The sequence below is a fragment of the Empidonax traillii genome, unplaced genomic scaffold (assembly GCF_003031625.1).
Source record: "Empidonax traillii isolate 1590-97213 ecotype Southwest subspecies unplaced genomic scaffold, ASM303162v1 scaffold97:size1219025, whole genome shotgun sequence".
NCBI lineage: Eukaryota > Metazoa > Chordata > Aves > Passeriformes > Tyrannidae > Empidonax > Empidonax traillii.
The window spans coordinates 707544-851081 of record NW_020955290.1 but is presented as its reverse complement, the minus strand read 5'-3'; the positions used below and the strand labels follow the sequence as shown (position 1 = coordinate 851081).

Here is a 143538-nt window from a genome sequence, read left to right as displayed (position 1 = left end):
TACCCCTGCCTTCTGTCGCCTGTCCCACACACTGTATGGATACTATTTAACTGTTTTGAGATTGCTGTGGAAGTGAGCTGGAGTTTAATCACATGTATCCTGTATGTATCCTGAGGTGTTTGTGGAAAAAAAAAGGAATAATATGGTGTCTTGTCTACTACTATGTTACTTCCAAATGCCCCATAATAACACTTCCGTGGATCTGGAAATAACAATCAGCCTCTGTTTGCGAAACCTGATGATAATGAAGTATCATCAGTTACAAAGTGATGTGTGTTATCAGTTTGATTCAGTAGTGCTGAGCAGAAGGCAGATTTGTTTTTGTAGGAGGATGATTAAATGCATTCTAGAAGGAAAAGATGCATGTTTTCAAGAACACTAGGCCAGTCGTTGCTAATGGATGTCTCAAAAATAAAGCAAATCAATGATGTCTGCATTAGCTGATCTAAACCTCAATAGAAAAGGTTACAAGATACATCCTGACCTTTTAAAAGCATGAGGAGACAAATTTAGTTTTTAATGACATTCCCAGGTTTTTCTTTAACCCTGTAGTTAATAAGCCTTGTCTGTGTTTCTATTACAAGGCAAACTGCTGTGGTCTCACCCACTATATATTATAATGAAAAATATCTTAACTTGCTTAATTTCAGTCACCACTAATCCTTTGATGTTTTTGCCTCCTGCTTTGAAATGCTAAACTTTCTGGACAAATTTTCATCCTATAGTAAATTAAGAGCTATGAATTTCTGGTCCCGTGACTGCAAAAGAAAAAAAAAAAAAAAAGAAATTGTCATAAAATTACATAGTGTTAATTTATTATAAAAAGCAGCTTTAAAATAGCATTTTCTGAACAGTGTTGTGTGGAAATTCAGACAGTCAAGTAAGGTAGGGTGGAACTGAGGTTGTAAAAGAAAAAGTTCCTCTTATGAGTCAGAGTATTGGGTTTGGGATGTTACTGCAGACTAATACTGTACCGCTGATGTCAAAACTGGGAATTTACCTGGTAACAGCAAGAGTTTTTAGTCCAGGACACAGTTGCAGAGATATCTTGGGTACACAACTGAATGCTGGTCTGGGCCCAGAATTCCTCAGTTCTGAAAAAAGGCCAAGTTAGGCAAACCAGCATTTTGTGCATCTGCCACTCTAAGAAGCACTGTTAGGAACATCCTCAAATCCAAGTTTGACTTTGAAATACCACTGGTTTATTTTCTCATAAATTTTTTAACCAGGATAATGGCTTCATAAATCTTGCTTTTATGACTGAAATATGACTAAGCATCATCTGCAATTAGCAGCAGGTATAAGCCAATCTAAATTATTTCCAAATATTCTAGTAAAAAAGAGTGGGAAACAAAAACTGAGTAATCAGTACAAATAATTTTAATTATCAATTAAATTGTGCAGAAAGATAGAAGCAGATATATAAGATGCTTGGAAATTTTAAATGTTTCTCTGCATACCATTAAAACATTAAAGGCTTCTATGAGTATGCTTTTATGAGTATGAAATACAATGATAGATCAGATACTTTCAAACAGAAGGTGCCATCTGAGATAAACAGGTTTCCTGAAGCAAAGAGGGTAAAACTCTTCTATTTAGCACTTACAGAAATTCACAAAATAACAGATTAAAGCAGTGTTTCCTTATTCTTCTGGAAATAAACTTGGTCTCTTGATTTAACTCCCCTGAAGCCCTATTTATTGGTGTCAGTTCAGGGACTGTCAGATGATATATAAGCAGAAAAGCATTAAATATCAGCAAATGCTATTGAACACAACAGTCACAGTGTTCTATGGAATTTGATTAGGAAAAAATGTAAGTCAAATCCCGCAAGAAGTTCTTAAGAGTGATCTATGATCAGCAAGTGCAACCAATACTGATGACTTTACTCCACTGTGGAGTGCCTTAAAAATCTTAATTTCACTTAAAAAGTAAGGAATAACTTAAAATCACCTTGTTCCTTCTGTTCTGCAGTGATATCTCAAATCCTTTGATTGACTTTTATGTCCCTGAAAAAGCACCATGTCCAATTATAAACTATCCTACTGTTTTCTTAGCCTTCCCACAAAATTATTTATAAAGTTAGCTGAACATATTATTTTGTCAAACTACAATATCAGTAAACTCAGAGTAGTAAGGCTTAGGCATTTCTTTAATTTATTTACTTCAAATATGCTTGGTTTCCTTTACCCTTCCAGTAGAAAAAGGACATGCATGCAAAAAACTTTAAAGTTTTTCAACTGTGATGCTGTTCATCTTAATCATCTGGTGGTATATAAAGGATTTAAATAAATAAATATATGTTCTACCTATAGGATCTCATTAGTGAACCATTTTAAAATGGTTAAATTTAAAGAATACATCTGTATATTTAAATACAACGCAAGATTCTTGGGTAGTATAGAAATTTCCACATGGAAATACACATTGCCTTTTGTTGTTGAAGGAAAGGCTCACAAAATTTGTATCTAATTTAGAAGTCACTGCCACTGAAAATAGGGATCAATAAGGGCTTCAGAAAAATAAAATAAAGGAATAGCTCATGATAAGCAAGCCCAATGTATTTAGAGTCTGTTTAGTGTCCAATGAATTGTGTAGGTCATACTATTGCATTTAAAATTATTTAGGTAGTGGTTTGTGTCCAAATGCCAGTTTTATTACAAAATTTCAAAGTATTAAAACATTGCTAGAGATTAATTTTGTACTTTAAAGCCACTGTAGATGCAAGGTAATCAGATTTATGAATATTGGTCTACAAAATGCCTATTTAGAAACTGTCAAAATAGTCTGACTCGTCTTACTCTTCAGTACTCCTTTTCTTCCATACTCACTCCCATAGTTTCAATTAAATTCTAGTCCTGGTGTAGATTTCTTCCGGGTGCTGTTGTGGAATAATAAGTGCAGCTGAAACTAAAGCAGTTTCCAGTCAGGATGCTTGTAAAAAAAAGCTAAAAGTTGTAAAGTCACACTGTGCAGCATATCTCAAATTTTGATATGTTGCTCTTTATGGAGGCTTTAATTTCTCTGCCTCACCATTTCCTCCGAAGATACTGATGGCAAAACACAGTGGACTAAACCTGAATTCTGGGACTATGGGAAAGGAATTAAGGTGTCCTTGCTTAGAGACATTCTTATCTCTGAGCACATACTAATTTTAGAATGTTACATGCACATAATGGAACTGATGAAGCACTTTCCCCAAAACAGAATCTTGTTAAGGCTGAAGGGGGCAAACCTACTTGTTTTATGCAGTGAGGTTAATTGCTCCTTTCCTCTGTTATCTATGCATCCATGCATCATCCTGAAAAGAAAAGAGGCCTATGTCTCTCATAAAACTGAAACCTGGTGTGAAGGCAAAAAGAAAGAACACTTGAACATAGTTTGGCAGAGATGTTTTTGCAGAAGCAACATTACGTAAGAAGGGACATTTCAGTCATTCTTGCATGAAAATTAGACACAGGAATTATGTGCTTGGTTAGATTAAAAAGGTACCAATTCAGATTACAAGTAATACATTTCCTGAGTAAGTTAAGTGCTAAAATGCTAGCACGTATTTCACTGAACTACATGTTCTCATGCCTGGGGCTTTTAAAGCACCATATGAGGAAATCAATCAGCTCAAAAACATATCCATGGAAAAAGAACTGGAGCACAAAAATACTCCAATACAAAAAGACTCAAGAAGGCTCAAACACTGTAAATCCATTATATACCCAGTGTGAGACATCTGAGACAGTGATTATAGTAATGTATCCTGTAGTGTCATTTGTGCATTATTTATCATTCTAGACCAAAGTGCTATGGCCAAACTCATCTGTAATAAAAAAGTAAAAATGTTTCTTTTATCTGTAATTAAGATAACCCAAAAGATGTGCAGTGGATACAAAGTTGCTTAGAGAATCATGTTGTGCCCCTTGAAATAGATGGAGTGTTTTCCAAAGTAATACATACAGTACTGGACCGTGCCTGTTCATAAATATGAACATCTGAAAATCCCATCTCACTAAAATGGCATCAGTATTCCTGTGACTGACTCACAGTAGCAGTTGCTACAAGCTGCTGTTAGGTCTCTTTTCTCCAACTCTATTATGCAAATTTTATTGGAATTTTTTCCATCATGAAATGCTTTGTAAGGATCAGAGGAAAGAGAGCAAGAACAAGCATAAGCTGTCCATAATTCCATTGAATAATTAGTGCAATAGCATACAGCCAACATCAGCAACACTGCTTGTCTCCTTAGAGAAAAGCAGTAATAAGTCCAGAAGGTCAGAAGTTGTGCTGAGTGACCATGTGTCAGAAGCAGACCTGCAGTCATTCAGATCTGAGCTTTCAGACAAACTAGATAGTGCTAGTAAAAATTTTGATTAATTTGTCTTGGCTTCATACAACATTATTTTGTTTATCAGTACTAGCATTTTTCAACTTTTTTTGCCAAACTGATTCTTGGGAAAAAAAAAAAAAAAATCTGTGTTGACCTTACATCATATTGATTTTAGAGATTTTTTTTTTTTTTAATTTTACTCACTTGTCCAACAGTTTCTATTTGCAGATTAAATTGTTTGCATCCTGTAAGTACTTTACTCCCTTAGCACATTCAGGTGCTAATACAGCAGTGGATAGACTTAAATTGCAAAACCACAGTTACACAGAGAGAGCGAACAGCCCCTGAGAAATAAGCACTGTGCTCACTAGCATCAGTGATTATGAACACACTAACACTGGTGCATAATACAGTAGGAAGTTTAAATGTTGCCATAAAACAATATTGAAATATCATTTCCTAAAGTTCAAGGGCTAGCGCTAGAAGTCATAACTAAAATATTGATTTAAATCTAGTAGTTAGTTATCTTTCTCTAAGAGAAGCTTTATAAATGCCTTTAGATATTTTTAGCTCATAATTAACACTAGACTGTTGTCAAACTATTTAAAGGATAGTTAGGTGCTTGTATTGACAAGCACAATATAAAGGTGACCTTCAAAATCTATTGAATAAATGGAATTTACACCTTTGTTATGTATTTAAAGGTTTTAGAGTAAGGTCACTACTACACTTCTTTGTTTTCATTTTGTTTCTTGCTCCATATTGGATATATTAGCTGAGATGCTTTCAGTGTACTGAAATGTTTTGTTCAGCTGTCAGTTTCTCTTCAGGACCTCTCTGACTCTAAAGAGATGCTAAGAAGTTATTAACAATTTGTATTACATAACTGTTGGTTCTGTAAAAGGTACTATGGAAAACTCTAATCCATTAACATTATTAAGTAATTTTTTTTTTTTTTTTTTGTGAAATTGATTGCTAAAACATTGACTAGAACATAAGTTGTGCCTGAAAGTTTTTGGGCAGGTATGACTTTTCAGCTGGTGAAGGGTATCATGCAGAAGCTAACAGGACTTTTATTCATGACCATGAAGACTGACACTTTTGCACTAACAATAAAGGTCACAGTCGATTCCACATTAAAAAGAAGCTGCTGTGAGTTGCTGAGCTGCTGTGAGTTACTGTCTTCTCTGATGTCCATAGTGTTCAGCATTTTGCAGCAGCAAGTAGTTCTAGTTCAGGTAATATAAGTGTACTGCAATGTCTACAAGCCCATAGGGGTTATCTGTTGTGCCAGAAAAGAGGCTCCAGTGCTTCTGATTAGGGGTCAAGGTAAGAAAAGAACCACTTCCAAATTGTGCTGCAGCCTATTTAGGGGAAGAAAGATGTTTCCTGTTTATAATTCTGTAAGAAAACAAATAAACACAACTCTTGACTTTACTTGTCATTTCTGTATTTCTAGTAACAAAGAATATGCGAAGAGTAAAAGTAAAAGAAGTGGCCATGGTGAATGAAGAGCACTTTCTGCACTCCTCATTTAAGAAGGAGAAACTTGCTAAGCCTAATAGACAAAGAATAATAATCAACTGAATTTATTGTAAGAAGCGTCAGGATCTTTGAACCACAGAAAGGATTGATGGACTTGGCAAAAATGACATGATACATTCCACACTCTGCTGTCATCTGCTGTTGCTTGCTGAACTGTGAAGAACTGTGTATTCAGGCTGCTTTCTAGTATATTGCCAATCACCTTTTTTGGACTTGGAAGTAGTATTTTCTTATCAGATCTCTAGTGGTTTCATTTGCATGCATTCTGTAACTATGCACAAGCAAAATCCATTATCTGCTTTACCTATTTAAAAATAAGCACAATTATGAATAAAATTAATTTCATTTGTTTTGACCCCTCAGTTCTAATCTCTTAAGTCCACATCAGTGGAAATTGGAACTGACATCACAAGAGTTAGGGTAAACCTCTGAACATACTATATGAAAATGAGCCTCTAAATATACTTTTGCTGTTCATAAAAGAGAGAAAAAATTGTTATTTATAACAATGTTGTGTAAATATGTTGCCTTTGAAATATTTTTGATTTTGGTTTATTTCTTGTAAAAGAGAAAATCTATAATTTATTTAGTAAATACTACTGTAAACTATAGTTTTATTGATGAATAAAATATTTTGTTCTAAAGACTATCACAGCTGTCAACCTGTTCTTGATCTATACTGGACTTCTGGCATTTCTCTGTCTTTGTAAGATGGTTTTGAGAGGCATCTTGAGCTATGACTAACAGGGCATCTGTTTTTATCTATTACCAGTTCTATAATAAAAAGGGGAATGTTGAAATTAGAGCAGAAAAGGCAAAGGAAAACATACTCAAGAGGCATTGCTTTATAAAAGCATTTTGGGTTTTTCAGGTTTTTGGTTGGTGGTTTGGTGTTTTTTTTTTTTTTTGGGCAATCATTTTAAGATAACTAGAGAAACCTTTTCAGTTCTTTAATTTTCTAAGCAGCAGAGAAAATCCCAAACAGCAGTGACTAACACCAGATTTCATGCTTGGATGCAGTGATGCATTTAAAATTTACACAGGTTTCATGTGGAAAGCTTACCAAAGTTAATGGTAATAACATTTCTTCTAGGAGTAAGCGTTGCAAATCTGTTGAAAACCCAGAATTTGGCATTGTAAGTCTTAGAACTATGCTGTGTACCTCTGAAGAATTTTTCATTTAAATATTTGATGTAGTGACGGGTTTTGTTTTGGTTTGGGGGAGGGTTGTTTTGGTTTGTTTTACTTTGATGTAATCCTAAAATCCTGACAAGTAAGAATGTATTATTCCTTAAGTACACATAGAATAGAGAAATCGAAAGATTGGGTTTTTTCTTTCTAAGTGTGCAGTCTATGGCTTAACTTAGAGCCTCTGCCTCATGGTTACCACTTTTCCAGACTTAAAAATTATACTGCTCAATGTCAACAAGATAATTTTTGTGCAGCATTCCTCTGAGAAATGCAAGACTAATCTGCATGCCCTGTGAGCAAAAACATTTTGTACATCTGTATCAAGTGTCTGCTCCTTCATGCACAGTGTACAGGATATTAAGAATGTGTCTCTGTGCAAAGCAGATACTTGTGATTAGTCCTATTTTGGGAAAAACGTTAAATTTATTAGTATAAGAATCAGATTAACCTTCATAAAGAACACACATGTCACTTTTTCCCCAGTTACCTTGCAGACTTTAGTGTCTGAATCCTTTGTCCTTAGGAAGACATCAGAGGACACACAACTGCAACAATTCTGTCCAAAACCAGAAGTCTATATAACGATTGAGAGATTGAGACATCCTTTGTGTACAGTCCCTTTAACGCGTAATTTATAAATTAAGACAGTCATTTAACACTAGAAAAAGGAAATACTACATAGACTATGGAGCCTACTCGTAAAACCCTCTCCAAAGCACGTGCACTTAAAACTCCTGCGTGTGTGTGTGTGACTACACAGTTTCACTGAGAAGGAATAGAGATTACAGCTAAGCAATGTTAAGCAAATTAATGATCAACAATTTAGAATCCAGTTCTTTCTCTAGCACATGAAATGATACAAAGTTTCAAACATCAAAGGGTACAGGAGCTTATAGGGATGCACAAGTTTCATGTTTAAGGATGTTGGTTCTCTTCATCTTGCACTGGTGTTTTGCATTGGTAGCACTTGATGAAAAAGACTTTTAAACTATAAAGCTGATGAAGCAGGACATGTCAAGTAAAAATAAAACATATACAAAAGGCATAATCAACTCCCTGGGGTATTAAAGTAATATATTGGTCTATTTCTCCAGGTCTAAACAGATGGAATTCACCACAGGGAGCAAAGAAGAATTAGGTCACAGACATGGGCGATCTGTGGGCAGTGATGTCTAGCCCTGCAAGCTGCCCAGAATGAAAAACCACAGGTTGATGCCTGCTTAGAGAAAGGTAGGGAATAATTCCAAATTTGAGTATCTGCCTCTGTGACTTAATCATATGGCATTGAGAGATCAAGTTTTTCTTTGGTGGTAGCATATAATAGTTGTCTTCAGTTAAAAACAAACCAAACCAAACCAACAAACCAGCCCACCATGCAAAACAAACAAACAAACAAACAACAACAAACAAACAACAAAAAACCAAAACAAACAAAAACAACAACAACAAAAAACAACTTCATGTCCTTGTACTAGAATTCAGTGGTTTGGAAAAAAAACTATCCCCCCCAAAAAACTATCTTGTTGACTCAGCTTATACTTCAGGCAATTTAATTTCATATAACTCAATTGTATTTTCCCCAATTAGACAGTGACAAAAGAGTAATCAGAACTCTACCTGTTCTTCATAGAAGCCATTTTTTGACCCATTTCCAGTGGTGCATGCATTTACTTGAAATACAGACAATATGAGCTCTTCCCAGACTGAATGTGTAGGACCTAACCCCACAGCACTTTTGTATCTGGAACTACTTCACAGGTATTTTACACCAGTCTAAAAAGATATTGATACCAATACTGTGGTATGAACAACATTAACCCAGGGTGCGACAGGGATCAAGATGAAAAACATTAAATTGCTAATGTTTTAAAAGCATTTTAAAAAGCATTAAAATTGCTAATCCCTAACTTGCTCCCTTTTGAAGTTTTGTTACTGATGCTTGCTTGATAGCAGTATCCTGTGAAGTTCATTAACTTGAACTTTACATTTGAATAGTTGTTAACTTTTTAAAATATTTGGGAAGTGAAACTGCTTATACCAGAGAAAATATTTAATCCTCACTAATTCATTGATTTCTCATTAACTTAGAAACAGAAGATAAACATTTCCTATTGAGAGTTGTGTATGACCTTGGATGACTAGAAAAAATCAACATGGAGCTACTTGGATAATATTAAAAAATGCCTGAGACTCTTTATATAGGAATGGCAAGGTATGTAAATAAGCACCATCTTTAAATGGATTAAATGCTACATAAAAGATTCCTCCATTCTTCCAGCTGCTTTCCCTCTCCCTACCAAGGTATGAAAATATCAGTCGTTTGCTTTACTAACATATTTTGTTGTCTGATACAAGTCACTTGTCCCTACAGGCCTTATCTCAGTATGTAAATCAGTATAGCTGCAGAAACATAAGTAGTTTTTTCCAGCAGGGATAAGAATGGGTTGGTCTTCAAGGAACTAGAGAGTATCTTGTACCTGCTTGACTTCTGCAAGGTCTGAGTTAAGATACTGGTAATAAACACACAGGACTCTGTAGAAAAGAGACAAGAGGCTGCCTAACCTAGATAACACTTTGGTACAGAGAACTTTTAGGTACAACAGACCTCATAATCTCAGTTGAAATTTGCACAAGTGACTTGACTTGTTTGAACCTTTGCCCCATGTGTGATATAAAATAATCCTGGCTTATAGAAAAAATATTATAAAGTTATAAATCCTGGTGAGAAACTCAAGAACTTATTCCCTAATGCATTGCAAGATCACAGAATAGTTTGGGTTGGAAGGGACCTTTGAAGACCACCTAGTCCAACCCCCCTGCCATGAGCAGGGACACCTTCAACTAGATCAGGTGGCTCAGAGCTCACAGCTGCTTACTTTAATGAAGAGTTTTAAAAATATAACAATGCATCACAGACTAACCAGTGGTAAGCTTCTGAAAACTTGTATGCTTTATATACTTATGATCTTACTTGCAATGGCTGCATCTTTCAGTTCTGTCCCGTGGAAGGCTCTGAAGTGAAATTTGTCTGTGTTCCCGCAGAATCTGTGTGTTTTTTTAAAGAAACTCTTGGATATGAATTATTTCTTACCTCTCATCCTCTCGATAAACCTGTTTTATTTTTTCAGTTTAAGGAACAATAAGAGATGTCTGGCTGATTCACTCTACATCTTCACATATCATTAATAGTATGGTATCACCAGCATTTAAGTAACTCAGTGGGAAATGTCATGTGTGATAAATTATGTGATTTATTTTCCCTTTACTGGCCATAGTGGGTTTCTGTGGCTAGATTTTTTTTTTGGGGGGGTAGGGGCAGGCTACAGGGGTGGCTCCTGTTAGAAGCTGCTAGAAGCTTCCCCTGTCCAGTGGATCCAATGCCAGCCGGCTCCAGGATGGACTTCCTGCCGCTGGCCAAGGCCGAGCCAATCAGGAGCAATAGTAACACCTCTGTGATAACATATTTAAGAACAGAAAGGTATTGCACAGAAAGAATTCCAGTCAGGAAAGAGTGGAGTGAGAACATAGGAACAATAAAGTAGACACCAAGGTCAGTGCAGGAGGGGCAGGAGGTGCTTCTGGTACTGGAGCTGTGCCCCTGCAGCCCGCGGTGCAGACCATGGTGGGGCAGCTGTGCCCCTGCAGCCCATGGGGGACCATTGGGGTGCAGAGACCCCCCTGCAGCCCATGGAGGAGCCCATGCTGGAGCAGGTGGAGGCTGTGACCCAATGCAAGGCCCACGATGGAGCAAGGTCCTGCCGGGGAAATGCAGCCCCTGGAGAAAGGAGCCCATGCTGGAGCATGCTTTTTTCAGGTAGGACTTATGGGGGACCCACATTGGCACAGCTCATCCATGAAGGACTGCACCCTATGGAGAAGTGACCCATGGGACATCAGTTTCGTGAAGAACCTTTGCCTGTGGGACGGATTCACGCCAGAGAGGTCCGGGAAGGACTATCTCCCGTAAGAGGGACCCCATGGGGGCAGGGGAAGGACTGCTCTCCCTGAGTAGGGCAGAAACAGCAACTGATGGGAACCCCCATTTCCTGTCCCCCTACACCACTGGGGAGGAGGATGGAGAACATGGAAGGAAGGAGGGGTGGGGGGGAAGGTGTTTTTAAGATTATTTTTACTTCTCACTCTTTTGCTCTGACTCTGTTAGTAATAAATTCAAATAATATCCCCAATTTGAGTCTGTTTTGCCCGGGATGGTGATTGATAAGTGACCTCTCCCAGCTCTTAACTCATGAATCCTTTACTGATGTGTTTTTTTTTTTCTCTCCTCTGTCCGGTTGCAGAGGGGAGAGAGCGGTTGTAGTGAGTACCTGAAGTCCAGTCAGGGTCAGCCCACTACACTGGCTCAGGGTAACATTTTACCTACAGGATGTAAATGATCAGAATACTTCCTGGAACTCGTACTGGAACAGGTCCCTTAGTGAGTGCCTGGTGGGTAGTGTGGTTTCTAATTGTTGTTCTTCCCAGGCTCCATCTCTTTGTACACCTATCCAGCACGACCGCTCTGCCAGAGCAAGCGCCAGCAGAAACTCGCCCACGAGCGATTATTCCCTGCTGAGAGAACAGCAGCCCAGGTGAAGGGGTACAGCAGATGCAGTAGTGTTAACAAGTGACCGTCGCAGCTCCTTTTGTCTGTGACATAAGGTCACAGATTCGGGATCCCTGAGTCCTCCTAAGCACGCAAAGAGGTCTGCTCAGCACACCAGGGCCCAGCACCTGTTTCCCAGGGACAGGCTTGCCGCGCCGTGTCAGTGCCGAGGGAAGGGCACCAGAGACGGGCGGGCGGCGAAAGCGCCGCCGCCTGCGAAAGGGCCGCGCTCGGCCGTGTTGTCTCGGTAGCACAACACTTGGACGTAATTAATCCTGGCGATACTGAGGCCAGAGCCAGCAGGGACTACGAAAAAAAAAAAAAAAAAAAAAAAAAAAAAAAAAAAAGAGAGAGAGAGAATCCCAGGCATTCCGCTTTTCCCTTTCCCACACGGCAGTGCAGCCCCTGCCGTGCCCGTTCCCGCGCTGCCCCGCGCGCCGCAGGGGGGCGCAGTGCCCGCGCGCCCCGCCCCGCCCCGCCCCGCCCCGCCCCGGCCGCTTCCGCAGCGTTCCCGGCGCCATGTGGCGGGCGGGGGCAGTGGGTGCGCTGCGCGCCGCGGGCCGGGCGGCGGCGGCGCGGGGGAGCGGCGGACCCGGGGAGGCCCCCAGGGCAGGCACGGCCCCCGCCGGCCGCGGCCGCACGGTGAGATAGAGGCGGGCGGGCGGCCGGCGGGGCCGAGGCGCGGCCTGCGGGGCGGGGCCGAGGCTTCGGCCGCGGCCGAGCGCCGCTGGGGCGGGGGACGGGGAGCGAAGGGAGCCTGGCGGCAGTTCGCGGGCCGGCCGCTGGCTCCGAGCAGGTTGGTGTGCGCCCGTGGCCGCGCCGGACCGCCCGCGGCCGCCCAGCAGGGCGGCGCGTCCTCCCTCCCTCTCTCCTTTTCTCCTTCCCTGTGCCTTTGTCGTGCCGTCCTTTCCCCAGGAGCTGTCACAGCCCGGGAGCTGTTTCACAGCCGCGCAGTCCGCCCCGAGCGGCGCGGGGGTGCGCGGGGGGCCGTGCCGGTACAGGCGGCAGCGCGGCTGGCAGCGCCCGGCCACCACCCGGGTGGGAGCACACGCACCGATGGAGGCAGAGCCTGTCAGCCGGAACAGAACCTGAACGCATTCCTGGGCTCGTAGCTTTTGATTTTAAGTGTATGTTAAAGAATGCCGAAGGGTAAAGTCAGAGACACGTAGGCACCGTCGTGTATTTTGTCGACCTGTAGCTTCGTGACGCTGTTCTCCGTCCTTTCTGTCCGTGTCGTGGTTTTGGATAACAGTTCATCTGTAATGACTGCGGATAGATGTCAAACTCCATGGAGAGAGATGGGTCTGTGTTTTGCTCTCCGTGCCTGAAGAGGGGCTGTCATAGTTCCTTCTCAAATGTCACTTGCTTTCCAGTTCAGTCTGTTTTCAGAACCTTGCACAAGTACACAAAAAGCAATCAAGAACGCTCTTTTAGCATTTATCCAAATGGTTGGCTCTGGTTAGGAAGAAAATGGCAAGCATGCTATCTTTCTTGGTGGATAGCTTAAGTGCTTCTGACGGTATGTCTAGTCTGGGGATCAGCTTTATCCATGTCTTGCACCCCGATTTTGCTCTCATGTCTGATATTGCCAACTTTTGATACAGCTTTTCCATAACTGTTATTTGGTTTTTAAAGCACTTCCCCCCCCCCCCATACTAAGAGAAATTAGAAGTTAAACTGCTTATTTTATAGAGAGCTCTGAAATGTGAAGTGGTTTTGGCTCTTTTGTATATAAAGATGCAGTGTCTCTATTTATATCAGTTTAATATGTTCATAGCTTCCAACAGAGGGGCACAAGTTGTTGATAGTGCAGTGTTTGAGTGGTGGATACTTGTGAAAATCTGGGCCTAAGCCAGTCGTGTGAAGTTATTCAGTATTTCTGTGGTAGACCAATACAAAAGAAAGCAGTTTTCTTTCCTAGTGTGTCAAAGGATGTGTAGTTTTTTTCATTAGGTTGTATGAGGACGACAAGGATGTCCTAAATTGCTTCAGTCACCCAAGGAGTAAAGCTGCATAATTCTTTCCATATTAGCTCTATGATAAAGAATATGAACATTTTACTTGAGAATGGAATAGACTTCAAGGACCTATTTAATTTGTATGATAAATACATAATTTGTAATTCTTCATGTTTTAACTTCTGATTGGATTTTACTTTTGCTTACTTTCAACAGCAATTACAGTATTCTTCAGATGTGAAGAGCAGGACTGTTCAGTTCATGAATTTGAGAAATGCAGGAACTCTGAATGACACAAGGTAAAATGTATTTTGAGATACTCATATGAAAATATCAGTTATGTATTTTAAAATTACTTATATACATGTAAGACTACCAGGCTAATGCTGATGCGATTTAAAGGACAACTTCAGTTTTATCTAAAAGCATTTTGTGTGAATTTGGGAAGTCACTTAGGAAATAATTCATGTACCTAAACATAGGTGTCCAGCACAGTTTCGCATTTGTCAGGGGGTATGAAAATTCTTCTAATGCTGAGAGGGTGTGACACAGCATCTGTCGGAGGCTTCTCCCCTTCTGATGCGGCAGCTGGAGACACAATGAAGGATTGTGTGGGTGTCTGAAATGGCTCTTGCCATTAAGTGCCTGAACTGCATCTTGAACTAGTACATGAATCCTGCCTCATCCTAAGGCTTTCTGTTCTCCATGCCCCAAGGTGTTTTTGTGGTGTCTCTCGTGTAAGTGGCATAGAATGTGTTTCAGTAACTGGCTCACAAGACACTTTTTAAAAAAAAAGATGTTCTGTATTATCAACTGATATATATTAGATACTGAGTCCATGTAACCGTTGTATTGCCATACCCATTAGCAAGAGCTGAGATTATTTTACTGAATTGTCTGTTGTTAGAGATACCCACCGACACAGTCATTTAAAAGCTGACACTAATACAAATGGAAAAACTTACATGATTTAATTACACTTGGTTAATTAAACTGATTTAGACTTTGTTCCACTAAAGAGGATGACAGAAGCAGTCTCACAGGTGCTGTAAACCTTACATAATGGCTACAAGGATGTTTTGACACTCCCTGGAGAAGACTTAAATTGTATGTATTAGTTCATAAGCACACTTTAAATAGCATCTAATTACCAGGCTGCATTGGTAATTCCAGTTGAGAAGGCATATGCTGTACGTAAACGTGGCATGTGATACTGATTTTTATTAACTGCTTATAGGTTCAGCAAGTTTTGCAGAGCCAGATGAGATAGTTCTAATCAGGAGATGGTTTTGTCTCTACTGGTAGAGTTCAAAACTAAGTAATCTGTGCACAAGTCCATTTATGAAAGTGCCTTTCTTGGAAATCTGTCTCTCCTTATTAAAACAGGAGTTACTATATCTAAAGAAAGAAGTAGATTTTCCTCAGTTAAGAGGGAAAAAATTCAAAATTCCACCACTATTTATAAGGTGGATTGTTATCTACATCACCTTAAGAAAAATTACTCCTTGTTTGGTACGGTCATTTCATGGTTACTGTTTCATCCAAGGTCATGGTCTTGGTGTGTTTTTATTAAAGGAAAAATGGTGTCTTCCATGCTTTTCCTTCTAATTATGGGCTTCTATGTGATTTTTAGCTCTTTAGATGAGACCACTTATGAAAAACTGGCTGAAGAAACATTGGACTCCCTAGCAGATTTCTTTGAGGACCTGACAGATAAGCCTTTTACCCCAGAAGATTATGATGTCTCTTTAGGGGTATGTTTTGAACATTATATTGCCACTGTAATTGTTGTAAGTTGTGGGTTTTTGTTTGTTTGGTTTTTTTATTAGAAGGAGAATTTTAGATTAGTCACCTTAGTGCTGACACCTGAAATACAATTAGTTTTTACAGCTCTTTATACTGACTGGGGCAAGAATTCCAGTGAAAAGCAACACATACTGTTGTATGATTTGTAGATTTAAAATATTTCATATATAGAGAAAGGCATAATATGGAATAATAAATGAACACAAGAGGAAGTGGAAACTGGTTTCTAATTTCTCCGTAGTCTATAGTTTTTTCTAAACAGGCATAGACATCTGACATAGCAATCAGCTCCCTTCTGGCAAATATTAGGACAAGCCTACATGGCATAGTACATTTACAAAATGTGTAACTGTTAGAGCAGTTTCTTTGTTTGCCCTGAATACTGAGAAGCAGCATTTGTGTTGACCAAATAGAATATGTTTGTCCTGGCTTTACTGATGACAGCCTGTGGTGGAGAGAAGCAACAAGATATTCCACTGTTGGGGTAAGCAGCTGCAGAAGAGAGACCAGAGCATACATGGGGAAGAGGTTGCTGTGGAGCCTTCAGTGGGTCAGCCACCCAAATTCTTTTACAGGAATGATGGATTCAGATTAGAAATGTCCATTTTATTTGTGTAGGGAATTTTTTAGTTTTTATATAAGTTCAGTTCCGGAAGTGTTTTATGTTTGTGTGTTACAGCCCTCAACATGACTTGGAGAAGTGTAACACACATCTTTCACTACTACATTTTTTGAGTTCACATTACTACTGCTCCTTCTCTCTGTCTTACCACAAGGAGATGGCTTTCTACTGGCCCTATCAGTTAAAGTTTTATGCTCAAGGTTGTTGAAGCAGATGGTTTGGATTGCACTATGCAAAATAGGGAACCAAGACTGTAATTTTGGACTTGCTCCCATGTAGCTTTGTCATCATAATGTTCTTTTTTGTTTTTGATAACTAGGATATAAAATAACGTTGTCAGTAGCATTCTGTTTAGCAAATGCTGTTTGTTGCTTTAAGTATGTAGCTAATGTTACAGCTAATTCCTTTTCTGGTAAAAAGTGTTATTTAAGCTTTACTCTTCAGTATATTTTAGGTTATCAGCACCTATTAGCATAATGTAAAGATCTTAGGACAAAAATTAGCAAAAAGATAAAAATTTACCCCTTTAATAGACACTTTATTACATGAAGGTGATGAGTCATTTTATGTAATAATTTTTTTCTCCATCCACTGTGTTGTGGATTTTTTTTGACATTGATTCATTGTGAGGCTCAAAAAGTAATATTTTTACATGGTAATTTTTACCAGTGGTCCTTTGTTGGATAGACTGTATGATGACAATCAGTAAGTAGTGTGTTGTTGTTTCTGTTAAGAGCAGGAGTTTAAATGGTCCCAGTTTGTAATTCCAAACAAACAAGATTATTGCTACAGGAAGCCACAAGGTGGCGAACGTGATAAAGATCTGTTGTGCCTGTCCATTATGGTGAACTTGATTTCTTTGCGTCCAGGGGAAAAAAATCTCTTTCGGAGAATATTCTTAGTTACCAGGAACTAGCAAACATTCATCCAGTAATACAAAACACGTAGAGCAATATTTCTTAACATATGGTAAAATTATCTTGCAATTTAAGTTCTTAAAATCTCAAGTTGTATTTTCTAGTGTTTCAGAAGTATTGCAAAATGTATGGGAAATGTTTTCAACGTAGCAGTAGAAGTTAACCTTTGTTTACTTTGCAACGATAGAGCAACAGTACTCTCTAACAGCTGACACACAATGTAGTCAATAGTATAAATTTTTGTTAACTGTTTGGAAACCTATTTACTGTAGTGTTTCTGTAGCATAAAGGATAATATCATGCTGAATACTTAATATGGCACTAAAGAACACATAGAAGAATAGTGAAACCTGTATATTTCTACTCAGGCTTAATCCCCTATCCTGATTTTATTGTGCCATATCTCTACAACTCTGAGACCACTGAGACATGGAAAAGTTTAAATTCTGACAGCCAGAGGAATAGCTTGTTTGTGTCCTTCTCTGCAATATACCAATATTCAACAAATAAACTGGAAGGACAACCTGATGGCAGTATTAGGCCTTTTATTTTTATTGTGCTAATCACAGCCATAAATTGCTTAAAAAGCACAGAAGCAGCATGGACCCTGGTGTTCTCAGATACAGAGAGTATTGTTTTGTGGCTGGTTATCCTTGAGATGTTAGAAATCAGTAACATTGAGTTACTCTGTGGGAGAAGGAAGCTTTGAGCTGCTGCCTGTACTACAGAGTAGCAGGCAGTAGATACTCTTACATGAAAATATTTTTTCCCCCATAGTAAGTACTTATACATAGCAAATAGCAGTGACTGTAGCTCTAGCAGTATCTTTTGACTAAACCATGAAAACTATGATTCCCTTAAAGAAGCTTTATCGTGCTACAGGGCCTGAAGTACTTGAGGCAAATTCAATTTTAAATTAAAAAAAAATTAAATTAAATATTAAATATTAAATTAATATTATCTGAACATCACACTCCATTCTGTAGAAGTGTTTCCCTTTTTAATTAGCATAATTCAGATCATCTGTAAATTAACTCTAGTCCAAGTAGTGTTGTTTTTTTACTTTTAAAGTTGGAACAGAAAATATTTTTCTCAGTTAGGAGAAATGTGAATCATGTTGATAGTAAGAAATATGAGCAAGGAAGAGAAAAGAAATGCTCACTAGGATAATGGTCTAAAGGTGGCATAACTAAAACAAAACCAGAAGACCTCATGGAGTTTAGAACTGTAACATTTTTGAGGTATGAATCAGAATTCCTGAGAAAAAAAATCTGTTTATTCCCTGGGAAACTGTTACAGTTACTTAAGAAAAGTAAGATAAAATTACATGGCTCAGAAATCGTGCAATGACACATAAAGCTTCCTGACTTGTAACCACACCAATTCTGCATTGTTCATTAATAGAAAAAAGTTGTTATTGGATGATGTTTTAATTGTTGCAAAATGAACTAATGGTCCTTTCCAGATGCCACGTCAAAGCCCAGGAGTGTTATTTAAGTAATGCCATTGTGAATGGTACAAATGCACTAAAATCAAAGATATGCAGGTTGTGCTAGGTATTAAGACAAGTTTTGAATACCTAATGATCATTCTTCCAAGCTATTACTGTTTGGGAAATAGTTGAGAATGTGATACAGATATGTTAAATTTCTGCCACTACAGATGAAGTTATTGTTCTCAAATTAACAGAATGCAAATGTTTTCTTTCTCACTTTTCTTTGTCTTTTAAGAGTGGAGTACTAACAGTTAAATTAGGTGGTGACCTGGGAACGTATGTAATCAATAAGCAAACACCAAACCGTCAGATTTGGCTGTCCTCACCCACTAGGTAAGTTATGTGCTAGTTATGAATGTAATGTCTGCAGAATGGGTGGAAATGCACTTCCTCTTTTTTATAGCATGGCATGGATCATGTCATATCCTTTTCATGAGTAACCCTTTAGCTCTGTATATTCTCAAAACATGATATAATCTAGGTGTTCAATTTGCTGTAGAGGTCTGGGGTGCACTAGAGGTCTGGGGTGCACTGCAGTACTCTGACATACCCGAATTAATACAGGAAGTGTGTAATACAGAATTTTGATAAACTGTTCAGTCCTGAACCACTGTCTACAGGAATATAGCCTACTTATAGAAAAAATACACAGCAATGATTAAAAAAAACCCGAACAAACAAAGCTTCTGTTGGAAAAAGGCTGATGATGATGTTATGATCTAAACCTCTCTTTGTATTTAAAAAGGGTGGCTCCTTCCCTTTTAAGCTTGAGGGATTTCCTGCTTTATATGTTTGTGCTCACACTGTTTGTTTTTGTCAAGCATCTGCACTTCAAGGGAGCCTTAGCTAGCTGTTTCCTCTGCCTTCTTTAGTGCTGTGCTTTGGTCTGTAGCAGGTTTTCTGATTGGTTTTAGCATGGAGGGCAACCAGATAAGGGAGAAAATGTTGTAGCTCTGTCCCCCACCAAGTTTTTATTCTTTGCCACTATCCCTGGAAAAGAACTGAGGGAGTTGGTGTTACTGGTGAAGGAAGTAGTTTATAAGACTTTTGTGTCACTAACATGAAGGTTTCAGTATTCATGAAAACTGAAATTCAGATAATTTCTGTCTGTTTGGAGCCAGCTCTAGCTGAGCTAAGACTTATGTGCTCCATACTTATGAAGTTTGGGAAAAAATGTAAAATTTTTCCCTTTTTTTTTTTTGTTGGGTTTTTTTGGGGGGGAATTTTCATTGTGTGTGTGTATGGCTTTGTTTGTTTTGGTTGCTCCAGTAGTGAATGGAAATACACAGGAGACCTACTTGAAAAGTATCTATTGGTATTTTTCACCATGAGGAAAAATTATTCATCTACAAATATTAAGTTTTGTACTCTGTTACTTGATATTATGGTAAACAGTGGTATTTCCTGAAATATGATGCTATATGTTCACTTACTTCCTAACTTCTGAAAGGCAACTCCAGCAAATATTATATGATCTGGAACTGACATCTTCCTAGCTGCAATATGCTGGGAAGTGAAAGAAATGTTGCTGTCAGTAATCACTTGCTTGGAAGGTTTTGGGGCATTTGTACAGTAAATGTTGATCTTGAGTCTTTAAGAACGTATCCCAAAGGAGACAAATTCTTAAGGTGTGTAAGAGATGTTTTCTTGGAAATTTTTAACCTTCTGCTTGGTATTGTGCATCTATACATCAAAGTGAAAACCTCACTTACTTGACAATTACAAATAATGGCCATGAGGGGTTGTGTGCAACCTGCCAGCAGTGTGATTGCAGTAATTTCTTGTAGCTCCTTTGGCTGAAAAGACTTTTCAAACTTACATTTCAAACTTAAGTATCACCTTAATGTGATATTTTAATTCTTCTCTCTTACTGTTTAAAAGCATATTCAGACTTTCCATAAGAAATACATTTAGTCTGTATTTACTTAGTAGGCATTTTATAGAATTCACAGGATCTTTGCTTAAATTCTTAATTTTAAATTTAAAAGTCACATTTGTACAGCATTTTGGAGGTTCAGAGAACTATGGAGTTGTTTCATATGCAACAGTATCACTGATATTTACTGCATAACATTTAAAAACAGTTCAGATAATGTACATATTTCTTTGTTATTGATTAAATGGTCTGTCTTAGCCTGAGTTTCATGGATGACAGGATCCCATTCTGTCATTCTCTAGGTGCAGGACAGTATAAACATGTGCTTGTACCACAAAGGCTAAGAAATGAGAAATACACAGTGCCAAAAGCAAGAAGGGAGAGAGCTCATCTCCACTGGAAGTGACTGATGTATCCTGTCACCTTTCGGATATATCTGTTTCATGGCTCAGTAGTTTCTGACATACCTGGCCTTTTCTGCTTCACTTCCTCACACTGTCCACCAGTCATTCCCAATACTGTCTGTTCCTTTTCCTGGGTACTCTCTGGCATACATTTTAAATACAGACTTCCAGCAGGTCTTCTTGAATAATCTGTATTTACACAGGGTGTGATGTTTTTGTTTGTTGTTTGTTTGTTTGTTTGTTTTTTCTAGTGGGCCCAAGCGCTATGACTGGACTGGACGGAATTGGGTGTATTCTCATGACAGAGTATCCCTTCATGAACTACTATCAAAAGAATTTTCAACTGCGTTAAAAACTAAATTGGATTTATCCTGCTTAATATATTCTGGGAAAGAAGATACTTGACATTCTACCTCATGGAATTTTAAAGACTTTAACCTCAAGCAAAGCCCTTTCTTGGTTTCTGAATTACCTGAGCTTAATTTTGTTGGGCTTTTTGGCATCAATATGTTGTGCAACAAAATTGAAAATAATATATTTTTCCTCTAGTGTTCACTCTTTTGGTTTCTGTGTTGCTGTTTGAATCTGTGTCCACATAGTGCAGGTAGTTAAGGTCACCCTTCCTTGTCACTTCATTCCTTGCTTACTTTCTGCAGAAGTAAGTTATGAATTCTTACTGTCTGTAGTCTTTAGATATACGGACTGATCCACCTGGTGACTTCCAACCAGCGCACAAACATTAAACTTCTTTTGGTGAGACATTCAGCAAAAGCAAGAAATGCCTGTAAGTTGCATTGGCATAAGTTGTGGCACTGTGAATGCATTGCATTAAAACATGTTGCTATGTCAAGTAACACATCACAGTAAAGTTGAACATGTCATAATACATGTACTGACATTTTTTTCTCTTAGTATTGCAAAACGTGCTATTTTCTCCAAATTCTAAATTCTACTTTGTTTCATATTAGGATTTTTTTTGTTTTGAGCTAACCTTTAAATTACTTAGAGGTCCATGTGGCTGTAAGCATCTTATGGAACTAGAAAGGCTAGTCTGTGATATTTAAGCTGGGCAGCAATATATCTGCAAATGTTTCATTCTGTTACTCTGCATTTCTGTTTCTCTACCTTTTTGTTCTTCAAAGAGCAAAAATACATACTAGTTTTTTTAGTTAAGATCATGGTAGCAAAAATTTTGAGCTAATTTTGTTCTGCTGCATTTCTTTAGTAAGTGGTCTTAGGTTATCTTTTTATCACCATGATACGAGGCTCCCTTTGGCACTGTGCTGAGGCAGAAACTTCTTAGAACAGTACTTAGGCTGATAAAGCTGTCTTCTTCAGGCTGTTAAAATGTGAAGGAAATAATTCATATACTCCAGATCTTAAAACAAAAACATTCAAAAGAAATCATAAACTGCAAGAACAGTTCAACATTTGCACTATTATATTATTACCATTATGTGTTTTAATTGCCTATAAAATGGAAGGACAAAGTGTTGACTAATGCATGAGGAAACAATTGCACCATGTTCTTGTAAATTGTATAGAAGATGTTCAGCGCAAACTGTTTTCTTTTGGTCCCTCTGATGCCGTGCTTAGTTTGGAATTATTCTCTGGCTAGCTTTGACAGGTAGGATTGATTTTGTCACTGAAAAACAGTAGCTATAAATTATTGTCACCCAGTATTTACCTTTAGAGTATAAACATTGTTTCCTGCTATTACCCACCACTAAACAGAGTACAATTTCACTGGAAGCAGCTCTTGGTTAATTGTGCATGCTGTTTGCATGTTTTTCAGAATAAATTTCTGCTCTACTGGATAGGTAAATACAATGACTCCCAGCTGTAAAGAGTAGAAGAGTAAAAGATGCTCTTAAAAAAAAAAAGTAAAGGAAAGGTAGAAACAGAAGATTTTTTGCAGTTCTGAATTTAGAATACTGAAAATAAGGAAATATGGGGAGTTTGATATATTTACTTTTATAGTACTTAGCTAAATCTCCTGTTAGTTCAGATAGCCATTTAAACACATTTGTGTAGGTGTTAATGAGTTGATACTTGAATTGAGGATACCTCCTCCTGGTTATTCTTTTGCGTGCTCACATTTAATTAGCTTCTATAATTATTTTTTCCAATTGACTTTTCCAAAAATTATTTTCTTAAGTATTTTGCATGCAACATCCTCACCAGAACACCTCTGATTTATATTTGGAGGTTTATTCTCCATTTCCTTACGTCTCTTGCAAATGTTTTTACCAAAATAAAGTTGCATGTAGAATCCTTAATTCATTATGTAAAGGTGTGATTTGAGGATATAATGGTAAGGCTAAAGACCACAGACATGCGTATTGTTTGAATTCTTTCCTAGAACATTGGAAAGGTTCTGTGCAAATTTGGCCAGTCAGGGTGGATTCTGTAGGAGCGCTTCAGATTTCATAGTTGACGTGCCTTGCCCTTCATCTATAATGCTACTGCTATTTATGCAAATAATTTCCTGGTGTTAGGTATCTGGGTAACAAATGGATTTAATCTTAACTGGTGAAGATAAATAGCGTCAGCGAGTTAGAATGAGTTTTATCTCGGTGTACAAAATGAATCATAGGACATGACTCATTTTTTGCTTTAATACTCGCATCAAATTGTAAGTAAGGACAAGGACTGCCATGAACCGTCATACTTGGACATTGGAGGCACAGAGTGATCTCTGATCCTAATGTCAGACCTTGCCTATTGCCTCAAGACAAATAATGCTTCCATAGTATTTTTTACTTCTGTAACTTACTAGAATAAGAAAATTGTTGTATGGTTCCCCACCTGATATCATGTCGGTAGTTTCTTGCCTCTCCCAAAAGAAGTAGCTGAAGGAAAATCTTTTCATACAGACTATGGACAGACAGTATCAATAGGAACCATTGTGTTATGGGCATTACTTTTTCCCACAGGACAGTTGCTCCATCATCAGTCAAGAGCATACAGACTGCTGTGGAAAGATGAGTGTTGGCATCCGTAGCTTTACTGGATGCACAAGCTCAGCACAGAAACTGCGGTGTGTTGTGGTTCTTTTAGCTAGATGAGAGTTTTCAGCAAGAGCTAATCTGATTATTGTTTTTTTCGGCTTTTGGCGTACTGTCTGCAAGACCTAGCATGTCCAGACTTGCTAAAATTCATTGCTTCCTCTGTGCCAAGGAATTCTTTGGAAGTCTCAATTCATTCATGTAGCAAGGTTACAGCAGTTGCATACAGTCGAGAAATGACACATTTGGTTGCCAGGAGTTAATGTGCCTAAATGTTTGTCTGGTGTTTGTTGATTCCTTTCCACTTCCAGTAGCTTGTAAGAAAATGTTGCCTCTTCCCTGGAAAACTGTTCATTGTGATAAAATCATTCCATCTTATTTCCTTAAAATTCCCAGTATCTTTTGGCAGTCTCAAAAAATGGGAAAAAGACCTGTACTGAAGAAGAGGTAGCAGAATAAGAGAAAGGGGGGTTTCAGGGAGATTTGTGTTTGATTACTTTTATCTTCTCGTTAATGGTTGAACTCTGTAATTGTGCTAACCAGCTCTGTAATGTGTGGGAGTCCTGGGAAGGAAGGTGGAGGCTTGTCAAAATACCTGGAAGAGCATTCAAAATAGAAAAGGAAGCATGGGAGGGGCAGAAGCAGAGGATATCAGGAAGAGATTAACTTTGCCCAACGGCTGTCATTGGCAGGCAAGGAGAGACTAGGGGCAAGCTGCCTCGTGTCCTGGCCCCTTAGGGAATAGTGCTTTAAATTTACTCCACACCACTATTTATAATTGTAACCAATCAAACATTCCAGTCTATTTTGCTATTGACTTGCTTTTTGTTGGTTTTTTGTTTGTTTGTTTGTTTGTGGGGGTTCTTTTGTTTGTTTTTTGTTTGTTTGTGTTTTGTTTTGGGGGTTTTTTGGTGTGTGTTTTTTGTGGGTTTTTGTGTGTTGTGTTTTGTTTTTTTTTTTAATTCCTCTTTAAAGATGAGGAAAAAAATTGTTTGGAGTTACATCCGTCTCTATCCTATATTGTATGTAAATTGTACTGTTGGCAGTCATAGAACAAAGACAAGATTCATGACCACTACTGAGGGAGATGGTCAATGGAGACTGCTTTGCTGGGGTAGAATAAACAGATCTATGAACAATTAGAATTTTTTACACAGTTATTAATTATAAACTTTTTTTTTGAGTTCAGGTTAAGGAAAGACAGACAAGTTTAGGAAAGGAAACAGCACAGTTTAGAACAAGCCATATAATGTTGCTGCCTCTCCAGTTTGCTAAGTTGATTTATAATTGTTTGTGTCATGGTAATTATGTGAAGTGACCAGTACTTACAATGAGTAATTTTGTAAGCATTGTTACTTTCCAGAGGTAGGCTCTTCTGCTAGCCATGAGTGTTCTGTACCGTTCTACTAAAAAAAAAAAAAATCAGTAATACATTAAATGTGTCAATAATCTTACTCCTAACAAGCATTTTAGAACCATTAACCAAACATCTACTGTTACAAAAGTAGCTTCAGAAAAAGGAAGGCATTTGGAGAACTAACAGATGAAGTTTTTAAACATTCATTAAGGAAACAAGACACCCAGCACAGTGTAAACCAAGTGATCTGACACATACCTGGAAGTAAGACTAAATTTCCACTCCTTGTGCCTAGATTATGCCTGAATGCAATATTGTATTACGTACTCATCTCTGAGCCTATCGCTGACTGAAAACATCAAGTTAATGAATTAGCCCTGAATTAGTCATCTTCTGGCCCCTCTCCCCCCAAAGGTGATTTTCACTGTTTCAGGCTTTTAGTCTGAGAGAGTCGCTTGAAGACTGCGGTATGCACATACATGTTAATTATTAACTATATCTACAACAGGCTTTTTTCATACAATGTCTGAATGCAGTTTCACATTTGCTGTCAATAAAACAGGCTCTTTCAGTGACTCCTTCCAAAGTCCAGAAACTGCATGAAGAATACTGTTTGCTTTCTTTATCTAACTTTCTGTATGAGGCAAACTGCATTAACTACACCTGTTAGGAAAAAATTTATCTGAATTAGAAATGCTGTGGGAATCCAGAATATTTAGCATCTGTTGAAAAATCATCTGCCCTTTCTCACCCACAACTAACAACAAACCAGAAAACTTGTAAGTAGATTCTGTTTCACAGGCCTGATGCCGGGGATTGCACTGTTTAATTTTAGAGGGGTTTGCAAGGGGGTTAACTGTCTGCCAGATAAGAGAGCAGATAAGGAATTCCTGGCGACTTTAGTGCTTTACAATGCAGAAGAAATACGACTCCAAAGAATCCTGCCAGGGCTGTTTGGTCTTGCCTTTTTCATCTCAGCTGCAGGATTGCAGTGATGTTGGAAAGCTGATACCTGTGGAATGCCAGCCTGAAGTGCAGTTCCCTTTTGGTATGTTATGATTTAGGGAACATATTGGTAGAACTTCTGTAGTGACACGAGATGTTCCAGCCTGGAAACGGAGCTGCTCTGCCTTCTGCTAGACTTGGGTGTTTCAGCTGAAAGTGATGATGTGAACACAGAACTCTCCCGAATGCACCATTTAAGCGGCTGCAGCTCTTCTCTGATTAAGGGCAGGGAGAAGAAGATTGAGAGGCAGTGTGGAACACTGCACCGTGGCATTAAAGGCTGTCTCAGAGGTCTTCCCGTTAGAAAGGTTCAGATGGGCAGTGATCCCAAGTTCCAAACAAAACACTGATGTAAACGGAAAACACACCCAGGCTCTAGGCTGGGTGACGGTGCCCCTCGCCGGCGGCAGCGGCGACGGGCTCCGCCGGGCCTGCCCGCAGGTCGGCTCTGTGCCCCGGGCCCGTCCTAGGGGCGCCTCGGGCAGAGCCGGACACCAAAGCCCAGGGGCACGGCCAGGGTCCCCTCCGGAGAGACGTGACGGGCAGGGAAAAGCCGGGGGGCGGGGCAGGCTGGCCGCGGTGACTCAGCGGCGCGGAGCACCGGGCTGCGACCGGTATTTCCTGTTCCCCCGCCGCGGGTGTCGGTGCGTGCGGGCGTGGGCCGCGGACAGCCGGGCGAAGGTTCCCCGGCCCTGGGTGGCGGCGGCCGCAGGTGGGGCCCCGCCCAAGGAGGGGGTGCGCTTCCCGCCCCGTCCGGCTGCCCCCGCTCCTCCCCTGCCGTGCCTCGCTCTCCCCATCCCTGCCCTCCCGTCCCCACCTGGGTGCGAGGCTGGCACCTGCGGCGGGAGACCGCCCCGGCGTGGCCGCGCCGCCCCCGCCCGCGCCCCGCAGGAAATCGCTCGACTCGGCAGGAGCGGCCACAGCGGCCCCGGCCCCACACCCACACCCGGCCCCGCACTCGGACTCGGCGCCCCCGTCGCTGCCCGCTCCGGAGCGGCGGGGCAGGGCGGAGGGTAGGGTGAGCCGCGGTCCCAGCGCCGGGCCGCCTCTGGGACCTCTGCTCCCGCTGCCGGACGCCCTCCGCGAGCAGGCGAGTATCCCCGCGGGATATCCCCGGTCCTGCCCCATTCTGACCGCCCCGCTCCCCTCCGCCCGGGCAGGTGCGGTGCCCCTCCGCACCCCTTGCCCCCGCCGCTGCTTCCGCTCTCCTCCCCGGCGGCCGCGCTGCAGGCACGGGCTGTGCGGCTTCTCCCTCTCGCTTCTTTGTGTGCTTTGGCTTGTATCTGCCCCTCGCCTGAACTCCTCGGGCGTGCTTTGACGCCTTTTTCTGCGGGAGCTGAGGCGGGGGCTGCCCCCACCACCCCGAGGGGGCTCTCCCCGTCCGACGCCGCTCCCGCCGCGCACCTGGGCGGCGCGAACAGCCGGGCTTGGGCCGAGGATCGGCTTTTCCCTAACGGGATTAAGCGGCTCTCGGTGACTTTTTCCGTGTTAAGTACTTTCCGGGAGAGTGCGATACTACGTGGAAAGTGGGAGAGATGTCACCGGCGAGTCGGGATGTTTGTTTACTCGGGTTTTTCCCTCGGGGGGGAGGGGGGGAAGGGGGAGGCGGATCCCCCGGCCAGCGCACGCCCCCGCTCTCGGGGGCTTGGGCTGCCTTTGTTGCACAGAGAATTCCTGAAATCTTTAAGTTGGCACATCCCGAGTGGATTCCAGTCGTGCCTTGGGCTTTGGCTAACTGGGTCAGGGGAAGTTTCAAGTTAACAGGGAACTGTGAAACAAAGGAACAGGCAGTTCCAGGAGCCAAATGCTTGATTGCCCTGTTAAAGTGCCTTGGCATCGGCCGTGTTTGCAGTGCTGGAGCCCAGGTACATTAGATTTGCATGCTGGACTGCCAAGGTCCATCTACCACTGGCATGCGCTTGCCCTTACTTACTCAGCCCTTACTTTCCCCCTACATGGAACCTGTTTCCTCTGCATATTTTTTCCATCATGAGAAAGTACATGCTGTCTGAACATACTTGTGTAAAAGTCGTATAACAAATCAGAAAACTTTGTTGCCTCCGATGTTGTTGGTAGAACTTAGACAGAATCTCTGAATTATCTGCTCCATAGCTTCGATTTGTAAAGTGGTGTCATATCCCACAGCTAGGATGATAGTCAAAAGCTCTTGGCCCTACAGCTATGCTTCAGCAGAGTCTGCAAAGGTCTGTTTTGTTTTGACCTTTGCATGTAATTATCAAGGTTACATTGTTTGCAACAAAATTACTTACCTTTTCTTTTGTTCAGCAAAGTTTTAGTTTAAAGATTTAGAACTGTGATTCAGCTATAGTTCAGAGAAAATAAAAAAGAAACCATCGTGTGCTATGACTGATAAAACTGCTTCTTTCATTTACGAAGCATTCACGGTCTAAGGGTCTCCTGTAAGCTCTTCCAAACAGTAATCCTTGTCAGGATCCGTGAGGTCCTGACATAGCAAGAATCAGGTACTGGAAGGCACAGGAAGTTTGCTTGTGTGAATTAATACTCATTGATAGATTATTAGGCTGCTTCAAGAGACTTTTAAATGTTTTGCATGTAGTAGGAATATGCGTGCCAATTAGACACAGTCAGTAAGATTTATACGTAGTATAACATTATTATGAGGTTTATGATGGCTCTCATCAGGCTTCTGAGGAAGCTTTCTGCATGTATTTGACTTTTAGGTGAGTTTACTGTTATAATTGCTCCTGGACTCTTTGTTACATGCAAACGTTGCAAATACAACGTTAGGGCAAAACGTTGTATTTAAGTGGTGGTAGCAACTCCTTTTCCCTTTGCAAAGGGATATCACTGTGGACTGGAGAAACTGTCTAATTGTGTTCTGCTATTGCCCTGTATCAGTCAGTAACTGCTGAGGTGCTCAGTGGCACTACACTGGGGTTTTGTGAGACTAAAGTTGAGCATTAGGAATTATGCAGTGGGGTTAGGGTGATCCCAATGCTTTTCATGAACTATAATCTCAACAGAGCTCTTCAGAACGATGCATCAAAGTAATTAAATGTCTGATACTTTTTTGATTGTTTAATCCCCCCTTTCCTGGTTCAGTGTCTTCTAAGGACAACCAGGAAATCTTTCTTAGTGATTAAAACAATGTTTAGGCAGTAGCATGGTCCACAAAATGGGATGTGTCATACCTTTTTAAAGTCTAGATGCTTAAAAGCATCAGAAAGTTCCTGGATCATAGTAATCCTCAACTAGGGAATGGCCTAATATTTCAGGACTAATTCAAAGCTGCATTTAATTTAGAGCAAATATAAGTGATAGTGTTTGTGTGTGTGTTTTAACAGTTACCAACCTGTCTGTCAACAGAACTTCTTTGTAGGGTAGAGGAAGTCTCTTGTTACAAGACTGTTCCCTTTTAATTGTTGAAATAACAGTATATATGTGCTCGAGGACAGTGTAACTTTTGTTATGCTATGGCTGCGTCAGTTTCGTCCTATTGTTGTAATCCTGGAACCGGTCATTCTAATGAATGGGGAAACAAAGCACTGACATGTTTGAACAGCTACAAACTGTTGAGGTTTGAGATTTTTAAGTCAGGTTTATTTTCAAACAGGTATGAAAATACTCATTGCTGGGAAAAAATGAATTCATTAAAGCTGGTGATTGATCCTGGACATCAGTTGCATAAAACCTGTGGATCTTAATCCCAAATTTCTGTGAACTTTGGAAGGCTTTTCAAAAATGACACAATCTATTTGTAAAACAAACATTCGTGGCAATAAGTACATAGGGAATAATTTTGTCTTCTGATATATGGGTCTCGCCACATGCATAATGTTTGCAAATGGTGTGTTACCTACAAAGATTGAAGCATCTGTGTGGGTATGACTAGTTTTGCATGGCCATGCTGGCATACATGCACCAGTGCATGTCATCTTTCAGAGTCAAAGGTTCTGTTTCAGCAGTCCTGTGACCAAGTGCTCTAGGTTTATTGGGTTTTAAACTTAGGTCTAATTTCTATAGCTTTCTCTCCTAAATGCTTTTGTCAAAATAGAGCCTGGGGCTCTTTTCTCAATTATCTGAACTTATTCTCTTCCTGAGAGAGAGCAGCACTGTGTTGGATCCTTATGTCTGCTCCCTTTTTAAAAGTGTGATGGTCCCTAAAGTCTTTGGAGCCTTCTGTTGCTCTTTATGGTCTTTTACCACTGCTAGGATTATCCTGATCCCACTTCAGAAAGTATTTTTTTTTCCCTGAGTATGTAAATTATGATTTAGAACCTGCTGCAGTTATGGGGGTTGTTTTTTTTTTGTTTGTTTGGTTTTGGTTTGGTTTACTGTTGATTTGTTGTTTGTTTGGATTTTTTACCAGACAAAGCCAGAGTTCAGTAATAGAGGGCTGAGGTTATTTTTTGCTTAAATACTACATAATTTAAACAGGTACTTACTGCAGTATAGTAATTAAACAGCTACATGCAGCAGCAAAGTACACTCAGGTAATTTAATAACTTAAACTATTAATGTTTGTGTTGGTTTTGAGTTGTTTTGTTACTGGGGTTTTCTTTTAGAGCTTTTTGAAAGTGTATGTTACTAGGGAATATTGTAATATTCTCTCTCAAATGAGAATGCAGACTGTGTCAACTCCTTTCTGTTCAGTATAAGATGGCCCTTGCCATTGTGAATGTGCTTAGGATGTTTACGATCCAAACTTAGTAATAGCAGAGTGAGCTATGGGAACTCTGGTCTGATATCTGGTACAGCATCTGCCCTGGTGTGTATTCATCAGCTGCAGGCTTTGTTTTTAGGAAACATGAGCTACCCAAGTCTTCATGAATTTAGGTCAGCATTGTCATTGTGCATCTGAGTGTTGGAACCTCAGATAACCATAGTTGCTAATCTAGGAAGAAAATGAAACTCATTAGTGCTCTCTTTTCACATGAATAACGTAAAAATGACAAACAAAAATACTGCAAGATACAGTGGTAGGGCAATAAGAAGTGTGCAAGGCAAAATATAAAGCCCTTTTGTTCTGATTTTTTTCCAGTGCCTGCTCCCTTTTCAAGCTTTTGTCTCTGCCTTTGTTTTATACCAGCAATCCAGAACTGCTTTTGAGAAATTTCTTTTTGTTTCTTAAAGGTGTGCAGTTATCTGGAGTGTGGTTTATATACATGGGAAGTGTCAGATTTAGGATGTCCAGACAGATGTGGATATGTTTTCATTGAACTAGGCATGAGTTCAGATATTTTGGACCACTGTGGCTTTTTCCTAAGACTAGCTCAATGATACCTCTCCTAGAAGCATTGTGTGTGTTGTCATCAGTCTCTCACACAAAACTGTTTTTGAAACATCAGCGTTGTATTGATAAACTTAGCCTTTCCTCGACAATGTGTAGCTTCATCAAAACCAAGTTTCACGTTTTGGCTGAAGCTATTTGTTATTTGATTTGCCTCATTAGATTTTGGTTGGTTTTTTAGACATTAGAGAAAACCTATTAAATGTCTCCTGCAAGTCAGTCCTAAAAACAAGGCTGTCTGTAGTCTGGCTTGCACTCTCTATTGAACATCTGTTTCATCATCTAGCTCTGCTTTATAGCGAGTAGATTTGACTACTGGTGTCTCTAGCCTCCTTAGCATAACTCTGTATAAGCTGATTCTGAGAATCTGCAGGAACATATGGACTGTTCAGGGAATGGGCAATCTCTAAGGAGCAGCTAAAACCAACTGCAATCCATGATGCCGTGTGAAAGAAGTTTTCAGGTCCTTCTCTTTCCATGAAACTACTCCTGGCTCCAACACTCCCAGTCTGATCTTCAGTGCTCCTTTACTTCAAGATTTTTCCAATATGCACACTGGTCGTATTTCAAGCTATTTCTTAGCTATGTGGCCCAAACAAAACGATGTATGTTCTGGAAGTTTAAAAATTATCTGTCATAGTTGTTCTTGTCACCTGAGCAACAGCATGTAGTAAGAGACCCTTGTTTCTTTGCTCTCTTCATAAGAGAATCCTTTCATCTGTAGCTGTTCCACAGATTTTTTTTTTTGAGAGACAAGAAAGGACAGGACTTCGTGACTTTCCCAAGACGTAAAGTAATTTGTGACTGTGTTGGGCAGTGGTTGTCTCTTTTGTGGTTGGGTCTGAAGAGACTGAAGATGTGATCGTGCTTTTGTCATCAGTCTACATGATGTTCTATATCTAATTAAGGGAGTCTGACTGTTTTCATTCTGTTGAGGATTAGAGCAAAAGGAAGCTTTCGCTTTGATCTCATAAATGTTTCTTTAGTGGAGAAAAAAGCTCTGTCATTCTTTCCCCATTCCCAGAAATACATTGTAGTTTCCAAGCCATCACTTATGTGTTCCCAGTTAGGAAAACCATTTTCCTTCAAAAAAAAACCCCCCAAAACAACTTGGTTTCTGTTCTTCCTGGAAAAATACAAAGACAGAAAAGGGGGAGTGGATGATAACTCCCTAACAGGAAACAATGCGTGAATGTATGTTTTAGACCTTTTGTTTGCTCTGCAAAAGCCATCCTTCACTAACAATGCATGTAGTAGCATCTGTGAATTTCTGTTTCCAAATAAAGTTGAAGGAAGTTGATAAACTGTGAGTCAGTCTTACTCCCTCTAGATACCTGAAGATTTCACACACCATTTAACCGAAAGCAGTACTTGGGAGTAACTTGTGCTTATTACGTGTGTTTGGCTTCTCTGTGTACAAGACCAGTCATGGGGCTGCTTTTGTAGTCAGAATTAATTGCCTTTGCCCAAAGAGACAAAAGATGGACCAGAACTTCACTAAAAGCTTTTTAGACTTTGCATAGGACTAACTTTGAAAAGTACTTTGGGGAAATTTTTGTAAGAACTGTTTCTTAGATCTATAAGGGGAAAGTTTATAGTTTAAAAAATGTTAAGGGGACAGGATAGACAGAAAAAAGTACCAAAACTTCATAGGAGGAAGTGTAGTAATACTGAAGTTGCTAACAAACTCAGCTTTGAGGGGAGACTGGATTTTATCAAAACGTTTCTGCTTTTAAGTAAAATAGAATATTGTCATGGAATGACACAGTCAGAGGGTTCTTAAAACTGGAATTATCAAAAACTGCTCACTTCTTGTCTTGCCTTTTCCTTGTCAGTACTGCCCTTACGATAGAGCTGCAAAAGCTATCAGAAATCAGGATGCATGCAGGCTTAATGACGTTTGCTGTGCTTGCAGGGTTCTAGTAGTACTCTGCTTTCCTAAGCTTCTTAATGCTTTGCATACAGATGTTTAAAGTTGTAGTTAAGTGATTTTTTTTTGACCTGGAGAAATAATTCTTTGCTTAGTTTAATTCATGTGGCTTTAACATATTATTTCTCTTAAAGCATCACAAAATTTCAGACTACATACTTCTTATCAGCATGCAATTAGGTGTGTGAAAGTGAATGTTTTAATTCTGATAGTTGTAATGTTACTCCTTGAATCTAAAAGATGCTTGATTTTTATATTGCTCTTCTGAGATCAGCCCCATGGATTACTATTTAGTAGTGACTTGAGAGACTTCAGTGTGTGCATGTATTAATATAACCTCCAAATGTGAGTGAATATTAAACACCAAATATTGGTAATGCAGGATTTTAAGTAACGTAGGATCTGGAAATAGTTATACTAATCTTGGTGCTAAGAGCTGAATGTTTTACAGTAAAAGAATGAAAATTAGCAGCTTTCATCTTAGCTTCTGAATAAGTAGCATGTAATATGAAGTCACCCCAACAGAATTACAGACGTGGCTAATAATACTGGAATAACTAAAATGCACAGTTTACAGAGGGAGTTGCAGCTCAAGGCTTCAGTCTTCCTGTGACATCTGCTCTTTCTACATTTTTATCTGTATTACTGCATAATATTTATATGTGTAGGTATGTATATATATATATATATATATATATATATATATATATATATACATTCATTTCTTACTAAGAAGCATTCCAAAAACATTTCCTTAGTTTTGCAATCAAGCACATCTCTGAATATTGCAATTTGACAGTACTATAGTGTTTCTGATATGTCACTGATACTTCTTTCAACATGTTCATCTGTCTCCACCTTTGTAGTTCATACCTGAGGTCTTTGGCACACACAGTTACTTACCTCATTGCTAGAACAATTTTGACATGGGAAGTGGCTTCTGGCATCATAATGTGATTCTCTAGCTTTCTTAATTCTGTACAAACCACGTAAGGAAGAGTTTCTCCATGCCTTTTCTGAGAATATGAGATAAATCCCTCGTGACGCTTCCAATGTATGGAGCTTTTTTGGTGAGAAAAGTTAAGGCAAAAGCTATTTTTGTCTGACACTGTCTAAAATGGTCTCAAGTTTTCTCTACAGATTTCCTTTATTCCCTGGATGGATTTGACAGGGAAGTTACCTAGTGCTCCATTAGCAGTTGAAAGATTATAGACAGCAGAGATTTAGCAAAGGATTAGTCAATTGGAGAGTGTGCGTTATCCGGCCAGGCTTAGAACCGTGATTGTCTCTTCAATCATTTTCATTAGTGTCTTATTCAAAGATCGAATTACGTAACAATGACGTTTCATGGAATCTGGTACGAGTTTTTCTTTGGTTTCTCTCTCTCCCTTGTGAGCTCTCCAAGCTTGGGAGAGGGGGAAAAGTGTTATGTTTATGCTTCGAACTTGCAGCATGTTTTAAAAAGCAGCAATTCAAATAAGTGAAGAGACATGACTTCAGTTGCAGCATCTGCATTCGGATGATAACTTAGCGTGGTGGAACCCATGAGAAGGGCAGGATGCGATACAAGAAATACATAACCATTTTAGAAGCAGCAATAGGTATTACTCCCCTTAACAAGAGAGAGCTACTTCCTGAGGGTAGACATGCAAATCTGTGGCAACATCCAGGGTAAGTGTTAAAAAGCGATCAATGCGTAACTATGGGAAAACCTCGTCACCTTGAATCACGCATTTTTAAAACTTGTAATCAGAAAGAGGAGAGTTATTCATAAAACAGGTAATCCTTTTTTGTACCTTCAAAGTTCTGTACCTTCAGCAATTGTGGTTAAAAGATTCATTAGAGATTTCTGTGTACTACCTGTCCTTAGCTAGTAGAATAAGTAGGAGAAGGTGTTAATCTAAATCAGGAGTTTGCTAAAGAATAGAAAGTATAAACATGAGTATACTCATCAGAACAAAAATTAAATGGTTATTTTGTATTTATTACTTGCACTTTATTTCATGTGTTTATGTGTGTGTTCCCCCTCCTTCATTTAAAAATATGCGATTTAACTTTTGTCCATCAGAGAACGTGCAGTTTCTAAAATGGGAGAAGAAAAACACTTTTTTCTGTGTGTGCAGCTTCTCTGCTAAGAAGCAGGAGTTCATCGTGCTTAGGAATACTGTTTCCCTAGAAGACGTTTTTTCTGATTTTGTTAAAAATCTGAGGGCTTTCTTGTACCACACAACTGGAGTGCTAGGCTTTGGAAAAATCTTTTTGTTCATAACTGTTTCTGCCAAAAACTTACACTGTGTGGAAAAAGGGATTGTCCTTCTCTCCCACCTGCCCCTGTATGAGTAGCACTTGATGGAAGGGTGTCTTCAAAGTCTTTCTAATCTCTTGTATTTTTATAATACAGTAGAATGCTGTCACCTTGTGTCAGACACTGCAGAGGAGTACAAAATGTGAGAGGCATTTGTTCAAGGCCAATTAGTATATTTCTAAAGATTTGGAATAGTTCTGTGTAAGCAAGACTTTAAAATAACACTTGAGTGTATAACTGTGACTGGCTGTAACTGAATTCAAATTTATCTTGTATTTTTTCCACAAAAATGCTTTCTTTAATGGTGGAGCAGTAGTGAAAACAAACTGCTGTGTACCATATGATTTTTGTAGGGTTTTTTTCAGATCTATCACCAAAATCACAAAAACTACTCTAGAAAATATATTGATGCAAATGGTTTTCTGCTTTTTATCAGCACAAGTATTTTGCAAGTTGGTCCCAAATTTCAGGGGTGGCGTTAATGAATGTTTCTAGGGCTTTTTGTTAAAAACCACCCATTTAAAGGGATTCTCAATAGAGTGTGTTTGGACACAGGACAGTGGAGTGTCCTAGACTCTAACTTCCTTTGATTGTTCCATGTCAATATCTTTGAATTATGCAGCCACTTTTTACATGTTGATAAAATATTACGATTGCTCATGATATTTTGAGAAACTGCTTTGAAAAATAGTGATATTATCATGAAAAATTCCTCTTACTTTTCAAGGAGGTTCTTTTGTCCAGAGTCACAGCTTGAACCAAGCCCTGTAAAAATGAAGCTTGTTCAATGTAATGTCCATTATTTTTTCTTTTGTAATTGTGACTGCTTGGCTTTGATCTATTACTGAGTGTTAGTCAGTATCAAAGTACAAAAAACACTTCCCTGTTACAATTTATTTTTATTTCCAGGATTCTTAATCAGACATATCCCTACTTTCAGGGAGAGGTTTAGTTAATGCAATTGTTGTACACACTTGGAATTTCAGGCTGGTTGAGATGTATTTGGATTATGTTTGGATTTGCCATTCCAACAGTTTCAGAAAAGCAGAAAAGCTGTTGTTATTGGACTGTAATAGGGATCCCTTTTATGTTTTCATTAAAACTTTCAGGGAACTAAAGTTTGGTAACCAGCAATTGTGGCAAAGTAAACCAGGTTGATGAAAAAAGCGTTTTTCTTTTTGTAGTTCCAGGCTGCTTATTTTATACAACTGGAATAAGCAGATTAATAACTCTTTTTGCTATTATCAGCTTATCACTCAGCTTCTAGACATACCCTATCACATTCATATAAAGAAAGATGCTTTAAAAGAGTGTGTGTGTGTGTTTATAAGGAAAAATATGTAACATAATGATACACTTTCCAAAATCTAATACTCAATATAGGGTAGAGAATGCTCATCTCTCAACTCCTCACTGCACAAATTCAGGTGCACAATTAAACACTCTCTCTATTTTTCTTAATCATATTCTAAAATAAAAAATAGCATTACAATTTGATGCTAGCTCCAGAGCCATTGCTTGAAAGTTGTAAAAATTCTGCTTAAAAACTCAGACTAAGGCGGAAAATAAAGCAGGAAAGGCAAATACGTTATTTTGCCAAGGTATTAATTTATATTTTATATTCAAAGATGTTACAAAAGTAAGTTTGATTTTTATAACTTTTGGCATCTTCACATAGACAGGAAATTACAGCAGCATCGATAGTTGATTTAGCTTGCTTGTGTGACTTTTGTGCAGGCTTCAGAATAATATTTTGTGCAGAGCCTGATAAATAAAGCCTGATAAATAAAGCTGGTGTTCGTTCATAATGCACAGCATAGCCCATGCTGTTCTTTGGTCATCACATAAACTCATATTAAGCGTCTTTTTGTTCTGTGACTTCTGAAATCATGCCTTCATTTAAAACACTAGTTTACTTTTGGAAAGATGCTTTTATGCTGAAAGAGTAAGGAGAGAGGGGAAAATTACCTTCTACTTTGACAGTGTGATGTCTGGCAGGTGCTTTCATTGTTGCAGTTTTAAAAAAGTTAATCAGAGACCAAATGTATCTTTTAAGAAATCTTAGAAGTTTTAAGTTTGCTTTTTTGAACCTGTGACCTCTTTACATTTGTGCTCAGGAAAAGATGGATGCCACACACAAGACGCATCAACACTTGGTGTAGACTTGGAGACAGTTAGGGAAGTTTCACAGAATTCTTTCAGTGTCTCTTTCTTATGGCTCTCCTGCTATCTAAAAATGGCTAGTGGAGTATTAACCAGAATGAAAAAAATATCTGTGCATTAAAGGGGGGGGAAAAATCCAGACAACCAAACAAACCCAAACATATTAAAACTGTGGCTAATATACTTTCCTAGGGAAGTCTGGTTGTATCCTTCTTTGAAGATGTAACATTTTGGAAAAATGTTGAGAGAGAGGAATGAAAATTGTCAACTTCTAGGTTGGTTTTCTTAAAAAAAAAAAAAAAAAAAAAAAAAGGCCACCAACAAACCCTAACCACTGGCTTCTGTTTCTATTTCTGTCAAAAGTCCCTCCTTTATGTTAGTTAAACCATTCATTTTGTGTTTTCCTACACAGGATAATCCAGGACTAGGACAAGGGGTCAAGGAGAGGAAGAGTGGATCCCTGTGACAGGGATGCTGAATGGAAGCTAACATACTACTTGTGCCCAAGAGGGGTAGCTAAAACCTGTCGATCAAGGGAAGAAGGATAGAAAATGACATAGGGAATTGTTTCTTTCCTATCGTTTGGCAACTGAAGTTGTTACCAACTAGTGTCACTGGAGTGCATGTAGGCAATTGTTACTGAGGTTTTGCTCCAGGTAGAATGCTGTTACCACCTTCACTTTGTACAGTCTTGTGCAAGCTAAACCATCAGACTAAACCTAAAGTAAAACAAAAAGCTAGATGGCTTATGGAGAGGACCTGTGCAACAAAGTGACTGTAAGCAGCTTCCTGTCCATACCCTATTAGGCTGGGTTGCTTTGCGTGCAGGCTCGCATGGATGCCTGCTGAGGGACAGTCTGAACTGAGGTTTGCAGTCTTGCTGCAAGTGTAACTATTGCTGAGTATCTCTGTTTTCAAAGTACTGTTTCCACTTGATTGCCAGGGAAGCTAAAGCATTCCAAACTAATCAGGGAAGTATATTTTATATCCTCTTTGTCTCTAGGGCTTCAGTATTCCAGGCTTCATAGTCTCGCTTATGTGGTTGTGACTTAAATGAAATTTTGTTTTTCAGGGAGCAAACTGCTGCGCTGCCGTCTCCTTGTGCCTGGGACTGGGAGCACAGCTGTGCATCAAACCCAAAGCATCACACAGCAAGTAGACAGAAACACTCAAAACCCATCATTCCTCCCAAGGTACTGGTCTAGTTGCATCAGTTAGAGCGGGCATTTAGTTTAAAATTATGTATTCTTGTCATATGCTAGCTAAAATATATATTCTTACAAGGTTATAAGAAATTGTACTTATTAGAGTAATACAATGAAATCAGAACTAGGTATTTTGGATTCCTAAAGCAATTTAAAATTACTACATGCACATTCTCTTGATGATGTAAAACAGGCCTTCAGAAGAAGAGAGGCTTCTGCAATGAACTCTATTCTGCTAAAGTTATGCAAATAATAATGTACAGGCCTGTACTAGTTCGTCTCTCAGCTAAACATTGGAAAAGAATGGATTTAATCTATGAAGATGTCCTCAGCAAATATAAATATTTAGCATGGACTTGGGGATAAATAAATTACTTTAAACGTGGAGGGTAATATTAATGGGGATTGCTCAGTGACTCAGTCCTGGGAAACAGAATAGCCATACATAGGGAGAGTTGTTTTGCTACATATTTTCTTATAGTACATCATTAAGGTAAATATAATCCTTTTGGCATATTAACCTTGCTTTTGAAATCTTTTCTTAAGTGCTTCTAAAAGGAGTTTTCTAAAATGTGTCCTTAGCTTTATGTGTCAATCGAACATGCTTGGCTTGTTTTTGAAAGTCATTAACAGATTACAATTTTGAGAGGAATAAGTTGTTGTGCTGATGTGTTCCAAAACTGTAATTGACTTATCTTTCAGTCTTGAGATGAATAGCTATTGCTGCTTTAGTAGGAAATGTGGATATTAGTTGTCCTATCTTTCTAATTTGTGACATATTTAACCAAAGCTATTCATCTGTTCAGTGCTCTGGGAGTGTGGAAAATATTATATCAGCAAAGCATAGCTAGGCAGGAATGTCTCAACTGAGGTCTCCAGCAGACTCTAACATGTTCCTTAAAATAAAAACTTTTGAGGATATGCTATGCAAAACCTTACACCAGGGAACATGGATAGTTTCAAGTCCAACTCTTAGCAAAAGAAACTCCAGAACTGTCTATCCACAAGTTCAAGATGCCTTAAAAGATGCATCCTTGCATCCAGCCATCTTGCCTGTGAATTCCTAGGAGTTGTAAAACTGGCAAGTGAATGACTGGGATGGCTGTGTCTATCTGCCTTCTCCGTGATGATTGCTCTCACTGTTGCCCCTTGGGCTCTTGCCAGCTCACTTCAATCATTCCTGGAAAACAGCACCCAAAAGTGGACATGGTACCCTAGCAGGGACCTTGCTGTTACTGAATAGAGAAGCAGAACTGCTTTGTTTCTTAATAAGCTCGTCAACAGGACTCTTGCCAATAAAAATAGGATGGGGAGAGGCAGATCTTTGAAGCATAGTTTTAGTGCTCTAGAGATCTCACTTGGCTGAAGAACTGCTGTCTGGAACTTTGTTTTTAAAATTAACCCCTGTATCAGAAAAAACATATTTTTGCTTATGTTACATCTCGTGCATTTCGTATATTCTTTTGCTTCTTTTTAATAAGCATAATGATCTCCATGAGAATGGGATCTTTGTTTTTTTTATTGCTTTGTCTTAATTAATTTAAGTCATAACAGTTGATTACTGTTGTAAAGTTTTTGATGTTGAAGGGTTTGACTTCTAGTAGGGAAGGCAGATAAATTGCTTTAAGCGGAGGATTGTTTCACAGTCTTGTCAGGAGCAGTCAAGAAACATGGAGAAGAGAACAAGGAAATGAAATGTAAGCAAAATCAGTGTTCAAACAATGTGCCTGCTGTTTAAAATGAACAATCTGGGGCTAGGGAAGAGATTTCCTTTCAAGTGTTGATACACGCTTTTTTATGATGTTTGAGGAGAAAAACAGTACACATTTGTGTGGTTTGGATCTGTTTAAACTACATTGTTATTTCATTCTTTAGAATAACAGTACTAGCTTTTGTAGCTTCTTAAATTGATAGAGGTCGAAGCACTTATGCCAGAGAAAGTTGCTTTAATTTGCACAGTCTGTAGAAGGGGGTGGTGGGTGTTCAGGTAACGGCATATTAAGTCCCTGTTGTACTCTTTAGCAGTAGGTCAAACTACTTCATTTGCTTGCCATACCAGTGTAATTTTCAGCTACACTGCAGTGTAGTTTAAAACATTGCACAGATGAAAATATTTTTAGAGCAAGTAGACTGTATTTCTTATTCTCCCAACTGTGATTTTTATTGTTATCAAACACTTCTGCATATCCTTATGCTGCTTTATCCATACTGTGAAATCTGCTATACATTTATATTTTCCAATTGGCATATTCTTTGCAAATAAAGTAGCAACAAGCAAAACAAGCAGTCTTCTGGGTTTTAGCAGAATAAATTTGTAATGTGTGAGATCCGGTAGAACTGTGTCTAATATTTCAAAACTATTGAGGAAAAATATACTATATTATTCTATGTCGTACTGTTCGTATCTTTAGTGTTGTTCCTAGTTATTCAGCATTTAACAGTGTTTCAAATTTTTTATGAACTTGAAATTGAGTTTATGTTTGACTTAGAACAGTGCTGCTTCTTGCTCTAAATCATTATCTGCGTTTTAAATTCTGTTGATCCAGAGTGCCTAGGTAAATCTGTATGTCTGGGTTTAAAAAATAAAAAATATATGTTATCTAGAGAACATCAAAATAGGTGGTCCAGTGAGTGACAAAAGATTTTATACTGTTGATAACCCCATCAAAGATCTATATGAAGTGTGAGATGCTGTTTATGTTGGACTCTGTGTTTCTTCCAGGGACATCTGTCTTTTCTAAAATAACAGCCTTAGAATTGCTGCTTTGAGACCTGGAAAGTGTGTATAGCTGTTCATCCTTACACCAGATCAGAGGTGGCCAACTGACCAGATCCTGCAGCTGTGTGCCAAAATCTTTATGTTTCATAATCACAAGCTGAACTTAGGAAGTGGAGACAAGGGGCAGGATAATGACTGCATCATGCTGCATTACGCTGGCACTTGAGTCATGCAGTAACCCCACAATGATAGGCTGATACAGGTGGAAGGGGACCTCGGGTGGTTTCTAGTGCAACCTTTTGCCCAAAACAGGGTCCTCTGTGAGATCAGAACAAGTTGCTTTATCCAGCTGGGGTTTGAAAACCTCCAAGAACACAACACTGTACAACTTCTCTGCGGTGGGTCCATGGTTTGTCTGTCCTCATGGGGAAAATTTTTTCTCCTTACATACATCTGAACCTCTCTTGTTTGAACTGTTGCTCACTGTCTCCTATCTGCTTCGCACCACTGAAGCGAACCTGGCTTCAGTCTCCTCCTGTCAGCACCAATGGGCTGCTATTGAATGTCCTGAAGCCATCCTTTCTCCAGCCTAAACAAACCCAGCTGCCACACTTCCTCTTGCAGGGTCAGTGCTTCAGCCCCCACCATCTTGGTGACCCTCTACTGGACTCACTTCTACACATGGTAGCAAGTGCTGAGATAGTATTCATGATGTCTCCTCTCCAGTCCCCCTAAGACATAGATTAAGATTACTGTGCCATACATGTGACAACGCCAGTGTAGAGCGATGTGTTTGAACCATATGTAGCTCCTGAGCAGTTCGAGAGTCAGAGGTCAGCTACCTACACATCCTGTAATCCTGAAGGTTGAATCTGTTAGGGCCCAGCTTACTATATAAAGAAGCGGACGTAATTGGATTTATGAATCATTTAAGTAGGACTGGGCTGACTGATTTGTGTGATTTTGCAGGCTGATGACAAATGGCAGTCTAAAGAGATTGCCTGGAAGGGAAGGGGGAAAGGCTGTTTGGCAACATGGTATTTTTAGAAACTTCTACAGTGCCTATCATCACAAGATCACGAACACTTGCTTAAAAACAAAAGCAAAACTGACATCTATGTTCAGACAGTTCAACAACTGGACTAGCATCCTATATTCCCAGTATCTCCTGCTGAAATCTGTTCCCATCTGTTAAGGGGGTTGCCTATGTTTGTTGTGCTGTCCAGCAGCACTAAAGTATTGAACTTTAACATTTAAAGAAAGAGAAAAATAATTGCTTGTCAGAGGGGCAGGTTAAAAGGCTTGATGGTGGAAAGGAGGTGGAGAGAACTGGAATAACAACATGGTAAGAAATCTTGGTTGCTGCAGGCAAGTTGCTGAATAGCCTTACTTGGTTGGCAGGAGTAACTGTGAGAGGCAACTGCTTGTTTTAAATTTGCATTCTGTAGTGTAGTGTTAAATGGGTGTTCCCTCTGTGGATGCTGGAAGCAGCACAACTGCTTCATTCACAGTAGCATTAGATAATTTATGGAATATGTCCTAGGTTTTCCATGACTCAGGCTACAGCAAGTGATCTCTCTAAATTCGTGCTACACAGACCATGGATTCAATCTGACTGTAGGCAAACAATGTCTCCCTTGATTTCTTAAACTGAAAATCTCAATGGAAAATGCGTTCACTGCAAGTTATTTACATGTTTTTCCCAAAGTTAATACCAATTAATCTTTCCATTAATTTTAAAATTTCTGCGTGCCTACATAACATTTCATGAAATCCCCTGCACATGATACAGCTTTGTACAGTTATTGCACGTGCAGAATAGCTGGTCCTAAACACTGCAGAGGACAGAGCTGCACATTTATAGTCCAGTTAGTGTAATTTTGACATGGTGCTTGTACCCAGCCTTTACTCTTCATCATTCCATTACGTGGGAACAGTATCCCTTTCAGGACTGACTACAACTGGACCTGCACCTTCCACTTCAAAGGGAGACTAATGAGTGAAACGTGCATGCAGCAATGCACTCCAAACATTCAAAGTGCCTGGAGACCTGCATAGATTGATCAGACCATTTGTCTGGAACTCCTGCCCCTCTTCTGACTGCACTGCTGTCCCAGAAGAATTCTGGCTAGGTATTCTTTATCTACATTTACGGGTCTTGTGGTGTTTAAGAAAAGCTGAGGCAGGAGAGGTTGTATCTAATTATACATTTAATAATGTGCTTTTCTGAGCTGCAGTTTAGGGGTTTGGTTTTGTTTTCCTTTGGATTACGTGGGAACAGAATGGGGATGCTGTCCTCCCGTGGAATAGCTGTTAGGTGAATTGGGTGCTTTGAGCACCTGTTCTCCCTTTTCCTGCCACGGGAGATGGGAACTTGAGCTGCAGGAGGAGTTTCTGCAGCACTCATCACTGTTTACACTGATATCTTGTATCCTTCCATGTTTAGTTTAATTGGCATCATAAGGCCTACCTGCATAACCACCCTGGGAGAACATCTTGGTCAAAGAGCAGGCCTGTAAGTTTTTTCTCTGTGGTTGGAGTATAAATAACTTGGAAATTGTTACTTTGTTGTTAGTTACATCAGTCCATAGCATCAGTATGGGCATCTGGGCTCTTAGCCAAGCTCTAGTGTAAGCATTAGCACTAGATGCCACTTACTGCCCACATTTGGAGGCTGGTATTGGAGGATTCATTAATTATGGCAGATTAGCTGTTTGGTTTGGGAAGAGAAATAAGAAAGCAGGAAAGGATATGTGTCCTCTCCTCTTACAAGTGAGAAATTTTATGGATAAACATGGGAAATACTTTGATAAGCCCACATGGATTATTTTCCATCTGTTATTGCAGGAAACTAAATGGAGACAAACTGATAGGTCCTTCCCAGATGGTGATTCATGGTAAGGGATTGAAAACCAGCCTATCTTGCTTGCCTAACTGGGGTCAGTTCCTGCATCTCTGTTAGACTTACCTCAGGCTAGCTAAGTTTGTTTACCTTGGTTGCTGCCCTACATCTTGGGGGAGGGTTATACAGCCTTTATTAGTAATAATACCTCGTGACTTTGATGAAGTCACAGAACATGCCAAAAGGAGGTTTTAGGTCAAGCCATAGCTTTTCTGTGGAACAAGAAATAATCTTCCTTGGCCTTGTATGGGATTGGTAGACTCTTCGATTGCTCTGCCTGGCACTGCCTGCACTCCTCAAGAGGTAGTGTTTAGTGGGGGAATCAAGTTCTAGCTCTTTGTCTTCTACCAGAGCCTGTGTGGAAGGAAGCAGCTGCAGGAGGCTGGTACAATACTTTATGCTGCTACAAACTCGGTATACGCATTAAGAGACTGCAGTCACAGCGACCTAGTGGCTTCCCCTTTCTCTGTCCCATGTCTGACAAACTCTCTTTTTGAAAAAGTATATTGCCATCCAGTTTAAAACAAAAACTTTTCTTGCATCTAAAACTACCTAGTTGTCAGCAGCAAAATCATGCTGTTTTCACTGTGTGATGTCTTTTCAACAAGTACTGGAGAATGGATTTCTCTGCTGATGTTGTGATGGAATATCCCATGATGATGTTGCCAGCCAGTCCTAGCTCTTTGGAAAGTTGCCTCCAGTTTGCACAGGTGTACAGAAGTGTGCATTGGTGTGGAAGTGACAGCTGTTTGGCCTTGCCATGCTGCATCTCATGGAGAAATTCTTGAATTCTTGGTGCCAAATGCTATCATAGGATCCTTTGTGTGTGAGGAGCCTGGCCCCCTATGCTTCATTTTTCCAAGTGATCATACACCAGACTGCTAGTGTTGCAGCAAAAGTTGTATGGTATCAACTCACTTGTAAAACTGAAAGGAAGGACCAGATGAAGGAAAAAAGTTCACAATTTGGCATTTATCTGCCTTTTTCTCTCTTCAAATTTGAGGGTAGGCTAAACAAAGTAACAGGCTGTTTGCATTTTTTTATTGTAGCTGTTGTTTTAAGAAAACTCTTTCCTTACAGTTTGTCTCCATTCTAGTTTCTTCCTTCCAAGACTTAATTCAAGTATTGCCTCATCCACCCAAAATAGCAAAAATCCAGGAAGATGGCAGCACTGGGAAAGAAGTCTTTATTTCTGAATATAAGTGTGGTTCAATTTTTGCCCGTCTCCTCCTCCTTAGTGCTTTTAGTGACCACTCATTTCTACAAGCTCTTAAGAATAGCTACCTCAAGAACATGCTTTTTTTAGCATACGTAATTACAGCCCCAAATCCAAGCAATTTGACCTCTGAATTAATAGCAGGGGTTTTGACTGTCAAGACTTAAGTGGAGGGGCTAAGTGGTGGTAAGGAAACCTGACCAAAGGCTGCAGACTTGAGGAATCCATCAGCTGTCAGGGGGCTTTCACATCCTCGTCCTCCTAAAAACACACAGACAGAAAAGGTGGATGTTGCTGGTGCAGGTCTGTTTGACAGAGCAGTGCTGTGGATACTGCCCAAAAGCCTCATGTCAGAAAGGCTGACCGGGCTTGGGCCACGCGCCCCATCTCTCCCGTTTGTCCTGTGACGGGCGTCAGTTCCTGGCTGCTGCCAAGGGCAGGAACACAAGAAATATTTTTGTAAATGGAGAATAACAATTCCTTTCTTCCCAGAGAGAATGAAAATGTTTCTTCGCCTCCCCGGGGCGTTTGCAGGCATGATTGGCTGGCGGCGGGGGCGGCCGGGCCCCGGCAGGACAAAGTCTCTCTGTGGCGGGCTTCTCAGAGCCAGCTTTGTCCTGCCAGGCTCCTGCGGCCCCGCAGGGCTCCGCCGCAGCCCCTCGCCAGCGGCCCGACCGGTTCCCTCGCGGGGCGGAGGCGGGAAAAGCATTCCCGAGGGTACCGGGGCCGCGGGGCCGGCGATGTTACTATGGGAGCGACGCAGGGCTCCGCCGGGAGCGGTCCGCGGGAGCCCGCGGCGGGGGCGGAGCAGGTCGGTACCATCCCCGTCACCCTCTGCGTCCTCCGCCGGCCGGGCTGGCCCTCCGGCACGTCCTGTCCCGGCCATGTCCCCCGGGAGGGCAGCGGGACGGCACCTGCGGCACGGCACGAGGGGCTCGATTAACATCGACGTGCCAGGGTGTTTCCAGCCCGCGTAACTCACCTGCGGCCGCGGCGACACCGCCGAGCCTCGCCGGGACCGCCCACACTCCGGGTGTGAGCCGGGGGAGCACCCGCTTAGGGTGGGCTGCGCGTTTGCTCCGCGCTTCCCACCGCCTCGGGCTGGCGGAGACAATGCTGGAGCCGAGCGCGGGGAAATCCCACGGTTTTTCAGTGAAATGGGAGCGGGGAGGCAGCCCGGCCTCCGCAGAGCTGGCCGGTTCCCGCGGCGCTGGAAGGCGACACGTAGCTTTGCATTTTAAATACTGGCAAGTCAGTATTTTAACCGAAAATAGTCCTGTTTCTGTGGAGGAACAAACTCCCGAGTGTGATAAAGTCCTCTTCTCCCTCGCCCTGGCCCCAGCTTTTTCTTTTCTTTTTATACTGTCAGTTGCTGAACTTCAGTAATCAATACTCCTAGGCTACGAAGCGCCTAGGAGCAGCACAGCATCTGTCAGGAGTGGAGGGACCGTGTGGTGTGCGTGGCAGCATGCAGGAAACTGAATTTATCTGTAGTCATTTCCCCCACCCCCGCTAAAATGTGGATGGAAGCCATAAACACAACTTATTTATGCCTCGTACTTTGTTCTGTGGCTTGTAGAATAATTAGTACTCCAAGCATCCTTTTTGTGTATGAAATCTATGTTTGTAATAGCCAGTGCCCCATACTGCATGTATTAGTGGTATTGGCCATCAGCGAACTACCAGTTGGTTCTTTTATGCGATTATTTCCAGTGTATGTGTGTTTGCGGTGTTTGGTTTGGGTTTTTTTTTTTCGGTTGGTTGGTTGGTTGTGTTTTGGTTTTTTTTTTTTGGTTGGATGGTTTGGTTTTTGTTTGTTATTGGGTTTGTTTGTGTGTTTGTTTGGGGTTCTTTTAACCACAAAGGTTGTGCAATTGATCTGGGTTATTGTCTCACTCCCTCACCTGTACTATCCCAATGTATTTGACACTTCTGTTGCTGCAGCCATCACTTACTGATGGCTCTGGTGAGAGAAATAGAAATACCCATAATAATGTGTTGGTGACTTGCCTTGCAGGGATTTCTTTGGAATGAGGTTTACATATTGACTTGAGATGGATGGAAAGTCTGACTTGTGCACCTTTGAGCTATGGTAGTTACAGAACCTATGTCTAGAGACATGTACTTGACATGGCTGCTGCTTAAATACTTCATTTAAACAAAATAAGGGTCAGTATGGAATGGTTCCTGAAGTAAGCTGCCTTGCAGTGTATTTCAACAAATGTTGTATTGCTAGACCATGCTGTCTGTCTCCTTCCATTAGTCTCAAATAGCAAGATTTTTTTCGACTTGCTTTTATCAATATTGATGGAATCCTTTTGAAGTTAGTTACAGCGTTCTGTTGGCTTGATAAAAAGTGTTGGTTGTTGGGCCTCAACTGAGTGTATGAGGGTTCTTCAAACTGTTTTAGGGACTGCCTTTCATGTAAAGAAATAAGAATTAAATGGTTTGGATAAAGCTTCTTTTTGTTTGACAGCTGTGAGTCCATGCACTATGGAAGTAGGTTGTGCTGGCTGTGAATTCAGTGCCAGCTTCTCTGTCAGCAAAAAGAGAGCTTTGGTTGATCTTTCCTTCTGCTTGTTGTGAGAGACTGTGAGAAAGCTCATGTTTCTTAATGTGGACTGAACTTAAGTATGGAGACGTTGGTGTCGCTACTGCGGTGGTTATATTCCTTATAACAGAGTTACTAATAAGGCCACAATTCCATTTCTTTTAAAAAGACAACTGCGCATTAATTTGTAAAAAGAGAAAAATAATCTGGAGAGATACTACAGCTATGATTTCTAGTTTTCTCTTTATTTTTCCTAATGAAGCTGTGCAAAAAATATAGAATTCATAACTGTACCAGGAATTCTGTTTTTCACAGCTTGTGATTATTAGGACTATAAGACAAATGAGGATTCAATGGACACTGGAAACATTTTTGGAGTCTTTTTTTTAATAACAGAAAGTGGTAAGTTGCAGTATTTTCTTAGGAAGCTGACCTCATTGATGCTGCAGGAATCTTTTTTGAATGACCTAAACTCTACGTGGTTTATGAGGCAAATAATATGGTATAATTCATTACTATGTTAATACTGCAAATGAACTTAAAATCACTTTGTTTTTAAAGCCATATTTGGAATATACTTCTACTGTGGAAATGAAGGACTTACCAAGAATTTTGTGTGATCTATGCTGATAGGATAGATGTGTATTGCAAATACCAACCTTAAGGCAAAATTATGTTCCTGAATGCATCTTAACTGAAGTGTACAGTGTAAACCAGTATGTACATGCAATTATTCTCAATGCTGTGTAGGAATAAAGCATCATCTAACTTACTAAATAGCAGGAAAGATGCCTTCATGAACCCTTCAGGCATCTCTATCCCGCAGCCTCGTAAACAGTAAAGAAAAGAAAATGCTCCTTCAAGGCCTGCAATACTAGCAAGTTAACTAAGCAGGCAGATGATCAGCAGCATCTTTCCAGGTGTCTGACTTGTGTTGTGCCCCATTATATAATCAGAGCAATATCTTTTTACATATTCAGCTGCTGTAGTCTCTAGATCTGATTAATAATACTGCATGAGTGTTTCATAACTGAATTTCTCATGGTTCTTGTTAAAAAAGCCCCACAATATAAAAAAAAAAATCTTGAACCCCCCCCCCCCCACACTCTGATCTACGGCATCCTAATACAGCTACAAGAAATGATACACCTATCTATTACTAATTTAGTTATTACTTAATAATATGTATGTACTTAGACTATGTATCTTTCTCTTGCATATGCATACCTATTCTGTGATGAGAAAGCATTTCTCTTATGAATGCTCACCCCTTATGATTCCTAGTATGAACATTTTGGAGAGAATGCAGGATGTCCAACTAGACTGTCATTCTGGGCTCCACAAACAAATCTGTGAGAGGCAAATTGTTGGCCTTTGAACTGAGCAGCTTGCTGCCAGGCTCAGTACTTGGCACTGATTGCTATTCTTCCTATGTTCCAGCACTTGCAAAAATCTACTGAATAATGTGCGTTTCTTCTAAGTAGCCATGGCTGAGGATTCTTCTGTCCAGCCAGTGTTTCAGAAGCTTTTTGAAGAGCTGCAGAACAGCATGAAAAACAACTTATATTTTTATTTCATTATTTTCCTAAGTAATTTTTATTCCAGAAATAAAAATTGGTCAGTTGCTTTGGTTATCCTGTTCATGGAGTTGATACATTATTAAGGCAATTGAAGTGACAGTAGCATAGCTAATTGGTAGCATGTGTGTGCATGCTCTTCAGATGATGCCTTCAGAACTCCTGTTTCTGTGTAGATCTGTACTTGTATAGTTTTGTCTATGTCTAAGTAATGATTGCAGTTTGGCTGTAAATTTTTATTTTCTAGCACTTCAAGTTTCCTTAAAGTCTTGCAGTTTAGCATCAAAGTGGGGATGTTGTTTATGACTCGGTACTTTTGCCGGAGCTCCCTTTCAGTTTCTGTCAGCTGACAAATACTTGTATGTGCTTTACCTCAGTATGATTGTGTACAGTAGGTCAGGTTACAAAAAACCCTGGTGTCAAACTTTTAAAGACATAGTGTTGATTGCAGACAGACGTCTACTTCTAACAACTGCTATAAACTCAGCTCCCCTTTGGCAATTGTTCTTCCCTAGCTATTTGTGTCAGTGTGCCTCATGACACATTTGTCAAGCTATTGGTAGAAGGTGAGAAGCCCTGTACCAGAGTACTGTTGATATATATGTCTTGACTGTCCCTTCAGTGTATGTGAAATACTTGTGTGGATGTCTTGAGTATGTTTTGTCATTTTCTCTGTGCCTTTTTGTTTGGCAGGTTATTATGATGCCTTTTTAATTGTAATGTTGCTAAGGTGTTAAACTATAAATTTTACTCATTAAATTTTGTCCATTAACCTCTCTGCCTGTTTTTATAATTTGGCCTAATTTTGAGTTCCTTTTTCAAGCTTTCTATTCCTGCTTTACCTTGTAGAAGCCAGCAGATAAGTTCCCGATGTCTTCTGCAGCAATAAGGATGGACTGAAACGCTTGGATCACAAATTATTTGAAAAAGGGATTAAATTTTTCTTACCTTTTTTAAAGCTTGTTTGCCAATTGGAAGGTACATTACTTCATTTTCTTTCATATGGGAAACAAGCAAAAAACTTCATTATGATTGCTCCTGCTTTGTGTGTCAGAAGGTTCTTGAAGTGTATAATGCTCTTTCATGTGGCTCAGACCACAAAAGAAAACTGTCTGTTCCAGATCTCAACTGAGAATTAACTTTTAGTTGCTACCGAAGTGAGCTTTTGCTCTGGATGGTAATTTAATGGAAGAATTTCTAAACCTTAATGATTCTAAGCTGTTTAGTTTCATTTCAGCATATGCAAAAGGATTGTCTTGTTTTTCTTTTAGTTCTTTTCAAAGGCTCATGTGGTTTTTGAAAGTTGCCAAAGGATGAATAAAACTTGTTCTATTGCTGAGCTTGTTCTAGTTAGCTTATTCTTTGCGCATTCAGCTTGCAGTTCAGTGGAAATCACACTATTTCATAGGCATGTGTCAGTTTAGTTTCATTTAATGATTGGAGTGAAGCCTGAAGTTCCTTATGTTGATGGTACATGCATGTGAAGTGTTGACTTGGTAGAAATATTGCATCAAGGGCTCTACTTTCAAATTGTTCTCCTGGCATCCTTTCAAGTGAAGAAAGAATGGCTGCAGATAAACTCAGATTAGTGCTTTAGGAATGAACCAACCATGTGAAAGTTACTGTCTTGATACTAAAGAAAAAGGGAGCTGACTTTACCCCTCTGCGCCTTGTGTTGATTTATTGGTTATTGGATGACTGTTGGTAGAGGAATAATTTCTACATAAGTTGGGGGGGGAGGTTGAAATGTTTATGATAACAATGTGTTCAGATGTTAGCAAAGTCATGCATACCATGTGCATAACTGCATGGTATACTTTGAGTTCACATCCAGCATTGCAAAAGGATTGAAAAGAAGGAATGGAAAATACTTGAATTTTACCATTCTCATCTGACTTTCTGTTGTTTTCTTACCTCAAAGTGTCTTGTCTTATCCTCAGGTATGTGGTGAATTTTAGTGTAATACTACTTTATGTTGGATGACAGATTGCTGGTGACACTGTCCCAGAAAAATTCAGAGCTGTGGGGAGCCTATATGCTTTTTTTTGTTTGAAAAAAACCCCAAAAGGCCTTTGAAGGCTTGAGGAGGAAACTGCTGTGAGCAAGGTGATTCTGAATGTGTTTTACTGAAGCAGGTGCAGTCTCTGGGTTAGTCACTGTCTTGTGGTGTCTGAGATGTTGGGAGCGGCTGGATGATAGTTTGTTTGTTGCCTCTTCTTATAAATGTACTGTGAGGACTATCAGTATAAGACTTAGAGACCTAAACCCTTCAAATGCAATCCACAGATTTGCATTTGTATCTGTGCATGACGCTGTATGGATGACAGAAAAATTACTAAACTCTCTTCTGCAACAGATTTTGTTTTCATTTTAAATACAGGGTGCAAGGCATGTTAAACTTTAGGAGTGAACTTCAGCAATGCTCTGTGGCATGACTGAGTAGGCTGTTGAGACATCTTGAGAGGGAGAGTTGATTGGCTTAAGACCTTGAAGGCAGGACTGTGGTGGGAGAAGGAAAGGAATGCAGAGAGGTATGACTAGTGTGACTAGAAAACAGTGAAGAGGTGGCTAATAAATCGAACTGTTTGTTGTGGAACGTATCAGAATGATGCTGAATACATAGCTTAAAACAGCTTAATTTTGTAGAGTTTTGGTATCTTGAATTGTCACAAATTTTCAATTTTTTTTTTAAATAGAAAGTTGAATTAGGTTATTACTGTTACAGAAATATAAATGCATTTGAAGCTTTTCTTTATCTAACTTGAGTGTCAGTGTGACCTTTTGTTTGACATTTGTGTTCTTTGAGGTTTGTGATACAGCACTGGTATTCTATGAAATGCATTATGTGAATTTTATGGGGTTTTAGTCTTAGGTGTGGTCAAATGTACCACTAAATTTTAAGCATTACACAGAACTATATTCAGATTTCTTTCAGCCAAGAAAAGAAAGCTAACGTGACAGTAAGTAATCTTACTACCACAGAAATGCTCAACTCAAAGTAAAATGCTTCCAAAAATATGGGATATCATTCTTCTATTAATAGAGTTAGAATAAAGGCTACTGGAAACCTTAAGAGGGAAAGACAGTCTGGTTTGGGATGAACCTTGGAAACTAACAATTGGACCATTGTGTGAATAGTCTTGCATTAACTAGATGATTGAATATAAATGCTGACCTGATTGGATTTTATCACAATAATGAATTAGCTTTTCAAAAAAAGGTTGCAGGAAGCTGTAGACAGATAGCCAGCTTGTTTTTGTCGGATTTCAAAGCTATATAATACATGGAATAACAAATGGAATAGAAGAAGTGTATTTTCTCGCCAGCAGTCTCTTGATGCTGGAGTCAGTCACTTGTACTGCTTGGTTTGCTATTTGAATATAGGTGTAGGAAGATGAAGCATTCAAAACCAGTAGCAGTACAAGGTGTATCACTGAAGTTGAATAAAATTATAGTTAGAGGTTTGGACCATGCAATGCATATGGTGCTTTGGGGTTTTTTTTCTTTCAATTTTTATTATTTTAAGATGCCATGAGAGTAAAAGCTGTGCTTTGGCTGCAGAGGAAACTAATTTAAAAAAAAATTAAGTTAACTGTGAAATAAAGTAAGCGCACCCACCATTTCTGAAGTGCCTAATTTCATTAATTTTTTTATTCTAGTTTAATGAAACTGATTATGCACACCTACTGAGTTTAATTTACCTCACCATCAAATCCTGACACTGCAAGTACATTAAAACATAATTTTCCTTTTTAATTATGCCAAGGAAGAACAGTCCTCTTGAACTTATTTTTTTGTGCAATTTGCAGTAGCACTTTGATTCTCACACTTAATTTGTGTGGGGATCTCAAGGAGCAGGAGGTGCAGAACTACTGTGACTGTAAAGAAATGTGTTAGGTTTACAGTTAAAGTGACTGAGGTTGGCTAAGTCAGAGACAGCCTTAAAAGCTAGTGTTGACTAGGTGAACTGAAAGACCAGTGTCTCTTTAGTAGTGTTACCTTCTAGTAGCATGTACAAAAAAAAACCCTTAATGCTGCCATAGTCTGTGTGTCAAGGTGAAAGCCTAGAAAACTGTTCAGAAAACAAAACAACAAATAAACTCTTCACTTTTCAGTGTGTCTATGCATAGGCAACATAGGCAAGTATAACTGGTCTTTCGTCCTTTTACCTAGATTAATTTTGATCTTCAAATGAAATCACTTGGCTTCCAGGTTTTTATCTCCTGAAGCTGTGCTGAGTTTTTGAAAAAAGGCATGGTGGAGAAATCTGTTTTACTGCAAGACTGGGCACATGCTGTGCCCCAGGAGGTGAGATTTGTTCTTTTCTTTAGAACCCCTTCAACACCTGTTGGAGAGTAAATTGACATTTCTCCACTGGACTGGTGGTGTATGTCCCAGAACACTTCTAGGAAAAACAGCTTCTAACTATCCTCTGTGAAGCAATGTCTGAAAAGGAAGAAAACTTTGATGAGCTGTTAGTTGATAGAGTGTTCGCAAGAGAACTGTTTTCTAAAAAAAAAAAATAAAATAATTTAAATGGGGGTGGACAGGGGAATGGGATCCGGTTTGTTGTGGGGTTTTTTGTCTGGTGGTGGTGGTGGTTGTTGTTTGGTTTTGTTTTCTGAAATGGCAGGTTTGTATTTCAGTTAAAGCTGTTCCCTCACAAATTTTGGAGAATTGAGTGCTTCCTGTGGGGGGAGTACTGGAACAATTTTACCAGGGCAATCACAGAACTGTTGTTGGGCAAAAGACAGTGAAGAGAACTTGCTCCTGAAATAGATCTAACCTGAATTTTTTTGAGTTTTAGGTTATTGGTAGGTAAGACCTCAGTATCTTGCAGCTGTGTTTTGAATACAGATGGTTTCTTTTTTTTCCAGTCCTCATCTTGAACAGGCTTTTGTTTTGTTTGTGATGGGATATTGTACTGCTTTGCAATGATTCATGTGTATACATATAAGCCCAGTAGAATTCAGCTGTAACAAGTGTAAACTACTCTGCTTCCTCCACGTTGTTACAGAAAAGTTGAGAAGTTTTGCGTGTGTACTTTTACTTGGTATAACACGTGGAGGTTATACATTAATGCTGAGTTAGTGTTCTGAATTTGTCACACCCTGCTGGGTAAACACTGCTTTTTGCCCTTCTCACCATCACCCCCTTGCCCCCACCCTTCCATCCCCAATCCTGATCATGGTAAATGAGGACCTCCTCCTGACAGCATCACATCAGTTCAGGTGGCTGCTTTTGTATTAACCCTCTCCCACAATAAGTGGAGAGGGAATGGGCAGTTTTTAAAAAGATTGTTGTTCAATAAGCATCATTGTTTTAAAAAGCCACCACAAAATCCTGAGTAATTTTTGTGTACTCAGTTGAAATGATTAACTGTTGCTCTTGATTTCTCATGAGATCACAAGTGAAATACAAGTGAATGAATTTTAGGAAATACCTCTGTGTGTGTGTTGCTTGACTTTTCTGGTGTATTGAGACATTAATCTTCTCTGTCAGCACAGTCACGACCTTAAAGGACCTCATAGTACTTTCTGAAAGTGTACACTGCTTAAGTTTGGATTAAAAGTAGTTTGAAAGAAAGTTCCATTCTGAAAATGTAAATGCAACTCTGCTTTTTACTGTTAAGTTCTAAATTGTAGCATTGCTAATTTTCTGGTACCTGTTTTCATGATATCTTGATGTCTCTGCTGAGTAATATGCATGATTTATTTTGGAGTACCAGATTTTCTCCAAAACATAAAACTGCTTGGGGAATATGTTTATTTCCTTTGTATAAACAGTGCCGTTAATTCACCACATCATGTAATGTGGTGAAAAGGCACTTAAAGAAACTGGAATCACTAAAAATACACCCACAGTCTGTTTGATGATAGGATATGTGCTTGAGATGAAAGAAACAAAACCAAAAGAACCTAACACCTTGTTTTAACATCAGAGTTTCTGTCATCTTTAGTATGAAAAGGAAGTTTTGAAGTAGGATTTTGTCACAATGAGAATTCTGGGAATTTTTTTTTCTTTTTAACTTCTACAAACTATATTTATAAAAATCACTCAAAGGCCAGCCCTTCTGAGGGATAAATAAACGAACGCGTTGTGTATCACGGAGCCCCGCTCTCCAGCGGAAGGAGTGGCCTGCGGCGGTGTTCCCGCGGCGGGGAAGAATTCCCTGCGTCCCCGTCCCTGGCGGGGCGGGCCTGTGCGGCGGCGCAGCGCCCTCTGGCGGTACTCGAAGCACCGCGGCGCGGCGGGGGCGGGAGCGGCCCAGGGACACCAACGCCGTGGGGTCCTTCTGGAATACTGATTCCTGCTTGCTTTGGTGGCGCCTGCTCAGTACTTTGAGGTGCCCTGCAAATTCAACAGGAGATGGCAGCGCAGGTCCTAGTGCTTGTACACCTTTGTAATACGCAGCACGGGGCAGCGAAGGAGAGGCAAGCCATGCTTTCTGTTCATCAGTGCCACTGGGACAGAAATATTTATTGTGTATATATGTATATAAAAAATACCTTTTTATCATAGAAAATAGAATATCCTAAGTTGGATGGACCCCCAAGGATCATCAAAGTCCAACTCCTGCACAAAACTATCCCAAAGAGACACACTGTGTGCCTGAGAATGTAATCCAAATGCTTTTTGAACTCTGTCAGGCTTGGTGCTTGACCATTTCCCTGGGGAGCCTGCTCCAGTGCCCAACCACCCTCTGGGTGAAATACCTTTTTTCTAATATCCAACCTAAACCTCCCAACACAACTGAGGCAGTTCCCTTGGGTTCTATCACTGGCCTTCTTTATCACAGAGAAGAATCAGTGCCTGCCCCTCTGCTTCCCCTCATGAGGAAGCTATAGAGGGCAATGAGGTCTCCCCTTGGTCCTCCTTCTCTCCAGGTTGAACAGACCAAGTGACTTCAGCTGCATCTTGTACTGCTTCCCCTTCTAGACTCTTCACCATCCTTGTTGCCCTCCTTTAGACAGTCTTTAATATATTGATAACTGCACACAGGACCTGAGATGAGGCTACACCAGTGCAGAGCAGAGTAGAACAGTCAACTAATGTATAATGTGTTTTCTCATAGTCTTCAGTAAACTTGAAACCACTTAGGAACTTCCATTTTGCTGTCTTTTCCATTAAACGTTTTTCGGTTTGTTCCTTTATTTCCCTGCTTCTGGCTGGATGACCAATCCCAAAGAGTGGTGGGGAATTAGGTTAAAGCTGGCTCGTTGCCTGTTACAAGTTATGTTCCCAGTGGTTCAGTACTGGGCCCAGTCCTGTTTAATATGTTACTTGATGATTTGGACAGATGACATTAAGTTGGGCAGGAATGTTGATCTGCTGTGGGGCAGGAAGGCTCTGCAGAGGCATCTGGACAGGCTGGATCCAGGGGCTGAGGCCAGTGGTATGAGGTTCAATAAGACAAAGTTTTGGGTCCTGCCCTTGGGTCACAGCAAGTCCCTGCAGCACTACAGGCTTGGGGCAGAGTGGCTGGAAAGCTGCCTGGTGGGAAAGGACCTGGGAGTACTGGTTGACAGCGGCTGAACGTGAGCCAGCAGTGTGCCCAGGTGGCCAAGAAGGCCAGTGGCATCCTGGCCTGTGTCAGAAATAGTGTGGCCAGCAGGACTAGAGAAGGGATCATCCCCATGTCCTTGGCACTGGTGAGGCCTCAATGCAGATTCTGTTTTGGGCCCCTCACAACAAGAAAAACATTGAGGCTCCGGATCATGATCATGGAAGGGTAACAAAGCTGGTGAAGGATCAGGAGCACAAGTCCTATGAGGAATGGCTGAGGGAGCTGGGGTTGTTTAGCCTGGAATAAAGGAGGCTCAGGGGAAACCTGAGCTGTCTACAGCTCCCTGAAAAGAGGTTGTGGCCAGGTGGGGTTCAGTCTCTTCTTCCATGTAAAAAGTGACAGGACATGAGGAAACGGCCTCAAGTTGTGCGAAGGGAGGTTTAGATTGGATATTAGGGAAAATTTCTTCATAGAAAGAGTTGCCAAATGTTAGAACAGATTGCCAAGGGTCATGACTGAGTCACCATCCCTAGAAGTATTTAAAAGCCGTGTAGATGTGGCACTCAGTAATATAATTTAGTGGTGAACCTGACACTGTTAGGTTAACATCTGGACTCGATATTGCAGGCCATTTCCAACTTGAATGATTCTATGCTTTAAAAACATAAAATCTGGTTCTCCTATCCTTGTACATCCTTAAAAGTGAAGCTTCATCTGATGTCTGAGTTGATCTTATAGGCAGAGTTCTAGTCTTCCTTCTGCTATCTCCCTTGGCCTGTCAGTTCAACTCACAAAAGCAGCAAGAGAGCAATTCAGTGAGGAAAAAATTAGAAGGTTTTTGTTGCTTTAGAAAGTTGTTTTGGCTTACTTTTAAGAGTTAAACAGCAGAATTTGCAGAGTGAGGTAATGAGCTGCATAAAAATGAGGAAGAGTGTGGAAGTTGTTATGGTCAGAAAGAATTTGTTTAGTTGATAATATTGTGAAGCTGTACCCAGCCTACAGGTAGTGTGTTTGGGAAAAACAACCTGCATAGCCAAAGATGAAAAGGGGTGTTGATCATCTGAGAACCTTCCAAAGGTGATTGTTTCTAGAGGCAAGGAAACCTTAATGGGTCTGAGAAGAAGTAGGCCCCTAGAAAGCAAGCAAACAAACAAATTAAAAACAATTTCTTGTTCTGAAAATGATTGTCCTGTCTTCTGAAAAGCTCCGATAATAATCGGTAAATGTTTGGCTTTAAATATATAGGAAATACAGAGTTTTCGTAGATGGTATTTTACTGGCTTAATGAAAAAAAGTCCTTGAAAAACACTTGCTTTTTTTTTTCCTTCCCCAAAGAGTCTAGTGTATCCATTACTCAGATATTTACATGTACAGCCTCCCCAGTTTTCTTTAATATAGAATTGAAACAAAACAAATAAAACTATCTGGAGATTATGTGCTTCATGCCATAATCCAGCAAAAGGATGCCTTATGCCTCATTCTTTACTCCCTTCTTTTCAGTGTCCAGGTTAGTACCTTTCTATTTTGGAATTGCAGAAAAAATAAATATTTTCAGAACTCAAAACTCATGCCTGTATTTTGATGCAGGGTTCTTTCCTGTGCCTGGATAAATTTCTGCAAAAATTCTCTTGAGTAGGGATGCAATTTCATAGCTGAGAACCATTTGAAGAATGCTAGTGCAGGGACTGCATATGGACACATTGTGATTTTCTTTGTTACGCTTAAGCATTCTTTGTCATTGAAATGCTGTGACCTAGATTAAGTAATATATTTTGCATTAAAAAGCACGCAACTTGTCAAAAGCTGCAGATCAGTGTAGGTCTTCTCTGTGTATGCAAACTTTTTCCATATTCTTTGGCTTATTCATTAAACGATTTTTGTGCACTGAATGATCTGAGGTGTTATGCTGTGAATGTTCAGGGCTGCACTGTATCAGACTACAATGCAAATGAGACATAGATGTGTTTGTCAATTAATATTCTCAATAGTCTGGTGAATGGTACTATTGCCATTCATCTCCTCAGTTCTGGATAGGAGGGGATTCTAGTTCAGATTGCAGTCTGGAAGGTGTTTATTTTGTCGTAGAGCAACAAGAGGTAGAAACTAATGCAAGTTCTGCCACCCCAGAATTTTTCCTCATCTGTTAGCTGACTAAAATTCTCACAGCGGGAGAAGGTTGACTCCTGTTTTCTTGTTACAGAGGCTGTTTTGGTGCAAGACTTGTGTTTGCCAGAAATGGAGACAATCTGTCTGCTTCCTTGCACAACACATTTCAGTGGATAGGCTACTTGACTTGATGTCAAGAAGCCTAAATTATGCTCTGGCTCTGCAGCTGACATCTTTGGCACTGGGTGTTTTTTGAGAAGGTATAGTTTTGCTAACTGGAAGCAAAATTTGTAGTGAAATAGTGCTGAGAATAGTGTCAAGTAATGAATGTGGGCCTTGTTGTCATGATGGATTCATACTCTTCCTGAAAGAAGTAAAATAAAAAGAAGTAAAACAAAAAAAAAAACATAATTTTTAAGTAAACAGTTCTCATTTGACAGTTTTAAAAGTGTTCATGTAAATTAAGAAGTAAAGATTAGTCTGTGAATACCTGTGTGTCTGTGAATACCTGTGAATGCCTGGAATAGGCTTGTTGTCCTTTATGCAACGTTTGCCAGTACAATTTTAAAATGAGTTTACAAATTATAGCAAGTGAATGATGTAACTTTTAAGTGAAATATGATTAAGAAAAGTTTTTAACATCATTTCTTTTGCATGAAAAATTGTTTATTTTTTAGTGTAATTACATTCAACTTATCAAATCTACAAATTTTTAGAAATGTTATGCTCAGTTTATATTTTCTTTAGGTCATTTTAGGCAATCCTTCATATTATTGTTTCTACATGCATTTTGGAAAAAAATTTTCTCACACAAGGTCTGATAATACACAGAATCACAGAATGGTTTAGGTTGGAAGGGACCTTAAAGATAGTCTAATTTCAACCTCCTGAAGGGCATTTCTTCTGAGTCATTCAGAAATTGAAGTGAATCAGGGTCTTTGAATGCCGACAGATCTAGGGCCATCCTTTTTTGTTTGTTGTAATTGCCTTTATGCAGGCAGGTAACGTGTGAGGACAGTTTCTGAATCTTCTCATAGCATACCTGGTATTTTAGATCAGGCATGTTGATGATGTCTTGATGTAGCTTTGCCTCCACCTGGCTGCTCCTATCAGTGGCTAGAAGAGCCCCTGTCCTCCATCTTATACAGGGGGGGTGGCTTTCAGTTAAGCTTGAAGTTCTCGATCATCTTCAGTGTAGGAGTCTGTCTTTACAGAAAACCTAGACTCACCTTTCAAGGCTTTTATGCGTAAGTCCATGGTAGCAGATGAAGGGGGATGGGGAGCAGGGGTGGGGTGACAGGAACAGAAGGACTTCTTTTGTGTGTCATTTCCATAATGGAGCCAAGACCATTTTAGATTTTCTTTCTGCTTACACAGTCTTTTGTAGATTATGTGTGAGGAAATACCCTTTTTCTTCACTGTCTGGAGAGATAAAAATCAAAATAGATAGTGCTAAGTGTAAAACTTTTTCTTCTTGGTGAGTGGAGAGATGCAGCCTTCAGCTATAAGGTTTTGTTGCAACATTCTGAGGTTGCTCTGTTGAGTTTTCAAGGGGCTTTTTTTCACAGTCCCAGTTTATAGAACAGATCAGCATGCTTAGTTTTCAATTTATCTTTACTCACGTGATTCACAAACATTTTATTGTCCAAATTGACTCCCACAAAGAAACAGAGTGTGTATTTGTCATTGGAGCTGAGCTTGCTTTCAAAAAGAGTTTCAGTTTTAAATGTCTGGGGATAATAAATGCCAAATAGATGTGATATGTGATAGGGTTGTAATTGGGTCTTGTACTGTGGGTGAAGTTAGGCTATAGTTTCCTCTAACCTTTGCAAAGAGGCACGCAGGTAAGGTGAAAAGACAGTGTCTATGACAAAGCTCGTTTGTTACTTAAAAAATTGATTCCATCTCACTTTAAAAGAATGAAATACCCACATGCAAAAGCCGTCATCTTTCTGCTAAGTCTTTAGTCTCTTCACAGCACCTGTACTGACTATGCAAGAAAATTTTCAGGAACATTCCTAGACTTCTTGATTGCTTTTTGAAATTTTTTTTCAGAAAAATTTCCTTTTGAGTTTTGATGTATTCAATCTATTTATCTTTCTCATTATCATCTTTTAGAGAAAAAGACAGTCCAAAACAAAGAAAAAAGAGTCTTGCTGTTATAACCACTATAGGTCAAGGACTGTGTTTCACCATTTTCGTTCTCTATGTCATCACAGTTGTTTTTTGGTGGTTTTTCAGTGTTCGGAGTGCTGTTAAAACTTTGTTAGGGCAAGGAGAAGGAAAGCAGGAAAACTAAGGAGATAGGGCTAGAGAAGTCTCAAAGACATTCTTACATTTGTTTCTTCTTGTTATTCTTCCTGCTCTTTTTGTAAAAATAAATAAATATAAAACAATTTTGGAAGCTGTGAATGTGAGTCTCTTAAGAGGAATGTGTTTGTTCTTTAGAAATGTTGATGGAGATTCTAAACTATTTGTACCAAACTCTAATTAAGCAGTTTCAAACTACTCGCATCCACATGCGTGCTGCAGTCAGAGGCTGGTGTCAGTGTGGTTCTCCTGGATCCCTTGGTGTTCAGTCTTGGCAGCTCAGTGCTGAAGGTACAAGCCTCTGTTCATCCTAGTTCTGCTGGCTAGTGCAGAGATAGGGTCACAAGCAAAATACAGGATGCTGAATTAAGACTTCAACACATGTACTGCCCCCACCCTCCCCCCCAAAAAACACAACCCTTCATATTTTTCACTGCTCTCTGAATTCATACTCTTCAGCAGTTAAAATTGTTCTACTAGTGAAAAATGCAATCTATGGATGGGGGTTTTGATTAGCATTATGTACCAGCACTTGGTGTGTGTTCCTGTCTGTTCACTGCCAGTGAAACTTACATAAAGTCTAGGGGAAAAGTTCACTTGAAGCTTAAATTTCACAGCATTCATTCAGCATAAATGGGAGTGATAGCTTGACCTATTTACCAAAAAGTAATCTATCTGTTCGGCTGTATGATTAGCTTATCATTCTTACATGTATCTTACTAAATGTTTGAGGGAAAACAGAGTGTCTGTTATTTTCAGCTATTATAATTTTGTCTCTATTTCTCTTTTTGCTTGCTGGAGCCAAGTCCATGGTTTTGCGAAAGCTGTAAAATATTATAGTCAACATATGAATTTTCAAATAATCTGCACTGTGCTTCTTAAGCCATTTTTGCTTTCGGGTTTAAATTAGGTTTGTAGTGGGTGACCCCATATGTGCTTAAAAGAAGAATAAATTGCTGCAAAGTGATCTATTTCTGACAATTTAAAAACAAACAAACCAATAAAACATTTCCACACTGCATTTTCCTGGGATCTCTTAAAGTGAGAGTTAGTTGAACTCACAGTAGATTTCCCTGCTGTGGTTTTGATGTGTTTCTGTGTGAAACTGACGGCAGGATTTGTTCGAGTATGTAGGCCACTATTGTATTAGAATTACATAACCATGTTGAGTGGTGAAAACAGATGAAAAGACGGGGATGTACGGCATTCCCTCACAGATTATATCCTGCAACAATGAAGACAGCTCAAGCTCTGCAGCGAATGTGGTCACATGCAGTCAAAAAGTTGGGGATTTTGAAAGGGCACGTGAGTTGCTTTTTGTTGCATCTTGCTCTAGGTCTTTTATTCCCCTCCTCTCCTCATATATCCCTCCCCTCTCCAACTCACTTTTATAGCCAGATGACTTTTGTGGCGGGTTTTCTGGTTTTGTTCTTCTTTCAGCATGAATGAAGTTGTCTTCAGTGATCTCTCAGTAGCAAGTAATTGCATAAATCTCTGATGAATGTCAGTGAGAACTGCAACATCTGCCTGTTTGTAGCACACAGGCGATTTTAGCACTTTGACTAGTTTCCTGCCAAAGATTCTGTTAAGCAGTCTATTTTGGGTATGTAGAAAGCACCTGTCATTTTAGTATATGAGCATTAGGCAGATTTAAGCAAATCCCGACTACAGTGTTCTAATTAGAAATGGACTGACTTTAGTCACTAATGAATTAAGACTAGCTAATTACAGTAATATGAATTTACTGCAGGTGGTCTGTTGTCTGTGTCAAACCTGGGTAGACTTATAAAACAGTTACTCTTAGTAGCTGGAGGTGGGGTTCTTAACCATTTTGCCTGCCTTTCTCTCTCCAGTGTTTTGGTGTGCTATCTTGCAGTGAAACTGCGATCCTGTAAGGGATGCACAAGCTGCTCAGGATCCCTTTGTGTTTCCTTACAGATGAAGTATGAAGAAATTGGCAAGGTGATGGAGTCTTTTCATAACTCATCACTTGATGCATTCAGAGAAGAGTTACGTTATAAAATGCGGACTTCCACAGGAATTCACATTTGGGGTGGAGACTTCGATACTAGTTTTGCTTAAGTCCCCCACTGATGATTTATAGCATTTTTAGTCTTTCCCTCCCTCTCAGTCTTCTCTTCTCCAGTTATCTGCCGGTATGGGTTAGCATACCGACACTGACAAGCAGCAGTACATTTTATAATGTTAAAGAGATTATTGTTTAGAGATTTGAGGAGTACAGATGTGTTTTTGCCTTACAGGCTTTCAAGGTGACCATTCAGTTCTCTGAACCGTGTTGCAGAGCCTGCACAGATTTATCAGTATGGCAGAACTAGTGTTGTCTTGGTTATTATGTACAAAATCAGCTTTGCAAGTACATGGTGTACCTTCCTTTCCTAATGTAGCATACAGCAAATGGGAGACAGTTTTCTGAGGAGCAGTTTCTAAAAATGTATTACTTTAACAAATACTTAGCAAATTTAAAAGTGAATTGTTTAATTATATTTTGTTTAATTTTCAGTAACAGTTTCAAGCTAAAAATAAACCCCCAAAATTTACACAGAATGTACCTGAAACAGTCACTGATCCTATGAGGAACTTTTTCTAGGCACAAATGAGATGATATTACAGGCTCAGCATCTTGTACGACCCTAATTATACTGTCTGTAGGAAGTAGTTTTTCTTTCATTCTTACTCCTTTTTTTTTTTTTTTTTACAAGATACCATGAGACTTATTTGTCAGAGCAAAGTAAAGTTTTGTTAGTTTATGGTGCTTTGATTTACTACACAATACATCTCTGCTGTTGTGCACTGCTCATGGGAGGCTGAGTTTTTCTGGAAGGAAATTCCTTTAAATTTCCAGCTTCATATCCTTAAATCCATCCCTGATATCTTTACTATGCTTTCCTCAGTCCTTTTCCTGCAGCATTGTACTGAATAACAGTCCTTTCTTTGTCCCCATGGGTAGTAAGCTCTCATCAACTGCATTCTGCCTGCCTTGGTCTTGTGTCTGCTCAGAGCTGACCTCAGTATTCTTGGCTCGGAGGTAGAGTTGCTAAGAGCTGTATACAGTGCAAACTGAACTTAAGTGATGTTCTTGTTACACATGGAAGGTGCTAAGGCCTTTTTTTTATGGAGAGAAGGGTGGAAAAGGTTTTCCATCTCCCCTTGTTCTACAAAATTTGAACCAACCTGCTTGTCCTTCAAATTTTACCCATTGTTTGATACTGATTTTCATTTCTAAAACTTTATTCAGTGAAGTCAGCTGAAATTTAAATGGCACTGAGACCCTTCTTTAGCACAGACTGGTTTTTTTGCAGAGCTTAAAAATATTGTATAGAAAAGCAGGACAGCAACATTATAGCCATAGGTCTGTAGTAGGTAAACTTTTTACACCTTTTCCTACATGCCAGACAAGCAAGTGAGGTTGCTTCTATTTGTGGCAGCATCACAGCAGTTCAGAAAAAGTGCTTAGTTAAGGAGGAATTTTTTATTTATGGCAAGGATTCTCTGTGTAAGGACATATATGTAGTGAGACAGTTCAGTTTCAGATATTTAAAAGTTTAGGCATATCAGCTGGTTAAATGGGAATATCAGATAAAATAATTTTCACTGTGTGATTCAGCATGTTCACCGCTGACCCCAAGACACATATGGTTTATTACTAATAGTTATGAACACATTCTTGTCTGATCTAGACAAGTCAAAATTTAGAAATAATTACTTGTATGTATTATTTTTAATATAAACCATCCTCTTCTACATATATTTTTTTCCCTAAATTAGACCCCAAAGGTTCTGGAAACTGGAAAGCATTGTTCTTTTTTTGGAAATTTAACACTACTCAGTGTTGTAAAATTCCTGGTAAAAATGCTGAATGTTTTGCATATTCCCTCAGGATCTGTGAGCAGGACTTTTTTTTAATTTTGTTTCTCAATACAGTTAATGTGCAGTGGAAAATGTCAATCTAGTTGCTCTTTGGGGTGTTTAGAATCAACTGGAACAGTGCACCAAGAATTTTTTTTCGTACAAGAAATAACATCTATAGCTTGCTAAATGGTTGTATATTGCTGTAAGACTTACTGTGGAAATACAGAGGATGCCTTAAAGTACAGGCATACCCTTCTTTTGTCACTTCTCTGTCTATTGTTTTGGAGTTCGTTTGTCAGTAATCCCTCCTATGCCCTTAAAAAGACCATTAAGTCTAAAATGAGCTTCTGTGTGAACTTCAATTTTTTGAGCTTCACAAGAGGGAAGACCACTTCTAGCAGTAAAAAGAAATAAAACCTATGGCGTGAGTATGTGTATGCAGTACTTATGCAGTGCCTGGAGTTTTCTTCTGCAATGGATGCTTTGCATATTGAAGTGTTTTGCAGTGTGTCAAATACTGTGCCTCATTTTTCTCCTGGTTTTACAGGGCAGGCACTGAAGGCTGTGTACTCTATGGTGCATCACAGCTGGGTGATTATTCTGTGTTATATTTTAAGCTGTGTTGGAAAGGTTTCAGGTTATATCATGTAAGATAAACTGATCAGTTCATGATCAGTTTTAAATGGAAATGTGGAAATAACACTGAGAAAGTGTGACACTGAGAAGTGCCACAGAACTATATAGTATACTGTTCTGCATACTATATGTGTACTATGTACTGCATAGTGATAAACTGTGTTTTCCTGTTAAATTTAATTTCTTGATGGGAACATAAATACTTACTTATGTAATTCATAATGTACAAAACATTTTGTTAAATCCACATGAACAAGAAGCAAGAGATCTGAAGTCTAGTTTGTTATGAAGACCTCAGTTTCAACAGCTAATCTTACTGCATGGTGGGATGGGGAGGTCTTCCATAAGTATTTTGTGTTATTTGAGTCAGGGCTATAGAACAATGATAGTTGGTCTGAATTAAATGCTTTTGCTGAATAAGGCTTTTCTGGAAAATCAGAATGAACTGTTAAATCAGTGAAACGTGAAGGGATTCTACCACCCTGGACACATTAATGTTTTTTGCCTTTTTTAAAGAAAAATCGTCAATAATTAAAATACATGGATTTCATACTAATTCTACCAAAGTATTAGAATATGCATTTTTTTAAAACATGTGTTTTAGTGGGGTATCCTACATTTTAATTTAGATAGTTTTATGCTTTGTGTTTTACTAATCGGTTTCTGTGTGCAACAGGCCCCAGGCATGGAAGAGCTGATATGGGAACAGTACACTGTGACCTTACAAAAGGTGAGTGAGTTCCTGTTATATTTTTAGTTTTCAAATATTTGAGCCCCGGTTTAATCTAAATATCTTTTGCGGTAGATGTTATTAGCATATCTGAGTCTAGAATAGGATTAATTCATTGTCCAAATCAGATACATTTTTAATTTGAAAGCTTAATTTACAGTTATTCATACAATAGTATGACTCTTTAGTGTTAAGAGTAAATTCAATTAACAACTAACAGTTTATCTGCTATATTTGCTATCATTTGATCTTTCTAATGACAGTATAATATACCTCGTGGTCAGCCACATAGCTAAACTCATTATTGAATAGCCTTAAAAAAGCAGATGGTTTTGCCAAGCAGTTTGTAGTTAACATCCATTTGTAATAATCACTGAACTGATTTTATTTTTTTAATATATCTACCAGTGTAGAATCTAGTGGAAAACCTCTGTCATTAGAATTTTTAAAATAGCTGGACTATCAGTGTCACACAATCTCTAGCCCATAGTAACTGGGCTGCCACACCATGGTCCAAGGTGTGTGATTTGACTTTGGTGGGAGTGATCTTCCCAGCTGTTCTGCTGATCTGGGTTCAGTTTGAATCCTTTAGTGAGCAGCTGGAGTATTTTTACATGCCCTGCAATGAACAGCCCAATGTAAAATAGCGATCTTTTCTACACAGCCTGTTTGATGTGCTGTACTGTGTTCAGATTACAGAGGTAGACAGGAGAAACATTGCAGAAGATCTTAGTTCCAGGAACCTTCAGCTTTTCAGATCTCAGAGATTGTGTAAATGAGCACTGCTTCTTTATCACAAAGGCAGATGTACACTACTGAGATGGCAAAGGCCTATTGGACTTGCTGCATCAGCCACTACCATTGAATTTTACCATCATTTTCAATCAGTATTGTTTTGGTGTGAAGCATCAAACTGCTTTCTGTAAAACTAAGGTGCAGCAAGTGAAATGCTGTTTAAAAAGAAAAACACATTGCTTTTTTCCTTCTCAAAGAGTAAACTACTTAATAGCAACATTAGTGGAATACGAGCTGACATATGATGAGCAACCCATGCTGAGTGTGAGCTGGAGAAAAATCACTTTAATTTGGTGTATTATTTTGCCACTGCATTAAATGTAGTGGTAAATTTGTTTAAATGTAACATAATTGATCATTTTTACTGATATAATGTATGTGTTAAATACCTGATAAAATTAAACCTGTGTGGTTTTGTGCACGCCTTCTTGTCTGCAGTTCAGTTATGCTAACAGTTCTCAGGTATAGTGCTATTGACGTGCTTCCTTCGTGTCCTGTGAAGTATTCCTTTGGTTTTATGAAGGCCATTTTGGGATTTTATGAATCTGTTATTTCTATAGTGACAGGTTTGACATAATTTACATATTTAAAATAGTTGATTGTGATAGAGGATAATTAGAGAGAAGATACAAGTTCACGACTTGATTTTTGTCACTGGCCATGATCTTGTTTAGTGTGATCAATGAGTAAGTAGTTCTTACAAACTAGTTAGCAATCGTAATGAAGATGAGATCCTAGAAAAACTGTTCCACTTTCCCAAGCATCACTAACAAAACAGATTTACCTAAAAATAAATTTGGTATGAATAACCAGTGGGATGGTGAAGCAAAATGCAGGCAAAGTTAATGAGTCCTTTACTTAATTACTAACCATCATAAGGTTGTAGACTGAGGAACTTGTTGTCTTATTACGTGGATTTATAAACCCATTGTTTTTTAAATCTAGAGGTTCTGTGTATTTCTGCAAATCTCTGTATGCAGCTATCATATTTTAAATAATATCTAGTTCGAGTGCCATCACAGAAACATTGATGTTACTCTTCTTTCTCCTTGTCAAAATTCCTGTCACTGGATTTGAGTTTTGTTTGATTCTGTTTTGTTGTAAAGGATTCAAAACGAGGATTTGGGATTGCAGTTTCTGGTGGAAGAGATAACCCTCATTTTGAAAATGGTGAAACATCAATAGTCATTTCAGATGTTCTTCCAGGTGGTCCAGCAGATGGATTACTTCAGTAAGCACTTTCTATTTTCTCAATCTAATATTTTCAGGGGCATGGCTGCAGAATATATAATACCTTCAGACAGGCTTTGTTTAAATTTTCATGATTTAATTCATTATTTGCTCTTTGGTAGGAAATTAAATTTCAGTGGTGTTAAAAAGTTTTTAACAGTTAAGTATGTTTCTTTTGAAGAAATGGTAGAAATACTTAGTGTCTTAAAACATCCTTCTTGTTCTTCCTCTAGCAAACATATTTAGTGATCTATCATTAGTTTCCAAGAATGGCTTAAGCCAGCACAAAGAAGGTTTGCTAAATATTTATTTTTTATTTGAAAGAAAAATATTTGGAAATAAAGTACTTCTCTAGTCCTCCTGATAACTTCATCCTTGGTGAGGCAGCATTTATCATGGACAAGGGATTTTAAATCTGGAGGCTGAGAGTTTCCTACCCATCTGTCATTTTGTCATCCTTTGACCTGAAATACATGATGAGGACTAGACAACTTGGAAGAATGCCAAAGTTGTGAAGTAATATTAATTCAAAAATGTAGATTTTGTCCATTTTACCAAATATTAATTTTTGGTTAGGAAATTAAATGGCTGACATGGGAGTTGTTACTGAGTAACTGAATAAAAGGATTATTGTGAAGCAAGTAATAAACCATTCTTAACATAATTGTATAAAACCTACATTTTACAGCAGTGATCCCTGCACAACACCACTGTCATACATCCATAATGTTACAACATTAAGTTCCATACTGTCTTTGGATGTATGGACTGTGAAGAGAGCTATTCTCACATACAGCCTGGATGAAACTGGTGCTGGAATATAGTGTGCTGTTCTGGCATACTCACTCAGTAAGAGGAATTAGAGGGGTGTGAAAAGAGGCAAAAAATCATTTAGGAGTTAGAGTACCTTACAAATAGAGGCTTAGATTATATAATCTTCTTATTGAAAAAAAAAAAGATTGTGATGTGATTTGATTATAATAAAGAGAAAATAGTTGGTATCAAAGATTTCTTTTACCTATCAGAAAGTTGCAGAGTAACCAGTAATTGGTTGAGCTAGTGCTCTGACTATAAGGTTAGTAACCGAGTAGTCACCAGAATAAACTAATATGAGGAGTGGTAAGTTGGTGGTTTTTTTTATTCTTGCATTTTTGCACTGAAATGCCTTTATGAAATGTATGGGTTTTAATTAATCAGCGTTACAGGGCTGTTTCATGGGGTGACCAAATTAAGTCTTACTGGCCTATCTGACATGCATGAGGTCTGAATAGTCAAGTTAGTAATCTCAGTTGGCCTGTGTCTTAGGGCATGGAGAACTTCCTGTGTATTATAGTGTTGTTGGGTTTTTTCTCCTCAATCTACAGGGCAATCTACAGAGTAGATGGGACCTGAACACCAGTCTTCCAGAAAAGTGTATAGTCATACTTGTCAGTATTAGACAAAATAATGGTATGGCTGCAGCAGTTTGAAACTCTTGTGAAATGTTGGTGTGAAAGAACTCTAGCATTAGGTGTGGAAAACTGGGAGTTCTGAAAAAAAAATTTAATAAAGGAGTTTTAATAGTCATCACAAAAGTCTTTAAAAAACAATGTCGGAAGGTATTTAAGCTTGACATAGTATATGTACGAAGATACACAGTGTTGCTCAAAGTCTAGTTTTTAAACATACCAAAAGCTACTTCTGCTATTCAGATATTGTGGTGTTTGTGTAACAAACACAGTTTTTAAGCAGAACTCCATGTTAAACTGAATAAAATCCATAGGTTCCCTCTGGGGGGAAAAAAAAAAATCAAAAGAGTTGTTCTGGTGTTTCCATGACAACTCCTCTTAAATCCTCTTTTTCTTTTTCTTCCCCCTCCCCCTGCTTCCAGAGAAAATGACAGAGTGATCAGTGTTAATGGGACTCCAATGGAAAATGTTCTACATTCTTTTGCAGTTCAACAGCTTAGGAAAAGTGGAAAAGTTGCCACTATTGTAAGTAAATTACAAATGTATTCACTCCACTGTAGTATGTACCTGTGTAACTAGTTAAAATTTTGGGTTTCTTCTGTGAAGTGTAGCATAAAGGCATAAAGCGAAGCAATCCTTTGCTCAATAGAGTGTGCAGAGTAAAACAAAACAAAACAAAACAAAAAACAAACAAACAAACAAAAACAACAACAAAAAAAAAACATAGACATACTACAGGTGAAACAAATGGAAATTAACCAATGTCACAAAGTTATCTTGTTGAAAAACTGGAAATACAATGTCTTCTATGTTTATTTTACTGAATAATGAGTGGTAGTTGGATACAACAAAAGTTACGTGAGGCAAAGGATGTTCTATGTACAAAGATCTAGTCCATTAATAAGTAGAACATTGTTCTTTTTTTCCCTTACTTTTCCCCCAACCTCTCTTTTTGAAACATGAAGAATATTCATCTGTTGAATTTCATGCTCTGACCTTTGAAGAGAATTTTTTTTTTTATTGTACTGAACAGGTAGTGAAAAGACCAAGGAAAGTGCAGGCTGCAGCATTGAAGAGAAGCCCCTCCCTTGACTATGAGGACAGAGCTTTAGATGTAATGGATGACCATGCGGAATTTGATGGCAAAAGTGCTCGAAGTGGCTATAGTGAGAGAAGCTGGCACAGTGGTAATGGAGGGCGCAGCCAAAGCTGGGGAAATAGCCTGGATCAGGGCTACAGAGATGAGCAAAACAGGGGGCGTAACCGAAGCAGAAATCGTGACAGGGAATGCAGCTACAGCCGTGATCGGAGTCGTGGTAGGAGCATTGACAGGAGCTTGGATCGAGACTACAGGAGAGATCGAAGCAGGGGAAGGAGCATCGACAGGGATGATGTCTATGAACAGGACTACAGAGGAGACTACAGCCCACCTAATTATAGTCATGGATCTCAACCTGATCCTAGATATGGCAGGGAAATGAGGAGTCGAAGTCGGGATAGGCTTCATTCGCGAAGTCCTTCACCTGAAATACATCACCAACATGAGTACCTAGGACCACAGGATCCAAATGCACCCATCAGTGTTCTCTTAACAAAAGGCAGACATAATGAAGGTAGGTATAGTAGGGGAGGAGAGGAACTGACTTCTGATACAGCTTGACTTGTAACACAGCACAGTTTTTGATGGGGGAAGGAAAAGAGCTGAATTACTTTCTGCTTTTACAGGTTAAATGTTGACTTTTCTAACTGGTGGCTTAGGTTGTTCTTTCATTCTTCCCAGCTGATTTGGGGGTGGTTTTTTCCCCAGCACCTCAGACTTTACCTTTGAACAAAGAGCCTGTTCACCCACATAATTTCAGTCTTTTCAAGCCACTGTGTCCTTGGTTTTCCATTTTCTCTGCCCTTTTCTTCTAGTGAAAAACATGGATCTGATCATGATTCAGATTACTCTTGGCACATCTACAAAAGGGTTAGCTACAAAGAGTGAAGACTAGACTCTGCCTTTAATAATAAGGATTGTTTGGTTCTGGTTGTTAAAGAATACTGAAACCGCAGCAGCTGAAACAGCCTCTCTTTCCTGAGTATTGGAGTGTGTAAATGAAAGCCAAAAGCCTGACCTTTTGTGCACTGTGAAATAAAGACTTGTGCTGTAAAGCGTATCTGAGATTAGGTTATGCATTCTTTTCTGTTTGGGGTTTTTTTGAGAGGGTGTGGTGGTTTGTTTCTGGGGGTTTTTGGTGTGGTTATTGGGGTTTTTTCTAATTTGCCCTGTTGTGATTTGTAAGAATTTTCTGCTAACGTAAACTTTGTATGCTTGAGTTAACATCTTTTTTTCATTGACTTTGGCAAGGATCCTTTTCCCTCCTTCCTCTTTTTTCCCTGCATATAAAGTTTCCACTTGTAAAGATAATGCAGATACATACACAAATAAGGAGAAATTCAGGGTGCCTTTGTTAACTTTTCTGTTTAGGTAGTTACACCGTAATAATTTCTGCCATTCATATGGGTACTGTGCAGACTTGCTCAAACGTGGTGATCTTTTAAAACAGAACAATATCCTGTTGCTCAAGGATGCATGTGTTTTAAGAGTCTTTGCCTATCTTTTAAAGTAACAAATAGAGTGATCCAGGTAACTTGGATCAAAGGGAAAGAAGGGTAGGGGAGGAAAAAAAGTTCCTTTCCTTTCCTGCCTGAAACAACCAAGGCATTTCTTGGAGTACAGATAGGATAGGGTCAGCATTCAGCAGCTGGTGGAAAAAAACGCACAGAATCACAGAATATTCTGAGTTGGAAGGGACCCACAGGGATCATCGAATCCAACCCTTAGCCCTTCACAGAACCATCCCCAAGAGTCACACCAAGTGCCTGAGAGTATCACTGAACTCTGTCAGGTCTGGTGCTGTGACCACTTCCCTGAGGAGCCTGTTCCAGTACCCAACCACCCTCTAAGTGAAGAACTTTTCTAATATCCAGCCTAAACCTCCCCAGACACAACCTTAGGTCATTCTCTTGGATCCTGTCACTGATCACCACAGATGAGGGACCAGTGCCTGGCCTTTCTCTTCCCCTCATGAGGAACTTGTAGACTGCAGTGAGGTTTCCCCTCAGTCTCCTCTTTTCCAGGCTGAACACACCAAGTGATCTCAGCCACTCCTCATACGGCTTCCTCTCAAGGCCCTTCACCATCTTTGTTGCCCTCCTTTGGACACTCTCTAAGAGCTTAATATCTTTCTTCTGTGGTGCCCAAAACTAAACAATATTCCCCCCCCCAGTGCAGAGCAGGGACAAAAAATTCCCTCCTTCAGCTGGCTGGGAATGCTTTGCCTGATGCCCCCCTAGACATGGTTGGCTCTCGAGGCTGCCAGGGCACTCCAAAGGAAACCCCCTCTATGCCAGGCAAAATATGAATCAGAGAGAATAGTCCAGTATGTTAATAAGCATCTCCAGAACAAAGGCATTGTTTTGCTGTTGAAGATGCAGATTAATCATCCGTCCTTGATTGGTTTTGGACTGTTGTATGTTTTTATTCTGGAGACAGCATAGATATAGGAGTATTAGCCTAGGGTTAAGTGTGTTTACTGGGTCTGCATGTTTTTCTGTTTTGTTCCTTTCTTTTTTCTAAAGGTGTAGTGGTGTTTGCTGCATGTACACTGTGTATTTTTTTTTTAAATACATCCTCACTCATCTTCTAAGCTACAGTGGATTATTTTCTTGATTCCAGAATATGGACTCCGTCTTGGAAGTCAGATCTTCATTAAAGAAATGACCCGTACTGGCCTAGCAACCAAAGATGGCAACCTTCATGAAGGGGATATCATTCTCAAGGTCTGTTCCGGTTTTACTGCTAGCAGTTTGGCATGCACTGGTTATAGTGGTTATTCTGAATGAAGTCATGATATAGTCAAGTTCACTATTAAACTTGAGCAAGTTTAATAAATGAACTTGATTGTTTACTTTTAGTGTTGTTGTTGCCTTTTTATGTCCAGATCAATGGTACAGTGACGGAGAACATGTCTTTAGCTGATGCCCGAAAACTGATTGAGAAATCTCGGGGGAAACTGCAGCTGGTTGTTCTCAGGGACCGAAAGCAGACACTGCTCAACATTCCTTCACTGAACGACAGTGACTCAGAAATGGATGGTGAGGTTTAATGTGGATAAAAAGTTCTGGACTCTGTGCAGGGACAAAATGAAGCTTATAGTTTTTTGCTGTGGTAGAGTGGTACTAAGTTCTTTGAAAATAAAGAAACACAAACTAAGTAATAGTCAATTAAGCATCAAGCTCTCTTTCTTTAGGTGAAAATAATTTTGCAGTAATCATATAATTACATTTTGGGAAGGGGCAAAGATAGAATAAGAAATATTGGTCTGTCAAAATCAGTCTTCTTGGAACAAGCAAGTCAATTGTTTTAATAAAGTTTTAAAACAAGTGCATTGGACTGGTTTCTCCTTCTGAGGGTATTAACATTCATGGCAGCATTCAAATGGAGGGAAAGATATTAGGACAAGAGGAAATTAGGTCCCCCTGGACATCTGATTTCCATTCCAAGTACCTGTTCTATACGAATGATCTCTTAGAGTGTATGAGCTATACCTGTCAACATAATCCTGCTTTGGGAATGGCTCAGAATGTTTGGGGGAGAAGGATGTTATGTTATTCACTACAAAATACTTGCTTCTCTGATACCAGAATATGGCAGGAACTTCCAGTAAGTTTTATCTAGGTGGAGATACGGTTCAAGTCCAAGGGTCACTGTTTCATTTGACACTGAAAGGCAATTATATGAAGACTATAAATGTGAAGGTGGTCTTCTGTTTGGGAATCTCCACAAGACCTCAAATAAGAGGCTGCTAACACTAGCTAACAAGTCTGTAGTATGCTCAGAGTAGTTGTGTGATGTGTTTCCTAAAGATTGTGTGAAATCTTCCTGAAATATTCTGGGGGGGATGGAGGGGTGGAAGCACTAAAAGGTATATAGCACTTTTTGAACCCTAGTCAAATCCAACTTGAAACCAGGAGTAGGCTGAAAGGCTCAGTGTATCTTATATTTGAAAACTGTGTAAATTAACATGATGATCAGACAAGCAAATAAGTTTAATAAATCCTGCATTTCTTGATTTGCCACTCTCTTTATAGACATTTCTGAAATAGAGTCAAACAGATCATTCTCCCCTCAAGATGACAGATTACATCATTCTGATCTAGATTCACATTCATCCAATGAAAAGCTGAAAGAGAAACCAAAGTAAGAAATGGTCTTTTCTAGTTCATTTTTCTAATGCTTGTCAAAGAAGTTCTTAAAATACATGACATTCTTTCACTACGCTTTTTTTGCTTTTTCTTTCTTTTAGTGCAAAAGATGATCCGTCCAACAGGATGTCCAGGATGGGAGCAATGCCTACACCATTCAAATCAACTGGTGACATTGCTACTCCTACTCTTACAGCTGTGGACACAAACAAAGAGCAGAAGTACCAAGATGACTCAGCAGGTCAGAGTCCAAAGGTTTTGGTTGCTACTTTTTCATCCCTGGTCACAGAATGTCTCATCCCTCAATCATGTTGACATATCTGGTATGCTCTTCATGTCAGACCCATCCTGACACACAGAGAAGAGGTCTATCTTTCTTTGTGCAATGAGAGAAGAAACACTTGAGATTATTTGAAGGCAGTTGCTTATTAGAATTACCACCTCCAAAAAAGCAAGTACTCTCCTAGAGCATCTACTGTTAGCTTGTTGCCCTAAGCAGTCAAATGAAGTCAATCTAGCTTGCCTGGAACAGTTGTGTATCCTTTGCTTGAACTCTTTGTTCTTTTTAAGAATTAAAAAAAGAAGGGAAATAAATTAATTCTAGTCAGACATTCTTGATGTTTAAGTCTGTATTAGTCTTTGGCATGGAGGTGTTCGATTGCTATCTGATAGCTAAAAATTGCTGCCATATATAAGATTTTCAATATCACAGTAACTTCTTTTGTCTTTGTTTCATGTGTTTAGTGTCTCAACCAAAAGCAGTTACACGGACGATTCTTAAACCCAGCCCAGAAGATGAAGCAATATATGGGTAAGACAGGACTTGCTGAGTTCTTTTGCACTCTTCCAGTGACCTGTATCTGATTCTTTGTTGCATGGCTTTGTGGGATTTTTTCCCCATTTGGAGTGATTAATGCTAAGAAGAGATGACATGGATTCTAATGTTGAAATTTGGAGTTCAACTTTGTTTTAGAAATATCTGCCAGGAAGGTATAGACTTGTCTTCTTCTACCTGAAAGGTATAGAACACCCTGTGCTTCTCTGCTTGCATGGGAACGTACACGATAGTTTTATTTTTACTGCAGAGTGTATCAATAGGAAATCAACCCACATGTTTTCTTTTGAGAGTTTCCAAATACAGAAATTGAAGAGAGAGAAGTGTTGAGATTGTAAGGAGAAGCCTAGAGATAAGGGTTTGAAGGTATTCTGTAGCTTGGAGTATTTTCTTAAATGGATTCTCTTTTTGGATCTTTTCTGGGTTGGACCCTGCATATGTTGTCATTGAAGTGCAAATTAATCGAGTGATTATTTTGGTGAAGGGGAATTTATAGTGCAGGCTTAGGGTATTACTGAGAATGGCTGACAGATAAGTAGTGTCCTCTGTGTTGGAAGGTCACTCAGTCATACAGCTTTTCTGACAGCAAAAAAGCTGAGCCTAGTCCGGTAGTGTTTGCTTTTGCAATATGAAGGGGCTGGTTGTAAACATACCAATCAGTATGTTATACTTGGAAATATTTCTTATTACAAGAAAACTTGAAGATTTCTAAAAACATGCTAAACTGCAAAGCAAATAGGTATAAATTCAATTCATATTACAACTCTCTAGAGTATAAAGGAAAAAATGAGTATGATTACTTATAACTCAGAGTATTTTCAGAAAAAAAGCAGCTGCTTATATGAGAGAGGATACAATAGGTAGGGAGCTATTTGGGGACCATTTTCCTGCTCTGTGTATGCCACTTAGTCACTCTTCCTAGTTTAGTTTCCACCCTGAAAAATGCAAATTCTCTGCTTCCTTCCATCACTGAAGAGTTACCTGGGTAAGTATAGCCTACATAGAGAAAGGAAGGGCAGAAGGATATTATTAATATGATTTTGTTGAAGGGGTTGCAGTTTTTTTCTGTTGACAAACCTGTTACTGTTGTATGCCTAATACCTGGTCGTACTTCCTTTTTCTACCTGTAAATCTTATAGTCCTAATACGAAAATGGTGAGATTCAAGAAAGCAGATAGCGTGGGTCTACGACTGGCAGGTGGAAATGATGTAGGCATATTTATTGCTGGAATTCAAGAAGGGACCTCAGCTGATCAAGAGGGACTGCAGGAAGGAGATCAGATTCTTAAGGTATATGTGCCAGAAATGTAAAAAAACTTCTTTATACTTTGTTTTGCTTCTTAGTGGAAATACGGAAGAAATTATCATCTTAGGAAATGAAATTACTGCTTTGAAGGGTGTGTGTGTGGTGGAGGCATCTTACAGAAATGAGTTTTTGAAGTAGAGTTGTGAACCAAGCTTTAGTTTGTTTGCAGTTTTGTGGAAAGAGCACTTAGAAGAAATAATCAAGAAAATGCTGCAAGATGGGACAATAAATATTTAGAAAATGCTTCTTCCTACTCTTGGAGGAGAAAAAAATTGAGGCCATCATAATTTTCTTCTTTCACCTTTCTCCAATTTCCTTATGTTATGGTGATTCATTTTTCCAGTTTCTTACTTATATCATCTGTGCTACTTTTCCCCTTCATTCTCCTTTTTTTCCTGAAAATTCAAATAGGAGGCTGATGTAATTTTCTCACTGCTTCTTTTCTCTTGCTCCTTTGGAGCCTGTTTAAGTTAAAGTAATCTAGCAGTGCACATCCAGGACCATGTAATTTCAAACAGATTACTGTTAATAGCTGAAATAAAATATTCACAGGAGACATTCATATTGACTTTAAAAAAATACATAATAAGGGAAGAGAATATTTAAGGTAATTTTAGATGAAACAAAAATTTCTCTTACTGATTTTTCAGCTGTTGAATTCTTTTTTTTCTTTTTTCTGTATGTAGGTAAACACTCAAGACTTCAGAGGCATTGTTCGGGAAGAAGCTGTTTTGTATCTTTTAGAAATTCCCAAAGGTGAAACTGTGACAATTTTGGCTCAAAGCAAATATGAAGGTAGGTGCTTTGGACATAATGTATGTGTATCCATGAAGCTTTTGAGCTCTGCTTTGTCAGTGAAACCACAAATAATTTGTCTTGTGCTTATTCTTGATAGCATTTTAGTCACTCTTCACTAGTTTAGAAGACAGCAGTATTCCATACGTATGAGGATGCATGTGTGTCATGTTTTTCAGAGTACTTCTCCTTCTCTTTCATTATTAGCAAATAGTATCTCTTAATCCTGAAGAGTGGAAGGTACTGTTTGTTTCTTCTGCTTTTCTGTGTGTAGCAGCTGGCAGAAGATATGCTGTTAGCATTCCTTTTCTGCTGTGTCTTGGCAGTCATAAGGGATTTGGTCAGCAGCAAATGGACAGTTTTATTGATGTTAAGAAGCAAGCAAAGCCTCTTGTTTTCCTATTGGAGACACAGCCTGCTGCAATACTGTAGTACCATAGCTGCCTTTTGCGTTGGAAATGTGCAAGTACCTCCCTTCCCCCGAGCTGTAAGGGCTGTATACATGCAAGTGTGGAACACTCCTGATAAAATGTGTGTAGGGCAATGAATGTGAACGAATGTCTGGGTTTTTACATCTTTTTCAGTGGACAATGAGAATTTCAAAACTGTATTCTCCAGAATCAGAGCCTAATCTTTCTATTAAGGGTAAAAGAAGTGTAAACTAAACGTCCTGTTTTAGTCTACAGAGACATCATGGCCTGCGGTAGAGGAGATTCATTCTTCATCAGGAGTCACTTTGAGTGTGAAAAAGAGTCACCACAGAGCTTAGCATTTACCAGAGGGGAGATCTTTAGAGTAGTTGATACACTGTATGATGGCAAATTGGGAAACTGGCTAGCTGTGAGAATTGGAAATGAACTGGAAAAGGGCCTCATTCCGAATAAGAGCAGGTAAGGTGGCACCCTGTCTTCCTTCCCATTGCTATAAGTAAGATTTTTTTCCTCCTAAGTTATTTTTGCTTCTTATGTCATGCCTTTCTTCCTTTTTATTCCCTCTTAAAAGAATGAATGGTTTTGTCATTACTTTTATAAGAATTGTGCCTGTAAAAACTGTGCATTTTAGAACCGTGGCACTGTGTAAGGAGACTATGAGAAAGGGTGGTGTTATCTTCGTACTTGAATCGTGTATTTTCAGCACAGACCTACAGCTTCTGCCTCAGCAATCAAGCAAGCTTTGACCACTAGTTGCTTCAGTTTGTTTTGCAGAAAATGTGTACTGGGTCCTATTTTTGCTTTTTTTTTTTGCTTTCACCCCTCCTGCTTCTTTGTGTGCCCACCATGCATCAAACCAAACCAACCAACCAACCAACCAAAGGCCTGACAACCAAAACTCTCTACATCTTAGGAAGCTCATGACTGTGTACAAGAATACTCTGATGATTAATCTTCTAGAAAAACTTCAGTGCTTGAATTTCTCATGTGTATCCTTATGGAATGCATTTCAAGAATTTATTCTGGGACTAATATTTTTTGGTAGCTGTAGTCTAAATTTTTGTGTGAAATATTTTTGCTTAAATGTGCTTATACTGTTAAAATTCATGGGAAGTAATAGTAATATAACTCGGTTAGAAATGGTCATGGGTTTGATCTCTATATAGGCCATTTACTTAACAGTTGGACTTGATGATCCTTGTGGGTCTCTTCCAACTCAGAATATTCTGTGATTTCTGTGATTCTGAAGCGTTGAAATGTGCACAATGAGTAAAAGTATTAATCAGAAAGAAAACCAAACCAAAAAAAACAAAACTAAAACATATTTTAGACTGTAGCTTTTAAGTTCTTTAGTGTGGTTGTGATTTTACAATGGAATAAAAAGCTCACAATTGCACTATGCATGCCAGTTCATGAAATATGGTCTTATGTGACTTCCGTGTCTCTTTCCTGGTTACTATATTGTCTCTTCTCTGTTAATTGATCTGACCAAACCATCCTTTGTTTCTATGCTATAGCAACTTAATTTATAAGGCCCAAGGAATAGAGAATAGTGTCAGTAATCTCTTAGGCCTTAGTTCTTAGTTGCACTCTCTCACCACCTCTTTACAGTAGCATTCTTTTATTTATGCTAGTATAATTTACAGTTTAAGACCTCAGTACTCATTTCTGCCCAGCAGTTTGTAGCTGTGGCAAGTCAGAACTTTGTTCTGACAACGTGTTTGCTTCAAGGCAAAGGCACCTGGACTTGTCTGTTTTTTCCTTCACTCACATCTATATGGCAAATTACCTGTTGCAGATTCAAAACACATTGTTCTTCAGTGAAAGCACCTTTGCCCTCTTTGAGTAGTTCTGTACAAATGAACTCTCTGCTTTCTCTGTCAGAGCTGAACAGATGGCCAGTGTTCAAAATGCCCAAAAAGATGGCTCAAGTGACAGGGCAGATTTCTGGAGAACACGTGGCCAGCGATCTGGAGCAAAGAAGAATCTGAGGAAGAGTCGTGAAGATCTGACAGCTATTGTATCTGTGAGCACAAAATTCCCAGCTTATGAGCGAGTTCAGTTGCGTGAAGGTGAGACTGTGCATTTATTGCTGGCTGGTTTAACATCCAAATGTTTGGTCAGCTAAGAAAGTGGTTTCTAACAACTTCTGACAGTCTTAAATTTAACCGGCAGAAAGTGATGACATTTTTCCCAGAATGCAAATTTCTGGATGCTATAAACTAAGAAATTATGTTATGCTTTTAAACTACTGCTGTTTCCTTTCCCTCCAAATTACACATGCCAGTTTTGAGGTTTAAATCTTGTTTCCTCAGCTAGCTCTTCCTTGACTAGCTCTGAAAGTACAATCCATGTGCCTGAGATCAACCCCAGTCTTCATAAATACTGCTTCGACATTAAATTTAGAGCAAATAGAATCCAGTTATTTTCAACAGATTGTCCAAATATAATCATGGTTGATGTGGTCTCTCTCCATGATTCTGAACTAGCTAGTGATGTTGAGCCGGTCAAGATGTTTTTCTGGGTATTCGCACATGACAGTGTTCTGGAGTACAGCTAACAGTAGAGATTATTTTAAGGAAGCTCCCAGATATCTAGATGAAGACTGAGAAACAGAATGGCGTCCCTCCATTAACTCTGAGGACTGGGTTTGCACTTGCTTTGACATGAGCATAACGTAGTTTTACATTTCTTTGCTTCTTCCACCTGCCTTGCAGTTTTTTTAGCATTTTGTATCTTTTTTCACGCAAAACCCACTGTGTAAGGTTCATGCAGTTGGATGGATGAAAAGATTAATGTATGTTTTCAGATGCAGAATCTTCTAAATGCAACTTCATTAGAGGGAATAAGGAAGCTGATGTATTAAAACAGTCTCTTTTGCTTTCTCAGCTGAAAAACATAGCACAAACAGTATCCTGTTGCACAAACTTTTGAGAAAGAAACTTTTTAAATTTATTTAATATCTTCAACTTATAACTTTGCATAGTAACTGAGGATCTTGTCTGTTATATATAAAATCAGTCTTCTCAGACTTACCTTTTTTCCAAAATTTTTCTTTCAGCTGGTTTTAAGAGACCTGTGGTCATATTTGGCCCTATTGCAGATGTTGCTATGGAAAAGTTGTCAAATGATTTGCCTCACCTGTACCAGACAGCAAGTAAGTGGCCCTCCTAGTTTCTTTTTCATTCTTAAGTTAGAGAATTGATAACTTGATAATCACAGCTGCCTGCCCACTCTAAGATAAGCTAAAATGTTGTCTTTGCAGAGACAGAACCCAGAGATGCAGGTTCAGAGAAATCGACTGGGGTGGTGCGCTTGAACACTGTGAAGCAAATCATTGAGCAGGTAGAGTATTTCTCTGAAAATTGCTTATGCTCAATGTCATGTTGTTTCATTTGTTTGCTCCTAAAGCTTGCAGAGTACTCAAATCTTCACTGCATTTATTTCTGTAATAAGCAGACTTGGCTTAATGATAAAGCTGTTTTGAAATTGTTCAACAGCAATTTTTGTAATTTTTATAGCTTTGAACCTGATATTAGAAGTTAAATTCTCCTTCCTTAGTCCCTTCTAAATTTGGACAAAGGAGCATCTGTGTTTCACTATATGCTTTCTGAATTTGCCAGGGAGGCTTTACTGTCAGGCAGTGCTCTAATTGCTCTTACTGTCATCAGAAATGTAACATTCTAAATTTGATATAGCTGTGCAAAAACATCCAACAAGTTGTGGTCTTATTTGGACAAAAATACCCCGGCTCTCCTAGGATTCCGTGCTCCAGTTACCTCCTTGTTCCCCACAAGCACCACATTGACTGGCCTTTCTTTTTAACAGGATAAACATGCTCTGTTGGACGTCACTCCTAAAGCAGTGGACCTGCTAAATTATAACCAGTGGTTTCCAATTGTGGTCTTCTTTAACCCAGACAGTAAGCAGGGTGTGAAGACCATGAGGCAAAGGCTATGTTCTACATCAAACAAGAGCTCGAGAAAACTTTATGAGCAAGCAAATAAACTGAAGAAAACTTGTTCCCACCTCTTTACAGGTAAGGAGGAATGTCTGTCTAACCTGTTTACCTGCTTATCAGGAGGGTAGTGGATGTGACTGTGTGAGTCTCGAGACATCTACTTGTTATTCTGCATAGTAATTTACGTGGGCTGGAACTAAAAGGGGTGGAAAGGTATGGTCATGAGCAATCCCTTCCATCACATTTTTCGAAGTTTCAAAATTCTAATGCAAAAAAAATTGTGAGCTGATGTACTATCATTAAAAGGTAAGTGATTTAATCAGTTTGGAAATAGACAAAAAACTAAAAATACCATGCTTCTGTCAGTGATCTAAAAGAAATGGCTGTTTAACATTCTCACATAACTAAACCAAAAAGTGTGAAACAGCAAAGGATGGATAATGCATTGCATTTCCTGTGTATATATACTTTTTCCTTCAATTTTTACAGCAACCATCAATTTAAATTCAGCCAATGATAGCTGGTATGGTAGTCTGAAGGATACAATTCAGCAACAGCAAGGAGAAGCGGTATGGGTATCGGAAGGAAAGGTAAGTAGTCAGTCCATACTCTGTGAAGCTATACAGATGTCTCAAAGTATCTCTTACCAGTAAAAATTGTTCAAAATTTTGTTTGGCAGTGATGAATAGGCTAGACAACAAGTCAGTTAATGTCTGTCTTGGTAACAAAAAATAATACTATTTGTTGTACTTTGGAGCTTTCATCACTAATGCTGTGGATAGAGAATGATGAGGGATCAACTTCTACAGGACTTTTCATTGTGATTCTGCATTAGTTTCAGTTCAGCAAAGTTTTTACTAAGGAGTTGTTTGGCGTGATGTTGAGACTTAACTCGACTCTAATTCTTATTTATTTAGTCTTTGTTCCTTAATTCTCTACTGACTTTTCTCTAGATGGATGGCATGGAAGATGATGCCGATGATCGTATGTCTTACCTTACTGCAATGGGTGCTGACTATTTGAGTTGTGACAGTCGGCTGATCAGTGACCTAGAGGATACAGATGGAGAAGGAGGGGCATACACTGACAATGAACTTGATGAGCCCTTGGAGGAACCAAAGATTTCATCTGTTAGCCGGTCCTCTGAGCCTGTGCATCATGAGGAGGTGAGCTGATTGGATTTTTCAAAAAATCAGAGGGTTTTTTTTTAATTGGAGCTTTATCTTGCTTTTCATAGTGTCTCAGAGTCTACACTATATAGAGCAAAAGTAATAGTTCTGCTTTTCTGCCTAACTTTATAGATTTCTTGATGATGTTTCATCACCTTGAACTTTGCAATTACATCTGCAATTGTAGTCAGGTTGCTGACAGTCATTTGACTCCTAGTAACTTTTCCCAAAATAATAAACTTGAGAGAGAGGAAAAATGATTGAATTACTGGCTACTGCAATGTTTTTGTCTCTTATTTTCTTTCACAGAGTTTAAAAAAATTTACTTCTGAAACAAGGGCTCAGTTGAGAAAAGCTGGTAGCAGGGAGATCCTTAGAGAACCGAGTCCACCTCCAGCATTCAAGCCTGAACCACCTAAGGTAAATTTGTAGAAACAAATCTGAACGTAAACTTCCTCTTTCTGGAAAACTCTCCAGGGTGACACATTGGAAAGGATCATATAGGAATGATCAGAGACTAGAAAACATTATAAATGTGGAGAGAAGGTGTTGCAGGATTAAGCAGAGAGAAGACTTAACAGTTCCTTTCAAATATACGTGTTCATATGGAATAAGAAAGTAGACTACTTCTTCTGCCTGTTAACAAACTGAAAGGCACTTCTTTAGCTCAGCAAAAACAAAAGTGGGCTAATCAGCAGGAAAAGCATATCTGATGGCTATTACTGTGAAACACAAAATCAAAATCTACCACCTCTGGCTATCACTAGAAATTGATGTTAACTACAGTTTATTCAAACATTGCTCAGGAGTGATGGGGGGCAGAGAGGCGCAAAAATTACAGTGTCTGGACACCATTTTATTTCAGCAATTCCTGATTTCCCTGGACCCCAAAGTCCTTTTTTTGTGAGGATTGGTACCCTCACATTCTGCAAAGTATTCAAAATACAGTCCAAGTCTGCCTTGACAATGAAGATCGAGTAGAGCAAGACGTGTAAGGAAAACAAAAGCGGAATATAAACCAGAATTGGATCCTGTGCACTTTTAAACTCCTGATACTGATAATCCACTTTAGGTAGTACTGAAAAATTATTTGAGGCATCAGTTTTCTCCATGCTGTACCCTAACACACATTGTGTACTCTGGTAATCCTTAACAAATAGGACAAACGAGTCTAAATGTCCTAGTTGTCTATAGGCTGATTTGTATTCTATGAGGATATGGCCAAAATGTTGCAGCAGTTCAAATACCTTTCAAGTGTTTGTTTTGTGTTTTGCCTCGGGAATGAGGATGGATTTGAGGAACACAGTGTTAAAGAATAAGTGCGTAAGTTTACTGTAGTGGAAAACAGTAAAGAATTACAAAAGAAACAGTGGCTTGTGAAAGGATACACTTAGCAGTGCATCTAATCATTCCTACAAAGGAAGTGTTAACAGCAATTAAGAGAGAGATACATCGCCAGTTACCCTATATACATTGCCATCATCCAGACTGCACTTCAGCTGGGCAGCCCCAGTCATAGCGAAGGACTGGAGAACCTCTTTCTGGTAACTGGGAAATCCTACACAGTGCGTCCACTCATAGGGTGAAGCCTCCATCTTTGCTGTGAGAGGGTCCATCTTATACAGTGTTAAACAAACTAGCTTATGTCACTTGATTGGTGTGGAAAAACAATTTGGCTTTATTCTCTCCTTGGTTTTCCCCTGAAGCCTGGCCAAGGGAGGCAATTTAGACTGACTGCTATCATATGCCCCGTGGCCTTGACTAGCCTCTAAATACAGAACACTATGGCTACATTTATATCTCAAATATGAACCAGCTGCAACCACGTGAGGCCTACTGCTTTTGTGACCTTGGAACACATACAAACCTTACTAATTACTAATAATATGCTGTGCTAACAAGCATAAATCTGTACTCTTAAAGCATTACTAAGGGTTGTATAGCATCTTGGTTAATAAGCAGATATAGGGCTAAATTCAATAGTAGGTTAAATATAATATTAGGTTGAAAGAATCATCTATGGGTCAACTCCAGCTCAGGGATACCCCCAGCATTACAGTGTTACATCATATGAAGATTGGCACTGTCAAATACATATGCAAAGTGATTAATTTCAAGTTGAAGCCCTCTTTTGAAATGAAAATTACAAAGTTGCTGATGTAAACTTTGTTGGTGTGTTTTATACTTGCAGGGAAAGTTACAAAACAAAGAGGATCTATATGACTTCCCCAAGAACTATGACTCTAAATCAAGTAATGTTGCTGTCAGCAGTGCAACTTCAATTATTTCAGCTAAAGCAGCACCCCCACCTGTTTCTGTGAAACCTGCCTTTGGGCGTCCTATTCTGAGAAACTCTCAGCCAGCAGTTCCACCTGCAGAGGAGGAGGAGGAGGAGGAGGCAAAATTGGAAGAGGAAGGAAGCGAACAAGAAAACACTCCAAAATCGGTATTGAGGAAAGTAAAAATATTTGAGGAGATGGATCATAAGGCGAGGATGCAAAGAATGCAAGAGCTACAAGAGGCCCAGAATGCCAGGGTATGAAGAAATGTATTTCCCCCTGCTGTGCTTTTCAGCCTATAGGGCAGCCTGAAAAATGATTATATATTTGTAGGAATATCAGTAAGATGTTATCAATTTTTGCTTTGATTGTTTCAGATGTAGCTGTGGTCTGCTAGGTCCTTGATCCTAGTATAGTATCCTTAATAATGGATAGACTTAAAAAGAACAGTTATTTTTTCTACTTTCTTTTAAAGCTTGAAATAGCCCAGAAGCATCCAGATATTTATGCTGTCCCAGTCAAAACACAGAAGTCAGAACAGAACTGGCCACAGCCGATGAGGTAAAGTGTATCCAGTTTTAAGCATTCTGTTCTGATTGTTTACTTCACTAGTAGGAGGAAAACTATCTTGCCAGTTTTTGTTCATACAAATTCTGCTGCCTTGGTATAGTGTTTTGTTGTTGTGCCTCAACAATTACTGTAAATGATGGGGCATAATTTCAGTCAGCTCTTCTTGGGTTTGGGAATTTTTTTTTTTCTTTTAGTTCATTGATAGTATTTGAGTCATCTAGAAAGAAACATTATACTTTTTCACTCAAGTATTTGCAGAGCCAGTATTTGCAAAACTAACGAGGGAAATGTCAGAAGGGACAGGAGCAATGGCTGAAAACTCTTGGCTCAGGGAATAAAGTGCTGTAAAGGTATTGATGTCTGTGTGTGCACAGGGGTGTTCAATAGCTTTAAATCTGGCATTTTTCCAGGTAGGTTGAGTAGATCAAATCTGAGCATCATCCTCCAGCTTGATGGAAATGAGATGCCTTTCCAGATAGGCTTACCATGGCCATGCAATTGTTTATGGGCTAGAAGGAGGTTTATTTGCTCCATGGGACTTTTTAAGTTGTTTGCTCCATGTGCTTAAGTTGCCATAAAGCAAAAACTAAGTATAAATATTTTTCAGCTTTTTATAATGGAAGTAAACATTATATCTCTCTCTCTCTTTCCCTATCTTGCTTTGTTAGCTCCAGACCTCCAGAACCCCAGAAGCCTCCTATTAGACCTTACCTGGAGAACCGCTGCAGTTATGGCAGTGATGCAGAGGAGGAGGAGGAGGAGTATCGTCGTCAGCTGGCAGACCACTCTAAGAAGGGGTATTATGGACAGCCATCCAGATACAGAGACACGGAATTGTAGGCTTGCCTAGTATGTCCATGTCTAACACTCTTCTGAGATTTCTTCCTTCGCAGCCAAAGTGGAGCAGTAGTTAATCTTGAAAAGCTATATTTTTGTTGGGGGTGGTATTAGGGTGTACACTACTCAACTCAGACATATCTATACACTGGAACTGGAAGAGTTCGTTTTTGGGGATATTATTTTGTCAGCATCTATGAAAAGAAATCACTATTGCCTGAATGCTATTGCCTGTTTTATAAGGACCAAATCCTTAAAATTTGTGTTAATTCTTGGTATTTTTCATATTTTAACATAAACCCCCTTTTTTCCTTTTTCTTAATGCTGCCTTTTTGGACTGTTCTGCTGTGTTATGAGAGTATGATCCCAGAGATACACTTCTTAATGCAATAGAACTAAATGTGAAAGTGTATTTGAAGAACAGTAAGTGCCTTTTAACAAGAAGCATCTGAAGCTGTTTGTTTTGACATCTGATACTTGGTGCAAAGCCATAACACACTAAAAGGGGATTGACTGTTTTACCTGTCTTTTATTTTTTATCAGCTTCATGGTAACAATTTTCCTTGCATGTTATTTTTCTAAGTTCATAGATGCATATGCAATATTTCATAAATACTTACTGTACATATTAAAGGTGCAATTGACTGGGTGATTGGAAAAGACCAGGATGTGCTTAAACAGAAAAAATTATGTAGAAATTCAGTCACATATTAAAATTTACACAGACTGCAAATAATAAAGGATATATTCTAGACAAACCTTGTGTATCTTATTTTTTTTTTTTTTGAACAGCATTAGTCTTCTAGAATTGCTGAGTTTCATAAATAAACTGAATAAACTGTTTCAGTTCATGTTCTCATCTCCTGCTGTTCAAGTAACTGGGAAACGTCACCGTTGATGTGCTTCACACTGTTCTAAACATCATTTTAAAATCTGTTGTGATTTAAAACTGATGCAGAACTATGGAATTCTTGCATGAGACTTACCTTTTAGAGTAGTAACTCCTGCCTCACCATTTCTGCTCTTTATCCTTAGTTGTGCTATATTGAATAAAAATTCCTGAAAGGGTCATAGAGAATTTTTTTTTTTATCATACAATATGAAAGATAGTTTTCTAATGGTTTTCTAAATGTAATGACCCTTCCAATCCTAACCATTCTATGATTCAATATTAGAAAAAATTTCTTCACCCAGAGGGTGGTTGGGCAGTGGAACAGGCTCCTAAGGGAAGTGGTCACAGCACCAAGCCTGACAGAGTTCAAGAAGCATTTGGACAATGCTCTTGGGTAACTTGGGGCTGTCCTGTGCAGGGACAGGAGCTGGACTTCAATGATCCTTTTGTGTCCCTTCCACCTTGGGACAGTGCATGATTCTACAATACTCCCTTAAAACAGAAAAGGTAATATTTTCTTGTTGAAGCAACAGAATAAATGCATAGCAGGTGAGGAAACTTAAGCTACTCAAATTAGAATCATAGAATAATTTAGGTTGGAAAATACCCTTAAGATCATCAAGTCCAACTGTAACGCAAACAGTGCCAGGTCCACCACTAAACCATGTCCCTACTGCATCTACACATTTTTTAAATATGTATGTATGGAGATGGTGACTCAAGTGCTTTCCTGGGCAGCCTGTTCCAATGCCTGACAGCCCTTTTTATAGAGTTATTTTCTAATATCCAATTTAAACCTCCACTGGTGCAACTTGAGGCCATTTCCTCTCATCCTGTTGCTCGTTACTGGGGAGAAGAGACCGACACCCACCTTACTACAAACTCCTTGTTGTAGACAGTGGTAAGGTACCCCCCTGAGCCGCCTTTTCTCCAGGCCAAGCAACTCCAGCTCCCTCAGCCTCTCCTCATTGGGCTCTCTTCACCAGCTCCATTGCCCTTCTTTGGACATGCTCCAGTGTTGCCTAAAGTGTAGTGTAGTGAGTGAGAGGCCCAAAACTGAACACAGGATTTTAACTGTGGAGTCACCAGTGCCAAGGATGTCCCTTCACTAGTCCTGCTGGCCACACTATTTTTGCTACAAGACAGGATGCCACCTGGGTACACTACTAGGTCATGTTCAGCTGCTGTTGATCAGCACCCCTAAGTCCTGTTCCTCCCGGAAGCTTTCCAGTCACTCTTCCCAAAGAGGAAGGACAGGACCTAGCACTTGGCCTTCTTGAACCCCACTGGCCTTGGCCCATGTATGCAGGCTGTCTGCATCCCTCTGCAGAGCCTTCCTGCACTCCAGCAAATCAACACTCATATCCAACTTGTCATCACCCTCAAACCAACTGAGGGGGCACTTGATCGCTGATAGGATATCAATATAATATAAATATGTGATATAAATACACAGAATACAAATAATGGAAATATATTGATTTAGTTGCAGTGTAACGGAGCTAAGCAGTTGCTTTCTTAGATAAGCGCTCGAGGCCAGTCCATACCGCGGCGAAGCTACAGATCCCGGCACGCAGGGCTATTCCCAAGGCAGGGACACCGGCGAGCCCCGTGTGTGGGCACAGGAGCCACCCAGCCCTGAGGGAGGGCCAGTGGAACACAGCGGGGCAGGGCCGCAGATCCCCCTGCTCCCTTCCCAACCTGGCTGAAGAGGCAGGCAAAATATCCTGTAAGCAGCTGGGAGGAGTCTCACAATCTCTGGGCCCTGTTCTTATGGGGACTTCATATTGCCAGATTTCTGCTGGAAGTACAGCAGATGAGGAGAAGGCTGAGGTACTGAATGCCTTTTTTGCCTTTAATAGCAAGACTGGTTGTCCTCAGGTTACCCAGCCCCCTGACCTGGAAGACAGGGATGGGAAGTAGATATATCAATATCTTTATCAATGACGTAGACAGTGAAATTTGGTGAAACCTCAGCAAGTTTGCAGATGAAGCACTCAACACCACAGAAGACAGTGGGCCAGTAAGAGCCTTGCGTATGTAGTTTAACAAGTCCAAGTGCAAGGTGCACATAAGCCAAGGCAATCCCAGACATGAGTACAGACTGGGGAATGAACTCATTTAGAGCAGCTCTGAAGAGGAGGACTTGGGGGTTCTTATGGATGAAAAGTTGAACATGAACCACAGTGTGCACTAGCAGCCCAGAAAACCAACCACATTCTAGGTTACATCAGAAGAAAGGGGGCCAGCAGGTTGAGAGAGGTGATTCTGCCCCTCTACACTGCTCTTGTGAGACCCCAGCTGGAGTGCTGCATCCATATCTGGGATCTCCAGCATTGGAAGGACATGGTCCTGTTGGGTCAAACTCCAGAGGAGGGCCACAAAGATGATCAGAATCACCTCTCCTGTAAGACAGGCTAAGAGAATTGGGATTGTTCAGTCTGAAGAAGAGTATGCTTTGTGGTGACCTAATTGCAGCCTGGAGGGAGTCTACAAGAAAACTGGAGAGGGACATACAAGGGTATATAGTGGTAGGACAAGGAAGCATGGCTTCAAGCTGGAGGAGGGTAAACTTAGATTAGATATTAGGAAGAAGTTCTTTACTGTGAGGGTGGTGAGGCACTGCAAGAGGTTGCCCAGACAAGTTGTGGATGCTCCATCGTTGCAACTGTTCAAGGCCAGACTGGATGAGTGTCTGAGCAACTCAGTTTAGTGGACCCCCCATGGCAGGGGGGTTGGAACTATAGGATCACAGAATCATTTAGGTTGGAAAAGACCTCTAAGGTCGTCAAGTCCAACCACTGACTGATCACACTGTCAACTAGACCAAGTGCCAACCAGATGTTTACTACAAAGTGCTACATCCAGATGTTCCTTGAACAACTGCAGGGATAGTGACTCCACCACCTCCCTGAGCAGTCAATTCTACTGCTTAACAACCCTTCCTGGGAAGAAGTTCTTCCTGATGTCCAGTCTGAACCTTCCCTGGTGCAACTGAGGACTGTGTCCTCTTGTCCTGTCACTAGTTGCTTGGTAGAAGAGGCTGACCCTCACCTAGCTACAACCTCCTTTTAGGTGATTGTAGCCAATGATAAGGTTACCCCTAGGCTTCCTTTTCTCCAGGCTAAACATCCCCCAGCTCCTTCAGCTCTCCTCACAGGACTCAGAAGATGCCTTCCAACCCAAACTGTTCTATGATTCTATAAGGGAGAAGACTGGTAAGTTATAGCTGTGGTGAAAACCATAATGGAGAAAAATTATTTTCTTATAGCATGGGCAGTGTCAAGCTAGCGGGCAAGGAAGCTGTCTTGTGCAGTGATAAGACAAACTGATGGCTTAAACTACTTTGTTCTACATGGGCTTCTTAAAACTAGTGTGTTTGGAATTAATGGAGAAAAGAAACTGGTATCTAGAATAGATGAAATGGTCTAACATAGGATAGCTATGAGAGGTCAAAAGCATGCTATTTTGCAGGAATGTTCCTTCTCAGTGCTCTGTTTTCCAGCATATACATAGGCCAAACTTAGACTTTCCGTTTGCCTTGGTGCCTGAGATAAAAGTTGGATAGCAAATATGCAGGGAATTCCTCTATTGCATTATAAAATATAAATGAAAAATACAATGGAAAAATCTGCATTAGAGAAGTCATTGACAGCATTTTAAAGATATAAAATCATGCATTTTCTTAGCCTTAGTATTTTGTAATGGATACATATATAGCTAGATGATCCTTCAAGGTCATATCTTTTTTGCATGGCATCAAAGACATAACCTTTCTAGAATAATGATCTGCTACATCCACTTGGAAATACAGCTGTGCTTTGCCAACTTTTTTCCTCCTTTCATTATAGGTTAGAGTGATTGGTGTGTGCTTCACCCACAGGAAGAGAAATAAACAACAATCTGCAGCTTTGTATCACTCAGTTACTTCTTGCAGTTATTACATTTAATGAATTGTTTGTTTCTGAATGAGGCAATAAGGGTAAATGTGTCCTGGTTTGCTTAGTACAGTAATCAAGAAACGGGATGAGTGGGGAAGAACAATTAATTGTTCTTTAAAAAAAAACAACCAAACATACAAAAAACTCAAATACAGAAGCCCTAAACCAAACCCTGGTGGACTAAGTGTAACTTTTGTGAGGAGGCATGGACAACTGATCTGTTATCACAGACAAGAGAATAAAACACTTGGGCCTAGTGACACCCAGGATAGCATCTCCAGCTCTTCATTGAGAAGACAAAACATTTTTGCAAGAGGAAACAAAGAACTTGCATGTCTGGGAAATACAATGAGTATGAAGAAGTTTACCGTTTAAATCAGTAGAGGGATTAAAGTCATATAATGATTACAGTTTTGAAAAAATACTTGTGCATAATTTATGGAAATAGCTGTAACATTATGTAATAATTTTCTCAAAGTACATACATTTTGTATTGATTTCATGATAACTTTGATATGTTAGTATTTTTTCAAAAGTGATACATCTTCATGGCCATATTGCATCTAAAACTATAATGCACTTAGGCCATTTTTCCAAAGTAATTCCCACTAAGTGAAAAAATTCAGTTCCATGTTACACATTTTGCATCCCACTCTGATTGTTTGTTACTCTTTTTAGCTAATACTGTCATAGGTGATAGGAGATACATTTTCCCTCACACTGGCAGTAACATCTAGTTGAAGGTTGCTTAAGCAACATCAGGGCATCCAAGGAGTTTGCTTATGAAAATAATCATGCTCAGCCTAATTTGTGACATTTTAAAACCTCCCAAATACCTATGTGCTGAACATAAAGGAAGCACTAAAATAGTATCATCAGTCTGCTCAGTGACTATCAGACTGGGAATCAAGCCAACCATATAGCAATGGGTGCAACAACAGGAAAAAAACTACTGTAGGAATGAGATGAGCCATGAGATACGCCATAGGATATCTGGTGAAGGGATTTCCAAGAGATATGCTGCACTCAGCCCCTCTGATCTCTGAGGACTGGCTGGAAAGCAGGGGTGTTTATTTTCTTAGGTCAAGAAATACAGAGTCTCAGACTGAAAAACCAGTTTTTCTGACCCCTTCATCCAGACAATATCACCTACAGACCATTGCTTTTACCTTTTCATATATATTCACAGGAGGCAGGGGAGGCAGGAAAACTAGCAGTTTAAGACTAGCTTGCATCAAAATACAATCAAGACCAGAAGTCAGATTTCCCAAGGTACTGTGTTGGTTCTAACCTCCTCTATTATATGGCTAGGGAAAGCAAATGGCTGAATTTTAGAGTATTTTTTGTCTTCTCTATTAATTCTCTTCCCATTTAATGTCATAATTCAGACCTGAACTCAACTGGTGTTAATGTTAACTATTGTTCAGTTATTCATATGAGAGGAAAAAGAATATTGCATCCAAGTATCTAACTTGTTCCCCTGTATTTGTATTTGCATGGCACTTACAGTCTCTAAGTGAAATCAAGGCCTCATTTAATTAGCAGAGTGCATGTTTTAAAACCCACAAAGGTATATTAATACATATACACATCTTTATACACACACATATACACATTTTAATGATATGACATCTATCCTTTGAGTCTAAATAGTCAAGAGAAATAAAGGTGAGGAGACAGAAAATATTTTCCCTGAAAGAAAGCTTAACTGAATCTTGGAAGTATAAATCATGATAAGGAGACAGGATGGCAGTAGCATTCAACAGGTCCCTGACTCATCATTGCAAGCGTTTCTTGACTGCAACATGTTCTATATCTGGTAAAATATTAAGAAAATAAGTATTTCTGAAACTCTTTATTTCAAATTCTAATACTTTGTTTAGAATTTTTGAATAGATAGTCTGACATATATATAACAATCTAATATCCAGCTGAAATAAAAAAGAAAGTTGCAAAAAAAAAAAAAAAAAGACTATGAAGTCATAAAGCAGAAAATGAAAGTGTTCTCAAAAGCATACAGAAGGGGGAAAACCTTAAAAACCAAAAAATGATGAACGAAAACTTCTCCTACAGAATAATTAAATTTCAAGATTTTGAAGAAACAGGAGCCTACGAATGCCTTCAAAGCATCACAGCCTGTCTCAGAATTTATAGACAGACAAGGAAGAATACTAGAGCTTGCTTTATCATGAATGCTTTTGGTTGGATACAACTTGGCCTCATACTGTTGTGTACCACCGTCATCTGCAGTCATCAGTGCAACCATCTTCTATTACAGCAAAGAAAAGTGATTGAAAACAGCCTACGACTTTTGGACAGAATGGGCAAAAACTTTCCTCAACAATGTCTAAGAGAGAAAATGTCCTTCAGATTTCCTAAGTGGGTTCTAGAGTCCCGACAGAAGGAGACTGTCAGAGTTGCCATTGAAGAGATCTTCCAACATATATTCTATATCTTTAGCAAAAATTTGACTCTAGCTGCTTGGGATGGGACAGCTTTGGATCAGTTCCAAAATGGACTTTATCAGCAAATTGAGCAATTGGAGGCATGTGTAATCAAAAAGCACACCCACTACTGTTGGAATAAAGAAGTCAGCAGACTGAAATTGAAAAAGTACTTCCAAAAAATAGACTGTTTTCTTAAAGACAAACAACACAACCTGTGCTCCTGGGAGATCAGCCGTGCAGAAATCAGGAGATGTCTCCAACTGATTGATAAAGTGACAAGAGAGCTTAACAACTAAGGTACAAAGATTTTAACCTCACATAAATTATACATTTATAAAGAAATATTATACATAATATTTATTATTGATTCTGTGATCTATCTTGTGGCATTGTTTCTAGTTCATTCTAACTGTATTTAAATAATTATGTTCCTGAAATTTATTTTTGCAAATGTAATGCATTATTAATGTAAATAATTTTTTCTACTCTAGCTATAAATTAGTCTATATGACTTTGCACTTAGATTACACATCCATTGTAAGATATTGTAACTTTATAATAGGTAGTGAAATCTTATGGTGTTTTCTACTGAGAAAAAGTGTTGCTACTTTCCATCTCTATTTCACCTACACATTTTCAAATCACGTATTTGTGAATTGACTACCCATCCCTCACCTTACAGGAATTGCTAGATTGTACTGATTGAGATTACACCAAAAATAAAGTATTATATTGATTATTTAAGTGGTCCTGACTTAGGCTGAGAACATGCACTTTTCTTTCAAAGTTTGTATCCTCTTTTCCAAGAATGTTGTTTAGTTGTTGTTTTTGGTTTGTTTTTTTTTTTTTACATTTGAGTAATTCAAACATTTGCTATGTTTGAAGATGTAAAATAATTCCAGAAGGATTTGTTTGCATAGGATATTTTTTGGCAGTAGTTACGGCTTCTGTAGTAACTTTTCAGTTTGACAGTGTTACTTATAACTGAAATGCATTTGCCTCGTCTAACTATTTGGGGCAAGGCTTTTATTCCTTCCTGCAATATTTCCAATTTGCTTAAACTTCTTTGAAAAGGTATCTGAAATAATAACTTTCTACATAAAAGTACCCAAAAGCCACATCTGCTAGTGGCACATCCTACTTGCTCATGGACATAGTCATCCTGGCTAATGCAATCTCAAACATCACCATCCAGTCCTCTGTTTTATTGCTCCATGAAGTCTGTCTCTTCTTGTTTGCTCAAAAATGGAACCACAGAAACATATAGACCTTGGAATTTCAATTAATTTCCCCTCCAAAACACACAGCCTTCAGTAATAATTATAATATAATCAAATTCTTTAGAATAGCTTGCAATAAATTGGGCCTGGATTTTACCCTTGGGAAATTGTCCCTGGGTAACTCCATTTCAAATGGTGTGTTTTCCCCGCTCATTTGTTATACATTAGTAACAGGGGAAACAGAGTTATATCCTGGATCTTCTACCCAGTGAATATTGTTAAAAATTTGATGAAAACCCCAATAACTTAAAAAAAAAAAAAAAAAAAAGCTGTTGCCTGTGGCCACTCCAATGTACATTTGGCACAGCCTTCTGGTATAAAGAAGCAGAGGAGAGAGCACATCTGCTCCCAGGAGATGGTCATATTAGTCCTGGAGGACTGAAGTTGCTACAGTTTAGTTTAAGCATCACATAAGGAGCCACTTTAAAGCTTTTCCTGATCTCCAGCCATTCAGAAAAGTATAATTCAAAGGGGTGAAAATAAAAAGGTACATCTAAACAAAAAAAGACTGATGTGAACAATGGCAATTTGCAGGGTGTACATACTCTCCTCACTACCACTCATCAATGCAAGCTAAAGAAGCACCAGGAGACATGGGTATCAGGTATGAAGCTCAAATACCAGAAATGAACCAGCTAGCAACTTCACCACTATCCAGAACAACATAAAATACCAAAGAAACAGAGTGAAATACTGGAGTAATTTTTCCATCTGGTGACATCCTGCCACAAACATTACAGCAAAATGTATATTTCTTGGCTTTGTAACTAAGAGAACTTGAAATGGCTACCACCATGGGACTATTTCAAATCTTATTTCTGTTGCTTGTTTGTTTTTTGTACTTCTTCAAACCTGTACAGTAAAAGCACATTCAGTCTACTTACCCTTCTGGTTCTGACATCCTTGGGTGGCTTCTGCAATGCAAGCTGTTATTGAAATGGCCTCATTTTTACAGAAACTTGGAAGAAGCATGAAATATTTTTCAGCTGTTGTCTCATGAAAGATTCCAGCTTTTATTGCCTAACCTGTCTGCAGTGAGAATATGTTAATTTATGGCCTACTAGTTGTTTAGAAACTCATACCATTATGCTTTCTTTTTAATTCATAAGTGTCCTTAAAAATCTCATTGCCAAATAAAAACCTGTTTTGATATATTTCAGTCATCATGGTATTTTGCAGTGCAAAAGAAAAAAAACAGAACGGGCACTAGAGGGCAAAGTGAAATTACAGACAAATATAAGAGTTGTGGGTTAATGTACACATGTTTTGGCAAGACAGCGTTTCAGTTCTTAAGAGCATGCTGCTTATCAGTAAAGTGTTATTGGGTTCATAGGAGGAATTGAAATAAAAATGAACTATTCCTAAAAGAAACAAGAAGATCTCAGAGATGGTGATGAGAGCTCAGAAAACAGCATTTGATTTCAATTACTTTTTTGCCAGCTGTGAAATAACAGAAATTATTTGTACTGAGACTACATCTAGAAGACATATATAAAGTTGGGGACTTTGCAACAGACGTAGTTACTCCACAAATAAAAAGGAAAAAGAAAATAGCAAGCCAGTGTGTCTTTGTTTTATTCTTACCTTTTAAAGAAAGGTAAGGATTCTTAAGAGAAAAGAAAGAAAGTTGGAGAGTTCAGGAGGTCCTCTCTCTTCACCTTGCCATTTTAACATTTTGGAGTAATCTGTCTTTCACAACCAGTGGGTTACCAGGTCAGCTGTATATTGTGTCCCTGGCTAATTGCAACCCTCTGGTGTTTCTTCTAGTTAGTATTTTTCTAGAAGTTAAACAAATGAGTCTTTAAACATGTATTATTTTCAAAAGGAAATTAATAAAATAGTGAATGCAAAGTCTCAAATCCCCACCAGAAATTTAGCATAGATGAAAAAAAAATCCTTCTAAGATGGGGCTGCATATGGGCCAGAAAGTTTCATAAACTTTTCCATAAGACTCACGCACCAGTGCTGTGCAGCACAGGTCCCAGTCACAGTTCTGCCAGTTCTCATGGTTTGTCCACAGCACCCTCCTTATCTGTGCTGTGCTGAGCTGTGTTGCACTTTTGGGGAAACTTTATCAAAAGTGGTAAGATTTCATCCATACAGAGTCAGTTTTCTGGAGTGGATTTACGGAACTGGGGTCGAAAGGCTTGTGTTCCACATGAAACTTCAGAATAGCTACAGTAGAATGTTTATTTCAGACTTTTTTTTTGGAAAAAAATTATTCACAAGGCACAGTCAAACAGCTTCATCCATAAGTTTGTCTTGTTCCACCAGGTCTGGCTTCATTAAGAAAAAAACACACCAAAACCAAACAAACAGAAATAAAAGCCTGTGGAAATAACTCTACAAATAATCACACAGAGTTAGCCCCATTCCCAGGAAGGACAGCTGTGAACTCCTTCAGAGCAGGTCTAGGGAAGTTGCAGGGGTGGCTGTGGTGGATCAGCCAGACAACCACCAGGGCTGGAGGGTTTGGGCTGAAGAGGGGATCAGGAACTGCCCATGGGAAGACAGTGCTCACATACTGCCAGTCCTCACCCCTTTCAATCCAGCCTGTCCCTTGGTTCAGGGAAGATCAAGAAAAGAGGGTGACAAAGACAGAGAATAAATCCTAAATGAAGGTGTTAGTTTTGACTGGCAGAATGAATTTACTTTGCTTAAAAATTTAACACAAAGCCAAAAGGTAAACAAAGCAGATAAGATTAAAATTAATACTTTCCAATAAGGTGACTTGCTTTTTAATATCCAAAAATCTTCCTACTAATCCTCATATAGGAAGGGATGAGTTGTTTGTATCAACATTTTCCACACTTCTGCTGACACCATGAAATCTTTAGTAAAGTGCAAGGGATTTTTCAGTGCTAAGAATTCCTAGAGGAGCAAACTCTGATGGAGAACACAAGGAAAATCTTTCTTCTCAGCATTGCAGCCACGCCAGTGCCACAGCCCAGCCTGCAAACTGGAAGGCAGCTGCAGTGCTACTGTGGGGCCACCCTTCTGCAGCCACAGACTGCCAACCCCACCTTGCTTCCAAACACCATTCAGGCTCTTCATTGCTTGTGTCCTGAATGAATTCCTTTTCTCTCTATACAACTTTAAAATTGAAATTCCCAGCTTATGTGAACTGGCAACCCTCCAGTATAATTTCAGTGGCACTGAGGAAGAAGCAATGGTAAGTGATGAGCAGATGAGTAGAGGGAAATCCATGTTCTTCCTCAGTTTTCTACACAAAAGGCTGAAAGGTTGTTTCATTTTCTAAAACTGACCTTGCTGAGCCCAAGCCATTACAATTAGGATCCTAAAACCACGTTACCTTCAACAATAAGGAATTGTGTTCTAAGCAAATAATATAATCTGCTTTTGAGTGTGTGAAAGTAAATACAGTTAACACTCCCTTCTAAAAAATAACTGTTAAAGCATGGCAATGCATTTGCAAAGTCAAAATACACATTAAGGAGATTAAATACTGAGATTTCAAATAGCATATGTGCCCCCTGCACACCAGTTACGACCACATCTATTCACTGTAACTCTTACTGTTGACAGTATTCCTCAAGTTTCTTATCTTGGTAGGACAGAACCTACACAACTTCCTCTGGACTTAGCTGGAATGATGTGTTATAGTTCATTTTCCTAGAAAGGAAATATCTTGACAGACATATTTATATAGAAAGCTTTTCTTCTACAAATAAAAATAAAGACCATTTGACTTCAATTATTTTTCAAAATGTTGCGCTCTCTCTTTAAGCAATTAATGTACTTCATTTTCAAGTGTCTTTGAATTTGAGGTGTACTCAATTCTGGTCTCCACTTTTTGGGAGAAGTTCACATTAGCTAGAACAGATTTTTTCTTGTGATTACAATATTTAATAATTAAATAATTTGATAATTAATTAATAAATTAATAATTAATAATTAGCTCATGGTGTTGTCCTTGTGGCAAGCATTAAATCCTGTCTGAGCTACTTATATTTAAAAAGGATTTATGCTGGCTACTATTACTCATCATTAAAAGTATTTCAAAATATTAAACTCTTAATTTTCTCTTTTTTTCTTTCTTTCTTTTCTTTTTTTTTTTTTTTTTAAGAATAATAGGGCACATATCCCTGTCCCTTCCAGTTTCCCACAGCTCACTATTTGTGCCAATTATTGATTAAACTTGCAGAAAATGTCAGAAGCTATTATCACAACTCCTATTATGAGTGACTTGGTAAGGACTACCACTTAAAAAAGGGAAATCTCCCAGCCCATCGAATACTAATTCCTCTTTATTATTGTAGTAACATATTTGATGGGTTCTCATTCAGCAATGAAACTGAGAGCAGTGAACTGGGAGGCACAGATACTGTAGAAGCATGACTCATTTTAGAATTGGGTATGTCTTTATTTAGTTAATCTTTTCACGGCCTTCCACCTGTGAATTTCCCACTCTGCTAAAAAGAAGCTGCTTGGGAACAAGAAAAAAGGACAGGATAAAGGATAAAGGAAGTCTTTTTTTAAAAATGGAGAATGAGGGATGGTATTTACATTGTTTCCTGAAAGAAAATTAAATTGTAAAAAATTGTCGCCTTTAAAAAAATAGATGATATCGTCCATGAATATGCAGATTCAGGTTCCCTAAGAAGAGTAAAACCAGGTTATAATAATCAGCCTAAAACATCATCCTTTACATCATAAAAATAAGTTCCTTCCATGTGAAAATATTTTAATGAAAAGCAGGATTAATGTGTGTTACAGAAATGCAATGGTTTGCATTTTTATCCTATGCAGAGAACACTGTCAGTAGCTTTCTATTGTTTACCTCAGCCTGGAGATTAGGGTAGTAGCTTGTAGCTTCAATGCTTGAAATCAATGCTTGAAAATAACGAATGCCCCAAATCAACATATTCCTAAGGAGTTGTGGGGCTGGTTATGAATACACAGCTCAATCTAGAGGCCATGTGATCTGCTCCCTCAAAGACTCACAGAAACTGACAAATAAGGAGGGTAAGTTGTCACATCTTCTCCAAGTGACATTTTGGGAGGTCAGGACAGGAACTGCCTGGGGGCTATTGACTATCTTCCATCATCCTTCCTCTTGTTGTGCTCCAGCTGTAGGGGAGTGGCAAGGAGATGCCACCAGTTGCTCTTTCTGAAATACCCTTGCCTTCATTGGGCCTGAAATGTCCCAAAAGGTGGTAAATGCAAAAGAAGGACAAAATCGAACAGACTGTGATTCTCTTTTTCCTTCAAAAGCATTTCCAAACTTCATTTTTCACCTGATAAAATTGAAAAGTTAATCATCCTACCAACTGTGTATCTGTTTGGTGGACCCTTGTGGCACAGTGCTTGGTCCCCCAGTATGCCTCTTGTCATCCTAAAGCAGTTAGGAACTTTCGTGTGACTTATTTAGATGATGCCACCAAGTCAGCTTCAGTGAGGCAGGTCCTGTTTGCAAGCTAGGGGATCTGCTGAATTTACAAAATCTCCAGGGTTTGAGAGGTGTGAACCTGGCACAGCTGCTGCTTCCTCTTTTGTCTGGTTTGAGAATACAGACAAAAACTATGACACTTTTCCCCATTACTTGCTTGCGGTGTGAAGATGACTTTGCTTCCCCAGCTGCCTCTGCCCAGCCTTCCTTTTCTCATTAGCAGTCTTAGCCACACAACACGAACACCAGCCGGCACTGTGCAAGTACTCTGCCTGCTAGTGAGAAATAAGAGCGACCAGTACTGCACCTTATCATCCCCAATGCCCCCAGGCAGCCCAGGATTTACAGTTTAACTAAAGCAAATAGCACTGGAGTGTGTGCTTCCAGTTAAGCACTTGTTTCAGGGCTGTGAGTTACCAGTGCTTAAAATAGCACAATCCACTGGCCAACACCTGCTTGAATTCACATAGACAAGAAACCTAATAATGGCAGAAAGGAGACATAAAATTAACAGAGACACTGAAAATTTAAGACACATAATTTCTTTTCTTAAAAACACATCTGCATATTGCTTTTATAGCAAGGATTTGGAAACAAAAGCTATGCAGATGTTTTATTTTGGCAATGTTTCCTATTTGAAGAGAATGAGATTCTTTCCGTATCACATGAAACCTTCCAAAGTTGCCATTACCTTTTCACATAAGTTGCAATGGTTCCTGACACAAGCACTGTGGCCAGACAGGACAGTTTTCCCCACCTCATGATGCAGGGAAACTAAATGTTGTAAAAATCTGTTTATATTTTGAGAAATCCAGAAGACTCAGGCTGAACATGGGCTGAACGGTCAAGTAGCTTGTTTCAAGAGATGTCAGCACTTACATACATTGATGCTGGTTGAGGTGTTTCTAGACAGAATTTTTTTTTACCAAAGCAACAGCTGGAGTGAAGAAGAAAGTTTATTTCCCAAAAATAAAAAGGTAGAATTTTTTCCAGGACTTATTTATTGTTCCCATATCCAGCTAATAATTATTCCAAAAGTATCACTGAATATTTGCTTTCATCTGAATGTCTTTGCAGATTACAAAATTGTTAAATGTTTTAAGCATAAAGGCCTTTCTCCAAAACCTGTGTGCCTGGAAGCTTTCCCACTTCTATCTAGTCTCATAAAAGTTATTACTTGTTGTTACTGATTTTCCTTTCTCATACCCATCACACTACAAAAACACCAGTGCAAATTGCACAGCTAAAGAGACCTACATGTGTTTTCAACTGAAAGTTGTACGCAGAAAAAACTCCTTGTATTTCAGAGAAATATTTTTGTTATTCTAATGTCTAGGACCAGGTTTGATTGGCCAGATTGACTACAAGCCCTGGCTGAATTGTATTCCACATCTCCCAAAGGAGAAATTGAATACCTACGTAAAAATAGATTTATAAACCCCTGTACTTTGGCACTACTCTTGCAGTGCATTGCCACTCCAATGAGTGCATTTGTAAGAGCACTACAGTTCAGGTTAGAAGTAGACTTTTGAGGTGAATTTTCTAGTCATTACCCCTTGCTATGCCTCATTCCTCACCACAGGGCAGGCTCCGAATGCACCAACATAATTCCTTTCACATGGACAACAGGATGACATGACTCCTATCACAGGCCATCGCCCCAGGAGATTTTTTTTTTTTCAGCAAGCAATGGGCATCCACTCCATAGGGCCAAGCTGTTGCCAAAGGAAAGCCCTAAAAATGCTTCAGAGGTGGGCAGCACCTCACCAGGCTCCTGCCAGGTTGTGTCATGGGTGGCCACCACCACGGACAGGAATTGGCATCCACCTTACAAGCCCTTGCAGATGCCCTTGTCATCTGTGTACGCTTTAGCTTGGCAGCTGCCCACAAGAGGTATTTTGCATGTCACAAAGCTATCTGAGCTTTTGGTGCTTTTAGGTATTTGGCTGATGTTTGAAAAAAGCTTTTCTTCCTGCTCTTAGATTTTATTACAGTGGTAAGCTCCACTCCTGCAGTATTAGTCACTCCAGTTGTCCTCCTAGAGGCAGTCAGTGGGGGCTGTTTTGCAAGAGCTCAGTGGAGCCTTTCAGTAGCCATTTGTTTAATTACTTAACCCTTAATTTTACACTGATGTATTATTTCCTCCTGAGAAAGAAATAAGTTCTTTAGCAAAAAAAATATGATAATTCTTGAGCAGTGCAAGTAAGATGCCACACAGACAGGAAAGCCAGTCATGACTGCATAACCCTTGTGCTAAGGTCCCAGGTGGGAGACATATCCATGGAAAACACTTTGCCCCACCGTGCTTGCCAGGAAATCATTCACTTGCCAGGGAGACATTTCTTACCTCCCCAGAACACAACAGGACAGCAGAGATGGTCCTGCCAGGAGCTCAGTGCCACTTTCAATAGGGATGAGACCTGGTAAGCCACTTTTTATCACTCTACCTACACGTAACTGCTCATTTTGTCCTCAGTGACTGCTTCAGTTATAGCATCAAATTTCAAATATCACTGTAGGATGGGATGGGATTTCAACACCAGTGCTGTGGGGAAACTTCTTTATTGGCAGAAGGGAGTTTATAAAAACATTAAGGCATTCTTCTTCATCTGATTTATGATGAGATATCCCAGACACTTAAGGGCAGAAGTAAACTAGGATGAACACATATTTTTCCTGCCAGTGGTGCCCATATTTCACAGGGACATGGAAAACCATTTCTAGATAAGAAGTATAAGATAAAGTATCTAGATAAGAAGTATAAGATAAAGATTTTTTCTCTATATGAAATAATTTAAAGTTCTCCTTTTATGTTGTGTAGTCTTCCTTGTCATTCGATAGTGTTGTTAGCATCGTTGTTGTGATGATGCTAAACATAAAAGAAAATTTTTTAATTATGCATTTATTCTCTCCAGTAATCCTTCAAAATGTTTTTCTGGGTTAAGGGATAAGGTTAGTGGGATTTACAGACTAGCTTACTCGTACAACAGCAACAAACAATTTAGGTTAGGTTAGGTCGGGCTAGGCTGGGCTGGGTGAGGAACAGAGCAAATGTAATGGAGACATTTGGGTTTAGAAGCTTCTTTCTCAGGAAGTGCAGTTTTGTTCCTGCTTAGTGCTACATACAGTGACGTCGAGTTGTCGGGTGGGGAAAGAGGAAAGAGGAGGGGTGATCTCCTAACGAACAGCTGTTGCAGCTGCAGAGAGGAAAAAGGAGAAAGCTCAGAGCAGCAGAAGTATTCGACCCCTGCAACAGGTAATATCTCTCGAGAACAGCTGACCTAGACTGCTCAAATGCAAAAAGGAAGGGGGAAAAACAATGGGTGGGATGTGCCTGTGGGAGAAAAGTACATCAGCTTTACTAGTTCTCAGCAGCTCTCTTCTTCCTGAGCTGCAGAACTCTCAGCTTGTCACAAGGGTGGGAGGGGGAAGGAAGAGAAGATCAGACCAGTATGACTTAATACTACTTAAAAGGAAACAGTGTCAGCAGAGGGGCTTTTCTAGCAGATATTTCCTGCTGAAATAAGAAAAGGAACATTGCTCTCTGGTTTCAGCCTAAGGGCTGGTTCCTCGTGTGCAGTCAGGGCATGTGGGAAGATGGCCAAGTGCAATGGCCCTGACAGCAGGGAAGTGCTCAGTGCATGCAGGCTCAAGTGGGGCCCTGGGACCAAGGGACCCTGCTTGGGATGCCCCCTGAGAGGGACCCGAGTGTGGCCTTCATCCTGGCACTCTGCAAGGTACATGTAGCTGGGGCAAAGGGATGGCCTGAGCTGGGTGCCTCTGCTGTGCTGTCACCTTAGCTCACAGGAAAACATGGTCCTGACCACCCTTCAGACACTGAGGGCACCTACCTCCATGCTTGCTTTGGATCATAGTTGTCACTAAGACACACCGGAGACCTTCGTGATAAAAATAATAAAATGCAACAGTTACACTTTTGTGACATTTCTGCCTGAAGAAATACATCAGGCTTTGCAAGCAAAAATGGTAAAATCTCTGCTGGTGATTAGAAGGAAAGGGAGGCTATTTGGGAACCATGCTGCTGCGTGCTAGTTCTGATATTTATTACACTTCATCTAGTATTGTAGGTTTTGAGCTCAGAGAGAAAGCAGATAAAGTTTTCCACTAAGCAAAGTTGATACTAAGTATGGTAACGGCATTCTTAGCATTTCAACGCATTTGGCATAAAATCAGTCACAGTAAGGAGAAACTGACAACTAAAACAGCAAGATAGCAAGTCTGGCCTTCTGTGTCTGTCTCCGGCAAGACCCATGTTTGTTTGTTTCTCCTGTCATCAATGCAGGCAGAGTACTGAAATGTGTAGTGATCCCCTAATGCCTTCAAAAGAAAGCAACTTGAAAGTCTTAAAACACCTCACACTACAAGGGAGAAATGCAGCAGCAAACCAGGCACTAGTGAGGCAAAGTGAGATCTGGAAGATTAGCCAGCAAGACTGAACAGCTACCTTGTGGATTGCTAGTCAGGGCTTTGTCTACAGGGGTGCTCTAGAAGCAGGTTCTGTGAGGTAAATGTGGAATGATGTGAACCAAGGGGAGCAGGGAATCTAACTAAAGCCCATTTCTTCTGCTAGTGACTTTACCAATTTAGCAGATGGCTGAATTTTGTGTTGTGATACAAAACTACTGGGACAGTGAAATAAGTTATCCTCAGCCTTCTTCAGCCTTTGGATGAGAAACACCTTAGAGAGCAGTTACATTTCAGCTTCTTCTTATTACACTGAAATCACCTTTTATTCTCTGCAGATTACTTCACCTCTGTGAAAGGCTTATGTTTGGTCTCATGTACCTTTTGTGCAGTGATTAACAAAGTAGGATGAAACTGCATATTCAGATGAGACTATTCCTTTACACAGTGGAGAATATCACCAAGTGAGGGAGCTGTGCTGCTGGCAGCACTGGGGCCAGGATCTGTCCACCAGGTAACACCAGCACGCTGCCTGGCAGCACATCTCTACATGGCACTGGGAATATGGAGCCCTCCACAAAAGCCAGCAGTGTGTACGCATTTCAGCAGTCGCCAGGACATTTTAAAGATGATGGGTTCTAAATGCAACAGCTGCCACATTGCAAAAACACTAATGTGAGGCTGCACTTAAAAATGTCCTCTTGGTTGTTCCCTGTTTAGTCAAGATCAAGTAGTTTAAAGATTATGAAAACAACAGTTTTCTAGCCAGCCAATGAAGGAAGAGTCTGGAAAATATGACCAAATCACTAAAAGACAACTTCTGAGGATGACAGACAGATGTAGCAAACCAAAATTCAGAAGAGAGAAACCATATGCTGAGCTTGCATCCAGGGCAAAGCCCATATGGCAGTATCAGTGGTGGAGCTGCTGACTGGAAAGCCTCAAGGTTTTTATGACTGTTCCTGTAACTTCCATACCCATTCTATCCATCCAGTAATAAGATTGTTCCTTAAATCAGAACAATGTTCCTAATTTTCTGTCATTTTGTAATGTACAGTTTCCCATCCTTTTTTCTTACCACAAGATAGAAAAAAGTGTCATTCAGTAATTAAAGACATGGGATTTGAGGCCAGTATAGATAGACCTCACTGAACTTTAATACAATTCAGTTGTATCATACTTTTCCCAAAAGAAGGGTATATGGAATGCATTCCTTAGTTATATGTCTTATTTTCGTAATATCCAAGGGCACTGATGTCTCTTGGGAAAGATATTTTTCCCCACAAATCTTGTTGTGCTTGTAGAAGTGATGATATGAATAGCAGCCATCCTGCATAACTAGAAGACAGAAAGACAGGCATTTTTTAAGATCTCCCTGGGACTTATTTAGAATAAAAATTTAGAAGATCAGTTTATATAGATCAATTTGAATAAGTCTGTATTGTTATTTATGGTCTTGGTCCAGTGCTGGGAATGAAGTATAGGCTTTTACCAAAACACAGAAGTTTACTATGTTTGTTATTATACAGATATAAATGACATAAAGTGTGATGGCAGAGACTGAATGAACGCACAGGATCAAGGGGTAACTTAAAGAGAGTACTACTTATTGGGGTAGGAAATCAATAGGCCAAACACAGGAGACACAGGAGATAGATTCTAATGCAAAATTAACAAATAAATTTCCCAAGAAGGTAGACAGTCTTTTTTATAGCTGGAGGACAGCAAGCATCTCTCTTCAGAATAGGCCAGAAGAAAATACATTTACGGGTAATTAAGGATCTCCAGAGCATTTGAAGTTTTGCAAAAAGTCAGATTATCCATGAAAATTAGGTTAGAATAGCTACAAAAGTGCTTCTGCTCCAACAGAAGATTGATTTTATGAAATGCAGCTTGAATCCAGCAGTCGGTGGAGTATCTTTGTTAAGTTACTTTTTCCTCTGGCACAAACTTCACTTTACGGCCATAGCTCACCCTAATGATTGGTGGAAACTCAGAAAAGTTTTCTGGGCATATCCCAGGTATAGCCTCAAAGAGAGCCTTTGATCCGTTAGGCAGAGTTTTGTTTTGCGACCACTCAGAGACAGTTTTCACTGATCTTTTTACGTTTCACAGAATCATAGAATGGTTTGGGTTGGAAGCGACATTAAAAATTGTCTAGTTCCAGCCCCCCTACCATGAGCAGGGACACCTTCTGCTAGACCAGGATGCTTAGGGCCCCATCCAACCTGCTCTTGAATACTTCCAGGGATGGGGCATCCACAACTTCTCTGGGCAACCTGTTCCAGTGCCTCACCACTCTCACAGTAAAGAAGTTTTCCATAATATTTAAATCTAAACATACTCTATTTCAATTTGAAACCATTCCCCCTTGTCCTGTCTCTACATACGCTTGTAAATAGTCTCTTTCCACCTTTATTGTAGGCTCCCTTCAAATACTAGAAGCCGTCTCTTCTCCAGGCTGAACATTCCCAATTCTATTAATGTTTCCTCATATGAGAGGTACTTCAGCCCTCTAATCATCTTGGTGACCCTCCTCTGGACTCCGACACGTTGATGTCCTTCCTGAGCTGGATGCAGCACTCCTGGTGGGGTCTCACAGACCAGAGCAGAGGGGCAGAATCACCTCTCTCGACCTGCTGGCCATGCTGCTTTTGATGAAGCCCAGGATACAACTGGTTTTCTGGACTGCAAGTGAACATTGCTGGATCATGTCCAGCTTCTTACCCAGCAGCACCCTCAAGTCCTTCTCAGCAGGGCTCTTCTCAGTTTCAGCTCTTTTTCTTTGATTTACTAACACGTCCAAAGAGGGTGCAATTTCTTACAATGTTGTTGTAAGTCACATGGTTTGCTTTACTATTTTCACTTCCACAGCTTTACCATGAACATGTACCTGTTTGTGTATGACTTAATGCAATTCTGTGGACATTCATGGATATTTACAAATATGATCATCAGGTTCATGACATTTGGAGAAGGTAAGATTCTTTCTCTATTTTCATTAAGCATTTTAAGAGGCAGTGACAGACAGAGAAATATCAAACTAGAGATTAAGTTAAGATTCTGAATATGTGACTATAATTCAATTAGGAAAATACTCGGTTAAAAAGGCTGAAAAAATTAGTGGTACCTATGTTCTGTCCCTGTCACATAAGGAATGAAACTCATTTTGCTAATGGGCTTTAATATTCAGCAGCATGCTAGTAACATTTGACTTAGATATAGACCTAAATGTGACTAGGTCTAGTCATTATGGCAAATATTAATCTTACTGAAGTTACCAGGAGGGAAGATGATAGTGGTTATTGCACATGACTCTCTATCTCCAAAAACATTACAACGTATTCCTCTTTCTATTGCCTGGGGTTAAGACACAAAAATAGAAAACTAGTGATGATTTATGGTGGTGGACACTTGTAGGCATATAAAATGCCTCCTCTCTGGTCTACTTGTTTTAGGCAGTGCCATGGGTACAGATACAGGCAGGAACTCAACATCTCCTCATGTTTAGACATTCCTCGTGGATTTGCTCAACATTTCCTCTTATTTAGAAATTTCCCAAAGTAGTATCTCTAAAACAACACATTCAGTGTATGCCCATGATTAAATATAGGGCATTTAATTATTTTCTCAGCTCCTTGCCTTTGCATCAGAGCCACACATGGAGTGGACTGCCTCCTTCACTCCCTGAAGCTTGGCTTCTGCTACCCAAAAGTTTGGTAATGTGTGAACTTTATTTCTCTAAATCTCCAGTGGTGATAGGGCAAGAACTAACCCAGCAGTTGCTCCAGAACATTACTGTATAACCATCCTCTAATTTTCATCTTTGCTTTGTCTGTAGATTCGTTGGCTGACACATTTTACTCCATAGGACTTGTAATGCGTGTTTGCCAATTGTTATCTATACTGGAGATCCTACACATCCTCACTGGCATTGACAAAAGCCGTCTGCTCCCCAGGTTTTTGCAGGTAAGTTCATTTCTCAAAACTGTCTTCATGACCTACATGTCAGCCATGGCTCCCCCTGGGGACAAGCGCAGGCTGAACTACCCTGAATGTTCATCTGCACCCTTCCTCAGGGAGCCTGGTCTGCTGAGATAGTTTGGTAACTGCAGGAATTGAGTCCTCAGAACTGGGTTGCTTGGGAAGGAGCTGTCCTCTCAATTTTTTTCTTTTTGAGCAAAACTGAATAGTAAGTGCCACATGCCTTGGCCCACAACAGCAGAGACTCAGAAGATGTCCAGATAAGTGGCTACCTGCAGAAGTGGGTCAGCTCTCATTTCTGGGGCATAAGTGGCTGAGGCTACTATCTCCCCAGCCAACCTGTTTATAGCCAGAAGCATTTCAGAACCCAAGTTTCAATATCTAATTATTTTCCATGCCTTTTTTCACCAACAAATGAATAATTATTTTATAGACAAGAACATGACAAGATTTTGTGGGGTAGCAAAAGGATGGCAGTGAGAAAACCACCAGCACATCAAGCCTCCTGAAACATGGTTTGCAGATCATGGAAGGAAAAGAATTGATTAAGACAGAGAAATTTAGGAGCTGAAGAATTAATGCTGGGAGGAGAAAGAAAGGAGAATTGTCATGTTCTTGCAGCAGAAGTCTCTGCCCTCACAGACCCAGACAAATGGTGCCAACATCCAGAGGTTCTGATGCTGTTCAGGGTTCACAGGGCATATAACAGAATCATCAAATTTGAATGAGATCTTCAAATCATTGCATCCAACTGTCAACCCAGCACCACCATAATCACCCCTAAACCGTATCTCCAAGTGCCACATGAGGCACCTCTTGAACGCTTCCAGAGAAGGTGACTATACCACCTTCCTGGGCAATTTATTCCAATGCCTAACCACTCTTTCAGTGAGAAAAATTTTCTAACATGTAATATGAACCTCCCCTCACACAACTAAAGGCCCTTTCCTCTTGTGCTTTTGCTTGAGACATGGAAGAAGGGAATGACCTCCACCTCTATACAACCTTCTTTCAGGCAGTTGTCATGGGATAGTAGCATTTAAGAAAAACACTTTGAGATACATGTTATATATAGTGGAAAAGCAAACTCAGAGCTATTTTCTGGAAAAACTCATCCAGAATTTCCTCACTGAGGGAACAATCTCAGGCCACCAGGCACCTGAGAAGGGTTAGGTAGGCCAAGGCCAAGTCACACCATGAAAGAAACATGAATCTGATGTGATGGATGTGCCGGGGGAAGGCAAGACAGGTCATGGTCAAAAAGCTGGTGCAAAAGGGATGTCTCTTATTTGCAGCTTGAGCTGGGGAGAAGGGCAGGACAACATGCCCTTGTCGCCAAAACAGAAGATAATAAAATGTGACAGTCTGGCCAGGGACTGGTACCTTAGTAAGGAGAGAGGAAAGATTAAAAAAAAAAAAAAAAAAAAAAAGACTGGTGGTTTTCTGAACAAAACACCAGTTCTTCATCCTGTGCAAACAGGATTTGATTTACCAAACCACAAACACTGTAATACAGTGATAAAACCATTCATTTTTAGCTTTAAATATTTAGTAGCAGTTTTCTGACCTTGGTTTTGTTTTGTTTTTAACATTCACTGAATTGAAGAGCCATCTAAGAGTTTCAGCTACCAAGTACGATACTGCAGTCATAGTAATTAAAAAATGGAAGTGAATGTGCTGCCTGCTCCTGCCCAAACCTCAGCTAGCCAAATTTTCTCTGTTTCACTTACTTGATTCAAAAACACAGGCTGCCTTGTGGAAATTTATGCCCTTCTACAGAACTTGCTGTATTCTGTGAGAAATCAGTGCTGGGAGAGGAAGGAAATTCCGATTTGATTTTAAAGAAGGAAAGAAAAGTGAAACCATTGTAATTATGCCTTGTGACATGTTAGCACATATTTTCTTTTTATGAATACGAAAACATGAGACCTGGAGATTTGCTGGTTTGTTTTTTTCCTAAGCAACAGAGCAGCAAAAGATAATTCCATATTTTCATTCATTCAAGGATGGATGATCCATACAGGAAATGATCCATTGCTGAGCAGTAGCATGTGCTTTTTATCTATGTGTGTATATGTGTGTATATGCACACGTGTGTATATTTATATATGTACATGACTCCATGTATATATGTATACAGATATGGTGTGTATAGGGGCACAGTATCAACAGACATTTACTGGAATCTCCTCTTCTTCAAATAGCTTGTCACTTGCAGAAAAGGTCCCCACTCTCTGACTAACCCCTGCTTCTACCTTTGATTTGTGCAGGCTACCTAAAGGTATGAGCTGTGAAAGAACATGTCATGAAAGGGAATAAAGGCAAGCAGGCAGGCAACCCCCTGATTTATGCAGAAAAAGAGGTAGGATGCCACTGTCTGTCCTCAAGGGGACATTACAATTGCTCTGAGCAGCCAGGTCTGTGGCCTGCCTGCAGACGCTCTGGAGTAAGGCCACAGGTCATTTCCTGGTTCAGTGTCTGGTGGTTGCTTTGTGCATCCCATGCTTTGCCAGATGAGGCTGCAGTCTAACGGGAACAGAAGATCTACAGGGGGCCAGCTTTGTGTCATGTTCAGCTTCCTGCTCTTGCAGGTGCTTAACATAGTTTACAGTCTGATTACCAATTTCCATCATATGCAAATAGTAGAGATGAGTGCCTCCATCACTCCCCTTCCCAAGCATGAATCCTCTGATGGAGGAAATACGCCTCTCGTGTTTCTGCTTGTGCCTTAATGAGAGAAGAAAATCCACAGTCTCTTCCACTCCCAGATCATGAGGCTGAACTGTGGGTCTCTATAGCCACACTGTCTCACTGGCCAGTGCACATTCTTTTGAAACTGGGGATGGTGGCTTCCTGCTGCATGTCTTTTTTCTCACTGAAATGGGATCAGATTCTGATCACTTGACCCATGCTGTTTTCCAACACATTTCCACCAAGCTGGTTCTTGAAAAGCAAGTGACCATTTGGAAAATCTTCCAGCTCTAACATCTAAAAACATGTCCATTCTTTTCATTATCATGAAATAGCCTTGGTCTTTAGGACAATTTCCTGTGGCAACTCCCTGAAATAGCTCTTTATTAACAACACTGCAGAACTCTCTCTCCACATCTCAGTCTGATTTTAGGGTCAGTAACAAAATGCCCATATCACCAATGCTGCACTCTTTACCACCCTTCATCTAACAATTTTATCTCATGTCTATTTTATCTGTTCTCTCCTGCACACAAGTCCATTCAGTGCTCACACTGCTTTCACCTTCGTTTTATTTTCCCTCTTGTGATGGTTGTCCTGCCAACATTTCTCCTACCTCTGTTCTATCTGGTTTCAGATCCCAAATCAATACTTCCAGTTCCCCCATGTTTTGTCAAGTTCCTTGGCATCACTGTACAAACACAGGACCTCTCACTTTCTGTTTCTTGACCCATATACACAGAAGTCTGTCAACATCTGACCTTTTTGGAAATCAATTCCTCAGTTACAGACCTACGGGACCAGCAACAGAAGATGACAGTTAGGATAGGGTGAGAGGCAGCTAAACCATTTTTAGCTGTTGTGGGCCCTCAGAGCTTTCCAAGATGAGGAACCAGATCCCTAGGGGATAGACATGCTTTCTTTCTGTATGAAAAATTGCTCTCACGTAATTTTGCTGAATAGTGAAGGCTGCTTTATCCAACAGATGCGATTTGCAAAAAAGTTTGTCCCAAAATGATCCATGCAGGAACCCATAAACATTTTGTAGCAAAATTACCACACAAATTGGCTTATAGGGAAATTTCTTATTTCATTTAAGGAAGGAGTAAGTACAAAAGAGGAAACCAGTGAAGAAATACTGTGATTATAAAAACAACCTTGGTAATCCATTTTCATTTTGTAACTTTTCACTGGCTTGACACCTCAACCTGTGAAATCATTAAACCTAAGGTACCTTATGGAAGACATGGCAGTGGGTAAAAAAAAAACTAAAACAATGAAGCTACACCGATTAATATTTTCATGCATGTTTTCTCCTTCAATACTTTCAAATGAAGTGTAAATCAGAGTGCATTGGTAATGTTCTGGGAGAGCCTGACAAGCAAATTCTTGGCAGTACTAATATATTTACTTAGCAGGGCAGGGCATGGATACTGTTAGGGAACTTTTCCAGGAAAGCTGCAAAAAGACAAACTTGTTTTTGATTCTGTGAGCTTCAGTACCACAGAAGTATTTATTTTAAGCTGGGGACACTGCCCATTTAATCCACTTTTATCTCTTCATTTGTAAAGGCATACCTTGTGGGTCAGATAAAGTTCAACCACTAGAAAAATGTTAGGGCATAAATACTATGGCAATCACTCACATAAGTGACAAGCTTAAACCCTCCTCCCCCGGTCAGGAATAAGGTGGAAAGAAAGACAGGAATTCTGCTTTTCCTCCCTCTTTCTGCAAATCTTACGTGACAGAGATGCCTTGAGATACAAATCTGTAAGTTATGGAAAACAGAGCTGGGAGTGCGAGATTAGTACTTTCTGGCATACTAACCCTCCAAGAAGGGCCCTCTGTAACCCACTGCCTCCCACACAGCCTATAAGCAAGGGAGCTCATCCTTGCTGGCCCTCCAGGCACCACTGTGCAGTGGGAGTAGTCCTTGCTTCCACGACCTCATCCGGTTCAGCCACAGGTTTCCTAGGCTACAAACCCAAGTCATGCTGGTTGGCAAGCAAACCTCCACACTTACCACAGCAGATCTGTGATGCTGCAGCCAGCAGTGCCCAGTTGCCTGTGAAGGCTAATGGGATCTTGAACAAAAGGAGATCAAGAAACAAAACATCTACTGCTGAATTTGCATAAATGAAACTGGATCCACCTGTGGCCTACTATTTTGCCACAAAGGCACAGAAATAACAGCTACAGAAGGTGCTACCTGAATTCAAACCTCTCTTTTCTTTTCAGATCACTGAGAGAATAATTGTTTTATTTGTCGTCATCAACAGTCAGGAAGAAGTTCAAGGGAAATATGTCGTGTGTGTTTTATTTTTCCTTTGGAATTTATTAGATGTGATCAGGTAAGAAGTCAGCATCAAAAAACAGGTTATTCTTGCAAGCAGAACCCCACCTTTACTGTGCAGCAGGCTCATTTAATTGTTTCAAAATTGGCAAAGCATATTATCCACTTTAAGCAAAGCTTGAACCTTATAAATTACTTACTGGTTTTTATAAAAATCCACATGGTGAAGAGGCAGAGTGACTTAAAAATATAAGACAGAGTAATGCAGTAACATAATGCATTATCATTTGTAGTTCAAAGGCTTCGCCTTTTTCAACAAAAATTTAAAAGGAAATCAAAACTACCTTCCAAGGAACAACAATTTCCGAAACTGATTTATGATCCTGTTGCTTTATTTCTTTTTTTGTTTTTATCCACTTTGATCCAAGATTGATAGCACAGTGAGGCACCAGCAGAACTTCTTGCTAAAATGAAAAGACTAATATAGGTTAATTGCACGTGTGCTTTCCAAAAAGCCAAGAGGTCCTGCAGCAGAGATGAGCATTTTGGTGTAGTAGGGCACAAATCACAGCACAAGGACAACAAACATACTTCTCAAATGTAACATAAGCCTCTATGCACCTCAGTTTGCAGACTTACAGCAGGTAAAACATACAGAATTAAGAAGAATTTAAGAAGACATAGCCCTCACAGCAACCTATGGATGGCAGCAAAATCTTTTTTTCTTTCTGCTAAAATAGCTTTCTGCTACTACAAACATATTTCTTAGGGGACTGACTGAAAAATATGGATTTAGGCAGCAAAGGAAATGCATGTTGTAAAAGAAATCTAAAAAAGGAAAGCATCAGAATTAGTAGAGATTTTAAGTCAGCTTCAGATTATCTGTACTACATGTGTTAATAGACTACTATGTATATTATTTATTTTGATTATTGCTCCATCCCAATTATTTTTGAAACTTGTAAGGCTAAAAAAGTAGAACTTAATCTGAAATGAAAGGGTTCTGTGCAGCTGGAGAGATGCCAAAGATATAAACAGCATTGTCTGTAAAGTCTTGTCAGTGCACAGTAGTTCTATCAAAGCATCATTGATTTTCTACCATTGCTAAAGAACACGCTACAGCATCACAGCAGTAACGGCAGTTGCTTAGTAAGCAAAATACTGTAGTCTATAGCAGCAAATGACCAATTCAAATAACATATTACAACTCATACAGGTTTAGAATTATTGCCTGATTTCTTTTACAGCATCAGTGTCACGTCCTAATATCTCAAAGAAACATCCACGTCTAAAAGTGCAAAGGGATCTATCCCAACCAACTACTCTTGAAATATTACAAGTTCTTCCACATAGTCCTTCAGGGACATAAATATCCCTGAAGGGCTATTTATTGTGCATTATTACTAATGGTGGCCATGAGCAAATTCTGCAAGGTTTTCTATACCTGATCTTTCCTGCTTATACCATGGAGTATACAGCCCATGGAGCTGTATAGAGAGGGAATAGCTGTTTCCTTTTCCTGTTTTGTATCAGGTTGAGATTCAGCCTTAAAAGCAACAATAATAAAAAATTGAGACAATCCTGAGGTTTCAGAAGGCAATGAGAGAAAATGGTACAGTTACAGCCTATCACACTCTTGCACAGTCCAGGTGTGATGCGAAGTTAAACAATTAATAAGACAGGAATAGAGAAGGTTTGTTTAATGCTGGTTTCATCTGTCAGAAAATCTTGGGTAACAGGCTTTTGTATCTCTAGTAAGACCACAGAGCAATCAGATCTGTTTCTCAGTGTTTGGAAAGTGCCTGTACCACTTTAAGATCAAACCAGGATTAGCTCACCTCTGGATCTGAAGTCCTAGGCATTCTGGTCTCCCAGTGAGACACAGTAACAGCCACAGTAAGAACATAATGATGAATTACACTGGAGCACAATTTTTTTTTTTACTCCTACTACCTTTCTGAGGTCTAGGAGAGGGGCAGATGTACTACAGAAGGTTAAGTTCCTGCAATTACCATCCTGTTTAGCCTTTTCCAGCTAGCTCAGCAGTCATAAATTACCATTTTCTCAGTCCCAAGTGATAGGCATATTCTACCTGCACCTCCCAGTTGTGATATCCTCATCTGAAATTAACTTTCTAATGGATCAGTGTGAAATCATGATGTTTCTGATAGAGCTTTCCATCAGGAGGACTCTATTGCTGTCTACCTGCTCTGGGGTAGCACCACAGACCCCTTCTTCAAAACAATGAACCATCTGCTTTTAGATAATGGAGCCCAAACAAAACCGTTGCTCACTCTGAAATTTACTGAGATAGGCAGCTCCAACCTCTTCTGCAATTCCTTTGGGTTTTTCAATAGCGTCTCTTTATTCCAAAAGACATCATCATGCCCTCTGAGGTCATCTGCTTTTCTCTTGCTGCAGATACACTTACAACATGTTGGCAAGGATGGGAATATACTACCTACCACTGACATGGCTCAACTTCTCACTCTGCATCCCACTTTATCCTCTTTCAGTTCTGGCTAAAGGTAAGGATGTGGGAAAGGTACCAACAACTTGCTTCCTCAATATTCTTCAATAAAATGTGATCATTTCAACTGCCATTTGTGTTTAAGGCACTTCTTGTGTTGCCAAAGTTGTCATAAATGTTTATGTACCTTCATATTAACCTGTATGTCACCTCTCTGCTCTTTTATCTTCAATAGGGGCTCTCTGATGTTTGGGGTTTGAACCTCTGGTGGGGTTTTTGTTTGGTTGGTTTTGGATTGTTTTTTAACAATATAGGAAAATGTTCATTTTTCTGAGTAAAGCAGAAAAATACTCTTGTAAAAGACAAATGGATTCTCCCACATTATTCGAATGTGCTCATTCCAGACTGAGCACATTAAATAGCAAGTTCCAAAGCTGCCTTCTCTCCCACTGAGGCTGACCTTACTGGTTTAGGCCATACTTAGCAGGTCATCATACTTACTCCAAGAAAAGTGTCCATTGAGAGCACACTGAAAGCACTGTAACTACAGGATTGACACTAAATAGGAAATACTTGCTAATTCTAGTACTAAGAGCAATTAGCAACTCAGACCTACGAAACTGAAGTAAAGGAGAAAATGTTCATATGCATGTGAATATATATGTAGATGAATGTATAGGTATATACAATACAGTTGTTTGTGCTTTAAAAGTAATTAACAGTTACACAAAGATTCTTGATGATCTTCCACCTCCTTTTGACTAAGGATTTACCATGTTTTACAGCATTTGCAATTTATGTATCACTGCCTTATTTTGAATCTTTTGGCACATACTCCATCAAGCTACCATTTCCATTCGCCTTCTCAATCTACTTCCCCTATGTTCTGAAAATGTACCTGCTAGTGCTCTTTGCAGGTAAGTATCTTATCTTTCAGAAAGCTGAGTCCCAAGGCATCTGGGATGTTTATGGCAACAAAGAATCAAGTTAGTATTGTGCCTTTCACAAACTCTAACTGTCTCTGCCACATCTTCTGCAGATCACTGCAGGGAAGTGCATCAATACCTGTTTTGATTTCCAGTGTTGAATTTGTAAGATACATAATGTGTACAAGCCATAAAAAACAAAGCAATAAGAACTTTTTCAGTGGTCCTGGCCTTACAGCTACATAGGGAAGCTTTCCTTTTTTGTTTTGTTGGGTTTTTAAAAAATCAATTTCCATTTGATTATACTCTTGTCCTGTGCAACTATTGCTCACTCTTTGTGCAAGCTGGGATGAGAAGTTATATCTAAATTAGGACTTTTACAGCTTGATTATTCAAGCTAATTATTAGCCCACTCCAAAACCCGCATGTAAATAGGCCCCTTCTCGGCCCCTTCTCCTCATCACCAAAATACTTTTGAAAAATTTGGAGATTACAGACAAGTCTTTGTTCTGTCATTGACTTTAACATGAATTTGAAGGATCTCAACTTTATGATGCAGTGTTCTGTTCCTAAGTGGAAGGAACTGTGCAAGGTTGCCAGATGAAGCTCCTACTGCTCCTATTTATTGAAGACAGTTTGGACTCTACTCTCTTGTTCTTACACCATTTTGTGTTTTGATTCAGGTATGTGCTTTATCATCCAGAACCTCTTCTCCGAGAGAAAGGCACACCTAGGGACAGGCAACATCAAAAATAAAAGAAGCTAAGTTGATATTTTGTTTGGACATACCAAATATACTCCTAGAGGACTGCTGCACATCATAGGTTAAAAAGAAACTGGACAAAGATTTTTCAAGGCCACACTCCTCTTTGCATGTACATCATCTGGCTGTGTAGAATTTTCAGAAAGGCAGGTCTCTTGAATGCACCTCAAAAATGGAGCAATTTTTGAAGACTTTTTAAAGTCTTTTTAGTCTTTTGACTAAAAACTGCTGGATTTTTAAAATTAATATTTTTTTTCTAACATATGTTAGAGAATTCTGAACAAATTGAACAACTCTTATTTTGGTGTTCATTCTTACCTCATTGGCAACAAATACTCTGTAATGACAACTACCATTTAATCTCTAAAATTACTTTATATTAGGCCAACATGTGTGTGCCTCATATATGAAAGTTAAAAAGGCTGGAACTGGAATCTCTCAAGAAGCCAGAACCTTTGCAACCTATGAGACTGACATGCTGATTAGCCCCAGGCACTCATATTCTGGCCCATTCTTCACTTAACAAAAGAAGATTCCAGAAAATGCACCTAACCAGAAGGGCAAGTTATCACACACTCAACTACTATATATTCATGGGGATACTTAAGGGTCAGAAATAAACACTTATGATCATATATCAGCCATGTCTGCCCCTTTGCCCACAATGATTTTCTTCCATGCTGAACAGCAGATAGATGTGTGCAGGAGTGCAATACAGTCAAGCCAAATATATGCTGTTCTTTAAAGGGAACTGAATGACGACCAAAAACCATGTGCAAAATTCTAGGTATTTTACTCAATTGCATTGCTCCTCATACTTCTGCAGGACTACATGTAAGAATGCAACTAGATCATAGGCTCTTCAGAGGCTGGTAATTAAGAATACCAACAGCGATGCAGTGGATTGTACGGGCAAAAATAGCCAAATAACTCATTTTGGCTGGCAGCTTTTCCTATGTTTTATATGTATTGATTATCACCTGCATTTCAATTCAAATAGGTGGGGCAGAAAAGTGAGGCTAATTTTTTGAGCTTGACTGAAAACTGTGGGGAGGGAGGCAAGGTAGTAAGAGAGAATATAATAGGAAAATAAACACTGTCACAATATGAAGAGGTTTTTGCCTGTAAGACTTTTTAAACCATGTAGCCTAAGAAGTTCTATAAGGAAACGGGGAAGCTAAACTAGTTTGTTATGAAAGGTCACCTACTATAATTTTTATATATTTAATATATGTGGCAGACAATATACAGACATACATCTATGGTGGACCAGGTTGTCCCTCTGCAGTCTATGATGAAACATGCTAGACAGGAGATATCCACACTGCATCCTGGAGAGGATCCTATGCTGGAGCAGGTGGTTGTACCCTGAAGGAAGCTGCAGCCCATGAAGTGCCCGCACAAGAGCAAGTTCCTGGTAGAAATTGCGGCCTATTAGGGACTCATGCTGCAGCAGCCTTTTCCTGATGGATTGTACCCCATGCTAGAACAGCGCTTGAAGAGCTGCAGCTTGTGAGAAGGAACCATCAAGGACTGTATCCCATGCTGAACAGGGGAGCAGCATGAAGAGAAACAAGCAGCAGAGATGAAGGTTTGTAAACCAAGTGCAACCTCCATTCCCTACCCACCTTGCACTGCTTGGGGAGGGTGCAGGTAGAAGATTCAGGAATGAAGGAGTAAAGCTGACCCTAGACAGAACAGAGGAGTGGGGAAAAGGTGATTTTAGTTTTGTCTTTCTTACCATCCTACTCTATTTTTAACTGGCAATAAATTGGTCTTCTACAAGTTGAATCTGGTTTTCTGATAGTGAATGGTAAATGATCTCCCTGTCCTGATCCATGAACTTTCTCATCCTATTTTCTCCCTGTCCTCTTAAGGTGTTGGGAGTGAGAATGGACATCTGGCAGCCAGTCGAGGTCAAACCTACTGCACTTAAATGATTGTAGCCTGTTAGAGAGGGATGGGATCCACCTGTCTAAAAAGGGCAAGAGAATCTTTGGCAGCAGGCTGGCCAATTTGGTGAGATGCGCTTCAAACAGAAGGATTTGGGGGTGGGGTCTGAAGTAATTGTAATGCTCATGCCATTATGTTCCCCTGGGGTGTAGACCAATGCCAACCAGTGCAACTTTGGCTGCCTCTCAAGGTGAGAACCACAGGGCTAACCACATCAAGGGTGTTTATGGCTATGGTGAATCCCACTACACCCCTTCTAGGGAACCTGGATGCTCGATTCCCTCTCTGAAGTGCCTGTACACAAACGCATGCAGCATAGGGAATAAACAAGAAGAACTAGAAATCTATGGGTGGTTATAGGGCCATGATCTCATTGCAATTAGAGAGACATGGTGGGATAGCTCACATGACAGGAATGTTGTCATGGATGGCTATGTACTTTTGGGAAAGGACAGGTCAGAGATGGTCAGAGCTCTTTATGTGAGAGAGCAACTAGAAGGTATTGAGCTCTACCCAGGGACAGATGTGAGCTGAGAGCTTATGGTTAAGAATTAAGGGATAGGCTAATATGGGTGACACTATCGTGAGTGTTTACTACAGGCCATCTGATCAGAAGGAGGAAGCTGATGAAGCTTTCTATGGGCAGCTGGAAACAGCCTCATGATCACAGGCCCTGGTTCTCCCGGGGGACTTCAACTGGATATCTGTTGGAGAGACAACATGGCTCGGTACACACAGTCCAGGAAGTTCCTGGAAATTAATGAAGATAACTTTCTGATGCAAGTGGTGGAAGAACCAACAAGGAAAGGTGCTATTGCACCTTGTAATAACAAATCAGGAGGGAAGATGTCATGGTTGGGGGCAGCCTTGGCTGCAGTTACCATGAGATGGTGGAATTCAGGATCATGTGTGGAAGAAGTAAAGCAGAAAATAGGACTAAAACCCTAAACTTCCTGAGAGCTAACTTCAACCTCTTCAAAGACCTGCTCAGAGGAATCCCATGGGTAGGGCTCTAGAAGAGAAGGGTGTACAAGAGAGTTGACCAATATTCAGCATCACTTCCTCCAATCTCCAAATCAGTGTATCCCCATGAGCAGCAATCAGGCAAAGGGGACAGGAGATCTGCATGGATGAACAAGAAAGAAATTCATGGGAGGAGGAAAAAGGCCAGGGAGGGTGAGAGGAACTTTGTCAGATATGCAGGGATGCAATGAGGAAGGCCAAGGCCAAGGGCCACTTGGAATTGAGTTAGAAAAGGGATGCCAAGGACAATATAATGGGTTTCTACAAGTACATCAGCAGCAAAAGCAGATTAGCGAAAATGTGGGGCTCCTGCTGAGTGAGATGGGTAACCTGTTGAGAGAAGACACAGAGCATGTGGAATTACTAAATGCCTTCTTTGCTTCAGTCTTTACTGCAAAGGCCAGTCTTCAGGAATCACACATCTTGGAGGTATGAGAAGAAGGCTGGAGAAATGAAGACTTCCCCTTGGTTGCAGAGGGTTGGGTAGAGATTGGTGAGGCAGATTTAGCACCATAAATCCACAGGCCCTGATGGGGTGCACCCACAGGTGCTGAGGGAGCTGGCAGATGTTGCTGCTAAAGCCCTTTCTTTGAAAAATCATGGAGAACAACAGAGGTGCCTGATGACCGGAGAAAAGCCAGTGTTATTCCCATGTTCAAAGAGGGCAAGGAGGACCCAGGAAACCATGGGCCAGTCAGTCTCACCTCAGTCCCTGGAAAGGTGATGGAACAGATCATCCTGTAATAACAGATCAAGCTTGTAAAAGAAAAGTCATTAGGCAGCACGGATTCACCAAGGGTAAATCCCGCTTGACCAATCTGATAGACTTGTATGATGGCATGGCAGGATGGGTTGACAAGGGGACACCAGTGGATGTTGTCTACCTTGACTGCAGCAAGGCTTTTGACATCATCGTAGGTAAGCTCAGGACACGTGTGTTAGATAAATGGACAGTGAGGTGGATGAAGAACTAGCAGAGCTCAGAGGGTTGTGTTCAGCAAAGCAGAATATGGTTGAAGGCCTGTACTCAGTGGCATTTCCCAGGGATCAATACTGGAGCCAGACTTATTCAGCCTTACTGAACAGGTTGAATAACAGGATGAAGGCATCTGATGCACCCTTCAGCAAGTTTGCTGATGATACAAAGCTGGGGGGAATGGTTGATAAACCTGGAAGCTGCCATTCAATGGGACCTTGATAGGCTGGAGAGCTGGGTAGAGAGAAACCTAATGAGGTTCAGCAAGGCCAAGTGTGCTGTCCTGCACCTGAGGAAGAATAATCCCAAATGCCACTATGGGCTGGAGGCTGAACTACTAGAGAACAGCTCTGCAGAGAAGGACCAGGGAGTCTTGGTGGATGACAAATTGACCACGAGCCAGCAGTGAGTTCTTGTGGCCAGGAGGAACAATGGTATCCTGGGGTGCATCCAGAAGAGTGTGGCCAGCAGGTTGAGGGAGGTGGTCCTGCCCCTCTACTCAGTGGTCCATACTTCAGGAGCATTGTGTTCAATTCTAGACTCCACAGTTCAAGAAAGTCAAGGAGCTACTGGAGAGGGTCCAGTGGAGGGTCCAAGAATGATCAGAGGTCTGGAGCATCTCTCTTATGAGGAGAGACTGCAGGAGCTCAGCCTGTTTCGTCTGGAGAAGACTGAGAGGGCATCTCATCAACCCATACAATTATCTCAAAGGTGGATATTAAAAAGGTGGTGCCAGACTCTTTTCAGTGGTGCTCAATGACAGGACAAGGAGCAATGGCCATAAACTAAAACAGAGTGGTGGAGGGAAAGAACTTCACACTGAGCATGGCAGAGCACTGGAACAGGGTGCCCGAGGAGGTCATGGAGTCTCCCTCTCTGGAGACATTAAAAACCCACCTGGAAATCTGCTTTTGAGGGCTTAGAGATCCACAAGTCAGTGGTCAGTCTTTAAGAACCACCCTTTAGAAGCACAGGAGCAGGCAATCACACTGTGCCAGAAGTCAAGCAAGATGGACAGAAGAGCAGCTTGGCTGAACAGAGCACACTGATAACTAGCTCCCTAAAGCACTAAAGATTTGCTGTCTGTCTTGAAATCTAGGGTACCAATTCTGATGACCTTTTTTCTCATTTACACCAAAAACTTTAAACTCAACCACTTCATGGTCACTGTGGCCAAAAGAGACCTACCATTGCATCTCCCATGAGTCCTTCTCTATTCACAAACAAGTCAGGGGAGGCATCTTTCCTAGCTGGCTCACTGAATACTTCTGAGAAGAAATTATCTCCAGCATAATTCTGCAATTTCTCAGACTTGCTTGTCACAGTGGTCTGGTATTCCCAGTTATGTGTGAGAAGCTGAAATTTTCCATAAGGACAAAGGCTACTGATTCAGAGATTTCTCCTCATTGTCTATAGATTAAATAATCAGTGCTGGCATTGTCACTGACTGAACAACAGCAGACAACCACAATGACATCTGCTTTGTTTTCCATCCCCCTAATTCTCACCCAGAGGCTTTCAACCTTAACTGGAAGGACTGTACAGTCAAACCTGTCCCTCACACACAGTGCAACTCCTTTGCCTCATCTGCCCTGCCTACCCCTCCTTAACAGCCTATAGCCCTGCTTCCCAGCACTCCAGTCATGGGACTCATTCTGCCAAGTCCCACTAATCCCAATGATATCACAGGTCTGGGAGCTGACTGATGCTTCCAGTTCATCCTGTTTATTTCTCACATCACATGCTTTGGTGTACAAGAATTTCAATGTGCTTTTAAACTCTCAGTGCTCCCTGCAGCTGTGTTAGCATTGCCACCCTCAGGCCATGCCATGCTATCCCCTGACTTAAATTTTTTACTACATATGAGTAGAAATTCAGTTAATTCAGATGTTTATATACTGCTCCACTATGCAAACTGAAACATGGTAAGTAAGCATCACCCAGTGGTTCCCTTTAAAAAAGACAAAAATTTCATCTGAATTAAAATGCTACTACACATGCAAACCAAGATGAGAAAAGGTGTAAGTTAGCTTGAAACAATACACTACAGATGGCACTATTAAAATGTGACATATTTGGCTTTGTTAGTTGTTACTTAGAAGTACACACAAATAGAAATGCCATCAAATAAGATACTGACTCAGCAACAACTGCTTTCAGTGAGTCCTTCCGCACATTCACCTTTAATTAGTCTTCTCGGTATACAGTTGCATATGCAGCAGGAAATTACCAATAATTATACACTATTTTGGAAACACAAACAAGTACTGCACTAATCCTCCACTCACCCAATCACTGAAGAAGTGTCCAATCACTGTGGGAAGCTCACTGCCATCCCACAGTAGCCTTGTTGGATGAGAAACAACACCCCCCACCCCAAGAATCACAGAATCAAAGAACTTTCTGAGCTGAAAAGGATCCACAAGAATTACTAAGTCCAGCTCCTGGACCTCCACACGACAACCCCAGGAGTCACACCATGTGCCAAACACTTTGTCCAAATGCTTCTTGAACTCTGTCAGGCTTAGTGCTGTTACCACATCCCAGGGCAGCCTGTTCCAGTGTGCAATCACCCTCTGGGTGAAGAACCTTTTTCTAATATCCAGCCTAAACCTGCTCTGACACAATTTCAGGCCATTTGCTCAGGTCCTGTCACTGGCCAGCACAGAGAAGAGATCAGTGCCTTCCTCTCACGAGGAAGTTGTGACTGCAATGAGGTCTCCCCTAAGCCTTCTCTTCTCCAGGCTGAACAGGCCAAATGACCAAGAAGTCAGAGGAGAATTTCTTTCAGAGGAAATGTTACCAGTTCTGAAAATAAGAGAATTCCTGCAATGAGGTGTGTCTTCTGGATGTAGGGCGGTGACATTTCCTTCAAGCTGCGAAATCAACAATTCTGTCACTAGTACTGTTCCAGAAGACATTAAGGAAAAGTGCCCAAGCAGTTATATTAACTTAATTTTTGTCTACTCCAGCAAGGAGGATTGCTAAATACAAAACCCCTTTTAAGATCTGTCTTAGCAAGACTGCAAAGTAGCAAAGTTCTCTATTGCTTCAGAAAGAGAAAAGTGTTAAATAAGAAAAATAGCAGGAGCTAATCTATTCAAGATGGTAAAGATGAGAAAGAGTTGCTGTATTGTCCCTTTTCCCTAGCGACAGAGAAAAACTCTCTTCATGTGTAAAGAAGGGTAAAGGAGACAAAACCAGTAATAAGTGGAAAGAAAACTGCAGCTGTCTTGGAGCTACAGATTTAACAGTCATCAGGGTCACTGACTTATTTCAGTGATCTTTATAAAGCCACTGCAAAACTGACAGGCACACCACCCCTTTCAGAAACCTTGCTCAACTATATAACTGTAATGTGTTGCCACTACTACACAAGAACATAATGTTACTTCTAAAAAAAAAGGATTATCAGTTAAAAAGTAATGCTCATTTAGAAGTCTGTTACACTAAATACCCTTTAGTAAATAAGCTACATCCAAACAAATTTCACAAATGTGTTTTATTTCTATCCATTCTACAAAGCTTCCATGAATTAAAGGAATATTCCACTCCAGCTTTCAGGGTTCCCAGATGTCACTGAAGCAACTCAATTGAAACTCAACTGAACATGTCTTTCTCATTTAGATTCAGCATGGTTGAAGAAGAAAACCAACCCATCAATTAAAAACAAAATATTGTTTTTCATCTAAGAGTCTTCATAAGGAGGCAAAAGGGTAAAATAAAACAATTCAAAATCCTCTGATAAGAAATGTCTTTGGAATTTGGCTTATTGATGCCTGAGTCATAATATTATGTTTTCAAGTATGAACAGTTTTCTTCATTGGGTAAGATATGGTGTGCAGCTACCACCCATAAGCTTTAGTCCATACTGCTTTCTTCTTGAACTCTGCAAGAGATCTCAAGGCCAGAAGCGTAACTGTGAAGACAGGAAAAAATTAAATTAATTTTTGCAGTCCAGACTGGAAGGGATGTGAGTGTATTCTCCCCAGTAATTTTACTAACACAGGTATAAGTTCAGCTCTCCTTTAATGACTCTTCTCATGACTCTTTCACTTTTTAGTATGACCTTTTGGTATTATTGCCACTGTTTGCAAGGTACACTAGTCTCTACACCCCTCTGAAATGTGGTGATGTACTACGCTTTTCGTATGCCATAAATGGCATGTCTCCTACTGAAATCACATCACCTAATAATTAGTCTATCACTTAGGCACATAGATCAATCACACTGCAGAAAGTTTGAATTCAATGAGCAATTATGCAAGAAGGGAGATAGGAGGCACTGGGAACAATAGAAGCACAAAGTCAAAAGTCTCTGTGCAACTCACTGATTCCTTAATTCAATCTGAAAAGATGTATGTTTAGACAAAATCCAGTAGCCAAATTACAGTCTAGTTATTCAGAAGGGAGTTTCATGTTCTAGCACGTAAAAGCAAAAAACCCATGCAAAGCTCAAGGGGAACAATGACTTATCTCAATCGGGGCACACTGGGAATATCCTGTTTATCAGAATCCTCTGATATACAGAGGAGATTCTCCAACAGCTCTAGGTATTGCTTCTGGTGGAGATCAGCAGACACAACAGGGGAACTTATCGGAGTGACTAAAGACTGCAGACCCTCAAAACAAGACTAACTGTCCTAGTAATGAAAGAACTTATATCTGGATTTCAAGAAGCCTTGTTTAGGTCCAAAAAACCAGGTGATCCAAAGGAGGTGGCTTGTGTTAATGGACGGAAGCACAAGTGCACTTACTTCACTTAGAAGTATTTATGGTGTCCTCTTAAAATTACTTGCACTGATTGTTGTCACAATCCTGCACATGTAGGTGAGCAATGGGACGCATGCTAGGGCCACAAGCTCCTACTGTAATTCAAAATATCATTTACTTCCCATCTTTATTTTCAGATATATTTTCAGCAACCCTCACTCCTCTTTCCTTTTTTTTCAGACTGCTTCACCAGGCTGTTGTTGTCCATCTCCTATCCCTTTCCCAAAGTGCAGTCTTCAGTTGCAACCTAAGTTATGTGATTTCTCTTCTAGTACTGGAGAGTTTCCAAACAGTATGTTGCATTTTATTTTTAAGGGTAACCTCAAAAACAACGGACAGATCTAGCCTGTAGGACTAGATGTACCTTTAGGTTCTTTGGACCCTCAGTGCTACATAGTAAGCAGATGAGACAGCAAATATAAGAAGGTGCTACAGACAAGAATATTAACTTACCTGTGAAAAGTTTCTTAAAGACAAAATACGGCTCATCTCATTCCTTGTAACAACTGCACTTTGATCTGTCCTGATAGTTACAGAAAAATAAGGACTCAGTTAAAAGTATCTTACCTTTCAGCAGTTCCATGGAAGACTTTGATAATGCTTCCTTAGGACTTTCCATCATATTGATCAGCCAGTCAATAAACTAAAGATTGAAATATGAAGAAAAGTCTGAATTAAAAGAGCCTCTCTATCAAAACATGACAAATTCTTTTCAATTTGACAAGTAACATTTGATTGCTGCTAAATTCAATTATCTAGTCAGAGGCAGTGGCCAATGAAGCTTCTGCCCAGAGTATCCAAAGTATATGTACTCCAAGCTCTGGAGTACATCTCACTGTCAGGACAACTTTTCCCACAGCTGGATCTGAAACTCCCTTTGTTCCTTCTCATTATCTCAGCAATAATTCTTTGCAACAAAGAAGGCAAAGTAAATAATTTGCCACCATCTTGCCTGTTCATGCCTTTAACCTAATGATTCTTTGTTATCAGTCTCTTGTCCAAATGTTGTACTGCAAATCCCTCAGAACTCTTATTGCCTTTGTTCCTCTTTTGACCTCTCTCATTTTTCACTACTTTTCTCTGGCAGTGTGGGGTGTCTGGAGGATAGTATGGTATTTCAAACTTGTAAGGATGATTTTCAGGGCAAGACCTCAAATTCTTCCTTAAAGCCTAACTGGACACTTGCATATTAACAGCTCACCCCTGCATTTCTCCCAGATTCTGAATTCTGACTTCAGTGGTAGCTCTGAGCACAGGAATCTGCTCAGAGGAATGAGTTCTTAACAGATTCTGGTTTGTACAAAACAGCTAACTATTAATCTACATGTTTACAACAGTATTTCCCCATTTATCAACTAGAGGCAATCTACAGTAGGTCTGCCACATTAGGCACAATTGTCCACATTTATTTTCAACTCATACTTGAAAACAAATGATATAAACTACGAAGAAAACCACTGATTGCCCTAAATTGATACTGTTGTGTGTCCAACTGCAGAGGATCTGTTTTTCAGTGTTTATAAGACTAACTTGCGACCAGCAGCTCCCAACTCTCCTATCACGAGTGTATCTTCTAGAGAGTTTGATTCCCATCTTTGGAATTTATTTTTTCTTTGCAATCCTCCCATTTTATTTCAGCAGTTACATTTGTATCTGATTAAAAATAAAGAAAAGTGATATAACAATTCATATGCAATAAATGTAGAGGAAATAACTGCTAAGACCCAAGCTGATTACTAAAATGACTCTTGTAAAATGCTTACTATTACACAAAATTTTACCTTCTGTGTTTGTTCTTTCCAAGGCTCTTTAGCCAGCAAAAGGGAAATGCTGCTTGGAAAGAGAGTGAGAGTCTCTTGTACAGCAAACTTTTCAGTAGGGTGCTTGCCAATGTGATCCTCAGATAAGTCCGGCAATATCGTGTGGTGCTTCCATGGTGACCAGTCAGCACTGAGGCCGAGCAATAATGGTGCACCATGGTCAGCCCAGGCCACCACTGAAGCTGCAAACAGCCACAGGAGAAGATCTATGCACTAAACAGGAAAAAGGCAAAATGTACTTCTATTAAATGAATAATACAGAAAGGGGGGGAAATACCAATTAAAAGAAAATCCATAAAAACAACAACAAAAAAATCCATCCAAGAAAGAAACCAACCCCAAATCCAAGACCAAAATCCAGATGGTGACTTGCTCTTCCAAACAATCATCTGAAAATTCAGTTAAAACTCAAAATGCAAAAACTAATATTCTTCCATGCTTGGAAACAGCTTATGCCTCTTTCTAAATTAAAACTAAAATGTCTACAACGGAAAGAAAAGAAGCACACTCTTCTAAAATCATCCTTTAGATTAAAGCTGATAAACATTTCATTAAAAATAGGGAAGCCCTCTCAGAAACTACACAGTTCTGGCCTGCTTAGACCATTGTAGTAGAAAACTGAAAATTTTCCTTCAATTGTTCTAAATACAGTAAATGTGAAGTAATTATTTCCTTTAGTTGCCTTTAGCTTCTATAATAATTTAAACGTCAAGGTTATTTTAAAGTAAGAGTTTTAAATAAATATTCATTTAACACACAATCATTCACAATCATTCAATTAACCCACAATCATTCACAAAAATAGAGATTTTTCTCTGGGGAGGAAAGTAACAATCTTCTAAAATATAAAAGCATGGGGAACAACACTTATTACCAAGGAAGAATGTGAAATATATCAGAACCTCCTTTTTTCCTCCTGCAAATTATTTTCACAGCATGTACCTCTTTAAGATTGATATTTTGTAAGGGTATTGACTTGTATGCTACATTGCTGATGTAGCCCATCAGGTCTAGCAGCCAGTCCACTCTTTTCATAACTCCTAGAAAAAGAATAGGAACATTGACTCATGCAAAACACTAGAATGCACTGTTTTTCATTAAAAAGCAAGCACAGAAAATCACTAAAGAAAGAAAGCACTAACTGTAGAAGAACAATGACCACCAACACCGCTATCACATTTGATTCACGGGTGCCACTGACAGAGCCTTTAAAAGTACAGAAACTTTTATTACAATGCAGGGAACACTCTGAACACACAGAAAAAAGAATGCTGACCGAAAATTGTTTCACATAATGGCAGTCTGCCGACCTTACTAACCAAGTCTACATATATGACCACAGAATCATAAAGCTCCTACGGTGTTGAGAGGATCAGCAAGATATGGTCAAGGCACAAATATAAAATCAGCCTTCAACTGAACCCAAGGATGGAACACATTTCACTGATCCAGATCCTGCAGTCCATAGTCTGTTATATCTCTACAAACTGATTCACCCTAGAGACCATGTCACAGCATATACTACCATTTCCATGCAATCTTTACAAGTGCCCTCTTTCATGCTGCCTCCTCTTTTACCCAGAGAAGCTTCACTCCACTCAATTGAAACTCACTATTGTCTGAAGTTCTTCAAACACAGCTGGCAGCTAAGGCATCTGGCAATATAATGCATTCAAGTTGTTCTGTGAGCACAGGCAGACAAAGACCCTTCTGCCATGAAAATGAGACCTCATTCTTGCCTCTTTCTGTTGTGGCTTCCTCCTTTATCTTTCTGTGTGATTCTCCTACTTCTCTTGCATCAGCCCCAGTGCTCTGTCAGACTCATAGCTGAGCCACTCCAAAGCATTAACCCACCAGATTTGTTTCCTGTGTTAATTCAGAGCAGGCTTTTCAGAAAAGCAGGCTACCTCCCTGGTTCAATCAATTTCATGGGAACATCCCCCCACCTACTGTGTCACACACCGCTAAGTCAGATATTAGATCTGAACATGAGCAGAGTGGCACTAGTACATGTCTCTGATGTACTATGTACATTTATGACCTTACACTACCTTACACTGAAAGTCTGAAAAGAGTGGGAGAGATGGATCTAGTCAAAACTCTTGTCTGTAAACCATCTTGATGAGATAAATATCTTGTAGTTGAACCATGAAAAAATAAAGAACTGGAGAAAAACATAAAAATAATGTTTGATACAAGTATTTGAATAATACAAAGATTCTGAAGACAGTAGTTTCTAATATGATAAATTTGGAAACACTTGGATTAAATCATCCTAAAATTATTTTAAAAGCATCAGTGTAGATTCATCAATATCTGTTGGTTGTGTTGTTGGTTCTTATTTAAGCCTGATCTTACCTGTGTTTTCATGTCTCACAATACGAGCATGATACAAACTATACAAGAGCATCCATAAAATATTTTCTTTCTGGTGATATCCTGCCACAGTACCAATCACTGCACTCAAGTTCATCAGAGACAGTCTGCCTTGGGAAACCAAATACACTTTCGTGAATGTGGCCTTCTCTATATTGTTCTGCAAATGCAATTAAAAAACATGTTAAGTTGAAATGGATGTTTCTTGAGGGAACAGTAAATGCAACAGAAACTGAATAACTAGCAGGCTCATTTTTCCTGAAGATATATTATTAAACAGAAGACTGCACATATTATTTGAACTTGACACTGGTCCAAACAATCCAGCAAAGTGTAACTCAGTAGAGTTTGTTTTCATACTGCTTTAAATCCTACATTCCCCTTTAAATTGAAATGAGTCAGCTTGAGAGTTCTGGAGACTCAAGTCTTCTTGCAAGATAAATTCACTGCAGTGACAAAAAAGGGTTTTCTTAAATGGCATTTTCCAGTGTGAAAATAAGAATTTAAAAATATAAGGAAATGACAGTTCAGCTTCCCTCACTATTTGAATGCTTGATTCTGCAGTGAGTCTGTTGGCAAAAAGAACACCATGGCTTCAAGTCATGGATGTTTGTTTATAAAAGCCTGATCTGAAGCCATCAAGTGTTTCCACACAGGTCATTTCCATAGCATTTTAGCTGCTAAGAATTCCACTGCTAATTGATTCCATATCAGTCAGGAATCTAAGTGTGAATGCAAATACAGCAAGAGTCAAGAATCAAAGGATATTCAGTCAATTACTTCACATTTTTAACAGAGCATGGATCCACTAGTTTAAGCACAAGCTAATGATCAGGATGCAATTACACTCCTTTTCAAATAGGTGGTCATGTTAACCAAAGAGAACCATGGTTTGCTGTTTGCTTCATCAGTCTGGGATTCATAAGATCTAACACCATTCCCGTTTGGCCAACAGAAGTAACTTCACAGAATCAACTAGGTTGGAAAAGACCTCTGAGATCATTGAGTCCAACCTATGACCAAATATCGCCTTGCCAACTAGACCTTAACATTAACTGCCACCTCCAGTCTTTCCTCAAATGCCTCCATGGATGGTGACTCCATCACCTCCCTGGGCAGCCCATTCTCTCCCAAGTTCAAAGCTTCCAGGAGAAGATAGCAGTATTTCAGTTGTCTTGAGAAAGTTTTGGATATGAGTTCTTAGCACTTTTGTTTCTCTCTGCTGCCTGCACATTAGATCCATAACACTCCTACCTGCATAGCAGATAAGACAACTAATGCTGCCAATGAGCTAAAAGAGTCTGGTGACAATAAAATGATAAGGTATGCTTGTTTCATGTGACTTGGTGATAAAAGACCAGAATCAAAACATAATTACCTTCGAGATCTGGACAATGCGATCAATCTCTGAATCAGCCATTTCTGAGATACATTTTGCTACATCAATATACATCTCCAGTTCATGTCTCTGCAAACAGAAAAGTAAACGCATATTTAAATGTCCATTTCCAGCATTCTAGTCTCTAAACTCATTTTACTTAATCTGTTTTAGAAATTCTGTATTTGCTGGGGAATTCAGGGTACTTCATTATATAAGAATAATGGCAGTTGAACACTTTCAAAGAGCTTGTTTTATTTTTAATGAAAAAGTGCCCTTCCTTGGAGGTATTTTCTACATCCTGTCTACCTGTAGCTAAATAGTTTCTTTCTTCTGTGAAAAGCTGAACTCTCTGTGGGAAAAAAGAAAAAATAAGGCCTTCGATTGTCATCTGTTTCTGTTTCAATAACATCTATTTCAGCATTAATGATTTATTTTTCCATTACCAAATCACTTATGAGGGAGAAGCATACATTAAACTGGTTTCACAAAGTCATATTCAAAAGTACCTTCAGTTGAAATTATGCTACTACTTTAACTATTATCATTAAAAATTGTACAACTAATTAATTTTTCAAATCTGATGGGTCACTGCAAAAAGACGGGACTTACCATCACTAAAAATATCTAGCTACAATGTTCATATACCTCATACTTATTCCTTACCTGAACCTCATTTGGAAGAAACTCATATATTTTCTCCACAGCCTGGCACAGAAAGGTCCAGCAAAACTGGGCAGGGTTGGGAAGTTTCATTGCCTGGATAAGCCCATGTAGAATGCACTGGCAAATTTCTGGAGGTTTTGTGCGGTTCTTCACTTCAAATTGTTGTATCAGAAGCACTTCTATAAAAGACTGCAGTTTGTCTTCTGCAACATGTTGCATCCACAGGGACAGGGACTTGAAAAGGTACTTCTGAGTTTTCACCTGAAAAGGAAAAGCTTTCACTCAGTTTCAGATTCTTCCTCTTCACTGACTTTGAACTATTGCTATAAAGGATGAAATTATTTAAAAAGTGGCTCAAAAACCACTTAAAAAAGGACTCAAAATCATAATACTCTCAGTTTTTCCTCCCATTTTTTATGAATCGCTTTAATTAAAAAGAATTCAAATATGTCAATACTGTATTTTCCTTAAAAATTGAGGAACTTACTTTCAGTGAACCTTAAATACTACATCTCTGTATGGGCAGAACAATTTTACTACATGGGGCCCCCCACTACATTCCTACACAAAGCATACAGACACCCTAGACAGCCAAGGACAGAAGTATTGTAGTCATGGCACCATTAATGTTGCCAGCCAGTGAAGAAGAATTAATACCTACTGGTAAGAAATGCAGAGCTTACACACTGACTGACCTCATTTTGTGACTTCAAATTCCCACTGCAGCTGGCAAAGTGGTGCTCAGAAATAAAATCTTTTTTTTTTTTTTTGATACCTTACCAATTATATATCTTAAAATTGCCACCAAATGTTTGCACATGAATTAAAAACTAATGAACTAAAAAACACAAGACAAAAATCATCCCTTGAAGAACTGTAAAATGCCACAGAAATACACAATGAATTTTCTGAGAAGTGTCACGAACCTGCTCCTGAAATTGTATAAACTGAGAGAACTGTGCAGTCAAGCCTACTGTGGCATTAAGAGGGTTTTACATATTGTGCCATGGAGTCCACCCTATACCTTCAGAAGAACAGAACTGTAATGGAGGATACGCCCAAATTTGATCACACTGTAGGTTAGTCTCTTGGATATCTACAGAATTGAGGCAATGCTTTCAAAACATAATGTGCTTTACTAGATCAAGAGACAGTGCTAGAAGAAGCAGGTAAGCTTCTGCACAGATAAAGTTGGACCTTTTTCTAATACAATCAGCTGGTATAATAAAAGATACTTTTTCTCCCTACATGCCATCCCTTCTTACGTCTCCAGATTGTCAGAGCTACAGCACAAAAAGAGACAGAGGAAAAAGGTCTTAAGAAGTTATGTAAAACCAGTGTACCAGATCTTAAGTTTGCCTTGAATTTCAAGGTCCCAGAATATCGTTTCTCTCTCTATAAATACTTGCTAAACAGTATTATAGAAGAACTCTGCACCCAGTAATCCTCTTCTGGTGAGATATTCTTAATATCATGACTGAGGAACTACACAGGAAAGAGGTGCTGAGTTCCCTCAAGTTTTCTGACATACGTACACAGAGACTGTAGACAAGAGGAGGTGCCACCCACATGCCTAAAAGCATTGCTGCATTTTTAGATGACTGGGCCTGTGTCACAGCCAGTTGAAGGCAGAGATGTTTTACCTCATCACCTACAACAGAAGAAAATAAACATAAGTTACAAAGAAATTATTTACCCTTTAAATTTGTTCTCAAGTCATAAAATAAAGGAGGGCTATTGTTCTACTAGAGAACTACATTACAACTTATTTTTCTAGAAATGCTACTTAAGGCTTTTAACGTTAACATATATGTTCGAAGAATCCTCTTCCCATTCATGCAATTCCAGCAAGAAACCTCAGCATTTGTCCAAATTAATTTCAATTCACTCAAGAACAAAAATGTGGGAATGCTAAGAAAAGTAAAAAAAAAATCTCTTTGCCAAATAAAGATAAGATTTAATCCACAGAAGGAAGGATGAATCAATATTCCTTCCTCTTAAATGCAGGACTAACTAGCATTTGTTCACATGTTTCTACTCTTCCATGTACCCCATGTTCATATAATACGTCACAAAGAGAGGTTAGTCACCATTACTGCTGTGGGTGCTCGGTTGCAACATTTTCCAGGTTAGCACATGGGAAGACCTTACGTTGCATAGATGTTAGGATGGTTACGGAATCCTTATTTTTTTCTCTTTAAAGTCCCCTTAAGGACTGGTACAGTCTGTTTCTTAAGAGAGTAACTGGTCATAAAGATGATGAAGAGGTGAACAAAGCAAAGATTTAAGAGTGCAGTGTGAGGTTCTTCTAAATAAAATATCTTATAGAAGAAATTAAAAAACTTGCAGAGCTTGGAAAAGGTGAAATTATAACAAGACACCAACTGAATAATTCTATCTTGAACTGCTAAGACAGACTATGTCTCTTATGACACATAAGATGCATGATTTGCCTAAGACTGTTCAATTTAGAGCACTACTGAACATGAAACACATACTACTACAATCACGTGATATGGTTTCTGCTCAGCAACAGCTGGAATAAGCCCCGTAGGACGGGAAACCAATCTGTTGTCTTCTACATGTATAGATGAACAACTCTTCACAGTAGAATCTGTGAAACACTTCAGATTCACAAAATCAGTCATGAATTCTTAGACATGAGTAACAGAGTATCCGACAGAACTGAGCATGAAGTCTAATTTTCACAAACATATTCATGATATAGCTGTTGCAGAAAGAAGTGTCTAAGAGTATCACATCTCTAGGTGGACTGTCATAATACAACTGTTCTGCATTATACTTTCTAGTACAAAATGAATATGCTCATTAGCACATAGAAAGACCTATTTCTGAATTCACTTATAATCTAGAGAAGGATCTGTAACTTCCACAACCTTACAGAGGGACATTAAAGAAAACTTATGCATAGAAATGGAGACTATGATGCTGTCTGAAGTCTAAAAACAAAACAAATGTACTGTTTCCTATGGAAATTCCCTTTTTTACAAAAGTAAGATTCCTAAATGAAAAACAGGAATGATAAAGAACCCCCCATACATTTAACAAGTCTCAGCTATTCACAAGGATTGCAGAGCTCAGTATAGGAAATTCTTTCAATTATTCTTAAGGCTGTCACCCAGTGGAATTTAGTAGAGAGTGTATTTCAAACTAGTGACAGCTAGATGAACTACCAAGCAGTTCAACTATGTGAAAAAGCTGCCTGCAGCCTTTGATGTGGACACTGGACCAAGCATTTAGCAAGTACTGGAAATAGGATACAATTTCATGTTGTTTCATGATGAATTCTTCTTACTGTAAATAATTCAAATGAAGTATTCAGGCTACTTTCACCAGTGTTTTAGGGAACTTCCAACACTGCTCTAAACTTCTCACTTCTGATCTTCTTTAGTTTTTTCTTGAGTTAAAACTGTGTCCGTGTGGTGATCTCAAATACATGCTTGCAAACATTAAAAAGTTGGTCTTGAAAACATAGTAAACAATAACTGCACTAACTTCAAGTCCCTCTAAAGTTTGTGAAAGCTGCATTAGTAAAGAAGTCTTGTGACAAATACAAAAGACTTAATAGAAAACTATTAATCTTACCAAAGTTTAGCCTCATCAAAGGAGAAAGCACTGATGCCCAGTTTACAGGTGGATACTGATGGCTTTCTCCAACTAATGCAATGGGTGCCAGTGCTACTTTCACCAGCTCAGCTGGGACAGCTTCAGGACCTAGAACACAACATTCAATCAGAGCCTGAATTTTATACACAGACATTTTGCTGAACTCTTCACCAAAAAAATGTGAACACCGCACTGAAGTTCAAGCCGTGGCGAAGAACTGAAAAGCATTATAAAATCATTGTTACTTCCTTTTGCACCTGAGAATTAGCTATCTCTTGTTTATAATCAACTGTTTATAATCAATTGTATTTTTAAAATTATTCTGTCTAAAATGGCTTTTTGTTACTGGTAAACAGAAGCTTTCTGGTTACTTGTTCTTGAGTCAATTTATGATTTAATTACAGATATTCCTCATCTAGAAAGGTGGTATTTTTGCATTTGCTATTGGGAGAACAGCAAAGTTTTCTGACACTGCTCTCCTTCCTCATCTTGTTGGTGCAGGCCACAAAAACTGTCAGGTAAGTGCTAACCTTTGCTACATACTGTGTTACTTCAACACAGCAAGTCAATACAGAACTCCTGGAGGCAAAACATGGGCAATTTTTATGTCCATTTGAAGCAAAACCTGCTTCTTAGGACACCAGTGAGTTCACTTATCTCCACACAGGAGTAATCCTCCCTGCTTTATCTCCCCTAAGAATTTACTCCAAGACATCTACCTTTATCAGCCTTCCTCATATAAGACCCCACTTTCTTCAGGTTCCTTTGCATTTATCACCCATAGTAGTAATCTGTTAGAATACCATTGTTACAGAGAATTTTAACCTAGGATCACCAACGTAAGAAGCAGCATAAAGGTGGTTCTGATGACGGAATATTCCCAAGGACGCAAGCTAACGCTTAAAGTGATTTGACTTTAATTCCCACAGGAAAGATACATCATCTCACCCCCAGAAAAGAAGTCAAAAAATGAATGGAGAAAACTAAAGGCCTAGCTACACAATTCTACCTTATCTTTTCGAATGTTACTTATTTTTGTGTTAAAATATCCCACATCAGTAATGTCCAAATTAGTATTTAAAAAGTTCTCTTAGCAAATAAAAGCAGGTCATTAGGGTCACCCTTAAGAGTTGTAACAAATTTCCCAAAGGAATACTATAGTTTGATCTTTTCTTACCTTTCTTTCCACTTTCAATGGCAAAGTCAATGGCTGCCCTGATAAAGCTGTTTACAGGTAAGTAGCTAAAATCTGGAGGAACTGTGAAGACAGAGGGATTGTTTATATTCTAAAACATCATCAGCAAAAAATTACAACCTTCTGCTCCCATGTAGTTTTAAAAACCAAAATGAGCTATGTTTGAGCTTACTAATTCTGTAGGTGACTGTATATAGACCACAAGATTGATAGATGCATTGGTGTTTCCACTCTTCAGGCAAGCTAAACATTTCTGGTGGTGAGAAGTGCCAGGTCTAAAAAAGCACATTCTTTGACCAACTGAAAAGGGATAAGAACTTCCTTAAAAAAATACTGGCCACTGCAAGTTGGGCTTTGAAACAAGAGAGCTTCAAAATTTTAGTAAGTTTAATTCAACAGAGACATTCCACACCTATCTAACCTCAGGCATGCATGTCAAAATTCAGACAATCCGTTTTCCCTGCGATGAGGAAGTTTATCTACCTTTTCTGTTACTGATTCCCAACTTAGTTCACACAAAAGTGAACGGCTTCAACTTCATTAGTTTCTGTCTATAATTTCATCAATGACAATCCTGCCTTTATTTTACCTATGGATATTGAAACAATATCAGAAAGTAATGATATACTGACTACACTGAAAGGGTACAGAATGCTGGTTTGTTTCCTTCAGCTAATCAGAGAAGATATCTTCTAGAAAACACTCCTAAAGAGTCAGTTTGCTCTTGTTACAGACTAGATTGGAAGTATGGACTTTTTCATACAGTGGGAGGTGTTAAAACAAAGAATAGATTAATCAGTTTTCAAGGTACAGAGTGGATAACGTAGATGTCAAACACTTGCCATATTCAGTGTAAAACTTCTTTACAGTTTATCCTATTAAAAAAAAATAAAGAAGCAATACACAAGTTTGATGAGAACAACTTAGAATCTTACTTTCATACTGCAGGTAAAAGCAGATGTGGGGGATCCTACTGAGCACACTGATTGCTGCTTCACATTCCAACCTTTAGATCTGGTGCAAAGGACCATGAGATCTCCAGTTCAAAGACCACCATGTTATTAAATAGAGCTGCCATTCGAGCCTGTAACATGTCCCTTGATGTCTTTTTAGTGATGTGCTATTTTTACATATTCTTTAAGGATCAATAATAAAGCATCTTACCAGATGCCCTGTTCTGGGTAGAAGACAAACAGGACATGTGAAGACATCCCAAAAGTCTTGCTGCATTTGTCTGAAGGCCAACTTGTCCTGAGAAACTGATTATCTGTTGAGACAAGAAATCACTAGTTGGACAAATTTCCCTACACTGCCTCATTCAAGCTGGACACAGACATAACGTAGTTTCTTCAAACAGATTTAACTTGTTTGTTCGAGGTGTTACAGTACACTAGTGCATTATCCAAAGCAGGAAAGAGAGGCCACCTTCTTACCTGTGTAAGGGCTCTGATGACTTCATTCAGCTTACTTTGAAACTGTGAGGACTGCACGCTCTCAGATTTCAGCTGCCAAAGAAAAGACAAAGGTTTTTTATAAGAAAAAAAAAGAAGCAACAAAACAGAGAACAGGTCCTGAAAAGACAGATTACATTTGCACACATGCCTTTTTGTGGGAGACTGGAAGAGAAAAGGAGAAAGCTTACATGGTTGGAAAGTTTTCCCCAGTGGCACTGCACATGGGTCATATGATGGGAAAATGGAGCAGACCCAGTTTTACACACTGCAATTCAATATCGCTTGGTTCATACCCAACATGAATTATAGCAAAAATGTGATGCCCTGGTATATAACCACTCCTGTAAGAATGGAGAAGATGCATTCCATCTTGTCTTCAAGTGAAACTTCTGCATGAAATTGAGGTACCATTTGCTTGCATGTTCTCACCTGTATCATGCCTCCTTCAGAGCCTACCAGTGCAACCAGCCCACTGACGGCAGCCAGACGCTCCATTGTTGGAGAACCCTGGAACAATAATTCAGGACTAATGAGTCACTGAGATCACACAACACTGCTGTGGGACAAAATACTTATTTCTTCCAACTTAAAACCCACGACTATTGTAACATCTCTCATCCGAACAGCCTTTTCAGGTGACTCCAGCATGGTAGATAATATTCATCCATCTCTTGATGAATGAAGGCTTTATATGGAGCTTCCCTCTCACTCCCTCAGATCTGAAATTATCATGGATTGACAAATTACTTTTTTTCTTAGCACAGTCTGTATTCCACAAAATACATCAGTGCAATTCAACTCTAAAACAGTTTCTTTATTGATACTTACCTTCAGCTGCAATTTTTATGTGTAAGTTTGACTTTTCTAACAAGATAAATTAAAATTATTGTAACAACTAAAACATTATAATTATTATTCTTTTAATCTAATTTTGACAAATGCCACCTAATTTCACAAAAAAATTTCATTTAATAATTTAGATTTTATCCTTGGACATTGTTCCAAATTAGTAAAAACTTCCAAATAAAGATCTTACTGAGATAAGCATTTTTCATAAACCATCTGAGCATAAGAGAAACAGTTTTTTTTCCCTTCAGCAAACAGCCCAAAGATGTATTTTTGGTTCCAAATATCAATTAAACAGTATGTTTAGATAGTAATAACTTTTCATAGCATCACTCCTGTAGAAGAAAGGAAAATTATGTCCCTACTGTTGATTTTGAACGATACACTGGCCCCTCCAAACAAACAAACAAAACCCAACCTAAAGCAACAAGTACAAATCCCAGGATATTAATTCAAACTCCTTTACCTCTGCAAGCACAATTTTTATCCAGGTTGGCATTAGTCTGTTACTCAGATCTTCAGCTTTCCCATGACCACAAGATGACAATCCATGTACAATTGCACCTAAAGCTAAAGCTAAACTGTAGGTCTGTAAGATGAGAAGGACACATTAAAAACCAGATCTTCCAAAGCATTCTTTTAAACATTTATTATGGAAACATTAGTTAAATATTTATTATTTCCCAATAATTAGAAGCAATGCCATTGTACAAAATACTGAATTGCTTGCTTATTTCAAGTGTTTTCTCCTGTAAAGTGTCATGAGATTTACTGATCTATGGCATACAGAGCCTTTACTTTGGGGCAAACTTTCTGATATGGTGATAAAAAGCTGTAGCTCAGATAGCTTGCTCTGACTTCCTATTTTTCCGATAAACATCCTGAACAGCTGATTAGTGTAATACCAGGCTTTGATTCACGTTTATCTCTTCCTAGCTCCTTTTTTTTCCTGGCAAACATTTAACAGAAAAGAACCTGCGCTAAAATACGGAGATTATTTTTGGCACTTTTTGGGGGTACCCTACGATACTAGGTATGAAACATACATCTGGAGGAAGCTGTGGCTAAGGTTATGATGTATTGTCTGGAGCCTAAGGGAAAGCAAAAATTCAGAAGAGCACAGCTGATGTATTTTCCTACCAAGAAAAAGATTTTGAAGAAAAATGCCTTAAAAGAGACAAAAACTGGCAGGATGAAGGGACTAAAGACATGAAGAACTCAAAAGTACCAATTTCCCTTTTAAATGCAAATAAACACATAAAACCTGCCTTTATTTCACTATCTGGTAATTGCTATACACCTGTAGACAACACATCAGTGAATCAACTGGTAGCCTTGGTAATTGCATCATATGCACAACACACTCAACACTACTTAATGGTGAAAGTAGATCAAAATCATTTTCTTGAATTACAGTCTGGGTGAAGCAGAATCCAATATTGAATAGATAAGAGAAAAACAGAACCGAAGCAAAACCCAAGCACCTGCTGATTATTTTCTGCTAAGGTCCGTAGCTTGCTCATGACTTCCTCAGCCTCAGCTGCTTCTATGATTCCAACACTGAAGGCAGAGACACAGGAACAGGCCACTGAATAGGCAAGCACCTGAAAAAGATTTAATTCTATTAACGAGTGTCTAATCAAATTCACTGTAGCAACATTCCCAATAAATAACCTTCCAGCATGATAAGAAGACATAACTTTGTCAATTTATATTTTCAATATTTATTCCTTCTCTGAAAGATTCTTCATTAATGTTTATGTTAAACAAATACAACTAAAGCTTGGAAGTACTTCTGATTTTGCAGAGGTCCAACTTCTGACTTCCCACACAAATGTAGGTATTCTCCTCAAAACAAGTAGCTGATCATTATTTATGCAGGTATACTCAGCATGCTGTGATCCCCTAAAGGGTAC

General features: G+C 39.5%; 6 protein-coding genes across 10 annotated transcripts in view; 5 read left to right on the top strand and 1 right to left on the bottom strand.

The window, feature by feature from the left end:
• PIP5K1B (phosphatidylinositol-4-phosphate 5-kinase type 1 beta) overlaps positions 1 to 6515 on the top strand; it is a 51816-nt gene extending 45301 nt beyond the window's left edge. Inside the window, exon 13 of the mRNA XM_027881837.1 lies at positions 5781 to 6515. Within this exon, the coding sequence (XP_027737638.1) occupies positions 5781 to 5783 (3 nt within the window). The 3' untranslated portion in view covers positions 5784 to 6515. The remainder of the gene's footprint in view (positions 1 to 5780) is intronic.
• Positions 6516 to 12179: 5664 nt separating this feature from the next.
• Positions 12180 to 22163, top strand: FXN (frataxin). Its single transcript, XM_027881856.1, has 5 exons — positions 12180 to 12302; positions 13835 to 13917; positions 15252 to 15372; positions 18694 to 18791; positions 20990 to 22163. Exons 1-5 carry the CDS (start codon positions 12180 to 12182, stop codon positions 21141 to 21143), a joined length of 579 nt encoding a protein of 192 aa, XP_027737657.1. The 3' UTR covers positions 21144 to 22163.
• Positions 22164 to 38853: 16690 nt separating this feature from the next.
• Positions 38854 to 88771, top strand: TJP2 (tight junction protein 2). Of its 4 annotated transcripts, none has more exons than XM_027881854.1 (23): positions 38854 to 38971; positions 67054 to 67107; positions 69009 to 69133; positions 71003 to 71105; positions 71614 to 72193; positions 74302 to 74405; positions 74567 to 74720; positions 75717 to 75825; positions 75932 to 76071; positions 76575 to 76641; positions 77805 to 77955; positions 78658 to 78766; positions 79446 to 79656; positions 81082 to 81269; positions 82259 to 82354; positions 82463 to 82542; positions 83026 to 83236; positions 83648 to 83748; positions 84112 to 84324; positions 84637 to 84747; positions 86519 to 86863; positions 87082 to 87167; positions 87845 to 88771. In XM_027881854.1, the coding sequence occupies exons 2-23, from the start codon at positions 67063 to 67065 to the stop codon at positions 88014 to 88016; spliced, it is 3501 nt and encodes a 1166-aa protein (XP_027737655.1). In that variant the 5' UTR covers positions 38854 to 38971; positions 67054 to 67062; the 3' UTR covers positions 88017 to 88771. The 4 variants fall into 4 exon arrangements, with proteins under 4 accessions (XP_027737655.1, XP_027737653.1, XP_027737652.1 ...); XM_027881852.1 differs by lacking the exon at positions 38854 to 38971 and adding an exon at positions 46459 to 46631; XM_027881851.1 differs by lacking the exon at positions 38854 to 38971 and adding an exon at positions 63090 to 63176.
• A 6061-nt stretch (positions 88772 to 94832) lies between these two features.
• On the top strand, positions 94833 to 97433 carry LOC114056561 (interferon alpha-2-like). The gene is made up of 2 exons (XM_027881855.1): positions 94833 to 95590; positions 97108 to 97433. Exon 1 carries the CDS (start codon positions 94894 to 94896, stop codon positions 95587 to 95589), a length of 696 nt encoding a protein of 231 aa, XP_027737656.1. The 5' UTR covers positions 94833 to 94893; the 3' UTR covers position 95590; positions 97108 to 97433.
• A 7769-nt stretch (positions 97434 to 105202) lies between these two features.
• On the top strand, positions 105203 to 119819 carry HACD4 (3-hydroxyacyl-CoA dehydratase 4). Of its 2 annotated transcripts, none has more exons than XM_027881864.1 (7): positions 105203 to 105239; positions 109283 to 109386; positions 110280 to 110377; positions 115322 to 115434; positions 117798 to 117904; positions 118632 to 118763; positions 119456 to 119819. In XM_027881864.1, the coding sequence occupies exons 2-7, from the start codon at positions 109290 to 109292 to the stop codon at positions 119536 to 119538; spliced, it is 630 nt and encodes a 209-aa protein (XP_027737665.1). In that variant the 5' UTR covers positions 105203 to 105239; positions 109283 to 109289; the 3' UTR covers positions 119539 to 119819. The 2 variants fall into 2 exon arrangements, with proteins under 2 accessions (XP_027737665.1, XP_027737664.1); XM_027881863.1 differs by having other exon boundaries at positions 110250 to 110377.
• Positions 119820 to 126979: 7160 nt separating this feature from the next.
• The window catches only part of FOCAD (focadhesin), an 89638-nt gene continuing 73079 nt past the window's right edge, over positions 126980 to 143538 (bottom strand). Inside the window, exons 30-44 of the mRNA XM_027881850.1 lie at positions 143107 to 143226; positions 142089 to 142211; positions 141206 to 141283; positions 140756 to 140827; positions 140487 to 140589; positions 139305 to 139385; positions 138107 to 138235; positions 136036 to 136151; positions 134501 to 134761; positions 133835 to 133924; positions 132439 to 132616; positions 131023 to 131120; positions 130042 to 130293; positions 128828 to 128903; positions 126980 to 127406 (exon numbers count right to left, since the gene is read on the bottom strand). Of these exons, the coding sequence (XP_027737651.1) occupies positions 127333 to 127406; positions 128828 to 128903; positions 130042 to 130293; positions 131023 to 131120; positions 132439 to 132616; positions 133835 to 133924; positions 134501 to 134761; positions 136036 to 136151; positions 138107 to 138235; positions 139305 to 139385; positions 140487 to 140589; positions 140756 to 140827; positions 141206 to 141283; positions 142089 to 142211; positions 143107 to 143226 (1851 nt within the window). The 3' untranslated portion in view covers positions 126980 to 127332. The remainder of the gene's footprint in view (positions 127407 to 128827; positions 128904 to 130041; positions 130294 to 131022; positions 131121 to 132438; positions 132617 to 133834; positions 133925 to 134500; positions 134762 to 136035; positions 136152 to 138106; positions 138236 to 139304; positions 139386 to 140486; positions 140590 to 140755; positions 140828 to 141205; positions 141284 to 142088; positions 142212 to 143106; positions 143227 to 143538) is intronic.

What these genes read in the sequence shown, in the direction of transcription:
- FXN (XM_027881856.1), top strand. Translation starts at nt 12,180, where the DNA reads ATGTGGCGGGCGGGGGCAGTGGGTGCGCTGCGCGCCGCGGGCCGGGCG. An exon ending in CCGCCGGCCGCGGCCGCACG is followed by an intron (nt 12,303 to 13,834) that starts GTGAGATAGAGG and finishes TACTTTCAACAG; the next exon opens with CAATTACAGTATTCTTCAGA. An exon ending in GGAACTCTGAATGACACAAG is followed by an intron (nt 13,918 to 15,251) that starts GTAAAATGTATT and finishes TGTGATTTTTAG; the next exon opens with CTCTTTAGATGAGACCACTT.
- HACD4 (XM_027881863.1), top strand. Translation starts at nt 109,290, where the DNA reads ATGAACATGTACCTGTTTGTGTATGACTTAATGCAATTCTGTGGACAT. An exon ending in GTTCATGACATTTGGAGAAG is followed by an intron (nt 109,387 to 110,249) that starts GTAAGATTCTTT and finishes CTTTGTCTGTAG; the next exon opens with ATTCGTTGGCTGACACATTT. An exon ending in AATTTATTAGATGTGATCAG is followed by an intron (nt 115,435 to 117,797) that starts GTAAGAAGTCAG and finishes CTCTTGCTGCAG; the next exon opens with ATACACTTACAACATGTTGG.
- TJP2 (XM_027881851.1), top strand. Translation starts at nt 63,105, where the DNA reads ATGAAGACAGCTCAAGCTCTGCAGCGAATGTGGTCACATGCAGTCAAA. An exon ending in AAGCTGAAAGAGAAACCAAA is followed by an intron (nt 75,826 to 75,931) that starts GTAAGAAATGGT and finishes TCTTTCTTTTAG; the next exon opens with TGCAAAAGATGATCCGTCCA. An exon ending in TGAAGCAAATCATTGAGCAG is followed by an intron (nt 82,543 to 83,025) that starts GTAGAGTATTTC and finishes TCTTTTTAACAG; the next exon opens with GATAAACATGCTCTGTTGGA.
- LOC114056561 (XM_027881855.1), top strand. Translation starts at nt 94,894, where the DNA reads ATGATGAACGAAAACTTCTCCTACAGAATAATTAAATTTCAAGATTTT.